This window comes from Lepeophtheirus salmonis, chromosome 5 (genome assembly GCF_016086655.4).
Source record: "Lepeophtheirus salmonis chromosome 5, UVic_Lsal_1.4, whole genome shotgun sequence".
Lineage (NCBI taxonomy): Eukaryota > Metazoa > Arthropoda > Copepoda > Siphonostomatoida > Caligidae > Lepeophtheirus > Lepeophtheirus salmonis.
This window is the reverse complement of record NC_052135.2, coordinates 49,546,292-49,690,470: the sequence shown is the minus strand read 5'-3', so window position 1 is coordinate 49,690,470 and position 144,179 is coordinate 49,546,292. Positions and strand designations below refer to the sequence as shown.

Sequence of the window (144,179 nt, the reverse complement as noted above, 5' to 3'; positions counted from 1 at the left end):
TTTCCGAACACGAGCACCGTGCAGCACTATCGTGTGCCACCATGCCGGGTACACTCCCAAAGACGCAAATATTAGTCTATGTAAAAATTTCTTAGTGTGTTTTGCTATTTTTTTAGTGAGCTATATCTCACGATTAATACATTGCATAAAAAAGAACCTAAAGTATCATTTACCGTTTTCTGTTACGTAAAGCCAGTTGTGTGTTACAGCGTTCTAAAATAAAATAAAAAAAGTGAAATTTTGATACATTATTTAGTATCATTACGACTAAGGTGAAACGCTGCCAAAACAATTTGTCTTGTTTTTTGACTCAATACAGTATCTAATGCAACAAAAAAGTGGTAGCTCCAAAAATTACGTTTTGGTAATTTTGCCGTCAAAAATATTGAAAAAATAATGGTAATCGTCAAGTTGGACCGGCATGTGAGCACTATTTCCATTGCCCAGGAACTGAAGATTAGCCAGAAAACCGTTTGGAACCATCTAAGTCGGATAATCCTAACAATGTTAATTTTATTGTGCAAATGAAGCGAAAAAACGCTTATCACTTTTTACTTCCCCTATTAACTCCATAGATGATTATACTAGAGACCTTAAATTGATACTAACAGATCAAATTCATGCTATAATTTTAAATTTATAATGTTTGTCCAAACTTGGTAATAGGTACCGGATTTATTACGGAAAACCCAACATTTGTAAGACCCTTATATTTTGGGCAAAGGAAAGGTGGTCTTTAAGCTCCATGTATCGGAATCCCATGCACAACTATGTGTGGGGGTGTCTTAGAGATAGTGTACAATAAATGTACACATAACACTTTTGAGTCCTTTCATGCTTCCATTCTTGAGGCACTGGCTAACGTGGACATGGAGTTCTTCATAAATGCGAGTTTCAGGTTCAGAGCCATTTTGGAGGCTTTGGTAGAAGCAGGTTTGAGGGATTGACTTCCCTATGGATCCCTACATGTATGAGTAAAGGATTAGTCAATTCCTGAATTAATTTTATGATATAAATTCTAGTTTACATTATCCTAAAGTTTTATGGATTTAAAATCCAACACAGTATAGTATATATTTATATACATTGGTAAACATCTTGCCCACTCTTTCGTGAAATTAAGATATGGTGGACGATTATTGTTTTAAGAAGAATCATATTTCTTTGAAGGAAGTGTCAAATCTTTGCATTCACAATGGTTTTTATATGTATTAGCCCATGGAAGCATAAATGAATTAAATTTTTGTTATCCTCCTTGCCTTGAAATAGCTACTTAGTCAAGGATCATCAGGAAATAAGAAATTGCATTTTGCTTGTACTATTAGGTATTAAACATACCTACTTATTCATTTTGGGAGTTTGAATAAGGTTAATAGAGGTTAATCAAATCGTTTTATGCACAGCCATAATTACACTTTCGAATATGTGTTATTTTTATTTATTTTTGCCCACTCATGATATAACTTATCCACTGACTGATATCCATTTAGAAGGCAATGAAATTGCATTATATATCATACAATAATGGTAATTTATCAATTGATGTTTTGAAGCAAATAAAAAGCCAAAACAAATTAGTGTAATAAGACTTCTTCTTTTTTTTCTTTTTTTGCAAAATGTCAAATAACATTTTGCTAAGAAAAATGAAAAGAAAAATATACTTGATCTAATTAGCACTAACTACATACATACATTTACATAATGAATTTTATACACAAAAATTATATATAATTAACAATTATTTTTTCTTCAAAAAAACACACACATAAAAAAATTACTGATAAAGTCTTAAGCGAATTTAATGACCTTCAAGTATATTAGTACGGACAGTATTACCCTTATTATTTTTATGCAGTAACAAATGGATTAAGAATCTTTTTGTGAAGATATAATCCCTATAATTTTTAATAGGGCGTACAAATGACAAGGCATTAAATGAATGTATACTGTACATATCTTGTTTGAGCATTTAATAATCATTTATATGATAGCTAGCAATGAGTTTGCTTTTTTGTCAAATATTGTATGAATTGTAGCATAATCTACCACCTAAGCTCATAGGATTAAGCTATTGATTGATGAATTAGTTACATTTTGCTTTTATTCAATGATAGTTACGAATACAGTGCAAAAAGAACCATTTTTATGAAGGTCGTGCCCATGATGTACCACACTATCATTGATGTGTATTACGATTAAGTATGAAAAGAATAAATGGTTATACATATTCTAAGTCTTCTCCACACCTTTTTCTCTCTTGGTCTGATTTGGATTCGTTTCACATATGATATGGTAATCCGAATTGTCAAGACACATCAGTAATGATGACAGCTTGGAGCAAATCCATATTTGGATGAGACGTGCGTCAGTTGTTCTTCTCCCAGAAGCCTCAAATTGCAAAGTCAAGGGGGTGGAGATCAGGACTGGAAGAGGGGCCCATGAAGGCAGGTCAGAAGTCAGCTGTATTGTAGTTGCAGAATTTTGTTTTCTTCTAAGCTTTAAACACATTTCAATACAATTCTCATCGTTAATTGACTTCTTAACGTTGCGGGCAGTGCAAATGGAAATTTCAAGTATCTTTGCAACCTTGTTGTCACTTACGTTGGCACGGGAAAAATAGCACAGGCTTTACTTTTTTGTAGTGGCTCCTACATTTTTAAACTTAGAGACATATGATTAAAACATAACTTGTTTATTTTTGTTTTACCTGTCGCGTCGTTTGTTGCAAAATTAAACCTCGCAATTAAAAATATCAGTTATAAAAACCTAATTAAATCCTACTAAAAGTTTTTGGTCCCCACTATCATATATTTCAAAAAGTGAGAATCTTGTTAATATAGCATAACGAAAAACTTACTTCTGGTTCTTTACAATTGATAAAAAATGTAAAAAGACAAAAATTGTTGTTCTTAACCGTAGTTTCGACTCAATATATTTGGATCTAGACCGGATAAATGCTATGAATAGTATTAAACAGTATAGGCAGTGTTATTCTTCAAGGCAAATAGCGAGTAATCAAATTTTACTAAAGCCTAATCATAAAAAATTTGTTGATCTTTATCAAGAGTAAATTAGTAAAAGGGAACGGAAGAATAGGACCAAGAATTATATTAAAATATTATTTGTTCTAGAGACCTGAAATATTAGAAAAGTTAACCGAATAACTTAAAAAAAGAACTATAACTACTCGGATTATATAAAAGAATTTGTTGATCCTTAATATGAGTAAATTTGAAAGGAGAATATAAGAACAAAACAAAGAATTATAAAGAATTTGGGTTTAGCATCAAAAACAGAAAAATTATGAAAACTATCCGAAAACATTTTAAAGTACAATCCAAACTTTATTGATCTAAAATTAAAACACCAAATCAATCACTAATTTAAAATCATAAATACTTCATTTAACTTTGATAAAAATGTTTCTTACAAGTAAAATAAATGATTTTTTTAAATATTTTTTTTCTTCAAAATATCAAATTTTAGTCATAATTGATTTTGTTACACAAATGTATCATAAGAAGTATGGGCCATGAAATTTCAAATATGATGCAAAACACTACAAATGATGCTAATACATTAAAGGATAATAAAATATTTGTTAATACCATTGTAGTGACTAGATTATTAAAGTTTAGACTTTATAATTATGCAGACGACACACCCTCATTCTCCCCTGACATTGAAGATGCTAATTACCTACTTAGTGAGTGTACTGATGCAACATCATATTTATAATTAAGGTGGGTTACCACATCTATCCTGGGTGTACACTTTAAACGTTAAACGTAGTTTGGAACAGACCAATATATTATTTACTTCTAGAACTTTGCATATTATTATCTTCAAACTTCCTTTTTAAAATATAGAAGTTATCCGCTATAATATGTTATCTTGTTTGTAGGGGTTAAAATGCATGATAAATTTAGTTTTAGAAGGAAGAAAATTACTTTTGTTTGCAGTTGGAGACATTTTGCTCAATATTATGTATTTTTTTGGAAATGTGTCTCGTTCGCAACAATTGACATTTAATGGTTCAAAACATAGTCGTTGGGCATTTATGGATCATATAAATGTTCTTTGATTTGCATAAATTATATTTAAATGACTTTGACTGTTTGTTAGAGTATTTAAATTAATTAAGACATACTTTTAGAAATAAGGACCCCTTATCACTTGATTTGATAATATATTGACAAGATAATTGACTAAAATTTGACTTTTACTTAATCGGACTTGATAATTGACAAAGGCTTACAGAGTAGACAATTTGTCAAACCTCCTTCAGAAACTCCATAACAGTTTTTGGAGCTCAAGACATAGTTAAAATATATATTTTATTTCTGAATAATTAAGGTGCATAACAAGATTCTTAGTATTTGTACTACCATTTATCTAGAGATGATGGAGTCCAAAGTTATGTTCTTGTACAAGAAGTATGCTGGGGCATACCCGTAATCTTTCAACAGGTATGTATTTTCTCTCTGCAATGTTTTCCTCACAGCAAAAGAATGGATGGACCAGAACTACTATGATTATGTTGATATGCATAACCTCCTTGAAGTCCCAGCTTAAAAACAAACCCCATATATCAGTGGTTCTCAACGTTATTGCGTAAACCCAGAGAAAATATCATCATATTTAAGTACCTTGAAAACTTGGAGATATATGTGTGAACCTATTTTTGTTAAAACAATATTAGCAGATGTGACAAGGAGGGAGAGGAAGAGAGAGAAGTTAATAAACAAGGATATTGTCAATAATTACTTTGATGTCAAACTTTAATACTATTCTGAGTCCAACAAGGACATATAATTAAAACTCCCGAATAAATTGTAGGGGTTACTGTCCGTATTTTATTTTGACAAAAAGAACAAAATGGCACATGAAAAATTAGTTTACGTACATAACACTCACAACGACAATGATTGGAGAATATTCATTTTTATTTCAAGATTTTACTCCATGCAGACCAATAGATCGAAATGTTTGAACACCATAACAGTCAATGAGTTTTTTAATTCCTTTTCTCCATAGAAACTTACAGGATTGATACTAAATATAACAGGATCCTTTTTGCTCGTGCTAGACTTCTCCCATTTGATTTTCAATCTTGTAATGTTTACTATATCGAAATGTCACTGTGATTAACCTCGTTAGCAAGAAGCTCTACCAAATCAATCCTTACATAGACAAATGTTGCTAAAAGTATACTCGCTGAAAATAACCACTGTCATATGAGGTGGCACAATTTTTCACATTAGTTAAAAATTATACTTTAAAGTAATTAATTTAAATGAACAATAGCATAATATATACACTAGTTAATGTCCAAATTATAATTATATCTGATCATAATTAGATAATGCAATTGCAGACTTCCGAAATGGTTTTACAACTTTGTCGTAGAATACCTTTAAAACTATTAAGTACATGGTCTTCAATAACGACTTTTTGGAGTCCCTTATGATTACTTTATTCAGTGGATTCTGTGGTATAAGCCCATCAAATGCAATTATCATTAAATGTCATAGTAACATGAGTTGACAAAAGGATTAATTAAAATTCTGTAAGCATAACTAAATTATACTTGATTGCGTTTTCTTTTCACCATTTAACGAAAATAACAGAAATAAAATGTTGAATCGACTTCAATATAAAAGTATTATATGTTTTACTGCTTCTTCGAAAAGATAATTACTTAATTAATAGCCCCCACATGATTACATGTCTACCTAGGAGAAAAATAACATGTGTATAGTTTATACTTAGGTATAAAAACTCTATGTCTAAGGAAATGCAAAAAAAAAAAAATTAATAGTAAATAAATTTCTGGAAAAATATATTATGCATGTAATCTCCTCGAGGTTCAAATAAAGTTGTTGTAAGTTTATTCGTTTGTTTTTGAATATCAGCGATAGAAAAAAATGCGTTTAAACTACTTGTTCTACCATCAAACATAAGATTTAATGGGTTTAGTAGCATTAAAAAGATATTTTATTTATTTAATGTATATATGTGCAGAGAAAACACAAAAACAATCTTGAACAAAAAATCAAAATAGTCAAATACCTAACTTGTTTTTCCAATCATCTATATATATGAATAATAGAGTTTTTGTGTATGACCCTTATGAGAGACCACGCCATTGGGCCTAGAAGACTGAAACATTTCTGGAAGCTCAAAAAGACTAGATATAGGGTACAGCTTTAACTCCAAAAGTTACCGGCGTCTCAAAAAACCACTGCACAAATAAAAATGTTTTATTAATTCATTCAAATTTATAATTTATTGGTAAAATAAGAATTTGTGATAATTGAACTTTTTTGTTTTTTTAAGCTGCAAAAAGTACAAGAAGACGATGAAATATTAGATTTGTAGATTAAATTAAGTTTGTAGAAACTTGTTTGGAAATTTTTTTGCATACCAATTTGACACATAAAAATTGACGTTTAACTGAAATATCGATCATTTTCGGAATAATTTTTCATTTTTTCTCCTTTTTTAGTTTCATTACACTTCGATTTTCAATTTTTAAGAAGAAATACCGGAAGAAGAACCATTTTGAACATAAAACATAAACCCAATCTATACAGAAGATAATTTTTCATTTTCTGATTATATTTTTGCAATATTTGCAAAAACTTAATAGTTATCTAGGGTTATTTTTTCGACGACATATTTCTCCATAACTTTTTTTTGTATGTACAAAAAAATAAATATAGATTTCTGTTCCTCCTTCTATTGTCAATCAATACTTTTTAACTACTTTTTTTGAAAAATTAGTAAAGTACATTTTTTTTTCAATTTTCTTCGCAAATTTCGATTTGAAATTTTTTTGCCAAAAATAAAAAATGGACCTATGAGCTAGAAAAAATTATTAATGTTGATATTTTATTTCAAGTTTATAACATAATTCATATTTTTTAAATTTATAATAATATATATTATAAAAACACCATATAAATGCTCGACTGTACCAGAGTGATGTACGGTCGACTTTAAATTGAGCATTAAGCTAGTATAGAAGGTGCACTAAGCATAATGTTATCTGATGGATATGATATACATATTTTTATCTAATAAATAACATTGAAGTCATATTAATGAAATTTAGCAGGCTTTTGAAAGTAGCATTGAGTACATGTACAGAGTACACTGTATGTATAAGGTGCTTCTTGATGTATGAGTTGTCTTCAGAAACTTAGATTAAGATCCAGCGAGCTAGGAGGCCAAATTTTCAATGCAGGAAATGCTAGATATATTTCAGGAAGTCTAAGGTGCATTATTTGCTCTCAGAACGATTTCCTTTCAAATGTTCTCAACCTATCATACTCCTGGAAAGCTTTAACAACATTTCCTTTCCTAAAAACTAAATATCTTTAAAATGTTGATTTTCCAGGAATAAACCCGGTTCCGATTACTCTTATTGAGCAATCTACACTTATTTAAATTTCTAGCATGATAAAAGATCTTTTAATATAAATTAAAGCTCTTTAGCATCACATATCTATCATGCACAGTCACCCAATAATGTCTGTATGGCGTTCATTTTCGGAGGACATCTCAAGGATTTTGTATTTTTCTTATACAATTTTGTCAGTTAAATCTGATGAACACCTTTTAATAAACATAAAACTTTGGTGTTGCTAAGATATTTACTTTTAAATTTGTTTTGGATTTAAAATCCCCCGTCTGTATATGTATATTGCATCATATGCAAATCAAAAATTGAAAGAAAAAAATTAATTAAGTGACTTTCCAATACATATTTAATAATTAATTTAATGCAATATATAGTTATAATATAATTTAATGGAACTTATATTATGATATAATTAAATGCGTTATTTCCCGAGAAATTCTTCTAGGAGTAAAAACCAGACAAGTCCTGGGAAACAAGACCCAAAGAGATAACCCCTAGCAACAACTCTGTAGGATTGTAGTTTTAAATAGATATTTTATTCGATAAACAAATTTATATTCATGTACTTTCCTAAACCGATCTCGTTTACTTTGTTTATAACTGAGCATCAATCCATTTTTGGACTTTCAATTTGTAGATGGATTGTTAAAAAATTCTATCTAATGGACCAACCATGTTGGATCATCGAAGGTGGTCGTTGTCGACGATGATCTTATGTGGGTATATGATTCCAACTCTCTGATAATGATTTTGTTTATTTCTGTTTTATTTTTTAAGTAATACACACGCCTGTGGTTAAAAAATGGAAAAATCTGACGTATAAATCTCTTTAGGTAAATTGCTTTTATGGTAGTTTTTTTTTTGGGTGGGGAAGGGGACTCACATTATTATGATTATATTTTACCTACAGTGGTACAAAGGGGGTGAACTTTCAAGGTGACAAATGCATCGCGGCTCATTATATTTCCTTAAAATATTTTTTTATGAGTCAGGGGATACAATAAATAACGTTTGTCTGCTTCGTTAAATATAATAACCATTGGACTACTCATTTCTAGAGAATATATCGTCCTTTGCAAAATGAAAATATTTTAGGAGTGTTAAAAATTACTAATTCTACAAAAAGGAATTCAAATACTAATGCAATCTAAATAAAATAAATATATTAATTAATGACTTCTCCTTGAATAAATAAGTGTAACCATTTTTTAGTAGGGATGTATCGAATTCGTAGAATATTCGTTTTTTAAGAATACCTACTACTGAGTTGGTAAAATGTTTAGAAGTATTTTAAAGCTTCATTATCGGATTGATTTTTTTCAACAAATTCAGTTGGATAAAGTTAAATACAGTTTTGTTTTTATACAGGTTGACCCATAAGTTCAACAACTTCAACACCAAAGAAAGTTCAAAATGAGTGCCTGTTCATTCCACAAGACTATTATTTGCGGTAACTACAGCTCTCAGACTCTTCAGAACTGCTATATACGCTGTACAGATGGTCTTTTCAGCCATGCAGACACTATGACGGCCTTCAAGTCGTCGACGCTGCAGTGGGAAGTAATATTAACCTCCGTTTCCAAAATGGACTATATGTAAAAGTTCATTACGTTGAGATCTGAGGAAGAAAGGGGACACATATCCTTGCTGCAAAAGTGTTCCAAAGTGGTTTAGCACGACTTTTGTACTTTTTGCAGTATATATAGGTGATCCGTACAATTGGAAGTAGTAAAATTCTACTCAGTGCTGTTATTGGATCCAGGAAAGTACTTGGGACTTTAAAATGGTCAGATAGACGCGTTGATTGATCTTCACACTCTAGAGAATGAAGATCAAGGCGTCTTCATCTCGCAAGAGGTGATGCCCCACCAAACCTTTACTGAGTCGGGTTTTTTGGCTACTAAACACGATGTGTTCCTTCAGGCAATGTCTTCGATGCTTCTACCTAGCACCCAGATCTTCCTGTTAGTCCAAGTGATTGAAACGCACGTACAAAAATTGAGTTATTTCACAAGTACCTACGCCCGGGTCAGCCTCTTAGTCATTGTAGCCTCGCTGAGAATCTGTTGCTTTTGTAAACGATACGGCTTCATCCTACAATCTTCACTGACGCCCCTACGCATTGTTTTTTGAGATATACCAGCCTCATGAACCATATTTAACATGGAGGGCTTCTTTCTGCCGTTCCTCTTCGAAAACATTAGACGAATGATAAATTGAACAAAAACTTCAACAAAATATAATGTATCAATTAATAATAGATAGACTTTCAACAAAATTAATACTATAAATAGATGTGTGAATGAGCTCTCTTAATCATAAATGTATCCACCCTCAGTTTATTCGTGAATATGACCTTCTTTGTCAGCAAATACAGTTTCCAGGCGAGGTCAGAAACAGAAAACTTCCACTCCTTCTCAATTGTAGACTTTAAATCTCCTAGATTGAGTTAACATCTTGTAGAAGCTTTGTTCTCAACATGGCAACATACATTTAAGTCTAAAGTGTTAGGATCTGGAGAATATAATTGCCAAGATTTTTTGTTTTAAAAAATAAGATATTGCTGGTAAGGCACTTTTCAACAATTTTGGTGATGTGCTTCTTCGGAATATAGACTTCAAAGACAATTCCTATGTCAGATGGAGTAAAAGTAATGCTATAATGTTTACTTATACCTAATCAGTTTAACACAATCTCACCAAGTAGAGGAACATTAAAAAATTACATGTAGTATATTTTGGGATTGGCCATTTCGTTTAGTACAAGAAGAAGGGAGGAGTGAGACTTATGGTAATACTGAATTAGGACTTTTGTAATATCAACTGCCTATTATATGATTTTTGAGGGAAAAAATACATTCATGCTATGAAGAGAACTGTTTTTGTTTTTTTAATTAGCAATAATGAAAGGAAAACATTGTATTTATATTTAAATATATTACTTTATTATGTATTTTTTTCAAATGGACCAATATTAGGTGTTAATTTATCATTTAGAGCGAGAAGTTAACGCCACAACGTGTTATAGTCTTTTATAATTAATTATAAATAAATAAAAAACACAATATGAGATGAATATACCATATTGTACAAGGGGCCCAGAATAATACCAAACATCGCATAATACAAAATCCGCTTTGTTTGAAACTACATTATGCAGGGACCTCCTGTATGTAGATAGTTATTTTAATTAAATAGATAGTTTTAGTATATGGTAAAAAGTGAGCAAAAAAAGCACCATCAACAACCTTTTTTACTTTTTCTAATCTAAATACTGTTATTCTTATCAAGGTTTTGCTCATCTCTATGTATAAGTAGACTAAAGCAGGGGTTGTGCTATAATACATAATTGTTATATTTACTCAAAAAAACTTATTTTTTATTGGCTAATTTTATAAACTACTGCGGTTCATGTAAATATACATGTTTTTACAGTAATTATATTTTTATTTGTTTATGGTTCTTTTTTTAAATGCATAAGAAATTTTTACTAGAACTACATTTATTCTTTAAATCACCAACAAATACATGTTAATAATATTTCAAAAAAAAAAACAGGAATTATTTTGGAAATATTAACAAAAATATATTCATAAATAAAAGTTTATCTGGGTTTTTAAATGTTAGGATATTACTCAAAGTTTCAAATTGTCGCTAAAAAAATCAAAATTTGGGAAAGGATTAACATTTTAAAATGCAGAAGAATAAATCAAGTAGTTTCCATATATAGCTTTTCACAACAAAAAAGTTTTAAACTCAATTATAAAGAGTTAAAAGATTATCTTGACATAATATTTTATTTTTTTAATCATTTAACTTTTGAGCTGTTTTTAATTTATAATTTTTATTTTATCTCAGTAAATTGTTTTTTCCTGTACTCCGGTGTACCAAGTTTAAACTATTATGTGGGTTGTTTTTTTTTTTTTTTTTGTGCATGAAATACTTAATTTTCCAATAATTTATTTTATATTTAAAATATTTTTTGTTACATATTGATAATAATATCAATTAACTGAATATACAGCGTACAACTGTAGTTTAAAAATGTATCTGTGGTTAGTACGTTGTTTCATGTTTTGGTGGTTAGTTAGAAGTGTTTAAATAAAAATGTCAACGATCATCAGAGTATTTATTCTATAATCGTGGAAAAGGTAGATAATTCATATTGCAATCCGCACCGGACAAGACAATGTTGAGATTGCAAAATTATTAACCCCAGACAAGTCTTTTGTCTGGAGAGTCAGGAAGGAATTGTAAGCTTCTGGAGGTACAACAAGTATATTGGATGCCACACTACAAAAAAAAAATTGACCTGTCTGTCAGAATTGTTTTTTTTATTATTATTGGACAAAGTGTTTGGCCTCCAAGCAAATCAAAACTCAACTCTTTGTGTGAGGCAACACACCAACAGATCTTCCTACAATACAAAATCCGATGTGATGTCAAAAATCCGTTAGAAATTCCGGAATCTTCCAATGGAGACTCTCATCAAGACCTGTTTCCGTTTCCGAGGTCGAGTAGAGACCGTTATTGACGCCAAAAGTGATCATATTGAATACAATAATACAAAATTGAATTATCTTTCATTAAAGATGATTTTTTATTAAAATCTTGACTGTCCCAAATAAATATGGACCAAAACAACAGTGTATTATGTGTATGAAAACAAGAATGAAAATAGTTTTGTTTAATTAAAACAAGTCATTATCGAAAAGGCTCTCCCCCCCCCCTGGATTACCCGGAACGACATTGTTGTTGATTATCTTTATTCAAAAAAATATCAAAATACTTATAACAATTTTGGTACTGAAACCCGTACATAAATATATCGATATCATGACATCACTAATGAAAGGTGGAACACAAATATTATTCACTCAAATATTTCAGTCACAGGCGTGAATAAACACCCCATGAAAGTTACATAATGTTTCACTATAGAGCCTTTGATTGCACAAATATGATCCAATTTTTTTGGAGGTCGATGCAGACAGTCTTGATAAATATCGGACGTTTGTGGCATATTAATCATTGATTGTAATTTCAGGGGATCAATGTTTGAGTGGCGTAATCAACAGATTTTCTTTCAAATTAAGGCCAGAAGGCATAACACAGAGGAATAACATCTGACCTGTAGCGTGGGAAGTCAATTTACATCGTGTTATGTTAAAGCCTCTCGACACGAATCAATGGAGAGATATATACTTATTTTTGGATTATTTGGAAGTCAAGGCAAGGCTCCTTTGTTTAGCTCTTTCAATGTTTGGATGTTATTTATTGCAACGGTTTTGGAACCATAAGAGCAATTGGTGGGACAACTTCATTATCACTCCATAGATCTTACGAACAGTGGAAACACCGATTGGAGAGTGAATATAAACCGACGTAGGTTAATTGACAACTCAGTTGAGAAACAATATTATTTTGAACTGAATGTTTGTAGGCTAGCGTCTGGGTCGTTCCTAGAGAAGGAATATTTTGTGTATATGGACTTCAAATACGATTCCTAGGTCAAATGGAGTAATTTTAATATTTAAATGTTTATTTATCTTTAATCAGTGCAACTCCATCTGACCAATCATAGAAACATTCAAATTCTTGGAAACATATGATTCATTTAACAGTTACCAATTGTAGTTACATCATTTAAATATAAAAAACTTGAATTAGAGTTAGATTGGTATTATATATTCCAATTAAGTCTAACAGAAAATTAGATTGCAATTATGAATTAACATTGATAAAACAAAGCAGAAGCACACATACATAGATTTGTTCCTATGTGTGTTCATTTATCAAAGTAATTTTCGCACTATAAGAATGTCAATTTATAAACTTGGCTATCATGTTTTAAATCCATATACTAATTGATAATTTATGCTGTCGAAGATGAAAAATTTAGCAAATATCCGGTTTCTTGATAATATTCGTAATAATAATTATAATGTATAATAATAGAATTAATAAACCATGAAACTTAAATGATGGTAACAGAAGTTGTTGTTTATTTCACTATTAAAATGTATCTGGAAAAATAACATCATCTGGCAAAAAATGAATAAATAAAAAGATGGGGAATAAAAACTAATTAACAAATTTTAATTATACTTACATTACTTTTCGAACCCCCTATGTTTCAGTTTAAAATTGTCTAATATTCCTCTGATTTTCTAAAATCTAGTATACATTGTTGATTAGATGTTTTCAACTTTAAAAAAATATATTTTAAAGGAAGTAGCAAAAATGCTATTAGATTGGACTGCCATAATGAATTCCAATATACAAGTACATCTTTACAAAAATATAAAGGTCACCAGAGTCACAAAGGGTAAAACATTGTTTTTAAAAAAATGTTTCGAATGATCATTAGATAGATGAAGTGGAGGGATGTAATTCTTCCAGCCTTTATGATGACTAGTGATGTAAATAGCGTGTATTTGAGCATTATAAAAAAACAAAAATCAATATAGTAACCCTGCCAATTTAATGAATGTTTTGGAGGAGAGCAGCTTAGCTGTCATGACGTTTCATTAGATCAGCTAAAATCAACTGTGACTCGGGAAGAGGGGGAAAAGGAAATAAACAAGGACATTGATAAGAATTTCTTCGATGTCAATTCTACTCTGAGTACAGTACAAAAAGGACTGATAGTTATAACTCAGCAACAAATCCTGAAGGTTAATCTCCCTCTTTCATGTGCATACACAAAAATTTAATCAAGGTTTGAATATAATTGAATGTAGTAGGAATTAAATAACAATGAATAGTATAAGGGAAAAAAAACATTCTTTAAATTACCAATTCCGAAAAAGGGCCGGCTAAAATATAAATACGATTTGCATCACTTATTATGAGCCTGAATGTCAATGAAGCAGTTCCAGTGATACTGAAATGCAACCTTTCTTCAGAATAAGATAAATCATCTGATTGAATTATTGCTCCTTCAGGTGATCCAATTAAATAAGTATAGAGTTTTAGGTCTTTATCGTTAATTATTAAAAAATCAATGATTTTGACTACACATTTTTAAAATACATAAATAAAACATACCAAATTTATAAATTCACCATGTAGCTTTTAAATTAAGGTATTTCGTAACTGAATTATTATGTTTTATTATTAGGAAGAAAAAATATATTTTTTCTGCAGATTTGATAAAATATTAAAAACAGTTCTATATTTTTGCAACTATCCAAACGTAAAATACATGTATAGAAGAGATAAAAATATATTTTTAATGGATAACGATAATAAAATATTAATAACTAAATCTATTTATTCGTATATTTTGAGATATTTTCTTGATATTTAGAAGCCTAATTGATTAATCAACAAGACATCAAGGCTAGGTAGGTATAATTATAGGTTGTAAGTATAGCCATGAAGTTTTTTGTTCATTATCTTATCATACCTCTATTCTGATTATTATTGACCTTTTAAGCAGAAAGCTGTAGTATTCGAGTCCGGACTTGACTCCTTTTATATGGGCTCAGTCTTAACTTTGTATTAAAAACTAGTGCTGATTTCAGGGAAATACATTTGAAAATTTCCTCCAGCTCTGAGCTTAATTATAAAATCTAAAATCTACCCTGAGGAGATATGAAAATTTGGCGCTTGGTAATTTTGCCATAAAGCTATTTTATCTCAAGAATACTTTTCGCCTAAATATATAAATAAATGAGATTTAGTGGTCTTTTTTCTTATATTTGGTTAAAATTGATGTTCTTTCGGATTTTTTTAATCAAAATATGTCATGTTTTTTAGAATAAAACATATAAAATGGTTGTTTCATATTCAAAAAAGGGTAAAATAATTTCAGTGCATACACCAAAAAAAATCTCACTAAGTAATAAATTCGAACCAGAGACAAAATAGGTAATAAAATCAGAATAATAACATAAACAAAAATAAATAAACACAGTGACGATTCAATTAGAATAATTGCTAATCACATCTTTGTTAGTGATTACCATTAGACATGATGGATTATTCATACTAGAAAATACACATAGATTGACGAATAATATGAGGCAAACAAATCCTTTTTCCAACATTAAAAAAAAATTAAATGTATTTTATTTTTATAAGTATTACATATTTTGGTTAAGAAAATTCAAAGGGAACATCAATTTCAACCAAAACTAAACAATATCAACCTATACGAGGGGCGTTTGTTAAGTCCATGCAAAGTCTGAGAAATAGCACTACTGGCGCGTCTTGAGAATATGTTTATTAAGTATCAACTCTTGGAAGATCACGCACCAACTTTAAGCCAGATTGGTATATTTCTCTCTGTTTGACATTCGTTTGAATCAAGGAAGTGGAGTGATTTCCAAAAAATAGAAAAAAAATAATTTCGTTTGTTGATTAAACATTACTTTATGAAAGGCAAAACACTTCAAGAGACTAAAAAGAAGCTTCATGGACATTAAAACAGTTTATAAGTGTTTTCAACATTTTCAGAGTGGCTAAATATGCACAGGTGATGCTGAACGTTCTTGGGACCCTGTTGATATTACTACTTCAAAAATCATTAATAAAATCTATTCTATGATTATGGATGACACAAAAATGAAGGTACGTGAGATTGCTAGTGCTGTGGGCATCTCGAGTTGGAACCTTATCTCCATTAATTTCGTCGATTCAAAGGAATGCCAAACAGAAAGAAATAAACAATAGAGCTCTCTGAGTTGCCGGTATTTAAAACAAAAAAGAAGTGGAATGACGAAACGACAGATTACAAAAGTAATTTACTATATTACCATAATATCGGTATTCTGAACAACTCTACAATGTTCATAATGGACCAATATGTCGCTGAAATATTGGATCGTTTATAATATATTTATGTAGTGAATGAATAAATCGGAAAAATCTATTTTCTTTTTTTAAGATTCTTTTTGGGTTGATGCACTACATAACTGTAGTAGAATAAAAACCATTCTTATTCACCAATATATATGCACATAAATAATATGTAACAAGGGTAGATAGAAACTTAATTAAAATAATTGTTATAGTCATTTTTCTTGTATTAAGAAATATATTTTAAGATAGAAAAAAAAAATCTTCAAAATCCGCGGCTTCTTCTTTTGTTTAAGAAAAACAAAAGAGTTAATTCATGATTAAACATTTACATTAAGAATGTAAAACTTGCTAGTCATAGTATTGAATTGTTAAAAAATATAATTTATATTGAATAGAGTATCAGAATTGTACTCATCAGAGAATAGTTTTCTTTAGGTTATAATTATATACAAAGTCATAATATTTTTAATAATGTTTTAGCTTTTATAAATTTATTCCCAATACTTTAAAGTATATTTGTTGTATACAATTTCTAATTTGTATAAGTAAATTATATAAATTGCACCCAAAAAACAAAATGAATAATTGAATGGAAAGAGTTTATCACAAACTTAAGGAAAAAGTAGATGAAAAAGTCTTGCAAATCTTCATTATTTACCGAGTGGTCCAAAAAAATCTGAAAAATCCCTCTACTAATGCTTATCACTCTTCAAATATTAGGCCTACCTTTTGTATATGTTGTACGTTCTTATAAAAACAATCCGGAACAAAAATAAAAAGGATGAGAAAATACAACTATATTTTGTTAATTCATATACAGAGTACTCCATCAAAATCTGAACACTATCAATATTTTAAAATTCAACATTATATTATGATTAATTGACAATAGAATTTCAAAAAAATTAATAATATAAATATACGTGTGTCTTAGCTATCTTAATCCTTAATATAGCCACCCTTATCGACATTGATAGCTTCCATGCGCAAGCTGAAGGTCTGGCACCCGCTGCGGATGCAGTTCTCCGGCATGTTCCCAGTTCTGACTGACAGTGGCTTTGAGGGCCTCGGTATTTGGAAGAGCTACAATACAGATCTTCCCCTCGAAATGCATCAAGAAGGTATTGTTTGGGGAGGGGGTACATCAGGGCTATAGGGGGGCCAAAAGTTTCAAAAAGGAGTTCAAAAAAACCAAAAGACTCGTTCAAAAGAGCCTTGCAATAGAAGAGATGAGTTTATTTCATTCTTGGTGTCAAAAGTAGACTCTCCACACTTACAAGGATTTTTCCACCTACTTTTTTGATAACTCTATGGGCAATCAGGTGTGAAATTCCTGGGTCTTAGTGCATGGGCCCTCATATACTTGAGGGAATTTTTTTGTTTTAAGATTCCTGTTGATACTCCTTACGTATGCTTCCATTTATTATTTGTTGGAATAGTATATTTCGTCATTGCAGTTGTATTTTATATTAAATCGGATTTTTGGGTTGTTTTTCAAATTTTGAATGGTGGAATTTTATATTCCTTTTTTAGTGATCTACTTCAAATTTTGAATAGTGGAATTTTATATGACTGTAAGTTTAGGCACGGAATTATTAATAAAGTTCCATGGTTCAGGTTTTTAAAAATAGTACATATAAGTATTGAATATGTACGTGTGAGTATGCCTATGAGAAACGGAGAGTTACACTTATGATTTCTTCGAAAGTTATCGTCTATGTTATAAAAGCAAAATTTGTCTTTTTATTGACGCCTAATAACTCTGGATAATGTCGGGAATTACCGCTAGTAGTAAATAATAAAACCATATGTATACATTTTTGGCTGGAGTGTTTAAACACCCCATAAAATTACGTAGGCTTAATCAATAATCATATCCCAATAAATAGGAATAGAGAAACCTTAAATCATAATTTAAATTTAAAGGCAAATTACGAAATAGCCAATGCATCAAATTTGTACGTAAAGGGTACAAGATCAATTATAGACTCTTATCAATAATATATTTTTTTCATAGTCAATGTAATAGAACTTAATTTTGAATTTTTAAGGGATCAAAATGAAAACAGAATATGAGCTAATAGTCTGTAATTAAAATGGCTTATGTTCTAATTAAATAAATTTTTTTGAGACGTAAAAATTGCAACTGGTATAATCTGATAAAACAAGGTGCAGCTTGTAAACAATAATAACATGACCATACCCATGCTTGAATTTTGTGAAAAGAAATGTTTTTTTGTGGTTGTTTTTCTAAAATCTAGAAGTATAAAAACACAACTTATTAAGGTTGTGCCCTTATTGGTCTAACAGTTCAGGTGTTTCAAGCGGGTTCTGATCTTGAACCGCTAGAACCAGGTCCAACAAAGTCCAACTGAGACTACAAAATATTGTTTATCGGTCTTGGTTCTTGTACTTATTTTCGTTAGTTTATTTTTTTAGTATATTTATAATCTTTCAATATTCCATTTACATTATTTTATGTAAATTAAATTCATCATTACCTTTATTATATCACGAAACCTTTACTTCAATAAGAAGCAGAAAAAAGCCAAAAATCAGGTAGTAGTTAGTCAATTAAGTCAAGCATACCAACTGCTATTTTTCTCTTAAGTGCTACAAGACTATTATTGTTATATTATTTTTTCACAATTAATAAAATGAATTCAAAATTGCATAAATATATATATATATATTCATAATATTGAAATCATACAAAGTATTTTATTGGATATTCAATTATAATAATGCTTAGTAATAATTATTAAAAGCATAGTCATAGCCCCTTTATATAAAACCATGTATATTATTTAGGTATGTGTAGACTGAAAGCAATCCTAACTTATTCATGTTTCTGTCCCCCTCCTCTAGACTCATATCACTGTCCCACTTTAAAAACCATTCTCTTATGCAAATTAGTTATCTGGATCCCTGCTGACACTTTGGGCACTAGTCAATCTGCGTCTTATGTAACTGCAGCCATATTTGTACCTAATATCACTTCTTCGGCCCGAATTTTCAAGTAATTCCCCTTGTTTTAAGTATTTGTTGCCAAATTGAGCCTGTATAAAAATACTGAAGACCATAATGGGGACTGATAAAGCCAAACTGTGACCGAAGCCGTTGAAATGAAAGAACTTTGACCGATAGAACTGCTGAACCTGAACCAGGCATAACTTTGCAACTTATAAACAGTATACAGGTTTGGACAGCAAGAAGTGTAATGCAAATTAATGTTAATTTTATTAATTAAATAGGGAGGTTGAATGATTATTTTTTGACATTCGTGTTCAGCTATCCTTTTTACAAAAAATAAGCTATATTAAACATTTCGTCATCTCGTCATTAAGAGTCACCAAAAATTCTAAAGGCAGCGTATTTCAGATCTTCTGGACACTGAAGTTGAGGTAACGAGTATTCAGGATATTGTGAAGTGGTCCAGAAGCCTGGTTTTCAAGGTAGCCAAGATGAGAATGATGGAGAATACCTCCCCAGGAAAGCTTCTTCATTCTATTTCTTGATTGTTAGATATAGAAAAACTCAAGTGAAAAGTAAACTTTGTCCGTTTTATGAAAATTTTCTAAATATAGAGTTCTCTTCTAACAATTTTTTATATACGTATGTAGCACATGCGCTCAAAAGTGCAGGGCTTAACAAAGAAAACATGTTTTTTTTTGTTCAAAAATGTTTGTTTTTTAAATTATTAAAAATATTTATTTATTTGCTTTATGGAGTGGAGTCCCCATGCCACTTTTTAACCCATTTTTAGCTTGAACATTCTTCTTTTATATTAAGAGTCACTTTAAAATTAAAACACAATTTATTTTTATTTTTTTATCCATTCTTTTGGAAATAACAAAATTAACGTCACTCTTAGCAAAATAACTCACAAATTAAAGAACAGATTGTCATAAAATTTTGACAGCTGTCTTTTGAAGGATGGTACTAACTGAAAATGAGATGAATTTTAAATGAAAATAACTTTTTAAAATTTTTTCTATATCTATTGGGATTAAAACCCTATGCCATTTGGTAAATGGATTCCAGTTCTTAGGTCCCCGCGCAAAAAAGAACATATCCTCCTTTGTTTTCCTATATCATCTTGGGTTATTTGTGTTTTATCTTTGGGAACAGATATATAATCTTTGGTTTTTCGTATATGATTAGCTTATAAAGAACAATTACACTGCTATTTTATTAGGAAATATACACTATCTACTTATATGATTCAAATGTTTATAGTTGATACATTCTTGCCCTTTATATTATATACAACTACAATTACGAAATTTATTAAACTACTTTTTTTATTTTTGAGGAACTATAATTATTAATCAGACACAATTTAGCCCTAATTTGTCCTTTTTTATGAAAAAAGTATATCTGATAATACTTGTTTGATTGTGATGATGATATTTTGGTCGTTGAAATGCAATATATGACGCAAACCCAATAATTATTCGAACCATTTATTGATTGAAACTTATCAAACAATATATATGTACTTTAGATTCATTATTGATTGTATTTTTTTGATGAGCTACTTAATTAAAATGGCTTGAATACTATATTATTTGATATTTACATTTAAATTATCATTAGTGGAATGAAAATATTATAAAATTATATTTAAACATGTATATTACTAATTCACAATAAATTTTCAAAAAATAATACCAAAAATAGGAGAGATTTTTTCTTTCAGTGAGAGTTGTTAAAGAATGAACAAAAAATGAAAAAGAGCACAAACTTTTTTTATTCTTCAATCCATAAACTGTGTTTTTTCTATACAAAAATCCCATTCCTAGTTATGTATCTTTAAATTGGACTACTAAGTTAGTTAAAGATTTTAGACAACGTTTTTATAAGCATATAAAAATGTTTGTATTTAGTGGTGGACATCGGTAAGGTACACATAAATAATTGGTTCATTTTTCTTTGCAAATTTTAAATGAATCATAAAAACGATTTAAAAGGTAGGTATACTATATGCATATATTTGTTTAATTAATGAGGGGGGGAAGGAATAAGAGATAGGACAAACTTTTGTTTTTGAGTGTTCATTCTTTAATTAATTAGTTTATTACCATGGGTTTAGCAAAGTTGAACGTACATACAAATACTATGATTATGGAGTATGAAAAAATATTTTACTGGTTATTTTTTTTAAATGGTCTTAGTCATTTAATTTTTAGAAATACCTAGTATTTGTAGCCTATCAATACAAAGCCATCTTAAATGATATTTAACAAAATGTTGTATTTATAACATGTACGAGGTGTTAACAATTATTTTCTATATTGTATAGGCGATTTACATTTGTTTTAGACATTTTTTTAATTTTCATGTTAGTACACTCATCACAAACATATATTTACTTTTTTAGGTATGTAATATGTTTAGTTTGTTTGTGAGAGGTATAACAGTTAGAAGTATTTTATGTGACAGCGATTAATTTGAAGGGGACAACGTAAAAATAGATCAAAAATAAATAATTTTTCCAAAAAAAAAAAACCAACTATCCTTACTTTTGAACACACTTACTATATTATTTTACGAATTATTGTCCATTTCTATTAATAAACTATTTGCATTAACCCTTGGCAGGCGCAGCAAATTGCACTTACACAAAACAAAAATTGATCGAATAAAATCATGAGAAATTGATATCAAATCAAATACAGTTTTTAAGTGTATGGTGCTCGAATCTCATTGGATTAGTGGGTAATAATGTCTGCTCCCAGTCATAAAAACCACTTTAAACGATAATTTGTTCTTATTTATATTATACTAGTCCTCTATCCTGCCAGGTCCTGTCATTCCAACATACACATGGGGCTGGATAAACTCATTGGGAAGTCAATATCCATTTTTGACGCTTTTAGGGAGGACGGCTCTCGCTGAGTTCATATAAAGCTTAACGACTGACCAGGGAATTATCTAGACCAGAGAGATTCGTAATAGCTCTTCTTTGTTACTAATTAAATGAATGATAAGGGTTCCTGCGTCGTGGCGTAAACAGAGGGCTGATTGAAACTACGTCATATATGTAGTACACCATATGTATGTATAATGATTAATGAATATAAATGATGTCACCTATTATCTTTTTTATGTGGACGCATGGACAGTGTTGTTTTTCAATCATTTTTAAAATACTGTGATCATATTTCTAATTTATTCTAAATATGTACCCTTATTTTCGCTTAAATTGTCAATAATGTAATAATTACGATCTTGGACTGAAGAAATAAGTATTTACTCTAAAGCTTTTAAGGTATAGATAAAATTCTCCGGGATCTTAACTAGTGTTGTTTCAGTCCTTATTTATTTGGTACAGTCCAGTCTTAGGACCGGTTCTAAGTCCTTCGTAAATGAGACTCCTTTTTATAACGTAGTTGTTAAAATGGGTAAAATGAGGACTTCAAAAATAAAATCATTTTACATGAGTGATAAACAGATGTACAATATTTTTAATGCAACGCGTATAATTGATTTTTACATGTCTATAAAACATTGACGTGTATGCATAAATGAGGTGAAAAAATATATGAATTTCCTGTATTTCTTAACTGTTGTTTATGATTTTTATTTAGGTGACGCTACACATATCATAATCCAAAAGAGCAACACTATAGAACTGTTTATTAAATTTGTCAGTTATATAATTAAGTATAATCTTTTATTACTTCTAAATATATATCAAATAAATAAGTTATCTTAATAGCAAAAATTGATTGTTAGAATAACAGGATGATAAATTGAAGAACAATAGCAATACACATTTGGTATATTAACACACCCCACAAATTTGAATACGAAGCCCTTATAATTAATTCAAATATGTTTATGATATATTGTTTTGTGTGTTTATCAAATGTAAAATAAAAAAACAGCAATTATTTGATGATTTAACATAAAAACTACCTTGAAAAATAGAAGGAAAAGGAAACGTGTGGAATTGATTACCTTCCATGATACATATATACATCCCAATATTTCATAGACGTATTTAATAAAACTATAACCTTTTATTCAAAGTTTTAGGATGAGCTAAGATACCCAAGAATTTTGGTTATAGTTTAGAACCTTTATTTGATTTAAGAGACATAGATTATATTGGTCCATGAATGGCCCCTTTCAAATACAGCCTATCAATTTTTAAATTCGAAATTGGATAATCCAATAGTTCAACCTAAATTATGAAGCATCAATCAATAGTCATGCATAAGACGTACAAATTGCAATCTGTTTGTATAGTTATAACTAGTCCATAATATATATTACAGGTATATTCGTCTATTTTTTTTATTTCACTTAACTAATTTATTTATTATAATTATATAATCAAAGTCCATGATATATATAATGCATAAAAAGGTTAATAGTTTTTTACATAATAAAAATATATACCTTTACATTTTTGTAGATGGATGCAGTAAAATGACATATTCCTTTTAAAATTAAGATATTCTATATATTTATTCAATACACTTATTTATTTAATTGGATTATGGGCTTACATACTGGGTGTAACGAGAAAAAATTATGGTCTCACATTATCAGAACAACACCCCATAGAAAATAAATAAGAATGTTTGCCATTTCACAAAGCCCCATTTGACTGCACCAACAGCTTCCAATCTATTTTGAGGTCTTTGCAGACAGCTTTGATATAGTCCGGGGACATCATGGTCCATTGTTCATTGAGGGTATTATTTAAGGTATCAATGTTTGAATAGAGTAATACACTTCTTTCTTTTTCTTTTTTTTCAATTTGAGGCCAGAAGCCATAATCCAGAGGGTTAAGATATGAGCTCTTGAGGCCTTGAGGCTCACATCAACTTGTTTTATATTGTTTAAAAGTCTTTGAACACGTTCTCAATTGCGATAAACATATTTAATTTTTGGTCCCTCCCCCTTGAGCAGTCAAAACACGACCATTGTTGTCCTTCTTCACCAACTTGAGGTCTTACAATTCTTGTAAGATATTTATTGCAACTATTCCGATGCACAATGAAAGTAGCACGACTCCTTCATCATCAGGAGCCAACTCCTTGACGGTATTTGTGTTGACGTAATCCACATAGTCGAAGAGCTTTACCGTCTCAGGTTTCTTGAATAAAGTAGCCATAACTTTTACAAATGCCTGTGGGTCAAGATCCTAAACGCTTACTGAAATTGTGATTCTATTTAATCAATTAAAATGCACATCCAATTTTTGAGAGAATCAGGAAGAAAAGTTAAAGAAAAAAGATACCTTTCATTTGTTTAATATAAAAATAAAATTACGATAAACGTTACAATCTAGGATTAAGATAAACAGCTTATTAAGCTTTTAATATACAAAATCCAATGCATGTGTAAAAATACAAGGTAGACTGTTAAATCAAAACAAAACATTCAAAACACTTTGAAATATTTAGAAAAAAACCTGTTAAAATTCAGAATTGAATTATTATCAAAACTCTCCATCGTTGATATTGATCTTTGCCTCCAACCTCTGATGTTTTGCCTTTTTATTCGTTCTTGCCTATGTTTATGACTGTATTTTTGCAATCAGGAACTCTATTTCTCTATTCTTACCTTATTCTCAACAGTGAGGCAATCTTGACAACCTCTGTCCCAAAATTTGGTCTAATTTTGGATTCCTGCCTGAATCAGGGTACCTATTCTACAACTTCCATCCTACTTTGGACATTGTAAACGGTGGATCATGTAAAATAATTATATGCAAATTTTTTTTTTTTTTTGCATTCTTTTTTCATTTTTGATCTGTCGAACTTTTTTATAGTAAAACTTGCTTAATTTTCCTATCTTAAAATCATATAGAAAAAAATCAAATACATTCTCGAAAAAACTAGTGATAGGCAATTGGGATGAAACATGTTAAACGATGTGTCTGCAGATTTTCACTTAAACTTAACTGAATCAAATTCAGTTAAAGTTAAGATAATGCAGTTTAAAAATTAACTAGTTCAGTTAGAAGTTAATTTTGATAAATAAAAAATTAATGAATTAATTTATATTTAAAATAACACTGTTTAAATAATCAACTGGTTAAGATAAAGGTTAATTTACTTATCTAAGTTAAGTTAAATTACATTGACTTGCCCAACTCTCATCAAAAACCATTTGAACGAGTGCAATTTTTTGTTACGTCCTGTATTTATGGGCAAAAAAATTATTTTCCAAACTGCATTATAGAATTTTAATTTTTTTACATATATAAGTCAGTGTAAAATATATCATCCTTGAAGTGTGTTTGCAATATACTAATATATTGAGAAGATTCAGGTTATGCTGTCATAAATTTATATTGAAAATTTGTACATCAAATATGAACTTGATTTAAATCAAAATTTGCATCTGATTAAAAACTTGTTTTTGATATTATCAAGTATAATAAATAATTGAAAGCAAACTTTATATTATTAATGTTTATATGTCAGACAGACGTGCCTTCAAAACTATTTTTAAATGCAAAAAATAGTAATGAGCAGATCCAATTTTGGTCATTTCTTTCTTCGTTTTTGAAATACGTACATTTAACTATTTATAATTATAATTACTTCATGATCATTTACATACTTAGGAGAAAAGGAACGAATCTTTTCCCTCCTCCACTTAATTACTAACTTTAATTTGAGGGGTTTCTTAGACATGCGTTCATTTCACTATATCTATTGAGAAATAGACCTCTATTTTATCTATTTAATATTATTGTTTATGTTGAACGGGGTCATCAAAGATTTTTATTTTTTTTTGGTTTTATTTAAAAACCATTTAAGGAGTTATAAGCTATTGATCATTATTTAGAGTACGGGATAATGAATTATTTTGTGCACTCCTATCAAAAGTATTTCTCAATAAATAAAAAATTACTTGTAATAAATCATTTGATTCGTAGCTATGACTTGCCAGATTTATCTGACTTTTAGACGTTGTAAAAAAATTAAAAGGGTTTTTATTAGTACATGACCGATATTGATTTTTGGAGGTCAAATAACTGGGTTAATCGATTGATTTATTTTCTTCTTCAAATTATCCTTTGAGATCTCGGTCCAATATAAACCATAGCCATCCCGTTTTCAGGTTAATAACTTTTTTTCCGTGAATAACATAAATTTCAAGTTAAGATGTCTAAATTATATGTTACTTAGCAAAAGTAAAAAAACTCAAAATAAACCATATTACAACCATCAAAATTAATTCATCAGAACTTATAATTCACATTTAAAAAATTAAATAAAGCAAAAACAAAAGAATATATCAATTCTAATTATTATAAATAATTACTTTAAAAGCTTAGAACTCTAGTTTCTAGTGTTCAATAAGTTAAATATCGTCTGGTTTTTTTTTCATGTCAGCCTATTTTCTCTTCTCTCATTGACCAACTTTGTCCATTCAAACTCGCTTAGAGTAGCCCACGATAGAATTCTCGTGGGATAAACATTATCATATCTTGCTTTAGATAATATAATGTAGTTTAACAATAATTCTTGAGGTCATTCGATCAAGAGGGTTAGCTCCTCCAAAAACATATTAGAGACCTTAGTTCGATCACTTCATAAACAATTTGTAGTCCACACCCTGTGTAATTCATTGTGTTATATACTTCTGGGAGCTACAGTCCCTAAAATCATGCGATACTGTGTTGTTGTTTTTTTCAACACATTCTTTGCCGTCCTCCCTTAAAGAGTCCCTCTGTGACAAAAAGACTCCAAACGATATTTCAAATTCATCTGCTTTGGTGTAAGGATTGGATCACAAAAAAACGCTTGATGAAGTCATGTACTGTTTTTGTGTCCCCTTTGTAGCCTTCTTATATTTGTCTGCATGATCATGCTAAATGTAGTTGTCCCTGATAGTTGATGTGGCAAGTATTGTCCGTGTTCGTTTTTGGAGGATGAACCCTTCTAGTATTTAACTCATCTTCTACTTTTCATAATTATGGCTATGCAAAATTTAACAGACATGCAGACGTTGTAAAATTGTTTAAAGGTTTTTTGGGTTTTTTTACATGAAAAAATAATTGATTTTTTAGAGGTTAAAAAACTGAACTAATCAATGTACCTCCTCTTCAAATTAAACTCTGAGATCTCAGTAAAACATAAATCCCGTTTCATAATAATTTTATTTTTACAACAAAAATACTATTATTGTTATAGACTTGTTTACATTATTGCAAAAATCTCACTTTGTTAAATTTTGAGGAATTTTTGCAAATAAATTCTCCATTTTTAGCATCCTGCACTGTACCAAACATATTGATATGAGTAAAACTTTAACTATTTATATGGTTTTATTTGTATGAAAAAATAATAATAGTGATACTCTATTTTGATCATTTAAGGGGTTTCAGATAAGCTCAATGATTTTGGTTCTCATGTTTTATCAAAGATAATATTCCTTCTTTTTTTTTTTTTCAACCATGATCATTTTTTTAGGATTCAGTTTTCCTATACTACTTCTCACCATGTTTACTCATTTTATATATTTATGTTAATAAATTAACTTTATTCCCTTAGACAAACATTTCACAAGACTTTAAGATATTGCATTGTGGCAAACATTCCTTAATAATTTTAAAATTGTTGATTTTGTTTTGTATTTTTGATGACCGATGTTTTATAAGTAAGATTTATTAGTTTTTTGACAATAAATGATGATTACTTTGCAAAAGATCATGAAAATTTGGACAGTTAAAGGTGATGTCACATACTTGTCCATCTAATAATTGTCAGAGAAAAAAAGATTAATTAGGAGTAAGATGACTTTCAAAAATGGATATATCCGTCATATTTGGAGTCTTATTATCTTTTTTTTTACTTCTTTTTTCGTGAAAAATAATTTCATGATAGGAAAAAATATTTTTACTGTAACCTTTGGTCTATTAACATCAGCTGAAACGTAACTTTTATGTTCATAAAGTCTTTATACATAAGAAGACTTTTTCATTTCATCTAAGTCCATTAAAATTGATTATTTATCCTCTGTTACTTCTCTTCCATCCCAATGTCAGAACTTAACTGCCAATGGATATATTAGATATAAAACTGTACCTTTACTTAGTAATTTGATATCTATTTTAAGTGAGGTCATTGATACTTAAGGAAACGGCACTGGATGAATTTTACATATTTTTGTGTCCAACAGTTCACCTGCACACCCCAGTCCATGGATTGTGCAACTAATGATATGCTTTAAGTTTGTATCCATTTTATATATTCATGCTTAATACAAGTTATATATGTGCCTTTTCATTATCTCTTGGCTGAGCTGTATTTGGTATATTTGAAAGGATCCTTGAATTTTAAAAATGCAGCAGCGGTGGAGCTTAAATTACCTTGGGGCTCAGCACTTTACCTCTACAAACTGAGAGCCGGGTATATTCTTGGATACTAAAATGAGTACAATATGCTCAATGAAGCGGCAAGGAATTTTTTTATCATTCAATAGTTTGATTTCCCGAATATAATATAATTACTATGAAATGGAACATGATAAAATTTTCAAGCAAAAACAAATACACGCAATGATATTACCCTATCAACAACAATTTTATCTAACAATGATAATTTACACGATGATTTTGTCCGGACCCTTTTTACCAAAATCATAATACCGGACACTGAATAAACTGGTTAATCAAAAACAATAAAAATAAAAGAAAGTTTGGTTTCAAAGAATGTGCAATAAGCAATATTGAATTTATAGTACACTGGTGTCTCCTGGGAGTTAAAGATTAAAAATCACCCATATGATATGATTACTAAAAAATTTTATATTCATAAATTTAAGTATCAAATGACTTTCCACCCTCTTTTATATGCACTAAAAATATTTATTAATAAATTCACATAATGCCCTTAGCAATAATGACTGAATTGACTTTTATAAAATGGTTAATTATAGTCTCAATGCATGTTTTGAGTATTTACCAACATTCCTAAATTAATGTATAATTGTTTAAAAAAAAGGTGAATGACCCATTCTGACCTTTCTTTTCCAACGCTTTTTAAATCCGTATAAATATTTTGATCACTAATTATGTTATTTTTTGTCGTTTCATTTTACAAATTTCCATTATTCTATATTAATTTATGTATATTATAAAGCTGTTAAAATAGTAATTTGTTTTATTCTAAAAAAATTGGCACTTCCAATATTAATAAAGGTAATTTATACTCTTATTTATTTTCATTAAAAAAAACCAGTTTCATTAGGACAAAATAAACAATGACTTAACAAATTTATTGATAATCGGGAGAGTACAATTTTAGTTCAAAAATAAACCATGATATTTTATAACTAGTGATTATCTTTCAAGTAGCTAAGAAATGACACAATGAGTTTTAGCTAATGCGCTAAAGTAATTGATTTTTTTAGTGTTATAAAAAGGAAATTAAATTAAATTTTGAACTCTCCAATCGAAATTTTTATGCATTATTGAAGGATATGCATGGATAGTAAGGGATACATAAAATCTATTTTTAACTAATTTTTTGCTCAATACTATATTTCAAATAGATTACACAATCCAACAAATATTTGGTTCATTTTTAGAGCCTCATCATGATCGTTAAGGAACACAAAAAAAAACAGCAAACTTTTTTCACCTTGTATCGCCTCTTTATGTTGACATGAAGTAGTTTATGTTGATGGTTGTAGGTTGTTAACAATTTCGGCCTATAAAGTAAAATAAATTGAAAATAAACATGGTAACAACGACTAATTTGAGAGAAGAGCATTTGAGCTGTCATAACGTTTCATTAAATTAGCTGTGAAATTAAGAAACTAAAAACAATTCTCACTCCTTATCAAGCAAGAAGATAGACGGGAATTACTCCATTTTGGACCCTCAATTCTACTCTGACACCAACGTTGACTAATACTTACAATTCCCAAACACCTCATCAGTGTTACTTTTTGTCATTCAGGAGCACACAAACTCGTGCTTATCTTTGTACTTATTTTTTCTCTTCTCAAGAATAAAAGTGATAATTATATCAATATTTAAGTAGCTAAGAACAAATTACACACTAAAATATGCTTTTGATTTACATCCCTATCCATGTTTTTACCGAGGGATGTGAATATTGGATAAATTGATGTGAACGTAGATTTAAAAAAAAAGTATATTTTGCCAAAAGAATATCAATGTAAATAATATGATTCCTCCCTATTTTGAAAGTTATAAGGTATCCACAAGCAAGGAGCATGATAATTTATAGTGATCTCTCTCAACAGCTGGCTCGCCCCTCAATACTACCATATACGAAGTGATTTCAAAAAGTATGGTGATTTGTATTTTGAGGAAAAAATATTTATTTATTCGTCAATATTTATATTGTCCCCATCAATGTATCCCCCCTTAGATACATTACAATTGTGCCAACACTTTTTCCCATCCTCGAAGCACTTCTCATACGTACTTTTCGGTATAGCTTTAACCTCTTCCCCCGATACAGTTTTTATTTCCTAAATCGTTACAAATGGCTTTGGTTTTGATATCATAAACATATACCCATGATTCATCGCCAGTTATGAATCTTTTGAGCAAATCAGGCCCATCATGGATGTCTGCCAACAGTTCATGAGATATGCTCACGCGACAATTCATGGCAGGCGCCCACAATAATTATCAAAATAAGAAAGTTTTTGATCAAACTTCGAGGACAAACGTCTCATGCCCAAGCCCAAAAAGTTGGAAGAACCAATCAATGTCTCAATATCCTCAGCAACTTCTCTGATTGTAATTTTCTTCACTGTTTCAACATTTTCATCTGTTATTGACGTGCTGGGGCGTCCAGAGTGAGGCTCGTCAATGGCATTTTCCTGGCCTTCTAAAAAAGTTTGTAATACAACATTTTTTTTTACTCAGAATAGTTTCATTGTGATTTCGAGTGATTTGGAGCACTTCATTTTAATTTTGATACAAAATTATCCTTATTGATAACAAACAAATTATATAGGTGAAACTGTCAGTACTATATGTTCGTCGTGAGTGCACTAACATAAAAAAATTGAACATACCAAATTTATCTTCCCTCGAAATGAGAAAAGTCACCTTCTTTTTTCAACACACCTCGTATTCTTTATGTCATTCTTTCAGCTGGAGTTTTTTACGCTTACCTCAATTTAGACAATATTCGCATCCCTACCAAGACTAATAAACCAACTAACTAATAAAGGTGAAATTACTGATGGCGAAATTTATTGCTGTCCTTAAAAGCACAATTAATGAAAAACCTGCATGACTTAGCCAATTAAATACATTTTTTGCCATTATTGATCCACAAGGAAGTCATCAAAGAACTTAAATTAAAGTCTTATAGGTTCAGGAAGAGACATACATTTGATATAGAGAGGACGAAGGAAATCAAGTTGGGGAAGATTAAAAAAAACATAGAACAACCTGAAACATCAGAATGTTGTCAAATTGGAGTTCTTTAGTGATGGATAATAATGGGTTGGTGATCGGAAATACAATCGTCATAATGGCATATGGATACCAAATCAGAGGTTCCTGTTATCTGCACAACAAAAAATCCACCTGGTATCATGTCCAAGATGTCGTTATTAATAAGGATCATGCTACACTGAATCGACAATATAGCTAATGGAAAGTTGGATATTTGTTCCAATAGGATTCAATTCCAGCTCATAAACCCTATCCTAATTAAACGAAAATATTTATAATTTTTGGGGTTGGCCCTTTCAATTAACCGACCTAAAACCTTAGGATATGTATGCTCAGATAAAATGGATGACACAAGTCTGTGAGCCTCTGCAAGTTTTACAGTCAATTTTTTAGCTGTAAAACCCAAAGCAAGTCCGGGAAATTTGTGTCCTGGTATTTTGGTAGAAAAATCCTTATACTGGGTTTATTATATGTAGACATAAAAATGGAAGACTTATGAGTTATTTTGTTATAGTATGTAAATATATATGAATATCGATAAATGACTGGGAAATTAATTTACTCAAATTGATGGATGCCTGGAACAAATTTGAAATTTAATTAAAAGAAGGAAGTGTTATGAACAATTTTATAAGAAGTTAAAAAAAACTCTCTCAAAATTGAGTGCCTTCCTCAAACATATTCAGACACTTTAAGAAACTCAATTACGGGCACCAAATATCCTACAGAAACTTTGAAATGAACCAATTTGTATATATAGCACTTGGGTTTCTCACTGCTAGGAAAATTGTCTTTCTGGAGAAGCCCAACTACTTGGAGTGCTCAAATGAAAATTTGCTGATCACGTTCAAGTGTAATTTTTCGCCTTGTACGTAAGCTATTGAATTAGTATGTTTTCAGATTTCAAATGGACCACCCACTACACTATCTCAATTTGCCTCCCATGTCTTTATTTTCATTTTTATGTATCCAATATTTGTAAATAAGGATAAAAAAATATGCTAATGTAGCTTTATCTAATATTAGTGACATTATATCATTTAAATATACAGTTTTGAAGGATTTTAAGGAGCAATAACAAGGACCACTATAAGTTCAATATCAATTAAGTAAAAAGGTACAATTTTGATAAAATTCCTTTTTATTTTGTATCTTTTATTCAGTAGATAATTTGATTTACGTTTATTACTCACAAATGATGAAAATATCTTTACTTCAGCTTTATTCAAGTCTCTTTGGCTTTAATAAAATATTGTGAAATTATAACATTACTCATTCCTTGCTAAAAAGGGGAAAAAATTAAATTTTGCATTGCTCTTTCTCAGGACTTGACGATACCACTTGAAATATAAGTCCATATTTAGAATTACAATTTAATATTGTATGAAATAGTTTTATTTTCAATAGGTTTTTTTATTCTTACTGAAAATTATTTGAAAAATTGCAAGAACCTGATATGACAAAAAAAAAATAAAGTAATATTTATACTGTGTGTGAGTGTATTTTATGGGTGACCCCACCGTTGGGTCTAGGGGACTGAAACTTGGTATTGGTACCTCTTTTGACCCGTTCAGGCCATGACAGGGTGCCGATTTTTTTTTTGGGGGGGGGAATCTTTTTCTTTAAGTTTTTTATGGGCATGAAGGAGACTTAATAGAGGGGTGTACTATAAAGACTGACGTCTCTTAAACCAGCTATCAGAGTAAGTAAAAAAGTCTTCTAAATAAGTTCAAAATAGAGAAATAGGTAAAAATTGCAGTTTTGATTTTTTTTTTGTTTTCAGGTGCAAAACAAATGGATTTATAATAGAATATTTGGTTCGTAGATAAAATAATTATGAAAAAATTTGTCTAGATATTCGTTTGCAGATAGATTTGACATATAAAAATTGAGCTAGACTTAAATATCTGTCATAATAACTTTTCATTTTTATTCTACTTTTTACATTAAGCTTTAGTTTTCAATTTTAAGAAATAGTGCCACAAAACGATGAATTTTGCACATAAAATTATAAAATTTACAATTACAATATATATCATTTTCAATTTCCAGAATATTTTATTCAAAATTTTTTGTAATATTTCAAAAATAAAACAGTTATAGAGCTTTATTTTTTCGACAACATTATTCGCCATAACTTTTGTGGTTTTGCTATTAATAAAAAAATCTTGGAAGGTTTTTATTCCTATAATATAGAGGCGCTATATTATAATGTCTATAAGAATAAAGTGAAAGGAGTCTAAATACTAAGAGAATTACATTGGTCATTATCAATGTGATTTCCTGCTCCCTCCTTGACCCGAGCAGCCGGGTGACCCTTTCCAAGTAATTTTAGGGATTATAATTTAGGATTGGAAACTGAAGTCCCGTCCAGTTCATTTTCAATCCGGTACAGTTCAGTCCTCCATATCAGTCCTAATATTGATTATGTTTGGTCCCTGATTACCTCACTCAACTTTTATTTATTTATCAGTTCCAGTACTGACAGTCCGAAAGCCCGGTACCCAGGACGCATAGGACCATTCCTAAGAATTGTATAGACCAAAGAAATTGGGAATGACTCTTTTACCTACGGAGTTTCTAAGTGACATAACTTTTACAGTTCCTAGTATGTCAATGCAATCATAATTATTACAGAATCATTTTAATAATATAATCGTAAAGAGCCAAAAAGTATTTTTACTCTGTATGAAGAATGTTTGTTTTCCTGACCATTTTAGACATCTTAACTATAGAGGTACAATGCATTATCTTTGATGAGTCAAAAGGTGAATTCCTTGACAAATATCAAATCATATTTTTTTTTATTAAATATCCAAAGATTTTTTTTAGATATTTTTAGTATTTGTATATTTTATTTTTATAAAATATCTTTTGTCTTCATTTTATAAACAGGTTAAAAAAAAGCCAAGTTTACATAGTAATATTTTACTTTGAGCGGGAGGGGGAGGGGACAGTTGCCACGCTTTATATTTGACTTTGACTCAGTAAAATTTAACAAACATATTAAAATATTATACAAGTCTGTAGTTTATCCATAAATTGTTTTTAAATGCTTTTAAATTAGAAGTATATTACAAAATTCCTATCATATGCAAAAAAACAAAAAAAAAACATGGAGGAGGCGTGCGCGGAAGTCTAAAAGTGTTTTGGGAAGCCCTATATAAATGCTGGATTTTACATCACTTAAATGGAAAAAATCAATTAGATTTCATTGATATTTAATGTAAATAAATTCTTAATATTTTATCCAGTCTTAAAAAAAATTCAGTACTATTTGCTGTAAAATAAATTACTTTACAAAAGTCTTCAAAATCAAGAAAGTGATATAATGTATAAAGAAACAGAATTTAGATTATAACATAAAGAGTAGAGAAAAAGGGATTAAATTTCTATGATAAATTGGTGGTAACTTCCTTAATATTAAAGCTAGAGACATGATTTTGGTATTTTATCTATTAAATAAAACACGTTAAAAAATAAAATATTGAATTTGATTATATTTTTTTTTTTTTTTTCTTGTATAAACATAATATTAGTTTAAAAGTCATATCATGAGGGTAAACACATAATTGCATTATGTTAATAATCCTTGCTAAGTTAAACACAGACTTATCTCGTTAATAACCAGATAAACAAAATAGAGGGAAAATAATTGTAATAAAAAAACTACCTTCACAAATTCGTAAAGGAAAAACTGTTTCTGCGTGTGCTCTTTCTTCTTTTTGTTCATTATTGCATAGGTCTTTATGGTGTTATTATCTCCTCTGAAGTAAGTATTCTCACCTATCTATGGTGTTAAATGTTTTAAAAATGCATAGTCAAATAAATATATACCAATTTAAATTTAATTATAACTGGAGAAGGTTTACCCAGAACATTAAATTATTCAAATTAATTAAGAACTCTTTTGCTTAATATAAAAATAAAATAAAGACAGAAAATTTTTAAGAATTATTTTTTAATGTTGAGTTTATTAGTATGATTATACTAATAAAAAGTAACCTTTTTTTTCATGTGATAAGGAATTGTTTGTTTTATTCTGTTTCAGACGCCGAAGAAGTAGTCCTGCAGTCGCTTCCCTGAGCTTCAAGGAACTCTCCTAATATTCTTAAATATACCGAAGCTCTCAATGGTTGTACAAGTGAAGTACTGGTCCAAAATGGAGTTTAAACTCTACCCCCTCCAAGTTTCGAGGCACCAATGAACCCTTCTAATATTCTATAATACACCTCAGTGCACTGCTGGGCTCGAAGTAACTTAAATTTATCCGCACCCCTTGCCTGAGCATCAAGAAACCCTCTGAATATCCCAAAATACATCCCGGTTCTTAGATTGTACAGGTGATGCCCTAAAAAATGTTCTTTAGAAGGCCATTATGGCCTTGACAGCCAAAAAAATTCTACAACAACTATTTCTGGATCTATAAGAAGCTACATAAAAAAATCAGCGAATCAATCTTTTCTTTTTGGCCATGATTGAAGGACAAATACACACAGACATCTACATTTAATATCTAAATATTTTTCTTGCGCTAATGCTAATTTAGATGTTTAATGTTCTCCTCTTTATAGCAAATATTAATTTTCTCCCCCCTCCCCCACTAAAAAAAAGTCATATACCGGGCAGCTGATATTAACATGGGTCTTAAGTCTGTAGTGCCGTATCTCCCTCCCACCTTCTCATTGTATACTTTTTTCTTACAAAGATATTAACTTTAATAATGAAGCGTCAAAGTCGTTATTATGGATATACGGAAGGCGTTAAATTTCGTCATAATGGAAATGATGGAGGCTTAATATGTTGTCATTACGGGGGAAAGATTAAAAAGTTGCCGATAACAGAACGTAAAATCTAGAATTCTACATATTGTATCTTTTTAATAGTCCTTAGAAAGACTGTAAGAAGCTCTTATATATTTCTGTCATTCATTTATTGAATGCCCTTTTGCGCCAATTCTTAGAGAGTTATTGTCATTGAAGCACATCCTTATGGAAATTGAAGCACTAATTTCATTTTGAGAAAAGCATACCAAGAAAGTCGAGCAATACATTTTGCTCTGTTTAGTGTCAAATCTATCATTGCTGCAAAGCTAGCTAATATAATTTACTGGCAATATTTGAGGGCAATCATTATATCTACTTGTACGAGATATGCTGTTTTTCCCCTACAGACCACATACTTCTTAGGTATCTCCTGGGAAAATGCCCTTGATTTGAATATATATCCTATATCCTATGTTAAAGATGATTATCCGGTATTATCCTTGTGTTATAATTAGTTAATTATTTTTGATACTTTTCATATTGTTAGGTATTGGTTGGTTGGTCTAATTTTACAAAAAATTAAATGTTTATTTATCTTTTTAGCAACGCAATACTTCCTAAGATTATATATTGCTTTAAATTTTTGTATATATTTATATATATCATCAACAATATGAATAAAACCCACTTTAAAAAAATATAAATAATGAAGTGTGCAAAACTATTTTTCAAAATTGTAAGACATAAAATCCAGGCTTTGACCAACATGCCCAATTAAATACGCTTAAGTAAGATGTTGTTTTTCTTTAATTCTTTTATTAATCATGATTTTACATTAATTATAAAGTCGTATATTTCTATACGTAAATAGTATTACATTAAAAAAACGTTCCGTGTAAAGGGAACTCAAAAAAATCTTTGGAATAAGGCATAAAACACATATTATTATTTAAAATATCAATTAGTGATTAATTATAATCAATAAATATTCATGAATAAATCAAAACATATGCGATAAATATTTTAATCCTTTGAATAAAATCATTTCTTACAGTGAAACAGAAAATGATATTAACTTTGTTTCCTTAGTAAGATGATGAAGAAGCAGAGGTGATGGACTAGATAGCAAAAGGCATGCCAAATGAAAAAAAAAGTCCTGACTAGATATTTGTATTCTCTTAAAAGTTTTCGTAGTATAAAGTGACCTTTACAACTTATACAAGTGTTACGAGCCACCCTGGTGTAGGTATATATCACATATATAAAAATATCTTGGGAAATTCTTCAGCAGTAACATCAAAAAATCATCATGTCGCTGAAAAGTGATGCTAGTGATAGAACCAATAGGATGTGTGTCGGATACTTTCCCAGTCCTGCTCCTCCGGATCTTCGACGCTCTGACATGTAACGACCTGTAAAGAAAGGATACATTATAGAAATCGATATCATACATATTTATGGTCATTAATTTATAAACCATAAGTATAACAGGAAATTGTTCCCATCTTAACATCAGGAGATCATTCTTGTGTAAGCAATCAATTTTTCCCACATAGCAATTCTGATTGTATCTATCAACTTTTCCTTCAAAAGGAGAATGAAAACAATCCCAAAATCATTTGTTTGTTAGTCAATTGTTCCTAATTAGTGTTGGCCTAATATTCATTTAATAGTACAGAACTAACTACCATTTAACATGAGCTAATTTGAGTTTAATCAATCAGTGTTTAAAAAATTAATAAGGGACAAGAGAAGTAGAAACCCCAAAAGCTGACGAATGAATGTTCATATTAATAAGATCGTACCCTGTGAAGTTATTAAATTCGTTTCAGAGTTTAACGTTAATCTTCTTACTTCGATGCTTAATTGAGTCTGAAGTGACAGTATAATGAGATGAAAGTGAAATTTAAATTCAAGTTCTCAGCTGAGACAGAATCTTTCTCAAATTATGACACTTCTCATTGACTAATTTATAAAAAAATTATTAATGAAACAAAATATACAAAATAGTTTAAAATGGAATTACCTTTTACAAATACACTTAAACTAATTAAAGGATCAATCCTTAATTTTTGCAGCAATATAAGAGAAATGAGTGGAAGAAAGCCCAACAGCCTATCAGCTGTGACAGACTCTTTGTCAAATTATATAACTTCTCATTTACCAAGTTTCATTCTATATTAATGAAAAAAACTACAAAAACTCAAATGGAGCGACTGATTCTAAAATCAACAAAAAACTAATCCAATGATCGATCATTAATTTTTGCACACTCCAAGAATAATTTTTGTTACATACAATTTGGAACATTCAACCTCATGTGCGTTAATTTGTTCAATATAATCTTTATTATATTATATAAATAGGTTCACTCAATGAAGAATTTGTTTGTTTGTTGAAAGTGTACTTTAAAAGATAGGAAATGAGTTATTTATTTGAGCATAAGATAATGGCTGTATAACCAGTTTTTGTTTATAACTAAAATTTATATTTTAATAAAATTGTTGTAACCTCATGATTTTGATTATGGAAACATCAAAATATTTTTTCATTAGTTATATATGTGTCTTAAAACAAGTTAAAATTCATTTGCATCAAAATGTTATAATTTTTAATCAAAAATGTGATTTTACAACAGATCTAAAGACTTAATTTATTGTTATAAATAGAGATGTAGTCAAACCTGTACTAAGTGCCACCTGTTCTAAGTGTGTCGCCGTATTAAGCGGCCAGAGTCAGTTTTGAAATTTATAATTCTTTCAAAATCAAAAACTTGGTTAAGAATTCATCTGCACCAAGCGTTCGCTTTTTCAATTTCAGACTCCTCATCGCTTGAAACAGGATGATTATATATCATTCACAACCATGACTTTTTGGGGGAAAAATCGTAAACATTGAATAAGCCAATCAATACTAAAATTAATTGCAATAAAAATGAGTTCATTTTTTATAAAAAATCTTTATCCCATAAAATGAGATATCTTAATATTTAAGGTTGTAAAAGTGTTTTGATTTTTTTATTGCAGTCAAAATCATGTTTTCTTATTTATATATATATATTTTTTTTTCTCAGGTTAATTTTATGCTGTATATAGTATAACGAATAAACGATATTAATAATAGAAAAACTCTGACGTGTCAACATAAAAGCAGGCTGAGATCAATTTTAAAAAATTCTAACTATTTAACTTCATAAGAAAATATCCTTTGATATTTTAATGGCTATAATGCACCATTATACCGTCAAAATATTACTTGTTGGTATAGGATAGGGCTTCATGTTTTTTCATGATGCTCCTCACTTAAAATGTATTGTCTTAGAAGTTGCCAGTTTTATTTTAGTCAAAGACAATTAATTTTTATGTTTATTGAATTTCGGTAACACGTAATTTTGTAATTAAAAGCAGTGGCTTTGACCCAACAAATGAAAAATATTTCTTAATATACTTTATAGATCAGAAGTTTTATAGATCAGAAGTTAATCAATTATTTTAGGTTAATGGTCTATTTTTAAAAAAATAGTTACAGTCTACTTTTATATTGACATATTACATATTTGAGGATATCTAATGATTTTACAAAGAATAATAAGTTCAAAAATCCTTGTATATTAAATATGTTTTTAAACCATTGAAGTTTATGTATAATCAATAAGTAATATAAATTATATAGGTTATTTTCCAATATGCAACTATCAAATTTCCTTATTTTGACAGGCCTTTTAATAACAATACTCATTTTAGAACAAAACTCAAGAAATGAAAAATTGCCCAATGTATATTTTTGTGTACGCCTTAATATTTCATAGACATATTTTGTTAGATTATAGGCTGTGCATTCAAATTTTTGAGATTTGTATAGAACCCAAATATGTTAACTATCAGTTCAAATCTTAGATTGATTCATGACATTTAATTTGACCCCGATATGGCCTTTAAATACAAACGATTATTTTATAATTATGTCATTATGACAACAGATTTTTGCTATTTTTAAGTGCAATTTACGATGTTTTTAAAGGATAATTCCGGACAACTTGTAACAGAAATTAATTAGAGCTATGCAGTGAGGAACTGAAATGTACTCAATTTTGAGAAAAATCCATCAAGTTTGGTTTTGTCCTGACGGACTATATATTTACTTACATAAGAAATGTGATGTGTTTTCTAGAATTTATCGTGGATATATTTTCATGTTTTTGAAAAGTGTTATTATAGAAAAATAATTAAAAAATGTCCAAATCTAAAAAGCTATATATATTATGAATAATAAAATGAGACTCTTCCCAATGACAAGAAGTGTTCCTATCAGAATTGTTCTATCTATTGTATGTATTTACATTAGGATAATGACTATTTTACTAAAACATATTATTGATTATTTTTAAAGTTTGTTCTATACTCTGTTAGAAATAATTATGATTTTTTACATGATTGAAGTAAAAAATATCACACATAAAATGTTTTAAGTTTTTGTATTTAACTTACATATATACAATATACATATTTAGTTTTGGATATATAATTGATATCATAATTATTTATATACAAACTTAATAATAACATATCTATATAATAGAATCCATTTTCTTATACATGTATAGTAAGCAATAAGGATTAGGACGTTATTCGTACAGAGTACTATTTTTTTATGAAACTATGAAACAAAAAAGGTATAAAAACTCCTTGCAACATTGTTATGTATTTTATTTATGAATATATGTATAACGGCCACCTGAGCTAAGCTGCCATATCCAGTTCCTATGGTGGAAATTAATAACATAATAAATTGTATAAAACGTGACCCTTTTAGCAGTCAATCATGTTTTGCCTAGATGCGTCATAGGTGCATAAATATACCTGCTTTAAACGGTCGCTTTTTTAAATTTACATAGAGTTAAGTTTAAAACAATGAAGGAATGACCGGGTGTAGATCTTCTCTTGTTGAACTAATAAATAAAATATGTATGTCTTTCCCTCTCTCTCTCTCTCTATCTGAGAAAGAAGATTATACCATAAAATACTGCCGAGGCGTAAATTTTACCATTTATTGTATTCTTTTATACACTAAATACGTTCAACTTCTGAATTGTTCCAAAATACGAAACATGGTTAAAGTGACAACTTTCAAAAAGCACATACTTTTTATTCTCTCTTGTTTGATCGCTTAGTACAAGTTTGACTGTATAATCATATCAATTACCATTTAAAAGGGTTATGCGTGCTTTTTTATTTACTTTAATCAAAAAAATATATTGATTGTCATTAATATACAAAATTGTATCAATTAACAATACAGGAAATATATTTAGGATAAAAAGTGACTACCCTAATAGTCATAATATATATTTATAAAGAGACAGTTATATATTATACGCCCACAATAAGAAATGAAGAATCTCTAAAGGGAATTCATCACTTTGACAAGAAACTATTATAATTTATTCATTGGGATTTCATATAAAGATGATTGAATTCTCTTTTTATGGTATATTGTGGATAATATATGTATACATACACTGTGGTATGACTTGGTTATATAAATGGTTTTCCCTTTTATTGTTGTTGCTGTTATTTGCATATCTTTATAATTGAAAAAGTGTGACGTGTATTATTTAGGACATTTTGGGGATGAGTCCAACATTATGGTCCATTTGTGAAGTATATAATTTAAAGCGATAAATACACAAAAGAAAGCAGAAATGATTTTTATCGTAATTGCAGGGGCGTTCGCAGGGGGTGGGATGGAGTGGCTATAGCCTCCCTTAATTACGGGACTTTTGTTTTTTATAAAATATCTAATTTTGTTAATTTTTTCACAATTTTTTTTTTTTTTTGAAGAGCTCTAGATTTTTCAATTTCTTTCAAAAAAAATAATTTTTTTGAGAAAAGATATCCAGTTTCGAAATATTTTTTAATTTAATAATTGAATTTTTTGAAAAAAAATTCAATTATTTGAAATAATTTAATATTTAATTTTTTTGTTGTAAATGTTTAATATTTGAAACTTAATTTTTGAAATTTATTTCCAAAAAATTTTATTTTTCAAATTTTTTTCTAAAAGATTTTTAATTTTTGTATTTTTTTCAAAAATTCCAAAACCAAATCCTGCCCCCCCTCAAGAAAAATATATAAAATCCTGTGGACAGCCCTGAATTGATTCTAGATTACATTTGTTTATTCGACAAATTAGAAAGAAATTATATTAATTAATTATTCTTTGAATCCTTTGGAAACAACAAAAATTGTAAAATTTAAAATTTGTCGTCAAAATTAAAAATTGATATATTATATTTGAAAGATCATAGCTAGACCAAATCAGTTACAATATACATATGAAATGAAGATTTTAAACTTAATACTCTTGGATGCATAAAATTATCCGTTAAATTTGAACCATTGCCATTTTTCCCTGGCGATTTTTCTAAATCCATTCTCCGTCCATCTTCTTTCTTTATGTTTTTTATGATGGATTATAATTGACAATAATTGCTTTGGTTTACGATATATAACTTACCAAATATTCACTTGGAAACGAACATGACTAACATTTATTAGGTGGTATTGTTGACTGTCGACCAGTATCACAATGCAACTTTGTGTTCTTAGGTCTAAAAAATGAAGAAATTCGTATTTTGATGAATATTTGGTAAGTTATATATCGTAAACCAAAGCAATTATTGCCAATTATAATCCATCATAAAAAAGCTTTTAGTTAGTTGCACAAAACTTTTTATATAACTTTTTTGTTATATAAAAACAATGGTTTTAGTTTTTGATCATAAATTTTTCAATTTTTTTATATTCATAACTTCTTATATTAGTATGTTTTGTACAAATATTATATTTTCATAGAAAGTCTATCTTGGGTATAAACTTATCTCAAAAATTGGTGACTCCTGGGATAATACTATTGAAATTGTCAAATATAAACTGTCAGATTCAGCTAGTTACATGAATAGTTTTTAAAAAAAATTGGGAGGTATTTACGCTTTCATCGAAGGAGACCAATGTATGTTTTACTATATTTAGTATGTAATTGTTTTATATGATATTGTAATCGTATTAAAAAATGAATATTATTTTTATTATGAGCATTTTGTGATATTCGATGTATTAAAATGGAACCCTGTAAATCTTTTGTAAAAAAATACATAATTATGATTATTAAATGTCAACTTTTATTCATTATCAGGGGTTTGTTTACTTCTCATATAAATAGGTTTTTAAAATTAATTTTTATTTCTTTTCGTCGTGTATTTCTGACTGATGTACAAATTTCTTAAAAGAAAGTTAAATAATAACAACAAATATTTGAAATAGTGTTTTCTTTAAAAATCTAGTCATTAATCAAATGATGATGTGTATTTTATTAAAATAAACTACATATTATAAAAAATGCTTCTGGCATTCCACACCATATGACTTAACTTGTTGATATGTTCAATATAGGGGTTCGTAAATTTGTGGGTTTTTAACGAGTTAAGGTGTCCATATTTTGATTTTCAAAAAGGGCATAGGGCCCGATTAGTGCCCCTTTTAAAGGGCAAAGGGTAAATATTTGTGCAAACAACAAATCATAAATAAATTCACTTAACGACAAAATATGATTTTTACCATTGTGATCAAAGATGAGGAGTTTATTAGATTTTCAAAGAAATTGTCTTTTTTGTACTTGCCAGGAATTTTTCTCTGATTCAGAAAAAGTATATGAATAACTAAAATACTTTTTAACCTGGAATGATGGGCTAACTAATTACATTTGAAGTTTTTTCTTTTATGTATATATTTCATGGCAAAAATGAGCACTAAATCGTGTAAATATAGTCGAAAAAAGCTTAAAAAAATGTACTTTTTATTCCACAAAATCATAAATTTTGGATTATAAAGATCATTATCATATTTTTCGGCGTCAAAGTAATCAGGAAAACTGATTTTCAATTAAAAACCAACGAATGTTGTAACTTTCTTCAGAAACGTAACTGGATTGGGCACACAGTGTAGCACAAAACCTTTTATTAATAGTTATTTATAACAATTTGATCTAAAGTTACGGTTGATTATACATTTTTTATGTTTTGTGTAACCTTGACCTCTCAAAATTTAATGGCTCCTTACTGTGACCATATATCGTAGGTCTGGACCTAAAGTGTTACAAGTAACATTGTCTAATTCTTGTTTTAGTATATGAAAGAGTTTTTATATGTATATCAAATATGTTATACAAAAAAAGTCATATATTAAAATAAGGAATTTTAAAAGATTACAAATTAAGAAACAATCAGAGGCAAAGACGTAACCTCTGATCAATTTCATTGCAGAGGTAATTAGTTGAAGACTACAAATATTAATTCAAATTTGGTGAAGTGTATTCTGCTTTGATTTTGTGGTGACTGGTCACATATTATGTATGTATACATAGAATAACATGACTTTTTTTAATTCAACGTCTAGCATTCTAAACACTTACGTACTATGATATATAAAGGGAGAACAAGTAGATTTGATTGTGAGAGACGGAATCTACGTGAGAGGTATTTTTATTGACTATCTAGCATATACATATATACCTACACAGTAACTACTTATTCATCAAATTGAACAATTTGAAGCCTTTTTTCCTCCTTGATATCTATGAGCTTGCGTTTACAGGGTGAAAAATAAGTATGGGAAATATGTTCTAGTTTATAAATTCAATTAAAATTTATTGATTGGCATCAACTTTTGTCAAAATGATCAAATTGTAATATAAATTGACTTAAACCAACTTTTTTATCTTTCGCCCGGAGTAGAAGGTGCAGACAAAGAGACACTTGGGAAGAGTTGGTACGGACAGAGTTGAGGCAGTCTACTATGGCCAAACTGACTGCGTTTTAGGCAAGGCCATTGACAGCATTCCTTAGGAGTACTGCATCATCACTAGGTGACAAAAGTCGCCCAGTTTCATGGTGTGAGCCACTATTATGTCGTACAAGGAGAAGATCCAACCATTTTCATTGTGAGGGTATGATGATCAACCAACACGTCTACAAGGCCATGTTGGTCGAAAAGATCATTTCCTACCTTCTAAACATATATGGTGACGTCTCTTACTTCTTTAGCCATAATGCAGGACTGGGGAAAAACAAATTTCAAGATTTTTCGGTAAAAAAAATAGGTGGGCTTCTTCAGCCTTGTCCTGAACCCCAAGGACTTTTCTATATGATCCATCCTTCAGGCCAGGGATTGTGCCAAGCCCAAGTACACCAGACAATCTGAAGCGTGCCTTCATCATATCTCTAAAGAAACTGTCCGTGCTGCCTCTCCCCATATGTCTCTTCGTCTTCACCATGTAATCTAGGTATTTTGTATCAAAGTTTTTTAAATAATTTATATTACAATTTGACCATTTTTACAAAAAAAATTGCCAATTAATAAATGTATATTGAATTTATAAACTAAGACATATCTTCACGAACTTATTCCTCACCCTGTATACATATATATACCTATGTATGTATGTACTGTCAACTCAACAACAAAAAGAAACGACAATTAGGTCTCCTTTGTGTCATTATTTCTGTTCCCTTGAAAATGTAATAAAAAGGTAGGGGGTAGACAGAGAGCTAGCGGGTCACATATTTGTAACTAATGGTTCTAAATAATTTACGAGTAGGATAGACGGTCTTTACCTACGTTTGAGATATATAAATAGGTATGAAAAACTCTGAATTTTGGGCATAGTAAAAAAGAAACAGAAAATCAAACTGGTTATCCTGACAGTAAAATAGGTTTTGGAAGAGATCAGCTTAGCTGAGATCATGACGTTTCATTGAATCAACTATGACCAAAAATCCCACAACTTACATCAATAGCTATAATGTAAAGAAACTTTATTTATATTGATGTAAATCGTGTGTATTTTTGAGCTGGCCCGTTCTTTTATTTAATTTTTGAGTTTCAAATTTTTTTTTTCCTCAGCTGTTGCCGTTATTATTTAACTCCTGAGTAATGAACTTTCCTTCCTACTACCTTAATTCATATTGAACATCTGTGTGTGTACATAAAAGACGGAGCATAAATATTGCAGATTAATAATTGTAATCCTTTTCTCCTTCCTCCCTGATTGAAGCTGATCTAATGAAACGTCTTGAGTATTATTCTTCATCTCTTTCAAAATATTTTCAGAGTTACCATATTGATTTCCGGTTTCTTTTATTTTTACAGAACAGCAGGACATATTGTATGCATCACTGTAAATGACCTCTATGAACTCCATAATTGATCGAAATAAGTTGATTAAATCATGTCTCGTCTATTTTTAGGATGTAAAACAATAAATAGGAATTTCTCCCATTTCTAATTTTTTGTTCAAGATTGTTTTTTTGTTGACAGACTAGATATATAATCCAAGTTAAATCTACTTTCATTATGTACAGAAATTAAGAACTTTTTATGTTCTTTCAACGCATTTACAAATTCCAACAAAATATATTGTAGAGTATTAAGTTATTTTTTGTTTTTGTTTTTTTAAATAGGAGGGAGATCCAATTTCATGCATTTCTACAGGTGGCACATGGAAAATACTTACTCCTACCAACTGTATATTTTTAATATGCGCTCACAAAATATGGATTAGGGTCATATGTATGCTATGTACTTATTTAATTAAGTTATCTGTCACATTTATGTAATCACATGACATATGTGGCCCATCAACACAAAAGCAAGCTAAACGGGGTTTTCCCAAAATATATTCTTGTCTCCCTACCTATTAATACTCACACTAAGTAGTGTTGTGTCAGTCATTATTTATTTGATCCATTCTAGTCGAAGGACCGGTCCTATTAGTCCTGGAAACGGTTCTTCGTATTGTCAGTTCTAGAACTGATTCAAAAAGAAGTAATAAGGATTATTGTCGTCATCAAAGATGAAAAAGGGCTATATTGGAGTTTTATTAAGTCCCACAAATCAAACGAGGGATGCAAACCATTATTTATATTTTTGGGTATCTTGACTCATTCTAAAAATTGGAATACAAAGCCTTTAATTGACCGAAATATGTCTTGAAATATTGGGCTATATGTACATATATGATGTTTAAAAATATATTTGACATTTCCCATTTTCTTGATTTTTTTTCAAGATTATTTTTTGTTCCAATTTATCGCAATTGAAGAAACGATAAGAATATTTGGACCTAGGACCTTCATGGACCATGGACACAAAGTACAAATAGTACTTGCCCGATGGAAGGGTATCTAAAGGTAATTGGAATGAAAAACACAAAATTCACCAAAATGAGCTATAACTAAGAGTGGTTCGTTTTGCATTGAATATATTGATAGAGATATTTCTGCTATTGTTTTTATTCATAACATGGCCGTTCTATTTAATTTAAAGGATAAATATGAGAGAAACAAGGAACACTAGCTGTGCAATATCGGGATCCTGTTTTTAAATCATAAGTATTGTGGAATTTATGGGGTTATTTGTATATCTTGATGAGAAATAAAACATTTTTATTTAAATAAAAACTAATAATGATATTATTAATTATATATATATATATTTTTGCTCATTTTCCATTTCTTGATTTTATTTCAAGATTGTTTTTGTCTTTTAACTTAGCACAAATAAAGAAATTATGAGAATATATAGACTTAGGGCCTTATAAACCTGAAGTATGTAACTAAAGGTGCTTTTATACCCATTAATATGTTTTTTTAGACACATTTATTTCAATAAGGAAAAAAAAAACTTTTTTCCCCCTCTAGGATATATATTTTTTACACTCCTTAGCAAAAAAAAAACCTCCTTAAATATATACATACAAACATAGATACATAATATACAAATGTGAAATATTACACCTTTCTACTTATTTATTGGCATATATGTATACTAGGGCGGTTTGTTTTTCAACTTTTTACGTTTTTCGATTATGACTTGTGCGGAAAAGTTGTGATATTGTTTGAAAATTACCAATACAAAATTTAATTGTCCTAGGAGGTGATCTTTAGGTGGTGCATTCTTTACATAGTAAATATAGCTAGAAGATGATTAATTAGACTTGGAAATGTACATCTTTCCTGATTTGCGATTTAATACGCATATACACTACATTATAAGGAAAACCAATAAAAACGTGGGAACTATTAAATGAGGTTTCAAAACTCGAAACCTTTTTTTCTTGGTAAAAATGTATGTCCTCCCGATCTTAATGTACAGATCTGAGATCTGGAACCTTTCCAGAAACTATCTGTTTAAGTCCTTAGAAATCCACAACACAAATAAGGTTTGTGTTGTGAATTTTTTTTTTTTTTTTTCGTTGCCAGATAACGACAGCTATAAATGCAAAACCAAAAGAGTTGAACTCCTCACTCTCTATCATAAACGTGCAATTGAGGATGTTATTATGCTCCGCCGAAGTTTAAACAAAAGGATTAACCCATTTCCCCCAACCCGGATACTAAATAAAGGCTGATATAATGTATACTTTTAGTAAGGATAGCAATTTTTTAATTTTTATTAACACTAATTATAAGTCTCGTTTATATGCTTTGATTATCCCAACTAATCGAAACATAAATAAATAAATATTAAGAAGATAATTTTAGAATCTATATAAGATAAATTTGATAAAAATTTTCTAACCTATCAAAATTTTGGAAAGTTTTTTTCTTCTTGAATTGTCCTTTGAAAGAAAAAGAAGTTATGAGAACTTGGTAACCCGAGTATAGCCCATATCATTTTGTTTACATTTTTAGAAAGGAAAAATTAAAATTCCCTGATGTTATTCTCTCTATTTGCGACCCAGGAAAATTGCCATTGAGAGAAATTGAGAAAAAAAATTGAACTATAGAAAATTACCATTGTGGAAAATTTATCCTTGCGAAAATTTCCTGTCATTTACAAACAAAATCATAACACCTCGTCCCAAAACTTGTTTGGGCAATCGGAGGGGCCCCAAGCAGGTTAAGATCATCACTCCTACCTGAAGAAAAATATAGATACTTTAAAATCAACCTATGGACCCACTTTTAAAAAAAAGTATTTTGAGGGGCCTCAATAATTTGTATTTGTGAAATATACAATGGTTTTTAATTTGGATAGTGTCCCTGTCGTAGTCTTAAACAACCAATGGTCTCGGGCTTCATTTTGAAGTTATGAAGATAACCTAAATGCTTTGTGAAGTGGCAGCGTTGGTTTTTAACCTGCTTAGTGGCCCTGTCATTGCACAAAACAAGTTTTACGCCAAGATAATGTGATTTTGTTAGAAAATGAACGGAAATTTTCCCAAAGATAAATTTTCCACACTGGCAATTTTCTCCACTTAATTTTTTTCTCAATTTTTTTCAATGGCAATTTTCCATGCTCTCAAATAGAGAGAATAACAGGGCAATTTTCCGATAACCCTCTTCCTGCTCGATAAGGTAGCTTTAGAAAAAAAATTTAATCATATTTTTTATACCCTGGAATAATTTCTATCATAATTAATAAATGCAAAATAATTATTAATATGCTATTTTAATCTTTATTGACGAAATAAGGAATACTTCTGTCTCATTCCAAACTTAGAACGGGATGTGATTGCTAAAGATGATATTGTAAGAACATTAAATTATTTTTAGGTTATTTTCCTATTATATCACAAATTTTCCGGTCCAGCAGTAATCAAAATTCGAAATTTAAAAAAAAAAAACCATCCTAATATATATGCTTGTTAAATTTGCCTAATGGATCAGAGAATATATAATTTTTGCTAAAAAGAAGGAGTTTATTTACTCATTAATTAAATATATGCAGTAAATACACACACACACGAAAAAGTTTCTTAACGAAGTCTCATAACAACTATTAGCAATTTGTTATTTTATTTTATGTTAAATGGATTTGCTCAGGAATTAATTTGAATAAACAAAGATTCACATAAATATTAATACACTCTTAATTTTGCTCATTAGTGCTTCGTATGTAAAACAAGGTTGAATATTAAACGATGTACCTCGTTTGCAAATAGGGTCCAATCAAAGCGCAAAAAAAAATCTGAAATAGTTATAGGGATTCCTTTTGGTAGTATTAAAATAAATAGAAATTACATATCCTTAAATACAAGTCATTTGATAAACCGGTTCGAAAAAATGATATCGGAGCAACACTAGTATGCTTTATATAGTGATCTACTTTTTCAAAAGTACATACATTGTGAGTAGTGTTCTATCGTTTTTTTATTTTTATAACAGCCCTGTTGAAATTCTGGTATGAATGGACAATAGTTGTAGACCCGTGATAATAGATGTGTGAGAAGTAGGATAAGCTCATTTTGATCAGAATATTGATGTAAAACTTGGCACATTTTGGAAAAAAAAAATAAAGAAGTAAAATACTAATTTTTTCTCATGCAAATCAATATGTTTTTTAACAACACAGAGAAAAAAGTAAAAATGTCAGTAACGTAATTAATTTTGTCAAATTAAATTTTTGACAAAAATACATTAAAAACTTTTTGTTATATATATGATCTGTACATGTTGTATCTAAAAAATGAGATGAATAGTTTTAAATAAAGAATTTAGAATACTTGTAATGGATTTAATTATCCAGTAATTTAATATTCCATTTAATTTTTGACTATTTCATAAAAAATACCAAAATATTAATATTCAGTGGAACAATATTAAGTTCAAATGCTCAGAGTTTTTTATTACTCGTTAATGCATAATAACCATGGAGTTTTAAAAGATATAAAGAAAATGATAGTATCAATTAAAAGTTGGCTATCAGAATGACTAATGTTGTAATTAAATTATGCATTTTAAGACGAAGAAATAGCACCTTGTACAATGTGTTTATACAAGATGCAACTCATACAGACATTGCAACCTATGCATGACATACCTATAAATACTTGTATATAAATAAAAAATACAAAATTACATAATGCTCGGTTAAATAGTATTTGGAGTGAGTTGTTTTAGAGCCTGCTGCTACCGATTTTTTTAATTATGTAACCCAGTTTTACCCGCCACCAAAAAGAAATAAATATTAAATGATAAACGATATTAATTTTGATAGACTAAGGGTTGTATAAATATGAAGTAAACAACCTTACTCGTGGACTAAAAGTTAACTCGCATATGACACTCCTTTCATAAAAATATAAAATATCAGAATTTTCAGATATCATAGTTTTTAAAAACAAATATTATACAAAATTCAAATAAGGAACTTTGGTGCAAAGATAGAACAAAATAATTGAACTAAAGATACTTAAATAAAACTTATTAATTTAAATAATTAAAACCAAGATTTGTTGTGGGTGTAAAACCCCCAGAAATCCCGGAATTCTGACTAAAAAACCCTAACCCTCATTAAAAATCTTAAGGAATTATGGATTTTATTTTTTAGTTTTCAACATAAATCGCCTTATCAGTGATTCTAAGTATATTTTAAAAACTTGAGCAAAAAAAAAGTATAAATAAAGGAAGTATTAGAACCTTGAATATGCATTGTATTTATATATAGTAATAGAATGAGTTACTCTAACCTCGATGTTCTTTTTTTTAATCTTGTAACACATCACGATCAATTAAATTAAATTAAATCCTATGATATTAGTGCTCAAAATGAATCTTTTTTTTTTGTTATGAATCATGAACCTTGATAAAATACATACTTAATAAATAAGTACCTATACTGTACAAGAATCTTCACCTCCTACTTCAAGGAGAAGTAGGAGGGAGGAAGAATAATTACTTATTGGATTGATGGATTAAAGGCCATTAATATGTAAAGTAATAGATACGGCAATATAAAGATTTTTACCCGGAATGAAAGAAAGAGGAGAGCTTTTAACCCACAGATACATCCTTTCAAATTGGGAAGTAACAGAGTTTGAGAAACATTGATATATTCTATGATATTTATTGATACAGGGTTGAGTAGAAAAACATGACTGGTACTGAAAGCTTATTTTCTCATTCATTTATGATGATTAATTGATTATTTTTTTCTATTATTGTTCAACTATTCTTTGTGCATAAACAAACTATAACAAACATATCGTCAACCTGTTCATTATGAGTGAGCAAGAAACCAAAAGGCAGCGTATCTCAGATCTCCAAGATACCGAAGTTGAGGTGGCGAGGATTATGGTCATTGTGAAATGCTCTAGCAGCCTTGCTTTCAAGATGGTCATTATAATGAAGGATGGAGAAGACTTCACCAGGAAAGCAGAAAGTGAAGGGTACAATTTAAAGATGAATCCGAGTTCCTGTCTAACCTAAGAAGAGGAAAAAGGAGGGTCCCACCAAATCGATGCATTCCCTCCCCTACAGCTTCTCCGTAGCTACTAGGACCATAAGGAGGGCAGTTACGTTTGAATTGGGATTGTCCACATATACGAGGACCCCACACCACCTTCAAATTATTGAAGTATTTCTAATGGAACATCTCGAGTCTAAGTTTTGCTGACCAACCATGTACAAGGTGCTACAGATAAATCTACAAAAGCTATTAGGTATTTCAGAACTTAACCAGTATAATCTTCTAGCTGGAGAGAATGACTAAGTATCTGGCCTTATTATATACCGGCCACTAGGTGATTAGTACATCACCCACTGATGAACTTTTCACTAGCCTCCAAACAAAAGGGTATTAGCAATAGACACTTACAGAAAAGGCAAGCCAATGTTTCTTATCATCAATGCAGCTACGTTTATCACATACATGGAAAGATAAGAGTATCACTTCCTATTTCATGCTCTTGGAGATAAATGTGAACGGCATAGCACTTCTGGGATGATAGCTACAGGAAATCAAAGAAGTTAGTGAAGTAAGTTAAACTGACACATGATGTGGCTGAGACATTTGTGAAATTAATGTATGACTTTGCGACTCGATTCACAACTGCACTGACATTTCTAGGCGCGGAACACAATTTAAATTCCAGAGCCATCCGATCAATTTAACGGTTACCGTAAATTGATTTGTGTCCTTATTTCTGATTGGACTAAAGGTGTATAAGGGGTTCCCTCCGAATCTATCCAATTAAAATATACGAGTTGATTTACCAAGTTCATAGGTAGTTTATATTTTGTGGTATTCTGGGCTAGTAAATTGTTCGTAGACTTATTCAAAAATATGACTATCCCTCTTGGTTAGTTACTAATTTTAACGACCGCCAAGTCCTGTCAATATTTTTTGTTTGTTTTTAACCTTGTTAATGTAACCTTCAAAATCCCTGAAACGGAGACCCACATATGAAGGAAGTTGTAAAAAAAACTACATGGGTGTATATATACATATGTACGACTTCATGTCTAGAAATATTACATCTCTTAAATGATATAAAAAGATATAGAGCATAAAGAAAGGAATTACATTTTTTTTTAAATTGGCAATGATTCAATATTGATAAATAGGATATTACTTCGCTCTAAGTGCTTATGAAAGCCCATACTTATACGTGTATTACAAGTGCTTTGAATTCAATCTACCTGGAAATATGGAAGCCTTAAAATTATTGGGATTCAACATAAAAACAATTTTGAGTAAATCTCAAGGAAAGAAGAAATTCCATTATATTTTGATGTGTTCATAAATACCAAAGAGCATATTTAGTTTAATTATGCTCCCTATCTTCAAATTTTTTGAATGAATTAAAATATCTTACAATATTTACTACAGTCTAATATATTCGTTTGATTTGTTTGACTTTATCTGGTTCCTCATTTATATCAAATATACCCTATTACTTTTTTGCAATTTGAAATGGAGTTTTGAGACATTTAAATTTAATTTCCAAAGTTTTCAAAGGATTAATCAAAATATTTCATTAACAGATATACAAATGTATATCTTTCAACGCCAGCGTATAGTTAGCTATTGAAAGGTGATATCAACTAGCTAGTGTTTAAACGCAGGGTCAAAAAGTCAAAAGTCAACCATATGTAGAAAATTATAGATTTTTAATAGTTAAAGAATGTAAAGACACTTTGCGGCTGTTTTTAACTCTGAGATGTAGCTATAAAAACGCTTTTGAAATATGTTAGATACCTCTGTTCTCTAATTGCATAAACATAGATCGCTGTGTTAGGTAAGATTATTGATCTTATAATAGGCATACATCATTCCCACTTTGGACGGATATAGATATGGCCAGTAAAATGGGAGTAAAGAAGGGTTCACTCACTGGTGAGCGTAGGTTAAATTTGATATCAAGACTTAAGTTATTCTTCTAAAAATGGGGGGGGAGAGAGTATCTTGACTTTTGAACTGTAAGCTATTCATCTTGTTCACCTTGAATGTTAGTCAACATTACCACATACAAGACTCATCCATTATAAACAACAAAATTGGGTTTTAGTACAAAATGTAACTTGTACCTTCAAGAAGATTGTACAAGTTGCAACAATATAAAAATGAAATGGAAAAATTAAGTGTGTACCTAGGATTAGTTTAATCTAATGATTTCATTATGAGTTATATTTATAACAAATAAAGTAATGTAATGTTTGACTTTATGACTAAAATTACTCTTTGATTAGTTTTTTGTGACACAAAAAACATAAATGCCCCCATGATTTCAGCAAACGTTAAAAAATAATTAAAAAAATGTTTTATTTTATGAGATCAAAATGAATTTATAGCACACCAATTAAGGCTGATAGTTAAAATTACTGATATTATAATGGAATAAAGTATTATGAGAGGTACAATTTGCAACGAACACATAGTGCTAGTAGAGGTCAAACTTATTACGACAACCTAATTTGTATAGAACATTTTATAAAATTGTTTTATGGGTCAAAGCTTAATTTAAACAAATAGTATGTTTACCAATGACAACCCTTAAAATGCCAAAAAAAATTACTAAACGTTTTGTACCGCCTGAGTATATTGAACCCATATTGTACGTACAAATATTTAACATTTACCACCATTAAAGTCCATAATAGCATTGTTTGACATTATATTTTTTATGTTGTAGAAAAGGACTTGAAGTTTATTTTTAGATTAAGACAAAAATTAATAAATGTTAAACAACTTAACCTAAAACATAATAAACCTTAAGTAGTATATTTATATTTTGGTACAGAATGTACATGCAAAGATGTTCGGTCTGATAGACTAACTTTAAAGGCTTGTAACTTTTCATTTAATAGGTGTATCTCAATAAAATTTGAAAGACTAAGAAATTTATATATTTTAAGGCTTAAAATACCAGACAATTTACAGCAAGTATATTACCGTCTCTGTCTATTGGCTGCATATTACTTGTTTATACCTTCATAGAATAATATGGAATTTAATAATAAATTAATGAGATGACTTACTTTGCAAAGCATATTCCATATTTAAGTCTATATGTGGGTCAAATGTACATTGTTGGTATTTTAAGGGTTAAGTAGTTTTTACCTTTTTTTTTTCTAAAAAAATTCTTCTTGATGTTTTGCAATCATTTTTAAGCTTACATAGTAATTACATAATTGTAGACAAGGCAGAGTTTTTAAAAATCATTTTCTTGTAAATTTGCCAAGTCCTTAAATATTTATATCTTTGGGGAATTCGTTGACTTATTCCAACTGTGAGAGTTGTGTAAATAAAGTACTATAGTTAAAAATAATTATGTAGTAATTTTCTACTGACAGTTTTACGAGAATATCTTTGAAATACTACTCTTCCTAGTATTTATATGATTCTTATGAATTAGAACAAAGAACATTCAATCGTTTCCCATATTTCCTTTATATTTTCCTCCTTATTTAAGAGTATTGGCATACAATTTAGAAAGCAAAAAAAAAAAAAACGTGCCGCACCCACGTATATATATACATATTTGGCAAGGAAACGATATTTATCCTTCCTATTATATAATCAGTTTGAGTATTAATATGGATTAAGTAAACTAGAGAGTCACGATTGATCGAAATGTTTTACTCGTAGGAAAGATGAACAATGATATTTGATATATAGGAGGACATCTTTATTCAATCTCGCAACCTTTCCTCGGTAAATAATATATGCAGCAGCTGATGAATAATTAAACTTATTTTGTGTGGATTTACATAGTCAAAATAAACAAATGTTAAAACTGGAGTTGTATAAAATATGACCCGCCGGTATGTGATTATAAAAGAAACCAAAAAATGACATGGTAAACTTGTCCATTTCAAGAGAGTGTTTGGAAGGTGAGCAGCACAGCTGTCATGACGTTTTATTAGAATAGTTGCAATCACTTTTTAGTAAAAGGAAATACACACAAATCCTACTCCGTATTTATTAAGGGCATAACGGTTGATCCATTAAAATCTGAACCCTTTCAATTTTAAACAAAATATGATTTATTAATTAACAATATCATTTTAAAAAAATTAACATGGAGGAATTACTCTCATGTAGATCCTCATTTTTATTATGAATTCAATAAAGCTTTACAATTGTTACTCCCCAACAGCTCATCAGTGATACCCTATATATTTCATGAGCACACGTACTAGTAATTACGTTATATGTATATAGATGCTCTCTTTTCCAAAATAAAATATTGATATCAGCTTGGAAAATTAAAAAAACTCTTCAGATAACCATTTAGAAAAATATTTATATCCCACATGTTTAGATCAGAGCTTATTCAGCTTATACATAAAAACCATTTTGCCAAATTGTTACTCTTATTTTATGACCGTTTTTCCACCAAAAGAATTTTAAAAAATGCTCGTAATCAGTCGGTAATTCTTATTAAATATATATAGATTATTACTGGATTTTGTAAATTAAAACTTTGGCGCTAAACCTCAAAAAATGATCACTTTAAAAAAATTGTAATCAAATCGATATTGCTAGTGGATCATACCTTTTAAAAGCATATGTACATTTGTAACTAAATCCCTAATTATTTTAGCTTGAAATAAATTACTTTGGAGTAAAAACAATTGAATACACAAGGCGTTATTTCTTTTTAAACATAACCTTAAAATATTTTGATTTGTTTACATTTAAAGAGATTTTTTTAGAATTGGACAATTGCATATAAAATGTAACACAAATTTAATGCAAAGAATAAGGTAAATTTTATGTCGGTTTTTAATTTTTTTCTTATTCAAAAGTTGACTCAAACTTATAAAACTAAAAATATTCTAAAAATGATATCAAAAATTATCAATTAACAGATATGAAATGAAAAAACTATTAACAGATTTGTAAATAGTGCACAAAGTACTACTAGAATTGAATTTAGATTATAACAGACTTTTTTGCTCTCTTGTGTTTTCTAAATGCTTCATATTGATTTTTTGTAAATTTCTATATTCGTGATATAAGAAAATCATTTAAGACTGAACTGAATAAAAGTGGCCTCGGACTGAGTCTTATCACTATTGATGTTATATGTATATCAGTATTATTATACATGGAATATATTGTTTATCTACGTACAATATACCTGAAGAAACCTTCTTGATGGAACCATTTCAAGGGGGGAAGAGAATATATTTAATAATAATGGGTTTGATTGGGGATAATTTATGTATACTCATATTTCATTTTTTATTATAATACTATACCCATACGTATACTCAATTGAATAATATTCCTATTTTTAATGAAGATATTTCGTTTTTTACTTTTTTCTTTATTTAATATATTTTTAAAAAAAGAACTCTGTGCAAAAGATTTGAAAATGTGTTGAAAAGAACCCAATCAACCTCCTTTCAAACTCGTGTCACCTTAAAAAAGATCCTGTCTTCTCCTTATTTTACTTACTTGGTTTTTTTGGGGGGGTTTTTCTTCGGTATCCCAGAATTTCTTAGGGTTTTACACCTACAGGAAACTAAATTTAGCAATATTTTTTATTCGATGTGTCCTCGAATAAACAATAACCTGCCTCAACAAGTCAACGAACTGATTGGTGGTTCTTCAAAATGAATGTTGTTTCCATGGCGCACTAAACTGTCATGGTGGCAGCTGGATGCGAATCCACATTTTGATGATAAGTGTGGGAGAGATTTTCCCCTGAGACGTTTCAAACTGCAAAGACTAGGGGGTTGAGGCCAGGAATGAAGAAGGGCGACATGGTGGTAGGTCAAAAATTAGCCATATTGCTCCTGTAAAACTTTTGGTTCTTCTGTGATGAATGGGGCTGTAATAGACTTTTTTTTTTGTCGTAGTCGGTCCAAATAGAGTATTCTATACACGCGTTTCCTATTGTTGTTGCTCCAAAATTTTTACACTTAGAAACATGGAATAAAAACTAAACTTGCTTATTTTATTTTTAGCTGTAGTTGTGTGAAACGTCGTAATGTTATATTTTAATTAAATGCTACTGCAAATTTTGGGTCCCCGCGCAAATATATGCCAAAAATGGAACCAAAAAAAAACTCTCGGTTTTATCCCATGTCTCTAAGTGTAAAAATGTTGGACCAACAGCATAAGAGGCAAAGTTTGTGTGCTATATCCTCCGTGCCAGTGTAAGTGCCAAGGAGGATGCAAAGACCGTTGTCATCTTCATCCGGACTTCCTACATAATCAAAAAACATAATACAGTCCCACACAACCAAGAAGAATTAAAACTTCTGGAGCAACAAAATGGCTGACTTCCCGCCTGTTTCTATGTAATCCTCCTTCAGCCCTGATCTCTCAACTCCTTGGTCTTTGAAGTTAGGGGTGTCTTGGAGCAGAATTCTGAATTATCTAAATTTAGATTTGTTTCGATTTATTATCATGGCAGAGTGGTACTCCATTGACACGGCCTTCAAAGTGAAAAAATTTCAATCTGTTCGCCGGGGTGTCGAGACTGTTATTTCTTGGAAGGGAAGGCGCACTGAATTAAAATATAGCTTAATATAGTACTTAAATTGGTTAATTATTATTAATGAGTTTTCTTTTTTCATAATTTAGGAGCATGTTTTGGCTCTCACTCTTCAATAGCCAATTCCGGTAACTCTGATATACCGGTATACGGAACAACACTAGTAAACAAGGCATATAAGTCATATTTTTAATTAAAAGAAAATATTTGCATAACATGTTGACATGCAAATTAAGAAGAAGAAAAAATTGATTAACAAAATTGCAATATACAACTATATATTCTACATTACCTATGAGGATGGTTCAATTAAAATTCACCTTTATTATGAACCCTGATTAATTTTTCTTCCTGAGTTACTGAATTTTTGCAGAGACATACTTTTTTTAATGTTTCTATTCGGGTCATATGCCAGAAATGATTCATTAGTCTATGCTTGTACAGAGTATTCATTTATAAGCATGGAATTCGAGGTCGGTGACCTCGGTAGCTCCTTACATCACAACTGGTTAGTGAACAATCAGTTGACGACTGCTGTATTAAAATGCCTTGTATTTGTGGTATTAATTTTTGGTGATATACTATGTATAGTCGTTTATACCTAAGGGCATAAAAAACGCTTGTTAAATTTTTGATCCCCCGTACAGTTTTCGTCGCTGCATTTTGAAACCTTATTAATGTTTTCCATGAGTAAAAAAAAAAAAGAGATAAGACTTCTCGGGTAAATATTTGAATTTTAATCACTTCAAAATCAATTATTTCCATTATTTTACTATAAATAGGATTTTATTAGATTCACTGAGATTGTACTCAAGCAAACACGGCCTATTTTGTCACTCATTTATTGGTAATACTACGAATAATCGCTTGAATTGCGTCAAGTAAATGATAAATTAAGAATTCACATAGAATGTATAACAAAAATATTATACAACTAGATTTTAAACTAATATTTTAATCTTTAGGTGAATAAACACCCCAGGAAACGAAAGAAGGATGAAAGTCTAAGGGATTCTTATTTATAATATGTTTAGAGTGACGAAGTTAACCCATGAATTATATTGCTATATTCTTCACCATATATATATGAGTTTATTATCGACGCAATTTCTTTTTGTTTCAAACACAATACGTATTGTATTTATGTAGACATTATTGAAAATAATAATTATATGAAAATTATTCATTATTCTAATATTTATAATTTATTTTTTAAAAGAATAATACGCCATAATGCTCTAACATATTTTTTATCTCCTGCTAATAATTTCATCTACAAAAACAGAACCTTTTTTTTCTATTATTCATTATGTTTCCAGTAATTTTCTTCTCCCATTATAATATATGTGGGCGAATCACATACTGAGTAGAATATTTTAGGTTTAAGGTTTCAGTTTAAACATACATTGGATCTTAAAATTATCATAATTGGTAAGTGGAAGGGATTTGAAACGCTCAAAAGTTGATGATTTTTGTTATACTAGGGAGAAAAAGGGCGTTGTTAACCCCTTTTTATGGTATTTGATGCCCCTAAAATCTTCTTAAGTCCCGAAAATGTTTATCATATATGTAAGGATAAGTTAAATTTTCTTAATGTTTTTCACTAAATGTTTTTAGTGAGCTGACCTCACTATTAAAAAAAGCTGAAATTATGCTTAAACGTTAAACGTACACTTAAAAAAAGTTGATTTACAGTTTTGTGTTTGGGGAAGCCAGTTGTGTGTTACAGTGTTCCAAAATGGAAGTACATAAAGAGAAAAATCGATGCATTCTTCAGTATCACTACGACCAAGGTGAAAAGACGGAACAGGCTGGCAAAAAAATTGTGCTGTTTATGGACATAATATAGAATCAAATACAAAAGCAAAGTGGTGATTCTAATTGTTCCTTTCTGGTGATATGGATGTCGAAAGTATCGATAAATAATGGAAACGGCATGTGGGCACTTATTATATTGCTTAGGAACTAAAAATTAGCCACAAAACCGTTTAAAGCTATCTAAAAATGACTAGAACTTGTTACTTCAGCTATTATATCATCTATTCATTTAAGTCTTACGGTGTTGATAATTTATGCGGATTAGTCCTCTATCCCTAAATGATTAAACCTAGGAATGCTTCTGCTTTGTAGTCAAATAAAAAGTAATATTTTTACGTGGTTTAAAGTTTATCAATATAATGAGAAATCTATTTATGCAGACAGACGCGTTTCGTCGCATTATTTTAAAGCTTTAAACTCGGATAACTGAGCTATTTCTTTCCTTAATATGTAAGTAAAAACTGTACACGTACTACTCAAATCATATTTAAATGAGTATAGCCACTTTCACAAAAAAGTTATATATAATTAATCTTTCACTCATTTAACCCCTCTGCAAAATATGTGGACGATGCATGGAAATAAATAATAAACATAGAAGTCTAATTACTTTTAATTATTTCCATTAGAGTCGATTTCGTTCTTCTTGTGAGTCGAAGTTTTGTACATAAAGGTACATAAAATATATAAAAAGGGTTTCTCTCTTGGGATACCGTTTTCCCGGGATTTGTCAGGGTTTTACAAACACGGAAAATCCTGTATTTTATTATTTCAAAATATAAGGTCATTTAATAAATATAGTTTATGAATTAGAACGTTAAATATTATCGAACTCAAAAACAACTTTGTTTATATTTTTAGTTAAAAATATGCATTTCTACCAAGTACTTGTCAATTGAGCTACGTTACTCCAAATATTTACGTTATTACAATTAAATTTTCCCATAAAACATGAATTCATCTTTCTAAAAAAATCAAAACTAGGTTAGTATTCCTATTTGAGGCACATCAACACAAAAGTAAGTTAATTTAAATTCTTCATAAGATGAATCTGAATTAAATTTATATTCTCTGACGAATTATCGTCGATTTCTATAAAAAAAACTTTTATCATTAATACTTTGAAGACACTACAAATGTACATTAAGTAGAAAAAATGTATTTTCACTAATTTAAGTAGATTTACTTCTCTAGGAAGGCCAAGGACCGAACCCCTGCACAAAGGGTTTACGATGATAATAATACGATCCCACCCTCAGCTAAACATTAGTTAATTCATAGCTTACTTATTAAGTTTACTTTTTTGCGGGTTGGACTAGGCTGGGGAATTAAAAAAAGAATGCGGGATCTAAAAAACAGACCCGTGCACGATTAGCGATAATAATTAACAAACATGATGAGAATATATTGTTCGAACTACCTCAAAATATATTATTTCTTTTTTACACTAAAAAAGTAATGCTTAAATTTCATAGTATTTATCATTTACTAAGGGGATGCGGTTATATTCTGGATTCCGCTCAATTACAATTTTTCGGGAGAATTTTTTAAAAACCTTAGTATGCACATAAAAGGTTACTATGAACAAAATAAACTTCGTGAAATTAAAGGTGCAGGGTTCTCAAAATGTGCCTATTAAAAGAATAAACCTTTTAAAAAACACAAATTTTTCAGAAATTCACCTCTTACACTTGTGGGTTAGATCGGATGGTTTCTGTAAGAAATAAAACTTCTTTGTTATAATTCTAAAAAGGATTTTTTTTACAAATATAAAGTTTAGACCTGTTAACATGATTAAGGTTTAATTTATCAAAAAAAGTATTCAAATACCAATGTCCTCTATTGTAGAGCACTATAATCCTTAACACCAGTCAATATTTGTTAACAAAATTGATCATAAAGTATTTGAGAAAAATCTTGTTTATTTCTAAGTCTGATTTTTCTAAAGGAAAACTTTGGAAATACTCAAATCCGTGATATTTTATAATTTTGTGTTCACGATACCTTTTAATGTACTCGTATACATATATGTTTGTATTATGTAGTTTCATAAAAAACTATGAAAGTCATCATCACATGAAAAGATGAGGCAACATCTATTCAAGCATCACTCTGTACCCTAACTCACTAGTCACCACCACCCAGGATGAATATGAAAACACGGGATAATTACGTGTTCTTAATATATATATATATATTATGTTGAAGTCATGATAGGTATAAAGAAAATGAAAAAATTTCTTATAGATTTTTTGTGAGTTTTTTTTTTTTTTTCCCCTTTTTCATATCATACAATATAGTTGAATCTCACAATAATTGACGAGTATCATTGTAATTACAATGAAAATTATTGATGTTTTTTTTTTCATCTCCAGACACGGTGATATTCAACTTATATGTATTTTCATTTTGTTTTTTGTCAACTCTTGATTTTTTTAAATTTTATTATTATTATTTTGTTCTGCAACAATGGTACAAAAGCATTTTGTATCTCTCAACCTTTCTAGTTATTCGAGCTGTTTTTTTCCCATCAATTCTGCCATTTACTATGAAAAATTTGACTGTTTGAAGCTGGCGATAGAAACAGAAGCGGCTAGCATTGGTAAATAGGAGACAACAAGAAATTATAAAGACAACGACAGGATGCACACATCTCCGATGACGCCCCAGAAGCTCCGAGAATTCGAATGGGAAGTTTTTATGAATCTACCCTAAAGTTCGGATTTGGCATCAAGTGACTAGCACCTGTCAATGTCCAACGCACTTCGGGGTACAAATTTGACCTCAATAGAGGGGGTAGCAAAACTTGGCTGTCCGACTTTTTTGCCAATAGGGACAAGGGCATTGTGAAGTTAGATTATCTTTGGAAATAAGTTATCGTACAGAACAGGCCAAATTTGGGTGAAATCAGATGTTTGTAACGCATCTAATAAAGAATTGTAATAAAGCGGAAAATACGAAATTACTTATTCCCTAACCTATTATATTTAAGATTCCTGTGAATCGAGCAAATATTAGTTAAACTTGATCTAACTCTAATTAATTTGTGAACAATTTCTGACTTATATATTATAATATTATGTGTTAAGTATAAAAATTTACAGTATTTTTTTTTTGTTTTTTCAGTTTTCGTTTTTTCCGCTTATTTTCCCTTATTTCTTTAATGTTTATTGACTTAGTTATATTTAACTTTTGTCAAATTTTAAGCAATTATCTATATTATTGAATAATAATCATAAAGTTGCTAAGAATTGCCTAACTACCAACTGATTTAGAAGCAATATTATCTGTTTCTCTTGAGGAAGAAAGGTTGAAAGAAATATTAAAGGTAGCAGCGTGATTTGCAAATAAAAATATTCTTACTAACAACTGCTTTAGAGGGTTTTTTTTAGATTAAAGGTTGAGAGATACAAATAAATAAAAAGTATCACATTGTACTAACGATATGAGCCATTTCATTACTTATAAAACATCTTCAAAATGTCTCATAAAAACATGTAGATATATACATTTCCCTCCTCGTAAAAAAAATCCACTTAAGAATTCTCAAATTTATGAATATATTATCATGATTATTGAACATATATTCTAATATCCTTCTAAAATAATCATTTCTAATCAGTATCCACCTTTGAATTTCCATTATAAAATAGTCCTGTTATAAGTACAGCATTTAAATAGTAACATTATACGAGGCACGAAGCATGTTCATACCAGGCTACGTACCTAATAATATTATTAAAAGTATATTTGAAAAAAGATTGTGACATCTGTTCCTTCCTTATGGATATCAAATCTAACTACTTATTTATTTAAAACTAGTATTTGCTTTATTTTTCAACTTACGTCCATCTCGATGATAATACACGGACTCCTCTCGAACCTCATAGTCTATTCCTGGAATTGTTAAAATGCATCCAAAAGTTGTTTTTGAAGGTATATCCGAGTGATCAACAAGGCGGTGAACAATAATGTCATAGTGCCCTTCATCCTCGAGAGTCACAAGTGCATTGCTGTCGTCGAATTGGCTATTAAATTTTGAAATAAGAAAGATTAAATAAAAGTTGAAGTTTACTTTGACAAAAAAAAAAGAGTAATTATATTTCTTAAGTTGGTCGAAACAGTTATAACATAATTGCCTTATTATTTTTTGAACTAAAAAATAAACGAGAAAGAAAAAATTGAATGTGAGGTCGTTTGCCCTTCAGGTCTACCGGGTGGTTCATTGAAATCTGAGCAATAACTAATTAATTAATGTTGAGTGATTGAAATTAATACATATTTGTTCTATTAAACCATAAACAATTAGTTGCAAAAAAAAATCCAAGTTCTCTAGTCGAAGTACAAGTTGAGAAAATGACACTTGAACGTGATCGACAAATTTTCATTCGCGCACTGCTTGACGCTGGAAAAACTCCGACGGAAATTTACAAGTAGTTGGGCGTCCTCAAGACCACCGTCTACGCCGTCAGCAGTAAGTCCGAAACGTTGGAGAGGAAGAAGGGATCGGTCAAAGAGGACAAACTGGACCCGCAGGAGTTAAAGAAAACAGCCCAGGTCAATCCCCTCAATTCCATGTGGACACATGCAACAGATCTCGGGGTTTTACTCCAAAATGTCCAGAGATCTATCAAAAAAGTGTGTGGAAATAACTTTTTGAGGATGGAGAAGCCACCTTTGACACCAGCAATGTTAGAACCCCATCTCCTCCGTTACAAGACTCTTTTTTGACATTTTTGGCCCCCTATAGCCATGATTCCAACCCCTTCGACAACATACTTTGGTTTCATGTCTAGGAAAAGGCCTTCAGTGTTCGTCATCCAAACACCAAGGCTTTCAATGCCACTTTTATCCAGCACTGGGGCACCATGATATAGGACAACATCCACAGCGGGCGCCAGGCCCTCTGCCGCAACCTGGAAACAATTATTGCAACTAAGGGGATCTACATTAATGATTAAATAACTCAGACTCGTATCTATTTATCCTATTAATTTTGTTGAAATTATTTTGTTAAATTATAAATTATATTTTTAACGTTTATAAGATTTTAATTCAAAGTGTTCAGATTTTACGGATCACCCGGTAAGTACTTTTGTTATCGAAATAAAACAACTTACTATGATCCCCAAGTCAATTTAATTTGTGGTTGAGGAAAGATTCCATTTGCGTGACATGTGATGTTCACTTGATGCCCGTTCTGCGAACGATCTTGTTCAAATATAACAGAGGAAGCAGGAGCTGGAAAAAAATTATATAATATATTTTTAAAAAACAATAATCAAAAAATCATGTCAACACTAAAACAAGTAAAAATTATTATTTTACAAAATTAAGTCTAGATTACATTTTTAGTCTTAAACTATATTATAATTTACATATATTTATGGATTAATAAAATATATTTTGATTATTCCTTTGTAAGCAGCTCAAATTGCAATTAATTTTTGCAAAAACTTTCTGTCATAGTTAACAAAAATGATATAATAAATTATAAACGATGGGGGGGGGATATCGGGCCAAAATAAGTATTTTAGATCAAATGATATTTTTAAACTATATATTGTAAACATTAAAGAGTAATTCGGAATATGAAGCTCAAAATGAACCAAAATAAGTTTATAAAAACCAAATAGGCTGTATGTATACACGATATCTCATGAAAAAGAAAATGTTATATTTTATTCCCGAATTATTCTGATTTTTAATAATGTTTGTACAAATGTCCACAAAGTTCGCATTGTAATTTTGTACTTGACTTATAATAAATGTTGGACTATATTTTGATGTGTTCTATAATTTTTCTACCATTGAAAAAAATAGAAAAAAAAATAAATTAAAGTACAAAATTCTTTAAAATCTTATAAAGATTCTTAATTATCAAAATAAATTATCTAAAATATAATTATTTAAGAAAATCTTTCAAAAATCTATAACGAAATTTTCCCTAAAAGATTTTTTTTTTCAATAGTTGAAAATCATGAAACACATGAAAAAATATATCAAAAGAAGCTTACAATGCAAAATGTATCATATTGTCAAAATACGTTGTGAAGAAGTGTAGCACACAATTAAAAAAATTATTCGACGGTCAATTAAGAATTGAATTCGAAAACAGTGTCCCTAAATTGTCGAGTGTGAATGTATGAAAAACAAATAAACATGACATCATGGCATACCCTTTTATCAGCTGATACTACTGCTCAATAATTTTTACATCTTGTCACATTTATGTATTTCTTTCTCTATGAATGAAACCTGTTCCATAAATGTGATGGAAAAGAGAGTCTTTCAAATTAAAAGCAAGGAATATTTGAAATACATTAACATATATATATACAAAATGAAATATCATGGTAAAATTTTCTTTCTTTTGTTTAAAAATCATAAATTGTTGCAAAATTATGATAACAATAGTATTATTATAATAATAATTTGATGTTATTTATGATTGGTTTAGCAAGAAGTTATGTCAGTAAATCTGTGGTTTTGGAAATCATGGAAGGACAGACAATGTATACTTCACAAGTTGATTTTTTTCTACATACTATTGCAAAATTTCTAGAAAGTTCAATGGATATAATGCAAATTATATTGCATAATACAATGTATGTACATATAAGTTGTGACTTATGACTTAATGACGGCATATAAACAAAATATATTTAAATACATAAGAAGGATTTCATGTCAACGTTATTTAAATGCCCTTTAATTGGATTATTTATTAATATCATTTTTTCCAAAAATTTTATATTTATTTGCAAAATAGCTTCTTAGCAAAAAAAAAAAAAAATCAGCGGATAAATTATAGGTCCTGCGTTTAGTGCACATCACCTTAACTGTTTTCTTTAATATTACATTGTAAGTTTTATATTTACAGAGCAGTTTTGAAAAACCTATACCAAAAAAAAAATAATAATATTAATGCTCTTGACACCTTAAAGCATGGGGGAAAATACGGATGGATAAGAATGCTTAAAAAAATGTTATTTTTTTCACAGGTCCAAAATTACATATTTTGCCCATCAACACAAAATCCAGCTAGAATTATTATTTTAAATAAATGAGAATGGATAATATTTGTATTCTTTGGGGAATTATCGTGAGTTTCTATAACCAACTACTATTATTAACTGTTTGAAGGCAATGCAAATTGTATGTAGATTAGGCAAAATTGATCATCAAAAAATTATTTGAAAGGGGCCTTATCAGGACCAAATTTAGTCACATAAAACAAGTAAAAGTTATAAACTATAACTAAAACTCTTGGGTATTCTAACTTATTTCATAAATATGAAAACACAACATCTAGTTGACTCATATATTGGGCCGAATGTATATATGAATATTGATATAGATCGTATGTATTTTTCTGCAGGCCCGTCTTTTTGAATTGGTAATCTGAAGAATGAATATTATTTTTCTTAGATGTTATCATTATTATTTAACTTCTGAGTTCTGAACCTCCTTTACTACAACATTCACTTATAATTGTAGTCCTTGTTGGAATCAATGTACAATTGAGGATAGACATTGGAGTAATTCTTCCCAATATCCTTGTGTACAAGTATTTCCTTTTCCTCCCTCCTTGTAGCTGATCTAATGAAACGCCATGACAACTTAGCTACTCCCATTTAAGATGTTCTTCAAAGTATTCGGATTACCAGGTAAATTTTCGTTTTTTTTTTTTTACATTCCCAAATACACACGATTTTAATTTATTGCAAATCGCTCATTTTCTTGATTTTGTTCAAGATTATTTGCTTGTTAACACGCCACATATAAGTAAATAAATATTTATAAGCGGCACAAAATTATTTTAAACTCCTTATGTACAGAATCAAAGAAACCTACCCTGTGCATTTAAGGTTAAAAAAATGTCATAAATCAATTATCTCTCACAATTAATATCATTACCGATTCCGATATATTCATTTTGTAATCAATCCAATTTTTATTTTACTATTTATATGGTTATCGATGACTTAGCAGAATGTCAAATATATGACATCAATGATAATTTTATGACCAAAAAAATATAGTATAATAAAACATTTTGGCCAACATGTTAAATTGTGTCAACAAAAAAGCCTTAGTTTTTACCGCAATACAATGGAAATCAAAGAAAGATATTATATGAAATAGTTCTTAGAACTCTGCAAACGATAGTTGCAGATACAATTTACAAGAAATTAACATATGTACATAAAAAACATACAATGTATAGTTAAAGCTGTAAATTCTAAGGATTGACTTGCGTGTAAGATTTTTAGTAGTTGGCAATCAAAACAATATTTTTCAAAGTTCTTTTCATCATGATTTAATTTTGATAAGAGAGCCTTTAAGTATAAAGTAATCACTAGCGTGTGATCATGAAAAACGGAGAGTAACACTAAGGATTGCTTGGGGAGTTATAAGTAAATGTCCTTGATGTAGATGTTAGGATCAATATCAGGAACGGTCATAAATTTTTGAGTGTCCTATGTAAAATGAACTAAAATCCTAATTTGGGTATGGGGTAATAACTGAAGCCAGGTAGAGTGAGGTGAGTAGGGTATGGAGCATTGATAAAAATGTGGTTTCCTTTTTTTATTTCCTTTAGAAAATTTGAATCTTATTTTTTTAGAAAATAATATGCAGAACCATTTAGAACATTTTTATAAATTGCCAGTATTACTTTTATTGATAAAAAATTGCCCCCTCCCTCTAACACGGGCACAGATTGAGACCCATGAAAGTGTAAATTCACTGCGGTTACACAGGTTGCAGTGGCGCTAAGCCGGCGCTGACACCAGAATAATTCTTTCATATGGCCTTCCTAGATACGAGTTATTTCATTCCTCTCAAAGCTGTTTGTATCTAATTTTATAAAATACAAGCTACGGGTTACCCAGCGTTGCTCGAGCTAAGGAGGGAGAGGGAAATCACATTGAAAATGGTTTAATTAATTGAGAAAATTAAAAAAAATATTCAGAAAATAATTATATATACTAATAATTATTATTTGAATATTTGTTGTTTTTTAAAAAGACACCGATAATTATAATTCTTATTCTCATGGATTCTTCACACTGTATCAATCCAGTTAAGGAAGGTAAATAGTAAATTTTCAACGATTTCGTTTTTTGCCCATAACTTTTTTGATTTCGATTAAATTTAGAAAAATGTAGTAATTCGTATAGCTGTATTCGAAACGCCTATCACTATTTGATAAATAACTCAACCCCCTATCTATTATCCTTGAGCTGCAAAAAAGGGTTTTTGGATTTTGGGTATAGCATAAGCCCCCTTATGTGACCTCCTCAAAAATCAACACCCCGTCTTAGCCTGTCTAAGGTCAATTTCAGCCTCCTAGGTTCAATGGTGTGAGAACGTATAAAGGATATCTACACACACAATCTATATTATATATATACAGAAGATAGTTACATCTAAAACAGCGTTCCTTGCTAACTTTAAAATACCCTATATATTTTGTGATCAGCTGCTCTTTCACTCGTCTCACTTGATACGTCATAGCTATTTCATAACTTACTATTTTCGATAAATAAACGAAGTATTAACTTACACTTTATCTCCGTTTCCAAAAGGACAATAACACAGTTTCTCTTTGATCCCTTGTATATATATATATGTATATTGGCTATCTTATTACTTCTATGAAGAAATTTTGGCTATGATATACAAATGTGTAGCTACGCTTTTAATGAAATATTACAAGGTAATGTTATAATACAGTATAGAACAAAAAATTATGTAGGATTTTAATATTATTGTATATTTATTTGTAATTCATTTTAAAAATTGCATAGAAATAATGTAACAATGAGTACTTAAAAGATAAATATAATTTCGTATGATTCACTTATTTGGCTAACTACCACATTTCCTCTTTCTTTTCGGGGGAAAAATTGCGTGATACAATAAAGGTAACGACGTGCTAACCGACTTTCCTCCCAAAACATTCTTCTAGGCGTCAGTAACACAACGTCATTTTTCAATTCCTACTTTTTTTTTTTTTTTATAATTTACAAAACAACGAATGTTTTATTATACGCAATTAGTGACCTAAGTATTTGACTTTTTTATTATTTTATTAAAAAAAATATGAATTGGGAAATATATTCATTCATTTCAACACGGGAAAAGTCAAACTCTATGACCCTTATCATCAATTTTAATTAAATTTGAAGCGAGAAGAAAAAAAAATTGTTTTTTTTTCGCAATTTATTACTATGAAGAAAAAAAAACGTACATGGATATTAAGTAAAAATATTGGCAAGAAACGCTTCTACTTCATTCTAAATTATTTAAACATGGGTATACTTAACCTTTTATACTATAAATATAAGTATAATTTTCAATATATGTAATTAATTAAATTCTTTGTAACATAAAGAATTGCTTTTTGGGCTTTTTTAACAAATTTAAAATTGTATTTATTTTCCTTATTATAAAAAAAAATCTTCAACGAACAAACGATATGAATCTCTATTTTTCTATAAAGGAAATTTGTAGAAGAAATAGAAAATACATGAATCACCAAATATGGACTATAGCTCAGGTATGTACACATAGATATAAATGGCTCGGCAGCACAAAATCAAGCTAGAAATATTTTTTCTCTAAATTGAATCTTGATTGCATTTGTTTTCTTTGATGAATAAACTTATAAATTATATCAAAAATATTCATATTAATCCGTTGGAAAATGAGCTATAAGTAGCAAAAATTCAAGGTTGGCATCATTTAATAATGACTAATTGATAAATTTTATTTAGAATGTACCATATCAGGGCCGAATGAATTCTCGTAATTCAAATAAAGGTTATAACCTACAGTTAATATTCTCGGGTATCTCAACTCACTCTGGAAATTAGAATACAAGGCTATAACAAGATCTGTACATTGTACAAACTAAAAATATATATATAATCTGCAAGGTGGCGTGACAGTCTGTAGCTTGTTGTTTACAAAAATGGGGCATGCTTAGATGAATTTTGACAGTGCCTTCAATGTGATAAACATTCGTATATTATTTTTTTATTTAATAAAATTACCATTCAGGGAGTTGCATTATTTTGCCCCTCTTAGTCGCTTGTTTACAAAAAAGTAAACATTGACCAAAAATATATCTAGGCTGTATGTATATCATGTAAAAAAACCTATGGGACAGTTGTAATCCATCAACACTAGAGCAAGCCACCATATTTTTACCGCAAAAAAGCATATAAGATAACATTAAAATTTATCATCTAACTATCTATCATTTATACTAAAATATTATTCTGATTCTACCCTTTGAGACACCGCAAGTTACACTTAAAACTTTGAAAAATTACTGGTCACAAGAAAAATTATATTAAGGATAAAATTGAAAAGAACGTATAGGAAGCGATTAAAGTCTAATAAATCAATTTTTCTTTTATAAAGTTTATACTCCTACTGTGCTTAGTGCATACTTTGTATTTAGATACATTGTTCGTTAGTAATTCATTGAAAATGAACAACATTCAACGCATGTCCGTTCATTGGAGCAACGTTAATTTCAGTAAGTGTCGTCTTAGCAACATTTATTTCATCAATTATTCATTTTGGTGCGCTTTTTTCATCGTTGTTCATTTCAGCGACATTTTCATATAGTAAATAATACAAGATAAATGACATTATTATGAAATTGCATCACTCACAAGTGCAATGTTTCAAATCATAGCTGGAGCAACTGTGGCTCTTCTTAGATTTTGTCTCGACTCCACGAGCTTCTTCGGGGGGATGAGTTTAAAATACTTCTTGAGCGGGATGGCATTCAAACACTTCAATCTATAGTTACGTGCAGAGTAGTATTTAAAAAAAAAAGGATCTTCTTGGGAGCTCATTTATCAATATGTTAGCTTCTTTAATGAATAAATATTAAACATTCTTAAAGGACAAAATAAACTATAGATAGTCCATATAGTCTATAGCTACTCTTAGTTCACTATTTGAAAATGCTTGCACAAATGAACCTTGCTAAGATGAGACTCGCTGAAATTAATGTTGCTTAAATGATTGCTCGCCCATTCAACGTTATATGTATTATGTTATTGGTTTTTGAGTTGAAAAAAAATGAATAAAACAAATGAGAGGAGGACAAATTTATGCTGAAATTAGTGAATTGACATTTTTAGACATGTTAAATATAATTTATTCAGTCCTTACTTTACTCTTATTTGTTATTGTAAGAATAAAATAAAAATTGACTCATATGGGAACATTGAAAAATTCCGTCTTTATTCCGGATGAATAATGTTCCGTGATTCAGTTGTACATTTTATAGGTCTTTTTTATAAATAAAAGCTAAAAAAACTTACAGTAAATAATCATTTCCTTCTGCTTAACATCCTCACTAAGGAAACTGGAGACTTTGCACGTATAAACCCCCGAGAGGTTAACAGTAGGCTCCTTGATGAGAAGTGCTCGATATCTTTTAAAATCATCCTCATCACTCACTGAATGATTCAAATCTAAATGATCTTTAAATGTATCCCCAATCACTTGTGGCCGATCCATTTGGCCAGGAACCCATTGATAAAATGGTGAGGGATCATTTTCAAAGTACCATTTGATATCTAATTGTACTTTTTCATCTTCCTCATAGTTGTATTGACAGTCAAGTTCGATGTCACTTGTTCCTACTTCAATGAGATCAGGTACATTCAAATTTAGGATTTTCACAGATCCTGTAGAAATTATTCCTGCAAAAAATAAGAGATATTAATTAGTTAATTAATTAAGCATTTCATTTTTAGTGTATGAATTATCATAATCAGGCAAATATATCTCAAAAAAATATATACTATATTTTAGATAACATATACACATAATATTTTTTATTGATAGAAAACACTTTTGTCGACATCAGCTGCCTCTTATAATCAAAAATGAAGAAAAATATATTTATATACAGAGGAGAAGAATAATTTTCATTCAAAATAGCATTTTTAAGTGCAGGAAATAATTCATGATTTTAAATATTCACAAGCATGAATAACTGGAATTGCTAGGATTTACTAGGGTAGACAAACAGACAAAAAAAACTGTTCTTTAATACTGTAAAAATGCTAATATGTATGCGCTATTTCTTTTCTTTTCAGTAAGACACACTAAGCTTGGTTCTAAATTAATATTTCTAAGATCATGTAGTCACACAGTTATAAAATATTAAGAGAACATTCGAACATAAATCCTAGACAAGCATCCAAGCAAACTTTGCTTTATTAATTTAGACATCATAATTTTGTTATGTATTTTACAAAAAAGTTCTCGATAATTACTTGAATCTCCTTTTCGCAGTTTTTCTCATAATTGTGTAACAAAGAACGCACGTAATTTCACATAGAACCATAAACCCAACCAATTTTTCTTTTTTATTCAAAAATTATACTTTTTAATCTTAGAACGTTGTAACTTTACTCATAAGTAGTAATTAGATATGTGAAAAAGGTTAAAATCCCGGGGACAATAATTTTTTTTTAAAGTATGCTAATTTGCACTATAATAGTGCTCTTATACATAGATTAATTCCTTCCTAGTTTTTTTGGTTAAATTTAAACGTATTATACAGAAAGAGGCACTTATTTAAATTGCAGTTACGTTTGTCAAGAGTTTGAATAATTCTACATAAATGGAAGTATTGAGTCAATAAGAAAATTGTTTTAAGTAGCATTTATTTTTTATAAATCAGTTTAACTTTTTGATAAATAATACCAACTACAGCAAAGAGAAATAAAAGCGCATTATAAGTTCTTTTATTTATAACATATATGATAGAGTAGACAAATGGATCATTTTTTATCTATTTATATTTATAAATTCTAAATTTATTTAAAATATAATTTAGACTGAAAAAAATAGATATGACATATCAAAATAAAGGTCATTTGATAAATGTCTTAAAATAGAGCTCCATTATAATTATACCTTATGGAAATATTTTCAGAAAACGATATTTTCAGGTCATATTTGACCCAATTGTTCATCTAAAGGGGTAACAACATTTTTCTTTTATAAATTTAGTCGAACAAGTATAGGAATGTAGCAAAATAGCAATACTGATTTTGATATCGAAAGCGGTTCCAAAACATTGATATTGAAGCAAAACTGGTAAGGATAATAGTAGTAATACACTTTCTAGATAGTACATATATTGTGAATAGTGACGTGTCAATCTTTATTTAGGACTGAAGGCTGCCGTCCCATTCAATCTCGGTACGGTACAGTTCAGTCCTGCATATCAGTCCTAAGCTTATAAAGTTCAGTCCTTGATGACTTTATTTCTATTTTTTAAATCAGTTATATTACTGACAGTACAAAAGATGGACGGTCTTAAAGTATCAAGGACTTGTAGGGCTGGTCTTGAGTGTACTGGATCGAATAAATAATGACCAATAAAACAATAGTTGAGATTTAACAAAAAATAAATCTTCAGTAAAAATCAAGAAAGGGGATACAGGTTTAAGTAAAAGAATACTTTAAACTCAGGGGCGTTGGTAGCTTTCATCATTAGGTAGGGGGGGGAGCTTAGCCCCAAAAATTGTCAACAACGTTGTATAATTACTTATATAAATAGATTTATTAAGTATATGAATATACATTCAAAATGTGACCGCGTTGCAGGGATGAATAGAGGGAATAGAAGCAAAAAATGAAGGTAGAAAAAAAAAGACAGAGAGAGGGATGTTGAAAGATACAGAGAGAGAAGAGAAGAGGGGAAAGAGAGGGAGAGATATATAGAAAGGTGAAAACAGGTTTCTAATGATCTCGGAATTCAAAAAATATATCATAGGAATATGCTTGGTTATTTTACACGTCTATTTAATAAATTTCAACTAATATGCTCGATCATTTGGGATTCCATGTATGATAATACCAAAATCAGACTCATTTATAACATATGATTTAAGAACTTCAGAAACATTTAGGGGGAACTAGCCCCTCCCCTAAAAAAGATGACTAGCAATGCTACCGATTATGCATATTCAATTATTCCACCCAAAATTTTATGTTGATATAGTTTGGTCAACAATAGGCCTGGTATTCTAACTTCTGGCATAACCACGATATCAAGTAATTTTAACTACAATTTTCGTTTGATGTGTGTGACTTAAAAAATCTATGAATTTATAATTTTTTACATTTGGAGTAATAATTTTTCCTTCTTTAAGTGCAATTTGTAACGCCTACAAAGAATGAATCAAATAACTTTTTAATTGAAATTGACGATAATTTACCGAATAATACAAATAGAATCCACATCCAACTTTTAGTAAAAATCAATCTATCTTAATTTTGTCTTAATGGGTAAATACATATTTGGTTTGGATTTTTCTTCATGAGTTTGTACGATTTTCTATCAGCTATTCATAATACCAATCTACGCATTTAGATCAATCTTAAACACGAATGAGCAAAATAAGGAGAGGAAAAAAACAGAACAGAATAAACAACATAAGCAGGAGGGGGGGAAATCATTTGGAAAAGATAAAGAAGACGTAAGAATATACATATTATTATTATCCCAGTAACTATTGTATGTGGTTCTATCATCAACCAGAGTAATTAGTATTCAGACCATGCTTCATTACATATCTTCTACCCCTTAAATTCCGAAAAAGATTTACTCTCATAAATAAAAATAGCATTAATTATGAAACTTAATTGGAGGGTCCAAAACGGAGAAAAAAAATATTTTTCATTTAATAAGTTGATTTTTGTATTTGAAGTATGCTTTATGTACGAGAGTGGTCTGGAAAGATTCTGACCTAACAAAGCAACAAGATATTTTTTATTAATTTTTATTTTTCAACGTCGTCTCCTTGTAACTCTATACACTTCTCTCGGTGATGCTCCTATCTCTGTTAACTGTCTAAATTATAATCTGGGGTTTTCCCTGCAAAATAATTGTTCACGAGACACTTTTTGTTTTTACTCAATTACATCAAGTTGAATTGAGTTAGACCCGTATAATTCTAGCACAACAAGCATATATATACTTACTATTTTTAAATCTATGTATTTAAAGGTTAGACTTTTAAAAATTAATGTATAATGACAGCTCCATACTAGATTTTATTTGCACAAAAATACTCACACCAACTCACTCAAACAGTGAGTAACTGTTAACAGATGCTAGATAGATGTGACTATCTTTTATTACAAGTGCTGTCATCCTCACGTTCAGGAAGAAACTTCATAGACCCCCCCCCCTTGAGATTACTTGACCTGATACAGTGGTTCCAAAAAACTGATTTTGTGGACAACCGACATGGATGTATAAATTTGTATATCATATGACATGCTGCTATCCTAAAAAAATATTTCGGAGGAGAGCAGCTTAGCTGTCATGATGTTTTATTACGCCAGCTTGAGCAAGTATGATTGGGGAAGAAGGTAATGAACACAAATCCCACTCTGTATCAAGCATTGACTAAGGTAGGAAGTACTTTGACCTCGATCCTCATTTCTCCTCTAAGTCCTACAAGGACTTACACTTATAAATACCTTTTGTTGTTCCTCTTTATTATTCATAAGCACATGCACAAATGATTAATGGAGATGTAAAAATCAGTGCAAGGAAACAATTGTATAATTTGCTTTTAGAAGTTACAACCAAGACAAGGTAACAGGTACAATTTTTAACTTTTTGCAATAGCTTGAGGCTCTCATAGGTCTAAAATATGGATCTTTGATAAAACATTATCATATCGGGCTGTGTTTGGAAGATTATTGAAAAAAAATCTCGACTTTTTGGAGGTATTTGGACAATTTGGAGTTTGAAGGATCATGAAAGTAGATGGAAGGCCTCATTCGGTGGAAGAGGGTGATGGTTTGTCTTTGGTGTAGTATCAGGGGGGCTTGGAGCCGATCCGTGGACAGAGGGATGAACATATTTAACCGGGAGTTGCGCTATGCAAATCCGTCACATCTGACATTTATACTCTTGAACATCAAGAAACCTGCATTTAGATAATGATCTCACAACTCACAACTTCCTCCACATAATGAGAACTTCAAACTGCTTTAATGATTTTCGAAAGTGCTAACTGTCTGGATATCTCGAAAAAGTCAAGATCCCTTTCCTCCTACTCCAATAATACACTCAATTAGCGAAGTCTTTCCTTTAGTTTTAAAAGTTTGCAAGGATTAATTTTCAAATATCCAATTTCGAGATAAAAAGAGTGCGGGCAAACTTATAAAATGTTTGAATTTCATAATATTTGTTATTCATGATCCTTTCCCATAATTTCTCATGACATTTTCCCTGGAAATTAGAAGCCTTTTAATGAGACTTTAAAAGAATGGAAATATAACTTTGTAAAGTACTTTTTTCTTTTCATAAAATTGAATTTATTTTCGTAGAAAAAGGAAAGACGACTTATCAGTCGTCTTTCAAAACGACTTAGTTTCTATCAACAATAATTTATTTATGATAAAAGTACTTATTTGCTAGTATACTTGATACGGTTGGATTTTTATTTAGGAATGAGTGCATTAAATATTTTTAAAAGATATGCTTATTTGACAGCATCGATTAGTCTATATATAGCTAAGACCTATAAATTAAGACTTTATATGAATGTATCTATTTATATAGACATAAAAAACCTCCAATATCACTAAATATAAAATTTGTTAAATGATGACATTATAAATTATTTCTCCTTTTGTCAATGGGCATTCTTGGAGCTGTACAAAATATGACAACTATATGTGTACAATATTGGCAATATGAGCCATATGAACCCATGAAAAGATTTTACACTGATTTATAAAATATTTTTATAACCTACTATGGAAAAAGGATCAAAATAAAATTTCCCATATTTACAAATAATAAAACGTAAATAATTGAAACGTTTCCCTGAATAATCTTTCAAAGCTAATTTAAATGTTGCTTCTACAAGACATATTTAGATACTTGCAGAAAAAAAATGAATATATATTTGTTTTTTTCGGATACGAATTGGTTAATTCAAATATACTGAGTGAGGACGTAAAACTGACAATAGGATTTAATTATTATTTGTGTTTTAATAACAATGTTTCGTTACGACATCATACAAAAGCTGGTACAAAAAAAAAGCAAGGTTTTGTAATTATCACCTGTCTCTCAGAGTAAAAATGTTTGAGCAATAACAAAAAAAGCAACGCGTGTGCGATTTTCTCGGTACACGTGTCAGTGCTGAGAAGGCTGCTGAGACCGTTGGCATCTCTATCCGGACCGCTTACAACATCAGTAAGTCAATTATAGCATCATGCAGCCAAGAATAATCCAATTTTCTGCAGCAACAATATGAATGACTTCTAGCCTGCCTCCATGTGGCCCTCCTCCAACCCTGACCTCGCCCCCTGGACTTTGTAGTTTGAGGAGTCTTGGAGAAGAATGTCTACTGTCCCTCCTAACCAAGTTTGGATTCGCTCCTAGCTGCCATCATGACAGCGTGGTAAGACATGGGTGAGGCCTTCATCGTCAAGACTTGACAATCTGTTTGCCGGCCTGTCGAAGATGTTATTGCTTGTGAAGGAGGTTTTGTGTTGTATTAGTCTTGATCAAATAGAAAATCACGTGTTTTTATAATTTAGTCATTCTACTACAAGTTTTGGGTCCCCATTCTGTTGACTTAAAAGCAATCAGCCTAGAATTATTTTTGTGAAAATCGATCAGTAATTTAAAATAATCGATTAACTTCTTAGCTTATATTATAATTGATTAGGAGGAAGTCATGGTTTTTAACTTTTTTATAAGTGACTTTGGTTTTCATTAAAAAACTGCGACTTTTAAGACCTTCAATTTATAAAATTAGAAGCATCCTACAAAAGCTCAAAATCATACTTATACCTTATGCCCAGAAATAATATCTTGCTGATATAAGGGTGCATAATGTCTCGTAAAAAATTGTATAATCCTTCTTTTGAATTAAATCAAATATAAAAAGACAAATTTTTTTTTCAATTTCTTCTTTTTATCGCAGACATTTGTAATCAACTTTATTATAGGTCATACTTTGCTAAGGAAAACACCTCACCTTTTAATAAAACCCATATTTTGAAATAAAGGCATAAACAGATTTTGAAGAGTACATATAGATCTAGTGGAATGAGGCAGTATCATGCATGACGTAAATTGTCTAGTATTTTAAGGTTAAATATCATTGAGACTTGCTTATTAAATAAATAATTACAGGCCTTTAAAGTTTTGTTTATTAGACCGGGGATATTTTTTGGCAGTCTATATCTAAATATTTTGGATATTGCATAAGTTTTATGATATCCTTTTCGATTTACTTGTTTAATCATTTCTCAATTTTTATCTCATTATAACGATCAACTTGAAGTCCTTGTCTACAACATATAAAATATAATGTCGAAAATACTTTAATGGCCTACAATGGACATAAATGTTATATATTTAAGCACACACATCGAATGGTTGTTAGCCTTTAAAGCCTTTATGTATACAAAACATATATATTTATATATGTATTTTATAGCATTATTAAAACCTTTGTAGGCCTTGACAAAAAAAAGAATTTACTTTCATTTGGTAAGAAATGATTCGGCACTTTTACTAAGCAATAAAAAAGTTTTTTAAAAGAAGATTATATTTAATGTATTTATGTAGTTATATTAATAAAGCAAAGTTCGTTTGTCTGCAGTTGCCTTTATGAAATAGCAACAATATTTTGGGTCATAGTTGAATAAATAACTCCTAGAAATGTCGGGTACATCCGTAGTACCCGACATAAATTAATTAAAAGTACATGGTTGTAAGAAACCTAGGAAAAAACTATGATTTTTGTGCGAGTCTGAGTCGAGAATGAAGTTTAAGTTGAATGATACTTTAGTGATACTCTATCACGAGAAGTAATTATTTCAAATCCCTAACTCTATTTTAAGTTGGGTTACCAATTCTATCATTTGTGTATACGGAATGCATATTGTAATAGTCCATCCTCAATAATTATCCTTTTCAATGTACAGAGGTTCTGTCTTTAAGATGTATCTTGTTTGATTGTTTTTTTTTTTTTTTTTAGGGAGGGGGGAGAGAGAGAAAATTCTACTTCAGTTTATTTTCTTGCATCCAAAATTTAAACTTATCAACCCATTTTAACCCGTCCAGACAGGATACATTTTAAATTACAGAACCTCTATCTTTTGAAAGGGAAAATTGTTTAAATATGCTTTTGCATAAAAGGTTAAAAAAATGCAATAAAGTTAACATTGTGTTAAGTACGACTGGATTTTTACGAATAGTGAGCATATATCTGTTGATTTTTTCATTCAGATAGCATCATCAATATGAAAATACAATTTAGCACAAAAATTATATAAGTAAAGAACATTTATGTTCTAAATATTATTAAAGTCAAAAATTCAGAAAATTGGTTACTCTTACACGAACACTTATTAAAAAATATATTTAACAAGAAACAAATCATCAAATCTTATATTATCTACAGAAAAAACATTTCAAATAACAACAAATGTATTTCTAAAAAATGTCAATAAAGCACTGCATAATAATAAATATTAACTAATTTAACATATATGACATTTAGACAATCAAAAACTTATTCCAAATTAATTTGCCCTAGCCCCCACTCACAGTAAATCGGGACTACTCTAAAACCGCAGATTAATCAGACTTCACAGCAACTCAAGATCGAATCCCTAGCTTTAGCAGTGAGCTGTTGATTAGGAATGCAATTTGTCATTTAAAATTCAACATACATAGAAACCAGTTACTTTTTAATTAAAATTTTCTTACAAATAATAAATGATTTCCAAGAATGTTATTAGTAAATACTAATCATTATAATTAACGTCGAAGATGATGATCAACACAAAAGCTTTGATTACATCTTTTATTTTCTTTCTTTTTGAATGAAAATTGTTTTCGTACATAGAAAAAAATATGAGACAAAACAAAAGATGTGGCTATTGTTTGAGAGATTCTTTTATTTATTAAGTATTTTTTGTAGGCGGGGATTCAATATTATTTTTATTAGTTATTAAAGTCGAGAAAATATAATGATAAGGGTATAGATAGAGACACGGATCACTCAATCCAAATACATTTTTTTATATGAGTCCCGTCAACACAAAAGCCAGTTAGAGTTACTTTTTTCAAAAATTACACATTTTATATGATTCACCTAGGGATATATCGGCTCTAAATCTAAAATACACGTCTAAATGGGACACAAGAGCCATCCCATATAACAATTTTTGGGAAATGACTTCCCCATAATGTGATTTCAAATACTGCAGATTTCGCATAAAGTGGGGTATTTGAAAGTATTCTTATTCTGACGTATAGTGCAGTACATAAATTTTAAGAAACGATAGATTTGGGTAAATAAGAATTTTTTATTTTTTGATGAGATCGTTCATATTTTCATTTTTATTCATGTAACAGAAGTGTATAATTTTTCATAGGGGGACTACCCAGTAAGTATTTGATTTCATACAGCTAGCCTTAAAACTTTTGGTTATTAAGGAAACTTGCGATTAAAAAGTTTGATGAATTCAAATGTTTAGGGTCCAATTTTTTAAACTTTATGAATAAAAAATTTTTGTTGTCCAAACTATACTTAAAAACAAAGGAAAAATATTAAAAAGTAGACATTATTAAATAATATTCCACTTTTTACGGGTTTTTAGTACTTAAAGAGTCTCCCTACAAAGCGGATTTCATATTCTAAGGATTTTTCTTATTCTCAAAAACCGCAAAAGCGAGGAATCATTGTATCAGATAAGAGAAAATTTACAAGATGCATAGTTACTGAGGGTGGAAGGGGACAAAACATTAAATCAAGTTTATTATCCTTGGTAGAGTGTATCAATTCAATGCTACTTCTACGTGAATAGTATTCCGGGATGGCATAAATGACGTCATGGAGCACAGAGGACAAAAGTTTGAAAAAACCTTTTCTAATAAATATATAATTTTAGAAATAGAAAAAGTATTTGTTTTCTATGAAAAAATAGGGTATGAAGCTTCAAGAAGATCTTTAAAAAAATTAAATTTAAAAGTCAAATAAAATATTATGCCCTAAAAAAAGAATCAATTTTTTTTTTTTTTTTTTGAAGGGTAATAAAAAAACATGTGGATTAAGGAGGGAGTAAAAATAGAAGGGAATAAGTTGAAAAAAAAATTATTAGAAAAAACCCTTCGAAATAACTCCATGAAAATGTAATATCTCCCTTCTTTTAATAAAATATTAACATCAGAATAAATTGTGCTAAGAAAATCGCAAAATCTGTCATTTAAAAAATACCTAGGAAGAACAACTATTATCGCACTTAACAAATACACGTATAAATTTATCAATCCATTTGGGTAAAATCTTTAAAATAAAGAATTCACTTTACGTCAAATGGTTATTCTCAAGCAAGACTAGAGACCTAACTATTCCTTATTTTTTTGTCAAAAAAAAATCAGATCCTTCTAAACATAGACCCCTATAGAAAGCTTCTATCTGTTGAAGCTTAAATCCCTGGTTACAATACAATTAAAGAATAAAAGAATTAGAGATAGTATTTGAAAAGTTTTATCAGTAAAAATATGTTCATAAATCAAATCAAATCTTTAAACTATAACGAACATTCCTGTGTATCTTAACCCATCCCAGAAATTTGAATATAAAATATATAATTGACCAATAAATGTCTATGAAATATTGGGGCGTATATATATTAAAAAATTTAGAAATTTTTCTTGATCTTTGCTCAAAATTGCTTTTATTTTTACTTACTACATATTATGTGGATAATTATTCAAAAGGCACATATATTAAACTGTAATATATTTTATGACAATTTGTAATTTGAGGACAAAGTAATGCTTTTGTAGGTTCTCAAAAATAATAAAAAAATGTGAAATGATAACATAAAGATAAATTATTTTGCTCTTTTAACAAAAACCTTTTTTTATATGTATACATAGAAAAAGCCAATAACAATAGAAAAAAACTAACTAATAAAACTAATTCGAATTCGACGAATATTTAAATTTGATTATAATCATAAAAAATCCATTTGTGTTACAATTGAAACCTTTTTAGTCATTTTATTGAAGAAAAAACTATATATCTTGGGCGAAGGGGTTATGTAAAAGATATGAATACAAAAGGTAAAATGAAATAAAAACGCTCATAAATGGGTGGAGGAAAAAAATCAACTGATTCCCTATTAATATTTTATATTTAATATAATACATTGGTAAATATATATATATATTTTTGAAATGATATTAATATTTTTAAATTCTCTTTAAAATAGATCCATATCAAATGTGATAACAGGTGTAAGGTTTGAATTAAAATAATTTAGCATTTTTACTGATCTCATTGACGACAAGAAGCTAGCTTGTTCATAACAAAACTATAATCCAGGTCGTGAAAAATATTTGTCGAAATATATGTTATTTGGCGACACAAAATCTATTTTATAAGGTAGTAGGTTATTTTTTTTTTTTTAAGGTCTCTATTTGCCATTCATATAATTTCATATTTTAACATAAAAACACAAACAAAAAGAAACAAGAAAATGCAGTAACAAGCAATACGTAACCCCCTATGTCATAATGCATTCATATAAAAAAGTAGTAAGTATTATAAATATTTTAAAACATCGTGTGAAATTTTACAATATTTAAAACTCTTCAAGTGTCCTTCTCCTTCCTTGACCTTAGGGTGTACAAATATCCTACACCTCAGTAAGGATAGCATTCACTTTTTGACTGTGTATCCGGCTAAAAAAGATATAAAAAAGTAATGTCTTTGGAGCTCGCACCCGCAAAAGATACCTATAACCGAAAGAAAGTCTCTTTATATTATACTTAAAAGAGGACATTCCCACAATAAATAATTTGTATTCTCCATTATACAGCAAAAAGGTAATCTTCCACGTTTGTCTTTATAAAACTTACTTCCTACTTTCAGAGTACCGTATAATTTACAAAAAGTAAACAATTTTTCTGCCGAAGTTAACTACTAAAAGCTGTAAAAACTTCATGTATGTTTCTTTTGATTTTCCTTCGTTCCAGATATTAAATAAAAGGATTTAGTTTATTTTTCTACTAGATTTGTAAAAAATATAACCTATTGGTTTTGTGAAAAAAACCGGGAAAATGACAGTTTGAAGATTACTTTTGTAAAGAGTGGCTTAGCCATCACGACATTTTATTAGATCACAGAGTGGGGACACAGAACTCGCATTATCATGATTTTATTAAAAAGAATTTGATTTTTATCGAATCAAGAAAAGGCAAGTCAAATCCAATTTGTGATATACTATATTTAGCTTTTTTCTATTTAATAAGTTATTATCTACAAACAATTACAGCCTCGATACGCCAGCGAACAGATTGACACCTCTTGATTATGAAAGCTGTGTTTATAACATACCACGCTATCATAATGGCTGTCAATCCAAATTCGTATAAGAGATGAGGCAGATATTCTTCTCTACGACACCACAAACTGCAAAGTCCGAGGGATTTAGTTTATGACTAGAGGAGGGCCAGATAGAGGAAGGCCGGAAGTCAGCCATATTGTTGCTGCAGAAGTCATCGTTACTCTTGGCTCTATGGGATTATAATGGACAAATTGATGTTGTAAGAAGTCCGTTTGGAGACGCCAGTGGCCTCTACATCCTTTCCGGGACTGACACCGGTACACTTGTTGTCATTTTTGTTGTTGCTCCGACATTTTTAAGCTTGGGGGCATGGGATAAAAACAAAAAATGTTTATTTTTGTTTGTGCTGTCATTTGCATGGTAATGAAACCTTGTAATTAAATTTTACTGCACGTTTTGGGTCCCCACTTTGTAGCTGCGTGCATATTTTTCTTCATCAAGTGGAAATTTTGTGATTTTATGTCTAAAAATATCGACTATGAGCTTTTAATAAATATAAAATTTGTGATGTCAATAAAAATAATCTATTCAGATATAATTTAACTAAAACTAATCAAACCACATCCCTACTTTTGCCCATAAGAGCTTGCAAGCAAACAAATAAATGACTCAGAGAATATAACAAAGTCACAAAACAAGAACAATGAAGCACGTTTTACAAGAAGAAGTGGCCCACCATATCAAAAGAAAATAAATATTTTTAATGACATCATAACTCTTAATTAATTATACGAATCTAAATCTCGGTTATAACAAACACAAACAACACGTGCATCAAAGCCAGTTTTTGTAACATGCTTTCAAAAAATCAGCTCTTAACTGGTACACTTTGTATAAATCGTTTTATATTTACTCTTTTTTTATAAAAAAATATGTAAATGGAATGGGAATTTTAAATAAATTCTTAAGGTACTAAAAATAAATTAAATGTAAAGAATCATTTGTCAAATGTCTCCACCCTACGAAAAAATATAAATATTCATTGAATATATGTATTTCTTGGCGATTAGACATCCCATGTATTTATTTATTCATTGGGGGGTATGTATTTGACTAAGATACAGGGTCAATTTGTTAGAATAACTCAAAACTATTAGATGCAGAGTGGGAAAATAAAAAAACTTTATTTTAAAATTTACCTTATTGGTAAAATTATATACATGTTAAGATTTTATCTAAGTTTTTACTTGTACACAGGGTCATTGTACAAGTTACAAATAACAAATGAAACGGTGACATAACTCAAGAGGTAACAAAAGGTATTTCGATTGGCAGTATGGCGTAGAATGTCTGTAGTAGATTAAATTCTTCCGTCTGCTATAATATACGTCAACTATGGGTAGAGTTGCATAATAAATGATTTGTCAGTATGTGAAGAAATAAAAGAAAGCGAAAATTAACGTGGTAATCCTGACAATTGTAATTATTTTTAGAAGAGAAGCGGCTTCATTGTTATGACGTTTCATTAGATCAGCTGCAAGCAGCTGTGAGAGAAAAGAAATCCCACTCCTAATATAGAAAAGCTATATTAGGAGTGGAACTACTCTAATTCTACTCTGAGCCCAACAAGGATAGATACTGAGTAACTACAAAAAATATAGTGCTCGTCTGAGGTAATGTTTCTCTACAGCCCTATCCATGGCAAAAGGTAGAAATAAAAATATAGTAACCAAATAAGTGCCATTAAATATGCATTTTTATTTAGATATGAGCTGTTCTACAGTTGTAGACGAAACGGGAGAGTCACTTAAAGGTTAATTTTGGGATAGATTTTTCTGGCTAACGAACTCGTATTTAGGAAAGAATTAAACCCATTTATCCAAGGTATTAGTTTATCTCTGGGTATTATAATTGCAACATTAGTTGATTGGATAACTTGATAGAAAGTATCTGACCATTGCATAGACAAATGGCAATTTTGGTCGAACCTCGACTATTGCTGTCAAAGCCAAGCGATGCTTCCAAGAGTTAAACTTGAGGACATGGAAGTAACCGCTTGGATTTTCTGAAAGGAAAACTGAAAAACTTGGTCCAGTTTCAATGACAATTTTTGACCTTTCAAATATATTCTGTCTCAATCCTCTCCAGTTTCTTAATGTATTCTGATGTCGGGTGCTGGCTGAATAATGCACCATCCCTAGAATACGTTCAGGATGGACAGCAGTAGGAGAACTAACCGGCAAACCTTTGCGAGGGCACTACAAGTTAAAGTGACTTTTACATATGCCCATACTTATAGTATGTTTTTATGTGATGTGTAGCAATAAATATTTTAAATAATAACCATGACACCTTTAATAAATAAAAAAACACACTTTACATTGCAGACTATTAAAAAACCTCGCACGCCTGTAGGTAATATTTAATACAATTCTACCCATGTACATAACGTAAAGGAAGACCACACAATACATTGAGTGGGCGGTGAAGGCTCTTACAACTTAAAGCAGTAGTTGAATAATAAGATGAGGCATCGTGTTAAAAAGATACCTATCAAAGTTTTGAATGAATACATATCAGATTTATAATTTGCAAATATAGATAGATAGATATGTATATGACATGTTATATCTACGTATTTTAGTATTATAATCTTTCTTTTACATAAAATAGCATTGTGCTGTACATATATTATATATTTCCATAAGGCATGGATACATACATCTAGGCGACACAAGGAGTATACATTTCTGCATTAACAATGGCTTTTAGATGAAATCCGAGATCAACACACTAAAAAAAAATATCTTTTTTAATGTGTGTTCTTTTTTGCATCTCAAAGTATACTTATATGTAAGTAACAAACATATGGATAATATATTACAAGGATTTGAGAAATGAAATTGGTTAGTGGAAAAACTTTGATATTGAGTAAAAGGATTTAGATATTTGTCAAATCGTAAATAAAGGATCAAAAATATTTATAAGACTGTATGTATAGTTTAGCTTATATGGATGTCAATCAGAGATACACATATGTTTTCTACAAAACACGAGAAAAAAATTGATTGTTTTTAATGCTAACAGAAAGCAAATCAGAATATATTAAAAACATGTTATATTATATAAAAATTCTCCAAATAAAATCTTCAACCATGATAGTAATAAAAAAATACATATTAAAGTACCACAAAAAAATTATTCCAAATTCATTTCTATTAATTTGGTCAAGATAAGTAAACAATTTAACCTAAAGTCTGGAATAAGACATATTCTATTTTTGAAAAAAAGATAAAATTATGAAAAATCAATATTCATCGAGGAATATTTTTTTTATATCAGAGATACTTTTTGAAAAATATGATACAGAAATAAGTGCGAGGAGCTTATTTTAGTTTTATTAATGTGTTTTCTCATTATAGGAGCTTGTTGATGTGCAAGATTTAAAGATTTCCTCACAGTTTGGCAAAGTAACACAGTTCCTTTTATCCGTATTCGGAGTAAAACTTACCTATATATATATACTACTATCTCATATTTCCAAATTAAGAGGATTCATTATGTCTGCCATTAATCAAATTTTATTGGTATGTAAAATTGTCTGTAAACTTTTTAATATATTGATTATTGAGTATTGGCTATCTACAATGGAGAATAACGGGCTTTAAAAAGTATTCCATACTTTTTATGAATTATTTATAACAAGTTTATTTTTTCTATATTATTCGTTAAGAATTAATTGGATTGATTTCACTCATCAAAATCTCTTATTTTTGTATAATAAAATATATACTTAGGCTTTAAAAGACCTTCAAATAAAGAATTCAAAGCAGGTTTTTGAGTGCATTGATTGATAAACAAGACAGCCTACATATTAGTATAGTAGAAAGAAAATATTAATATACAAATAAACTCATTTGAACAATTTAAAAATGCCTCAGGAAAATGACTTTATGCCACACCTGTAAAATTTGTTTCGATTATTAAATAGTTAGTAATAAAATTTGACCTAAGTTGTTCTTTTTAGAACAAGATATAGTATAATACAGTTAAACCTGTATCATGTGGTCAGGCAAGGGATAACTTACTTCTTGGCTGACTCACTGTAGCCCTGACCTCAACCCTCTGAACTTAACATTTTGAGGAGTCTCTCATCTAAGTTAGGATTCGATCCAAGTTGTCTTCATAACTGCGTAGTATGTCATGGACACGGCATTGATTGATAAGAACTGTCAATCTGTTTACTGGTATGAGGAGGCTGTTATTGCTTGTGAAGGAGTACATATTGCATAAAAGTATAACTCAATATAATATTTAAACGTATCACAAATTGGGATTGAGTTGTCTTTTCTTAATTTCTCTGAATTTGTTATTTAGTAATACTACAGCAATTTTTGGGTCCCCACTCTGTTGTCATTTTGAGAAAATTATCTAAATTAGTTTCATTTATTGACAAATGTTCTCAAAATATAAATCAAACAGTAAATTGAATGATGTGCCATGTGATAATTTTGAATGATTGTACAAAAAAACAACTTTAAAAAAAAAAAGGATTTCATTACATGATTTTTTCCCCTATCTCTTGTTAACGGACTGAGCAGTTTGTATTTTTGTTGTTGTTACTTTTGACGAAAAAAGCTAAGCGGATTTGAGAAATAATAACATACTGGTTTTTTTTCTACTGAGCCTCACACTCTTCTAGGGTTTCTTCTAGTTAAAAGCATTTTTCATATCCACGTCTAGTCAAATAATATCTACATATCCAAATGAGATACAATATGTGTTATGTATGTTAATGACACGGATCTAATTCAAGCCTTTCATATTAATCAACAAAGACTGACATACAAATCTAACTTTGTTAGAGTTTCAGGGAACACAAAATCCAAGCGCAACATGCTAGGGCTATGTACTTCTTTGCTCAGGCTACTAAAATTTTACACTCGTTGCCTGAGAGGATACTTCAAAAAATACTAAATAACTTGGCCGACTGAAAAAAAAATGGGCTAGTTCATTTAATTATAAGCTATTAAGAGGGTAAAGTTTCACTCTGAAAGGCTAATTGGGATTTAGAAATTTTGTTTGTCTGTCCAGAGCAAAAGAGCAATAATTGAGACATAATTATTTTGAGATAATGGAGATTAAAGTTTTTTTAATCAAAGATTTCATAACATGTTTAACTTAGCATAAGGTATTGAATATTTTCTAATAATATTTGTCAAATATGGATTATTAATTGTATAAAGTTTCCTTCTTGCAAACGATACTTTATCAAATAAATCATATTAAATATATATGATGCAAATTAGAATATAAATATAAGTATAATTCGTTAATTTAAATAAGTAACGTCAATATTTAATTCGTTACATTTGTCAGCAAACACTATGGATTGAATAAAATTTGCACTTATATGTGTATTTAATTGGTTTATTTCACAAAGTATTGTTAGCGATCAGGGTGGTCTGCATCTACAAAATTAAGATCGTCACCAACCATGATCTGTATTAGATTATGTATTAATAATTTTTACAGCTTTAATAGTGTCTTTCCCTTGACTAATACCTCATAATTTAACTGCGTTAGCCCTTTTTCTCAATAAAATGGCGGAGACACCTGGGGTACTGTCTTGCAGCCATTGTACACAACATCTTACAGAGCCAAAAAAAAGTATTAGTCTCTCTTTTGACCATACATTAGATTGGGGATTAAAATCAAATGAAAAAAGAGGTAAAAATGTCTTCATTTAATAGTATTCTATATCTGGAAATTTATATTTGTAAATTGAATTTAAACAAAAAATTACACTTTGTTATAGGCCTTGTTAATAAATACATACATGCTTCAAAATGAATCACCTTTATTTCCATGATAAAAAGCAGGCTTTACTTGAACATTGCCAACTTATTTCGCTTGTTTTCTTCTCCTTAATATTTAATATAATTCTGCATAATGTATACATATATAAACAACTATAACGCTAGCGTTGAAAAACTATTCAATGAATCTCCATAGAACATTAAGCCTTTAACATTTAATGAATGCGTTTTTATTTAATACTTTGCTTTATTAGTAGAATATAAATAAATTAAAAAAACTTAAAAAAATATCAAATACATTAGGTATCGTATACATGTGTGTCATTAACACAAAACCAACAAAGAATGATTTTACTTTGCAAAATTGAGTATGGTATTTTTCATCAAATAATTATCGTCAATCTATATAACTGTTATGATTTATACATTGGTAGCACTGAAAATTGGACTTAGTGATTAAAGCAACAAAAACTCATGCAAAATAAAGATATGCTAGATATAATTTAAAATGAGTCATATCGTAGCTAAATAAAGTATCATGTATCAAATAAAGGCTTGAACGTATAGTTAACATTCTTGGGTATCTTAATTTATCCCAGATAATTTGAATACAAAGCTAATTACTGACCGAAATATGTCAGTGAAATATTATGCTGGATTTACTATGTGTCATTTAATTAAAAAGCAATTTCGTGATTTTTGTTCCAGATTATCTTTGTGTTAACCCACAAAATATATTTTCAGAACTATTCTTAAAATATTATACTGATACACTTCATTTCAGTAGTTTTTTTGTTTTGACTAAACAAACATGTCAATAAATTAGTGTTTCTTGTAGAAAACATATGTAGTCAATGATGCCAAAAGTATTTTTTTTGTATATATTATTAAAATGCGGATATGAACAAATTTGATGTCAAGGATTTGAGAAGATTCTCACATGAACTAAATTCTTTACATGCTGTAGTTGGTAAAATGTATTTATTTTACAAAAAAAAAAACACTATGGAAAATGAAGTAAGTAGAGACGCATAAAGAGTATTTTAAACTAAATTTGCGATATACAATGTTTAAGCCCCATAAATCTAACAAAAGAAGTTTATGCAAATTATGACATTTTTAGTTACTATTCGTCACAATTATAATTTTCTTCTGTGAAAAAACTAAATTAATTTTTAATTCCTTCGATAAAAAAATATTGATCTCCATTTTAAAGTACATTTAGTAGAACTTTATAATTTACTTTGGACTACAAAGTTTTTAGGAAAAAAAAATGACTCATAATCACTAGTTAACAACCAATTATTTTTTTTAAATATTTGTAGTTACGTTGACTTATATATATTTTTACAAATCAAAAAAAAATAACGAGGTCAGTTTTTTGAACTTCAATATTTATAAAGAGCAAAATAGGTTCTATTTTTACACACAAATTGTAATATCATATAAATTTTAATTTATCTTACCCAAAGACACAATTAGTAGAAAATAGATATATTTCTTCATTTTCCTGTCGTCTAAGTTGAATTTATTTTTTTTAAAAAAACACTACAAATTATTCGCCTTGAGTCAGATTCACAGTATTGGATATTGTAAAGATTTTTTTAAACACACTAAATATTTTTTCTTCTTTTATTTTTTTTCTTTCTTTACCCTTTACGAAAACTAGGCGTAAGATATCTTGAGCACATTATGCAAAAAAATTGAAAAAATGCCAAAATATGTGTTGTATATAAATGTAGTAATAATATTATATCCTTATATAAATAATTTAATAATAGATCCACATGCGTCAGCCACGAATGAAGTCTTATTCAACACTGATGTTTAGATTTCTTGTGGGTTTTCTTTCTACCCGTCCTGTTCTGAGTGGCAACATCATAGGTGAAGCGTGCGTGAGCGTGGAATTTGGTAAGCGGAGGGCATAATAAGAAAAGGGATATGAACTCTTGGTAAGAAGGATGGCACAAGATGATATATTTAATTTTTAATTTTTTGTGGGCTTAAAAAAAAGAAAAGAGGGTGGAAAAATCAAATCATGAGGAAGAATTGAAAACTATAATTATATATAATTAGAGGAAATTAAATATAGATTTCATTAATTAATTCGTTTCCCCCTCTTCTATTATATATAGAATATTATTAGACTGATGGAGATGAATAGTTCTAGCTGGGTAGCAGAAAGTAATTAATATGTTGTAACCAATATCTCTAACGTTAAATTTGTATGTCCTTAAAAAATAATTTAATCTTTATTTTACATGTTAAACATATATGTAGGGTTGGCGAGATAAATTGAGACTTTTCTCCACTTAAATAAGATTATAAAAAAAGGGGGTGGAGTTTGTCATACGATTTTTATTTTTAATTAAATATTAAAGCAGAGAGAAGAACAAATAATAAATGTGCCATCTTCCATCTTCATGTATTCTTCAATTTTGTTCCTGAACTTCAGCAAGCTGAAGAACCTCATCCTTGTCCTTAGTTGGCTGCAAACTTATAAAATACTACCCATTAGAGGGTCCACATTATTGTGAGACTTAGAACAAACCTTGAATATAAGACACCATTACAAATAATAATCACAGGGGATTAAGTCGAAGCTGATTTCGGCCATACTTGACAGGGGCTAAAATTGGAAATATTGACAGCAGCAATGTCAACGTCCTCTTGGGTGTGTGGACAGGGCTGAGTCCGGATGGAATGCATTTTGTCTCCCTGAAGAAACCTGATTCATCCAGGGGATCATTTTGTTGTTAAGAACATTCTATTAGACCTAAGAGTTGACCTTTTCGCCTGCATTTAAAGAGTAATGTCCATGACATTTCCGTCGGGTCACGCCCAGGCACATAATGGGGCTCTGTTTTTTTTAATGATAGGCTGAATATCAAAGATGTCAATTGTGATTCACAAATCATTCCTCCTTGTGCTGTCTACATCTTAAGTAAAGATAAGAAAATCACTTAAAAACTATTATCTAATTCGGTCTGGAAAGTGAGTTGAGAAGGGATGCAGCAGCCAAGTTCGGAACCATTAAGCTTTTACTCTTATGTTTTCAAACTCTGAGTTTCAAACAAACCTTACTTTATACCAAGACTTTAATATTACAATTTTAAAACAAAAATAAAATATAATTTTGTTTTTTTGATATTTATCTTGACAACAACACAAAATTTATAATTTCTATTGTTAGAACAAATACTATAAAAAGTATCGAATGTCTCAAACTATATGACTAATTAGATATACTTCCGGTCAGAGCTATTTATGAACTTTTTTAAACTTTCAAAGTCTTGAGTATTTGCGCCCGAGTGTTTAATAGTCGAATGGTCAGTCTTTTCACTTTACTAAGTTGGAATTAAATTAGATTCATGTACGACTCCAGTCTGAATTGTGATCAAGAGCAAAACAGCGTAGCAATAGAGATAAGAGGGAATACCCTTTAAATTAAATTCTAATAGGGCGAGCGGGGAGAGGGGCTTTTTAAAGTCGAGGAAGACTGCTACTGATTCCGATTTTTATACTCTGATTCTATGATTAAATATTAAAATTAAAAATCCAATCATATAAAAAATAAACGACACATAATCAATTATTGTTTGAAATAAATGACACCTTGAAAACTTAATCAAGTTAAATTTTTTTAACTTTAATTCTAAATTGAAAATGAAAATCTTAAACTTCGAGTACGAGTCAATCTTGAAAGGATGACGTCATTATAGATATCAGATAGTGACACCATTATAAGTCAATCTTATTTTAACACGTAAGAATAATAATTCCTCAATTAGGTCTGAATTAAGAACAATGATAAACACGTAACTAATAAATGTTTCATATTTTTGAATCAATTTTTTTTCAGAAAAGATTATTTGATTTTGTTAAAATTTTCATTAACTTAATTTGAAAAAAAATAAGAGCAGTTTCTTTTATAGTATATAAATATCTAAAGTTTTATTAAATTAAGTCCATTGGTAATTTATAATATTATTACTAAAAATGTTTTTGTTTTTATTTTCCAGTGGGCATTCTATAAATTGATAGTTTTTTCAAAGACTAATAAAAGGGAGTTCCATATTAAGGACTGATAAAAGCCCATTTTTACTTCCGATTCGAGTTTGAAATTGAATTATAATTTGACTTACTTATTAGTGCAAATCGAGACCAAATTCTCAAATACCTTATAGTAGGGAAAAGGTTTAGAGATACAGCACAGATAACTAATGTTTTAGTAAAAGCCACTCTACTCGAGAGGACAACATTAGGATTTCAATACCAAGAAACTCAAATATTAATGTCGAGAACAAGGCTGATCCTTAAAACCATAACCTTACAGACGACATCATTCCAATACATAATTTGTTTACCCTTACGCCATGATGTTTCTTTAATTCTTCCTTATTTTTATTAAAAAAATCAAAAATTTATACACGCTTACGAATAATTTTGTGGGTCAAAATATTCCCTTATAACATATGTTTGTACCTTAAGGTAGTGTTTATTTTACAATATCATATTTCTGTATAATTGTTAGATTATTCGTACGTAGTTTGTAAAATTATTCTTTCTATTTAACTCATTTGGTAAACAAAGTATCACGCATAAATTGTTTTAAACTTATATTATTAGAATAAATATATAATTTTGAAGATACGAATGATATAATACCTATGAATCATATATATACAAAATCAAAAACAAATACTTATACCCTGTCAAAATCCAAATGAACGGTTATACACTCATCGGAAATAATAGAATATGAACGATTTTTTTATTACAAACAAGATCCGTAAAAATCTTTTATTAATAAAAACCTTTGAAATATTCAAGATTGGGAGGAAAAGGTAGGAGAATATGATATTTTTGTAACGTTTTGGACCTATATCCCACTATGGGGTCACAATCCACCTATTGAAAAGCATTTATCTAACAAATAGGCCTATATACGCATTGCATATGAGTAGGAACTAAAGGCGAACGCGGTTAGGAATCCCCTAATATTAACACAGGCTAATATTTTATCTGAAACTGTCAAATTAAAAATAAATCTTTGGTGCGTCAACAAAATCAAGAAAAGGAAAAAATCGTAATATATTATTTTCGTTCAAATAAAAATTCAGTCCAATATTCCATAGAGCTATTTGAGATTCAATTACATGTTTTGTACTCAAACTTGTGGGATGAGTACAGATACACCAGACTTCTAGTTATGTCTTATAATCTTTGTATGATGTAAAAGACTTAAACAGAGCCTCATATTCTTATACATATACCCGGTCAAAAAATATCATTTTGATTTCTTATAATGACGATCAATTTGGGCGACTTCAGTTCAATTTGAAGAAATCCAAAGAATTAATACCAATAATTGATTAATATAAATTGACGATAATTTGTCAAAGAATATAATTAAACTTCACAGACAATTAAAAAAAAAGTTTTTAGCTTGCTTTTGTGTTCATGGACCACATATTTTTCGTGGACAAAAATTCAGAAAAATACGTATTACAAAATTATACCAAGTGTTTGTTACTTTAATTATCTTTAATCTAAAATATGCGTGTTTTTTTATTATATTAAAATCAATAAAAATAAATTTATGTTAATTTTAGTTGTAATTTTATCTCTTAATGTTACAGGAAAGTAAATAGAAAAATAGAAAAAAAGTCGTTACCCTATTGCTACATACCTATTTATAAATTATATAAGCGTATATCATTGCTTCTTGCATTTTTAAAGTTATGACCTAGCCTTTAGATAATAATAAAATAAGATTTTTTAGAAATAAAATGTCAAAGAATATTGCCCTTTGATCTTAGTATTGATGATAATAACTGTTGAAGTCAATGAATTTCTTGAGTTTTTTCATGGCAGTAAATCTTTGGATTATTATTTTAAAATATGTATTTAGAAACAGTAATCTTAGAACTGTTAGTAATAAAATAATGTGTTGTGTTTTTTTTGTTTTTTTTTTTTAATAGCCAGTATGTGATTTTTGTTATATCTCTCAACCTTTCTTTCAAAAAGGAAAATCAGTAAATGGTTGACCAATTCTTCACTATGATTGTTAATCTATTGTTTATTGAACTATCTGTTAGTGAGTTGGGATATTATAAGTCTCGACATTAATAAAAAAAATATTTTTATTTCTTTGAATCTACATTTTATCGCCAATATTTTTTAGTACGTACACAGTAATTTGCCTTGGAGTTTATTGCCTCTGCGTAAAATTGTCATTAAGATCCATCACGCCGCTTCACAAACCTCAATAAATTCAGGGGCCAGGCATTCGATTTTAAGCGTTCGAAGTGCGTCAATATGTTTTATGAAGCGGTGGCAATGGTTTTATCCAACTTGGAGGCCTTGCCATTCCATAAAACAAGTTTTGGCCGGAGGTATTGGAATTTTGCAAGTACATGGGAAATTTTAGGATATATTAGTATACTTATAATTGAGGTTTAGTTAATTTAATTAACTGCTTTGTTTAAAAGTTGGACCAAATGAGGACGGAGGCATACTATATTAGTTACAAAATCATAATATTGTAGCTATTATGTTTTATAATACACGCAACTTCATCAAAAACTATTGAGTACTAATTTGATTCCAAAAATTCGAAGTAAGTAATCCTTTTCTCATTAAATTTTATAAAAGGGTACATAAAAATTTAAGATTTTACAATAAGAATTTCAAATTATATCTTCTTGAAGCCTCGCAAACTCTTATTGTTAAGATAATTTAAGTATAAGGATATGTTTTTGTTCGATGTCTTATATTCATACAAGTATTTTAAGCATATTAATTTAAATTTTCCTATATTGCAAAATAGATGAAATATTTAAAAAAATAATACACAATTTCATTAACATAATTTTTATGATCTTTCAACTGCGTATCAAGTAATAGAATACATATTATTTTTAGTGTTTCATTTATATCCAGTCTGGATATAAAATTAATATATTATAAAATTATAGATCACTAACGGAGGGTTAATAAAACTATGTATTAGCAAAAATGTCCTGAGATCGAAAAATACAAATCTTATTAGTAGAATGAAATCATTTGATTTCAAAATATGGTATTATTTTTGTTCAATCAAATTTTTTGGTAATTTTTGGATTTTTTGAGGCCATATTTTTGGAGCGAGATATAAATTATGTGAATAGTCTCAAAGGCAAATGTTTAAAGACTCTAAAAGCAATTTTATAATATCTTTATAATGTTATTGAATAAATGAATTTATAAATTTCTTTAGAGACTTATAGTTCTAAAAATAATCAGTTTGAAAGATTGTAAAAATATATCAAATTATAGTTCAAAGAGCAATAAAACCTATTCAAATAACCTATATGACTGTCAATTTTAGATGGACCTATAAAAATAATTGTAGGATTAAGCTCTGTTTTTAAGTAATTTTATAGAAAAGTCAATTTATTAGTGGTACCCAGGAAGAGAAGGAAATAAAAAGAAAGAGAGAGAAGACATCCCTTACGACTACCTTTAATTTATATAGCACCCTTTCATACACACAAAAAGACCAGATTCAATAGCCTAAAATTGTTGGTGGTTAGACTGTTTTTCTAAACTATGTAATTATTATTGGGAATTTTTAACAACTTAACGAGGGCTAACACTGGTTAGGAAAAAGTAAGTAAACACATTAATGATTGACAATAAAATGGAATTTACATTTTTATTTTGGGGATAAAGTGTCACTACTAACAAGAAATCTCTTTCTTGACAAAGTATTTCAAATATTTCATATGATGAACAATTTGGATTTATTTGTTTTAAGCATATCCTTTTATACACTTTTGGGCTGGGTATCTCAAAGAATTTATTTAAAAACGTCACAAAGGGATGATTTGTGCACGAGTACAAAATATATGCTTATATGCTTCACAAGTTAAATTTAGTAATTAGTAATAACCAAAGTACTCTCTACTTAAGTAAGTTTTGTGTACACTGACTTTATACAAATACTTCTGTTTTCTAGTTTGTGTTCAAATTTCATCCTGCTAAGTCATGAAACAATCGAAAAGTTAAAGTTCAATGAGGGATTCAAGTTGCACCGTATCTATTATTTTAATCAATGCCAACTTTGACGTGGATAATCGAACCACTGAAGACAAGCCAGGAGTTGATATTTGAGCTTTTAGAAACATTAGGATTACCATATTTTGAATCCTACTAATAATAAAGAATAAATAATATAATAAAGTTTTGTCATACAGATGAATAAAAATTGGTAGCAATTTTTTTTTTTTTGACAGTATTCATAGTTTAGTGTGTAGTTTTCAGAAAAACTATGGCATATGACTGCAGCTTCTCATCCAACAGATAAATACATGTGAAGTTTTTTTGTCCAAAAAAACTTCGGATTTTTTTCAGCCTTGCATCATGGTTTTCAAAGAACCTGGCAAATTTTCAAACTATCTGAAATCATTAAACCTACGATTAGCACCTACTTCACGCTGTCACTCGATAAAAAAGCTTTAATTTGTAAGAAAAAAAGCTAAATCTGAGTATAGATCTGAAATAGTTCATATTTAGAAGAATAAAATTAAGATATGAAGCTAGAACTTTATCCACCTCTGAAGTTCAAAACGTACCGTGCACAAAGACAAATTCCTTTTCTTTGGCTATGTCTTTATCGACGGCAATATAATACCCTCTCAGATCTTAAAGAATGGACTCAAAATCAATAAATCGATATATCTAGTGGTACTAAAGGTAGTGTTGATCTCATTGTGAATAAGGATAGTCCCTAGGTCTGGCAATAGGACTTGGTTCCAGCCCACAAGTCCAAGAACTCTCAAGAATGGCTCAGATACCATTGTTATGACTTTGTTTCTTTCACCCACTGGCCTTCCAACTTGCCATATTTTAAACCCCTTGACTATTTTGTGTCAAATTATTTCGAGAACTTTATCAACAGAACCACCCACAACACTAAAAATTCCTCGGTAGTCGCCATTAAGGAACACTTCAGTAACTAAGATCAACTGAAATGAAATAAGCCTGTGCAAGTTTTTGAACCCGTATCCAGGAAGTTATTGATGCATACGGTAGCTACATTAAATAATACGACCATATATGTGCTGACTAATATATCTTTTTTTTTAATAAAAAATAATGGAGTTATTTCATTTTTGCTGGGTGGAAAATTTGACTTATGTACCCTGTACATTGTTAAAATGTTAATTTATTATGAGATACCACAGTGATCAAATACGATATCCATCTTGTAAATATATCTTTTGGATGAAATCCAGTATTAGTGTTCATCACAGTGTGGCTTTGTTGGATAGTGTAATTATTAGTGTTTTTATTTTATATTTTTAGTTAATTAAATAAGGAGCGATACACATTGAACAAATAAAATATGTATATTTATGGAAAAATATAAAAAATATATACGCAACTTATATGGAATTGTAGGTCGTGATTTTAATTTCTCTTTTTCTATACCTATATACTATGAATACGTATCGATGTATATAGGAACCTATATATTTGTGAGATGTCCAAAAAAGTTAATTTATTATATACAAAAGTAAATGAGAGTAAATAAAAATAATATTTGAACACTTCCAAAAATCATACTATCCTCGTTAAAAAATAGTTTTATACACACTATAAATCAAATGATATCCGCAGAAGTAGGCTAAATGATGACCATAATTACTCAAATTTCATTTGCTACTCTCAAAACAAGTCAAATGCCTTGTTATCTCCCTTTATTCAATCGTAATTGCAATGGAATGTGCCTCTCATTAAAAGTAAACAAATAATACAATAAGTTATAATCCAGCAGCTATCTAAAAAGCAAAAATGAATACATGACTTAATTTGGAGTTCCTTGAGACCAACATGGATATAACATAGGTACTGAATAGTGTTGTGTTGGTCATACTATATTCAGTCCATTCCAACCATAGGATTGGTACATTAGGTAGTGTTGTGTCAGTCCTTATTTTGGACCGAGGGCCGTGGTTCAGTCCAGTAATACGTGTCGGTTCTTAAAGAATGTAAAATTGATCCTTGGCGACGTCCATGAGGAGGGGTTTCTTTTTTTAATTATTTTGTTTTTAATTATGATCAGTAATGAAGCAGGGATCTTTTTTCTAAGATATGTGCAATGCATTGAATACATATCTCATTTATCTTAATAAACCAAGGACAATTTTAGGAAAAATTCCAGGAACCGATAGAAACGGTCTTAAGACTGTACTAGACCGATTGAACAAGGACCAACACAACACTACCTATAGGTTTCTGTTTTAATTATAATGGAATATTACCATGTTACTATAGATCGTGCCCCGGAGCAAAAGAGTTACAAGTGACATTTTGTAATCCTTTGTTTTAATATATCAAAGAGTATTTTTACACATCCTATTTGACATAGTTCTCACATATTGCTCTCATTTGACAATGAAGTACCACCGACAAGTGGTATTGAACTGGATTGTACCCTAGTCCTACATAAAGACCAACACAAAACTAGTTGTGAATGCCAATGTTCCAGCACATATTGCCAAAATTGTCCAAACCCGTCAGTACTCCGTACTTTAAGGACTAAAGGCAATTGGTTCAAGTTACAAAACTGTAGTTGGCCTCTTGGATTGAGTCAAACTACTTAAAACCTTATAATACCACATGATTTACTACACATTTAATACTATCTAGATTTAATAGACGAATATAGATATAGGACGTTGAGTAATTATCTTCCAATTATTTGTCATTGAGTTTTAAAGTATTTTTGCATAATTTTAAAAGACAAACTGGTAGAACTGATCTTTATTTATCTGTATACCACAAAATTGTTTGATTTTATGTAGAAAAAAAATTGGTGAAGCAATACGAAAAACAAAATGATTTTTTTAAATTTGAACTCTTCAAAGGTCAAACATATTCCCGAAATTTATACTTGTTTAAAGGCATAAAAAAAACAAGATGAATTATTTTTTAAATGTAATGGATCATGAATTTTAAGGGTTAAGAAGATACTTGTCAAATGAACAAATCTATCTTGAGACCATTTTGAAACACAATTTTTTTTTGTATAGGCACTCATTTTTTAGCCGTAAATTATATTATCCAATAATATAATTTATAATTAAACGACAAGCAAAAGATTAAATCATCATTAATTTTACAATCGTAATCGCCTTGTCTCTCCCCCTTCCTCAAAAATTCTAATCACGGGATATTACTACAACCATTTGTATCAAATAAAAGCTGGTTCAAAAATTATTTATAGAAAAGTTATTGCATGTTTAGGTTAATCCCTAGTTCGACCTTGGACTAGAGCATCTCACTTAAATAACTTACTGGCAGGATAGTAATCATCTTACACAAGACATTTTTTATTTACCTGTCAAAGAGAGCAATAAAAAAATAAGAAACAAAACGACTAAATTAACATCGTTCAACGATTTTTTCCGTTATTCCCTCATTTTTTGTTATTTTTGCCGCTCAAAACTAAATGAAAAAATGAACGGTGCTCATTTTTTGCTCAATCTCAAATCCTGAAGTCATCTCATTTGGCACAATTAAAATGTATCAAGACACTTTAAATACGTAACTCCAGGTAATGGCAAGAAATGGTGGTTATTTATTAAATTCCTGAGGACGATTTAAGTTGCTAGACTGGAAGTCGGACATCCAGCTTGAGCCTTGTTACTTGAATGTTGTTATTCGAATAATCCTCTTATCATTGATGGATAAAGGCTTGTCTCCTTAGATTCTGAAACAATTTACAAATGAAAAAAAAATAATTTTTCCTTGTTATATGTATGCAATGTTAACATTTTGGAAAAAGGATTTTTTAGAAATTTTGAGTAACCATACAATATACATTATTTGGAAGGGAACATTTATGCCCTTTTAGGGAATAAAGGGTTAAATTCCAATTAGATCTGAAACACACTTATGAGACCTTAAGGAAATGCAAGATAAGACGGTTGAACTAATAATGAAACAAAAAAATATCTATCAAATTTACTTTCACTTATTCACACACGCTCGATCAAAAAAATGACTTGGGATGGGGCTTTTTTAGAGCGTCAGAGAATAAAACTGAATAATTTTATGATCTACAAAAATTTCATACATAGTCAGATGAAAGACTAACTGAATTCTAGGTGATATTTTCCCCCCAATGATATGTGTTTCTCCTTTTTCCTTTTACGTCTCTTTAAAACACCCTATACAACATTCCACTATGTAACATATTTACAAGATTCGATTCAGTGATTACATAATATATAAGGTTTTGTTGCATCCTTTTTAGTATGCGTCTATGAATGCATCACGGTCACTTGTCAAATGAATAGAGCTGACTTTGTTATAAGTTTGACATATACTAGTAAACAATGTCTTTGAACTGTGACGGCTCTTTTGTTATCTTCGTATTTCTAAGTAATCAATTTAAAGTGGTTCTTTAATTAGTTTTTAGTTGTTGTTTTTTTCGAAATGTTGGAAAGATAGAGTGAAAAAAATTTACTTTTTAAAATATTGAAGAAAAAAAAGAGTTGTAACCATATTGATTAATATTTAGGGCATTGGTTCCCAACCTGTGTTCCTCAACCTCAAATGCGGTCGCGGCACCAATGCCACGGGGTCATTAATTGATTTTGAGACGAATTTAAATATGATAACACGGGGAAAAACGTACTAGGAGAGTTATATAAATTCATATTATGATACTAAATGAGGGTTTATCACATCTTGCGTACGTGTACAAGTATACTCATATATATGTATATAATTTTAACTCTTCTTAGTTGATTAAAGGAAGATTTTTGTGGGAGCAAATCTTTCCCGATATAATTTATATATATGTATTAGGGTAAGCAGTTGTCCCTGAAATTTGAAATCTTGTTCAGAAACAATGTCCCCTTATTTTGGTACTACAACTAGATAAGTAGAAAACAGATATAACATTTTATCAAATTTGGTTAACGTTTATCTCTTACAACATTACAATTTTTTTGTGACTCTTCCTTGATAGTAGAGAGCAATAAGTACTCGTGGCTAGACCGTTTATTAAATAAAATATACATTATTTAACTTAAGTACATAAAATAAAAAAAGGACAACCTGTTAGAGTTAAGTACATTGAAAATAATACAAACATTTAGAATGTTACAGTTCTTCCAAAATTATAAACCATCCTTAGAATTAGATGGCCCTTTCAATAGTACTGCAATAACGAAAGTTGAACACACACAGACACAACTACTAGTACATCCGTCAAATTCTACTGCACTGTAAGTAAACATTTTTTTGTCTCAAGTATGTATAACTGAGTGACGAATTTGCATACACAGCGCACGCTTTGTTTATTAGTAGCATTGGTCCATTTTTGAGTATTTGGTTAAACTAGTCTTTAGCTTAAGTCATTATTTTGTTGTGTATTGTATAAGTTACTTAATATGTGCACTAGAGGTTCTGAAACAGGCGTTCTAAAAAATAAAGCCTATTTTCATCACCACTCATCACTCATTAAGAGAAATGTTTTTGTTTTTTTGTAAGAGTGCGAAGAGAAGGCGGGAGAGACTTATGGTATTTATAAATTAGGACCAATGTTAATAACATCTTCATATTATATGATTTTGACGGGAGATAATGAATTACTGCTATAAATTACTTCTACATATATAGTATTAATAGTGCACGGAAAATATTATAATTATATTTAAATTCATACACATTTATTTAATTATACATTAATAAATCAATTTACATGAAAGATAGGCAAGAATTTTCTTTTAGAGGGAGATGTTAACGCTCCCACAGCTGATAAAATAATGAACTAACAAGAAAATAAAATCATACACTTCAACCGTTTTTCCTTTTCTAATTGTTTTAATTAGTTTTTCCTTTACACGGATCCCTTTTTCACTAATAAGTAATTGTGTTGTGATAGTACATTATTTTGTACTTTTAAAGGCTCTTTGTAATTAAGGGTACAAAGATAAATATTATTCGCACGTAATAAAATTTAGGTAAATATCCAGCTCTACCCAAGTCCAAAGATAAATTATTTCTGTCTACCCAGTTCCAAAAAAAAATAAAAATACACAAAACCCATCTCAAGTGTACATATAATTAGTTATTTTAAATGTCCTACGAAGGCTTGATGGACAGCCAAAGCCACTAGGGGATTGATAAATCAATAAATGTATCAATGTTTTCAATACAAGAAGTGTAATACATAACTAACTGTAACTTTGTGATGGATATGGTATATCTTGAGCAATTTCTTTTAGATACACGCTAGCATACGAAATGAATTTAATTCTCTCTAGGCAAATATTTGAATAACATAAATTTTTATATAAAAGAATTAATGTTTTAAAAAAATAAACTGTAGTAATGAATTCGTTATCTAAATTATTTAAATACACAAGAAGTGAGTGTTTTAATAATATATCAATCTTGAAATTTTTCGTATTTTCTAATAATAGAAATATTATTCATTTTTTTCGTAATTGAACAAATTAAATTACTTCTTCTGCTTCTAATCAATGTCTTTTACTTTACCTACACAAAAATTTACCATATATTTTTAATATTATCTGTAGTAGCACCACTTTTAATCATGCAACTTGTTGGGGTGAAAAACATCATTTATGATGATACATTCCTGATGGTAAACTAAATGTACCTGGTACAATGGTACAAAAGTAATATTTTTCCATTGTTGTTATTATTTGATCATATAACTATTTTAATAAACTCATTTATTTTGCAGTAATATTTAAAACCCCCAAAAATTGTTCTTGACATAAAAAAATGCTGGCACACTGCATATCTACAACTTCAAATCAAAGTAGACAAAGTTGTTGAAGAGTGTTCTAAAGTCAATGTTAAATAACTTATTGAATTAATTGTTTAAACGGATGAGTTTGCCCTTCAAAAATGAAGGATCAAATTCAGTTCCCAACAATTATTGGACAATCATTCTATGGCATTGTCTAACTGGCAAACTTATTTTGGTCCTTTTTGTAAGGAAAGGTTGCGAGATACAATAAAAGTTAGAATATGGTGAGTACCCAAGTCACAAGATTGATTCTATTCGGACTTATAAAATCGAATCAAATGAGTACATGCTAGTGATGAAAATCGTGGGTATTTTGGGAAAATAAAAACAAACCGAACCGAAAATCAAAATGGTCACCCTGCCAATTGGAAGAATGTTTTAGAAGAGAGCAGCTTAGCCGTCATGATGTTTGATTTAATCAGCTACAATCATCTGTGAAAAGAGACGAAGACGAGAAGAAGTAAACTAGGTAATTGCCAAGCAATTACTTCGATGTCGATCATCAATTCTAATCTGAGACCAAAAAGGACTTACAGTTATTATTCTGCAACAAATCCTCAAGGTTACCCTCCGTGATTTATGTGTTTACATCACTTATTTTAACATTTAAGGACGAGGCCTGACTGTGTGTATGCAGTATCCTTTTCCTTAAGTCTGTTATTGTCCTTTCCTATTAGAGATAGGAAGAACCTGAATAAATCTATAACTAAGTTAAATAAGAACTCCCTATCCAATATTGGTAGAAAATCTCAAAAATGTGGTTCATTTAGTTTCCTTAGATCCCCAATAGATGGACTGCAGTCAACTATCCTTTTATGGATTTAGGACAATAAATCCAAAACTTATTTAAAATATACTTAGTGAACCCTTCACATTTTTACGTAATTAGGAGATCTTTCTCTGGAGTTTGAATATTGTGCAATAGAGGTGCATTTGTGAGTCTGACTAATTTTGGACCACCCAGTATGTGTAAGTAGATATAATATATATTTACTAAAATATCTTTCGGATTTTACAGAGGGATTTTCCATCATTAAATAGTAAAATTAATTAAATTATTGACATCTTTTAAAGTGATATGACATGATCTGGAATGGAATACAATCAGATATTGATATCAAAACTAATCGTTTGAAATTAATATATAGAGAAATAGACAGATGTGACAATATAACCTCCTTTTTTATAATGCGTGGCAATCAGGCTGTAGAAGTAGTAGTGGGGTGGGCGTGGTTATATTCTAAAGACAAGATTCTACAGTTTTCTTGGAAACGCAATCAGTTGATATCATACTTTGAGTAGCAAGGAACGTGCATTGCAGTCGAAAATAAATATTGTCAAAAATGATTTGACATAATATTTTATGAAATTAACTAATTACAATTTAGTTTTTTATTAGTGTGCCTTATGAAAATCAATTAATTACTTCCTTTCCTTATATACAAAAAAATCTTTTTAAATTCATTTTCATAATATGAAATTTTTAAAATTATTTGAACACGAATAACGGACAATGCTATTAAAGATTTAAAATGGATGCCTTCAGATCCGGTATCATGCAAGACAATATTTTTGCAATTTTTTCAAATCAATTAATTAAATTGGATTTATTTTCGAAAACCCAATATTTTTAAGACCTTTGTAGAGTCAGAAAAACATACATACTTAATCAACAAATTATTCACAGTTATAAAATAAGATACGTTACTACTTAATTAAGCATCATTTTTCATAATATGACTATTCCCCTTAAACCTTCTTTTGAAAAATTATTTATAGACAAACAAAAATAAAAATTACGTAGTATTAAAAGACCAAATTTCGATATATTCAAAATTATGTATGTAAAATAAAAAAAAATATTTTTCCCATCATTATAAAACAAAAATAGAGCTTTTCGGATTTACCAAACTTGTTTTTTTTTTTTTTTTTTTTTTTAAAAAAAAGAAGTTATGCTGCTGCACACTGTGCATAAACTCAGTTGCATCAATTTTGAGAAAGCGTCAAAATAATTAAGCTGACTAATATTTAAGTCAAATTGGTATAATTGGATGTTAAAGTAGCACATAAAAGACTCATTTTTGCACTCTTTATGATGTATATCTTCTTAAATAAATAATGTCCTTTCGAGGATATAATAGCTTGGGAAAAAGTAATTTCGTATTTTTCGCTTTATTTCAATGCTTTATAAGAAATGTTAGTATCATCTAATATAAGCGAAGTATGCCCCGATTTGTTCCATAACTTCTTGCCAACGAGAATCCAACTTCATATTGCCTTCTCGTAGATGTTTTATTACCGATTTGTAAAACAATTGGACAAACAATTTTCACGGTTCTCTATTGAGGCCAAATTGTCCATCGATACATGTGCTAGCCACTTGATGGCAGGTCCGGACTGTATTGTGGATGCATTAGAATGTCCCATCCGAGCTTGCGGCCTTGTGTTGTCTTTTTGCTTCCTATTTAGCAATGATGGAGCTTCTGTTTGATTGCCAACTTCAAACAGTCGAGTTGTTCACAATAGAAGGCAGAATTGAGCAGGGTTTTTTTCTTTTTTTGCTCGAACCACTTTTGAGCAATACGAACCAAAAGATTATTGGCCCAGCATTTTTTTTTTTTTTGTCGCTTTTGATGCGATATTTCGTTTCAGGTAGTAAAAATGTAAAATTTGGCAAATTTGTTCCCTCAAGAGCTCCATACTGGACGTAGGATAATTCATAACTGTACCGGCCAAGCGCAATGCTGTCCAAAAGTGTTTGTATTATACTCTCACACCATTTCAACACCTTATCGTATGATATGATGAGATCAATAATGAACAAGATATAATTAGTTAAAAAAAGGGTTCTAAAATTGAAAGTACTTTTTTCCAACATATTTTTACTTTGGAGTAGTTCTAATTAACTTGCACGATATACTGACGATCACACTAAAAAGAACAACTTCGATAAAAGTTAAATATTCTAAAGTCTCTTAATAATTCTAAAAGGTTTAGTTTTGGGTACATTTTCAATAATAAATAAAGTTATAAAATGTATCTGAAAAAATAAACTATATATATAAAATTCGATCCGTAGTCCTCTTTCTAATACACGGGTAATGAGCTCAATTGAATTAAATTAAATATCTGTTAAGAACAATCATATGTACTTTTAAAAAAACATTGGAGGTCATTTTCTCGTAATTCGTGTCATCAGGCTATAATTAGAGATTACCCTTTGGGTAAACTACTATCTTCAAACGTTTCATTGAGATATAAATTAACGAATATTTAAGGTCGTCTTGTAGGACTAATAAAATTAAAGTCTAAAACCAAAACGTTTATATAGTTACTACTTTCATAAAAAGTATTAATCATTCAATTCAAGTGGGTATTTGAGCCTCCTTCAACCAATTCAAAGACAAAATGGGAGTAGCAGTTGCCATAATTGAAAAATATTAGATAAACGATGACAGTATCTACCTAGAAGCAAAGCATTCCAATGAAACAACAAAAGATAGGCAGTGGTAGAGAGACGAGTAAAATGACTTTGATGATAAAATTGATCAGGTCTGCTTTAATCTATACTGTATGAAGTACATTTTGATATGACAATATCCATCTATACCTCATATATATCGATATTGTAAGTATAAAGTATATATTAGGGTGAAGCTAATGGCTTGACTTTATCCAAACAAACTTGTGATAGGACAAGATTTTAAGAAGGCCTATTCAATTATGAAGCATTTACATAGAGGATTAACATACTCGGCGGGGCATTGAAATTTGAACACTTACTAATTCAATAATTAATTATGGTTGAATGATTGAAAGTAATTAATATTGTGATATAGTAAAGCATAAACAATTAGTTACCAAACCTAACAAACCTCAGCTCTCTATCTTTAGGTACAAGTCGAGAAAATGACACTTGAACGTGATCGACGAATTTCCATTCGCACACTCCGAGCAAATGGGCATCTCCAGGACTACCGTCTACGTCGTCAGCAAGTTCAAAACGTTGGAAAGGAAGAAGGGCTCCTTCAAAAAGGACAAACTGAACCCGGAGGAGTTAAAAAAAAATACCCCAGGGCAATCACCTCAAATCCATGAGGGCCCATACAAGAGATCTCGGGGGTTCACGCCAGACTTTTCAGAGATCTATACAAAAAAATTGGGAAAAAGAGCCTTGTGAGGGTGGAGAGGCTACCTTGACTCCAACATTGAAAGAAACACATCTCCTCCGTTGCAAGAATCTTTTGAATAGTCTGTCATCAAAGCCCATCAAAGTGACCATCAGCCAGCACTAGAACGCCATGGCAGAAGAATACCTCCGAGGCTTTCTGCCGCCCCCTGAAAGACATCGTTGCCCTAAGGGTGGCTGTATTAATGATTAAGAGAGCTCATACACACATCTTTTTATAGTTTCAATTTTGTTGAAATTCTATTGTTAATTAATAAAATTATAAGCTGTTAAATTTTAAAATTCATAGTGTTCAGATTTGAATGGACCACTTGGTACTTACATTTAATAGAGGGGTGCATTAGAGCCGGAATAAACCTTGACAGATCCCGTATGATTATCTCACTACCATTTTTTCCTATTCATTCGAGATGTTAGTTAACAAATGTAAAAACAAAACTCAGGTTGTTTTCATTTTTTGTCAGCTGTAGAGATGAAGAAACAAGATCACTCATCAAGGAGAGTTTTACTAATTTGAAATTATTTGAATGCGAAAACCTACGGAATCAATTTTGCTAAAGTGTTATAATTAGTTTATCTGATCTCCCGTCATTCAATAATACAAATTGGTGTAATAGACAGGTTGAGTAATTGGAATTAACTCTGGGACAGTTTATGAAAGATTAAAAATTTTATTTTTGAAGTAAAATGGTTACGATCATTTTTACTCCATAAAGTCACTTAAGAGCAAATATTAACATGTAAGAGTTGAAATCGGATACAACATCAGAAACATCACCCTGGAAAACCAGGCCAGGTGATGCAAATCTTTATTTATTCAAAACTATGTATACATCAATGGATCTGCTACTGTTCAAAGCATAATTTGCCTGTATAATCAATATTATGAACTCTGAGACAGTTTATGCAATCTCAATATTTTTATTTATGATGTAAAATTGGTACTCCGTGGGAGAATAGAGGCAGTGATTGAGGCCCATAGAGGTAATATTGAAATTTAATATGCTTCTACCATATTAAATGAGACCAAAAAAATGGTCATAATGAATTTTTAATCAGAAATAGCGAGTGACCATTTAAATCTGAACACTTTGAATTTTAAACTTCAACATGATATAATTGATTAATTAACGATCTAATTTCAACAAAATTAATACTATAAATAAATGTGTGTCTGAGAACTTTTAATCATTAGTGGCAATAATGGCTTCCAGGCAGCGTTAGAAGCCCTGGCACACGTTATGGAGTTATTCCTCTTCCTCTAACATGGAGTCCCAGTGCAGGCTGACAGTGGTCTTGAGAAACTTGGTGTTTGGATGATGGATACTACAGGCCTTTATCCACCACATGCACCCAAACGTGAAGTTAAGGGGGTCGGCATTAGAGATGTAGGGGTACAAAAGTGTCAAAAAAACAGTTCAAAAGACTTATTCAAAAGAGTCTTGCAACAGAGGATGGGTTTCTTTCATTACTAGAGTCAAAGGGTGACTCTCCTCTTTCAAAAAATGGCCTTTCCACGATCCTGTTCAAGTATCCTTTTCTCGATCTGTACGTAAGCTAGAGACCTCAGGTTTGTCTTATTTTATAAATATTTGTTTATGCTGTAATATATCGAAATATGAATTACGAGTAATTTCAATCCCTCAACCTTCATTCATTAATTATTGAAGCAGTAAGTGTTCAGATTTCAATAGACCACCCTGCATGTATGTATATTGAAGAAAAAATATTAAGTACATTTAAGAATCCAAAAATGTATTTTTTAATTTTTTTTGTCACTTTTTCCGAAACTTTCTCGCTGTTGTACTCAAGGTAAATATTAAACTATTTGAATAAAATTATGCGTTATATATCGAAATTTAAAATAAGTTGTGTAACAGCCTCACCCTAGAATCTATGTATACATAATGTGTAGCTATGATGGAGGAATAGAGGAGAAAGGAATGATATATAGGTATAAAGGATGTTATCAACGATTGTATTGTTCAATAAAATTTGATTTTTTCTCAAGATATCTTTAAATAGAAAATTGATGAATTGATTCAGACATTGACAGACAGTCCTTCGGAAAATAATACTTAGAAGAATAAAAAAAGACATGAAACATATAAAATAATAAGAACAACATCAAAAACGCACAAAAAAAACAAAATCTTGGAAAGGGAATAGACTACATTGTACGTTCGTACATATAATATATAGGAATTGATAGAGTGTTTTATGTGACGTCAGCATTCTTAATATATAATCCATTTTGAAAGAATAAATAAATAATTTTTTTATTAATAAATACCAGGAGCGTTCGCAGGTTTGTATATTTGGAGGATGTCTTGGTTTTTGGAATTTGTTTGAAAAAAACGTTCAAAATTTAGTTTTTTTGGAAAAACAAAAATTTCCTTAATTAAGGGGGGGGGGTCCAAATTACCCTTTGGAAACATAGATGGAAAAACACCAGAGGAGAGACAATGCCTTTTCTCACAATGTATGCGTACTGAAGGAACCAAGTTTCAGAGATATTTTATCATAATAAAAATAGCATGCATACTTTATTTTTTGATTTTCCAAGGACCTCCTTACCAGGGGATATTTAAGATTTGTGAGAGGTATTAAGCTAACAATTCCATGATTCATTATTATGAAAATAGTAATGTAGTGTATGAAGGAATTTAAATATTGTATAATTAAGAACAGTTGAAGTAGATTAAAGTTCTACCTAGCTACAAAAAAAAACAGTGGTTCGAGCGATTTTTTTTTTTTTTTTTTTTTTGCTCAATTCTGCTCTCTACTGTGAAAAACTCGGCAATTAAACAGAAGCGGCTACCATTGGTGAATAGGAGAGAACTAGATATCATCAAGACAACTGCAGGAACCACACGTTTTTAATGACGCGCCAGAAGCTCCAGGAGCTCGGATGGGAAAGTCTTAGGAATTCATCCTACAGTCCGGACCTGGAACCAAGTGACTTTCACCGGTTCCTGTCTACAGCCAACACGCTTGGGGGTACAAATTTGGCCTCAATAGAGGCCCGTGAAAATTCGTTTCAGAATTTTTTGTCAATAGGGCCAAGTATTCTACGAAAAGGGCATCATAAAGTTGTATTCTTGTTGACAACAAGTTATTGAACAGAACAGTGCATATTTTACTTAAATCAGATGATTTTAACACTTCTTATAAAGTCTTAAAATAAAGCAAAAAATATGAAATTACTTTTTCTTCAAGTTATTAGATGGAAAACCAAAAATGATATTCTTATTTTTTTTTTTTTTCTAATTAATACTTAATATAATTTCACTAGTAAAATCATATTAATACCTGTTAACATTTATCAATTGGATATTTTTTTTTTTTTTTTTGTAAAAAAAAATGTATTTGACACATTTTCGTTGAATAATAAATAAAAATACGTTTGTGCTATACTACTAAAGTTGAGAAATGAACTAATGAAGACTATGGAGTTGGAGAAGCTATGGAGCCCCTAAAGGACACAAGGGAAAGAGTGGACACTCAAAAGAAGAAGAACTCGGAGTTTCCTTCTCTTTGCTGATTGGCTTAAAATTGTGAGCAGCGATAATGTCTATTTTATAGGTATTGAAGGAAGTTATATACTACTTTGTAGTACAATAGTTTAATTATTTATCATAATTAGATAATGCTTATTAATTGCAATATATTTTTCATTATGGTAACGTGTAGTGCAGTGTATTGTAATAATAGATAATAGGAGCAATGCTGGAGATAGTAAAAGTGCAAATATGCATTAATTGTGCAACATATTTCTTGATTAATGGCCACAATTAATTATTTAAAGGTATCATTTCCTAATAATATTATTTAAGTTTATAGTGTAAAATTCACTTTACTTTTTAATACTTAAAAAGTAGATTCGGTTCATCTTTAAATTTTTTATTTATTTTTAAAGATAAAATTTTAATTGAATTATTAAATAAAGCAAAATATTGACAACTTTTTTATTTAAAATGAACATTTTAAATCATGAATCATGAGAGGCTAACAAGTATATATCAGTCGATACAATAGTTGTAGATGAATACCTCATTTCTTTCCCTTATATTTTTGTTGTTGTTATAGATTTTATGTCTATCCGCTCTTTCCCGAGAGTCTTTTAGAGTCTCCTACGCTATTACAAATACATTTCTTTAACGCAGTGATTTTCAACCAGGGATCCATGGAGTAAAAGTCCTCGTCTTGCGCTTTGTGAAGTTATCAAAGTCATCAAGAAACGTCTTTTCTGATGAAAAGGTCATCAAAAAATTACTTTCCGAAAAAAATCACTAAAAATTTCCAAAAAAATCTCATTTATTAAAAAAGGGTAATAAAAAAGTTTTTGAAAAAATATTACCATTGTGTTCAGCAGTGATGATATTTCGGGAAGGTGATCGAATGACTTACATTATCATAGATTAAGTCCTAATACGTTATGTACTAGAAATTAACTTTAAAATATTCTTAATAACATTGATGTATTAAATATATCCTGTCGGTATGTAAAAAGTGAAGACACAGAAAATAAACGTGGTCACCCTGACCATTTGAGAGGAGGCCAGTTTAGCTGCAAAGATGTTTTATGAGATCAGCTACCAGCATATGTGAGAGAAAAGATATAAACAGAAATCCCACACCTTATATTGCAAGGACATATATGAAGAAATTACTTTGATGTCGATTTTTAATTCTACTCTGTGTCCATCAAGAACTTACACTAAACACTCCTTAGGAACCCCCTCTGTTACTTTTCGTCTTTCATGAGCCGCCCTTTGTATATCAAGTCTACCTCTCCAAGATGACGTTGCTTTGGATTATGATACAATCTATAATGTCATTCAAATGCTTTATAGTGGTTAATAAAAACGTATGAACCTGAAATTGTATTAAAATACGAAACCAAATACGTACAGGAAGGTTTTTTTTTAATGCATCTCGTAATTTCTGGCATCTATCATTAAAATCTATCCCCCAATCAAGAATATAAATGTATATATACATCTATTATCAATATCTTAAGGCCCTCATCAGTTTGGCTATTTATTGATCAGTAGGTGGATAACTTAAAAAAACGAAGGACATTTCCACTGATGTGAATAAAAAAATGTTTAGAATAATCAAATACATTAGATAGGACACAAATAGTCTTCCTCATTGTTGTAGCTACGTACATAATTATAAAGTTCCCTTTTGATACATGAGTAAAAAAAAAAGAAAAAAATGTATAGAACGTTTTCACATGACGTCATCATTCTAAAAGTTAGTCATCTTAGAGCAAAGCAATCCTAATTGTATCACTCAACTTTTTTTGCAAAAAGAAATAATGATGTGAAATTAATGGGTTGTAACTCAATGGCTGCATTAACAGAGTTGCCAGAATAGATAGGGTTACGCCACTTTTTCAAAATAGACAGTATTAATCACTTAATTAATTATCATATAATATGATGGCTTTTTCATATTGGAAGAAACAGCTCAAAAAAAAAAATTATTTGAAACTTGATGTAATCATCTAATTTTGTTAATTGTAGTATGTATCGTTTGGCCAACTCTATGGGATGGTCACTGCTCTTGCCTGATATTATGCTAGTTCACCAATCAAAGAGTATTATCGTACATGAATAATTCATCATGTTGAATCATAACTAATTGATAACAGAATAGTGGTTAGCACTTTTTCCATTCAAGTTTGCTGACGTAAAATATCCGTTGGGCATAGTGTTCTCTTGCGAAATGGCATTCTCCCAATTGTCCTAGAACCCGTATTGTGATTTCCAAATAAAATACATGTGACCCTATTAGGGTCGGTTTTATGTGCAATATTGTAAATATTATAAAATTCGTTAAATTTTTGTTTATTTAAATAGATGTTTCAACTTTTTAAAAAAAATGGATCTTTCTATATTTTTAAATGGACCTTCATTTTATAGTTTTTTAAAGACCATCAACACTTTGAGTTGTCTTCTGAATTGAATTGAAGTTGGTGAACAAAGCAGAAACAGAGACGCCACCCTATATGTCAATTGGAAGACTAAAATAAAGACTAACTCAACCATTTCAATGCTTTGACTAGCTATATGAAGGAAATTCAATGAGAAGACAATGAACAAGGCTGTGAATGAAGAAATTTGACTGAAGAGGTTTGTTAGAGTCCCTCGACACTTTAAAACAGCTTTATTGGTTAGGAAAAGGAATAAAAGGTGATTAAAAATCTTTTTGTTCCAATATGTGACCTCTTTTATCCATCCCTTGATCTTAACGTGCTTGACTATTTATGGTGGAGGCTTGTCGAGAAAGAGTCCAATTCTAATCCTTACCCAAATTATTATTCTCTCAAAGAAGACTTTACTCCTGTTTAGACTGTTTAGTTCGTTTGAAGATTATCAAGAAGTCCTTTATTAATTTCCAACCTAGTAACTAGACAATCATCACTGAAGGGGAGAGGTCATAGAAAATAAATTAATTTTCAAATACTTTGCTTTACTTTAATTGATTATTTGTTTTTAATATCCATTGGCAGGTATCGCAAATTTCATGACTAATAATGCAACTATTTATATTTCTTCCAAGTATAAGGAATGCTACATCTTAATTATGTAAGTCAAAAATAATCACTAAGGAAGTGTGTGACACGATTATTCTATTGACTCCCCTCCCGGAAGATGGGAAACAAGGACTCATTATTTCATTCACTGGCACACAATCAAGTAATGTATAATAAATCTTCATGTATATACCTATAAATGTATTGTATATGTTTTATCTATCTATGAATAAATTATTTAAAATATAGGGACAAACATATATTATTTGTATAACATGTAGTTATAGATGATACTAGGATAAAGAGATATACTCGATGAAAGAAGAATATTAGTTTTCACGGTTCTAGAACTAACAAAACCCTTATTGATGGACGAAACCCCTTGAATAAATTTATTATATCGATATAACTTTTAAATAAGAAACAGGGGTAGGCAGAAGTATCCAAACATATTTCAATTATTATTTTTTTTAATCTAGTGCGTTTATCTTGCCTATTTTATGAACGTTTAATGCAATGGATGGAAGCCACATACTCTACAGATACAAGGTTTATGTGGATTCAAGACTCAAAGACTTGTCATTTCGTCAAAATGCATTACCCCAACAGCCAGTTCCACGTCGTTATCAAAGCTGATATGTGGCCTTCCAGCCACCTTTACCTTCACCACTGTCATTTCTAGTTGTAGTTCGATTTGAGAAGGAAGGTAAACGAAGATTTTCATACCTCCTTGAGATTCCTGAAGCTCTTTGTGAAGAGGAACATGTCCTTTTTTAATAAGAAAGATGTAATAAATGCCCGGTACACCTGTATGTTCAATTTACAGTTGATGATGAATGTCGAGGGTGATCATATTGAATGAAACAACAGCTAATTGTTCAATTTTAATTTCATATGTAATAAATTTTGTCCTAAAATGACATCTACTATTGTTTAAACTTATTAAGAAATATTATCCGGATACTTCTTTCCACCCCTACATAAGCGCCAAATCTTTACTAATGATTGAGCAAAGATATTATCTGACAAAAAGGTTATAATATGACCTCACACTTGTTTATTTCACATCAGTAATTATATATTTAACACTGATAGTGTTATAAAAAGTTAAACAATCGACTTCGTTCCATTAACTAATGTTGATATTATGGTACATAACTATTAGTGTGGGGTTTTTGGTCTCATAATTTTACACCGGTAAGAGACCTTTATGACTATTAATGGATCAAGCTAATTTAGTCCTTTCAAGAAGTTTGTCCTGGACTGGTCTCAAAGAAAAATTATGTTTTATTTGGTTTCAAAGAAAAATTCGTTCTGGATCGGTCTAACTAAAGAAATTGGTCTGATTTAAAATTTGTTCTAGACCAATTCTACAGGAGAATTGATGAAGAATCATTGTGTGCTCAAAATTTTGAAAATCACTATAAAAATTGAAGTGACTCTTGCGTTCTGTCGCTAACTCTCGACCAGCTCAGATCTTCATAAAAGTGTTGTATATTATATTTTACATGAGTATCATTTTCATTATTTACATATGTAGCGGCACAATTAATAATGTGTTGTGTTGTTCTATTTATAATCATCACACCTATAACAACTCTCCTCTAGATTTGATCAGTATTTGGGCTTTCAAAAACCTCCGATTTATCAAATAAATCCGTCCCCTTTCACCCTTGACAATATATCACCAAAGATATTCAAGAACAGAATCTATAATCCCAAAAGAATCCCATTTTCCCTAAATAGGATTTCGAACTCGGACATTTTGTCCAACTTCAAGCATTGGTTAATCCGAGAACTCATAGAATTCCTATCTTCAGTCTGCTTTCTTTTTCATTCCAGAATCTTAATTATAAGAGTAGTATATTCTTCGATATTGTGATTCATGTGCAGAAATCAGAGTTCTCTTCCAAATAACCACTCTATAGGTGATACACTTTGGTGTATTCCTCTCGATGTTTTGACTAGTATTGAGTCAGTCCTTATTTATTTTGTCTATTGCAATCTTAGGATCGGTTATGTCAATCCTTTGGACCGGTCCTTCGAACTGTCAGTTCTAGAACTGATTTAAAAAAAAAAGAAATAATTTTATTGATTTCATCTAGGACTGAACTTTATAAATTTCAGGACTACATATATTCAGGACTGAACTGAACTGTGTCTATAATTAACTGGATGGAACTGCAGTCTTCATTCCTAAGTAAGGACCGACACAATACTAATTCTAGAACTTGCATATCAAGGTATTACTAATAATAATTTTGCAATTGTTCTTAGTTATAAGTATTGGTTTTATCTTCAAAAACGACAAAATAATTATTTTACTGGAAATGTTTGCACGCCAGAAGACTCTAAACAAGATTGTCAATGAACTTAAGATCACCCAAAGGCCCTTGTATGCCACTAAAAAGTAATTTAACTCCAAGGAACAGTCAACAGTTTTTTAACAGACCCCACGATTGTTTTTTTAATGGCCTGTACCACACGGTTCAGATGTCTCTTCATGGTAAAGTGCATTTTTAAGAATGTACATAGATTGTTGTGCATTAATCGAAAAGAAAGTATATTTATATACATATATTAAAGATATAATTACTCAAAATGTGATATACCAAATGTTCGAGCAGGGGGTTAAAGATAACATAGTAGAAAAACCAAGAGCAAGGGGGAAGAAACATCTCATTGTGACGGCCACAAATAAGAAGAGGTTGTCTAGAACTAACCTTCCTTTGAATTTTTCCAAGAATTTGTGTCCTCCCAGATCCCTGATCTTAAGCGTTTGGTTTATTCCATCAACAAGCCTCACGGACTGTGCGAACTTTGGAGTCTATCATCAAGCAACATGGGCTGACTTGTTAGCTACAACTACAACAGTAAGGATTGTTAAGAATTCAGGAAGATGGTTGAGGTCATCATTGAGTCTGAGGGAGGGCATATTGAATATAAAAAGTTGATTTCAGTAATAATTCAATGTAAATAAACTTAATTTTGTTCTCACTGTCTTCCCGAACTGGTTTTTAATAAAGTTTGAAACCTCATCTTTAGTATAAACATTAATATGAAGCATGGAGTATATAAATATAAGGGTTTCCGTTCGATTATTGTGCTTTTGAATAGGTAGAATCAAAGGTCATAAGTATCTACCTCTATGTATAAAGTAAGAAGGATATACAGTGATCACGTACAATGGCTACATGTGTAAGCCTATTTGACTATCTTTGCAACTTGTATGAGTGTAATTTGTTTTGCTTATGCATAAAATATTTTGAGTAATTTCAAAAAATTGCTGTAATTCGCTCAACAAGAGAACAAAGATGATATTTTTAAAGTCCCGAACGAAAACCTTCAATGCATTACTACACCTCTGTTTAACTCTAATCAACTCAATTACATTGTATTTTATAGATATCATGTATATATATATATATATATTGTTAGAATAAACTATTTAACCTCACGTTCTCCATGATTCCTTTTTGATATTTATAAACCCAGAACAAATATTACATAAAAGTTATCTTTATACCTACAGTGCTTCAAATAAACATAGAATAATAATGGGATCACACACCTCTCTCTCTCTTCTATAAAAGGTGTTTTTTGAATAATTAAAGACAAAGGAAGTCTTTCATAAATATATATTTATCACCATGTAAATATGTGTGCTGAAAATTAGCATGAAAAAAGTAATCGATAAGACGCCTATAGTTAGGCAAACGCCTTAGAACCGACTAAATCTACTTTGAAACCTTTCCTCCAAAAAGTAACAGACAAAAGCCTCAAAATTAGTAGTTAGCCACTTCTTCCCAGCTATAATTGTTGGTATTATTCACAACTTAACAAAAGTTAATTCAAAGTCAACCAATCAACGTTAGAATACTCATAGGGGAAATCAGAAGAAAAAATGACAGTTGACTACAAAAGACAGTGTAAATTTATATAGCTTATGAGTAACAACGTTGGTACTAATGAGTTAATAAATAACACTCTTGTTAACATAAGCTAGCATTAATATATTTTTAGAGGGGGAAGCATTATATACACTATATGAGGCATTTTCAAGAGGTGTCCTGTAGGCTATGTCTGGCTCGCGAGTCCATTACATATGGGCTTTGGAAATTATATAAAAAAATTTTTTTTTTTTAAATGACAACGATATGCTTGAGATATCAGATTATTTGATCTGGGATTGATGTATTTCAACTGGTTAAGTACTCAATCGTATACCTCCCCGACGGTATATGGAATATCTATTTGTAGAAAATGTAAATGTGGCTGGTTTTAAAGTAGAGTTGATAGTCTAGCAATCAAATAATTAATTGAAAAATGTGTTTGAATCATCATCTTCTACTAATGGATTCTAGATTGGATAACCACCAGGATTTGAGCTTCTAAAGCAATTGACAATTTGTGCTTGTGGAATTTTCGGATCAATATGGTTTTACGGAGTAGGAGACCCAGAGAAACATCATCATTTAATTTGCTTGCGCAGGACACAGCTAAGCGTACATAAAGAATATGCTCAGATATCCAAATATCTACGACGTCTACAACTGCTGGAAGGAGAATGGATATATAAGAGAAAATCCCACAAGTTCGAGAGTGATAGACACCAACTCTAGAAACGACATATTCTTAAAGACAAAATGAAGGCCAGTCGGACGAAAAGTTGCTGAAGTCCCATGGTAACTGAATCATCTTTTATTTGAATGAGAAACAATGGGATGTCGACAGATCTCACAACATCCAGATGGTTGTCCAAAGAGAGATCATGCCTTTAAAATCAAGTTTCCGGTCGAGATCAACATCCTTGGCGTCATTTGGAGGAACAACAATGTCATGCCCAACCCATTTTCTTTGAGCCAAAAGAGAGGGGGATGCCGACAGATACAGTGAACTCCTGTGTGACCAAGTGATACCTTGGATGAAAGCTGAGACCAATAGTGGGGGGCTCATGTTTCAGCAAGACTCGACCCCTCTTAGAAATCCCTCAAGACCCCAAACTAGTGCAAAGAAGAGAAGGCGTCATTTTAACAACCCCACATCTGACCCTGTAATATTTAATGAAATGCATATTATTTATTAATTTCTACCAAGATAGTCAAAAGTTAAAACCTTGGTACATATATTAAACATCTAATAGAAATTCAATCATTACATTATTCAAATTTAAAGTGCTACTGTGAATTCCTCAATAAAAATGATCAATCTCATTTTGTGCTCACATAAGCCGGGATTTATCAGACCATGTGTTACCGTCCAGTAATTTTTACGTTCAGGAAAATTGAAATCAGATCAATATTACTCCTAAAATAAATTGTCAAGCATGTTCTAATGGCCATCTATTTTATGTGTGTAACCACATTAAGCGGCCATATCCAGTTTTCAAATTTTTAACTGTTACAAAATAAGAATTTGGTTTCCTAAGCCGTCACCTATCTGGCCTGTTTGCTACATAAAAATTTATTTATATATCGTTTAAAAGTAGATATTGTTTTGATAATGAACAATCTTTCAATCATACTTCAAATAAACTATTAAAAATGAATCTTTTTATATAAAAACTATTGACTCTATGGAATGACTTTAACAGTCAAGTACTATTCCAGTTACTTGTGGGACCTTTAAGATGCTTAATAGTGACTTGTACTATTAATACAGCCTTAATATACTTTTAAGAAAGACGCGATAAACATATCAATGAAAAAAAAATCCACCTTAAATTCTAATTGAGGTTCTAAAAAGGCAAAAGGGATAACGTTCAATACAAAAGCATTTTGGCCAACAATATTGTTCCTGTTTTCAACAGCTCCTATGGGTTTGTGAATTGGGTATGGACTGTGGATGAAAGGGCATGCCACACATCAAAGGTCACGCAATCCTACTTAAAAGAAAATTAAGATCATGGGATTTTGGTTATAGAACCTTTGACCTCCCTCATTAACAAATCTGGATCCCCTAGACTTTTATGTATTGAGTGTCATTGAGAAAAAAATCTTTTACAAATTTACTCCAAAATATTACGAGTCTTAGAACCTATATGGATTTTAGTTCGTTGTTAACTCTTTATGATAATAATATTAAACTATTTACATTTTAAGCAAGTATTTCTAAATTTATTGAATTGCGTAAGTTATAAATATAGTATTATGGCATTTTATGAATCCTTTATTTTTACGACTGTAAGTTCATTTATATTACGACCGATTAAGAACAGGATTACTTAATGCATTTAGCTTTATACACCCTGTATCATGCTGAATATAAAGGATAAGTATAGTTGTGTTCCTGCCTGTATAGAGGACATATTTTGTCCTATTACGATAAAGACCCATATAAATTTACATATATTTGAAAAATGCAAGTTAAAATTTATTTACTCCACTATGCCATAAATAATTACAACGGCTATGACAGTTGTAAAATCCTTGGATAAGGTTGCAAATATTATTTATGTTATTGCAAATGTTATTAAAAAAACTATCCGGAACTACATTATTGAATTAATTTACTGAATAATTTATAGTCTACTAATTATAAAGAGATAGGCATAACTCATACAATGGACAATAGATATACATAAAGTAGGAGCAGTTAGAAAAGGGAAGCTATAAAAAAGATAGGCAAACGATATATTAAAAATTGTCAAATAAATTTAAATTGATAAAATGACATATGGAATTGATGTAGGTATTATTGGATGAAACCCAATGTTTGTATATAATATATATGATGTGAATTAAAGATCAAATCAAATCTCTCTGGCATCAGATAGACTTTTAATTTAATATTGTTATGTAATAATTCTACTTTTTTGAATTGTCATTAGTTTTTGGAACGATATACTCAAACCCAAGATAATTTGTTTTGAATACTTTAATCAAATTGAAGGCTACAAGGATGTGACTAGAGATAATTATTATAAATATGATAATTAGAATAAATAAAACTAAGGTTTGCACCGTCTAATTAATTTTCAAATATCTCCAACTTAAATATTATTGAGAATATATAGAAGAAAAAAATAATTAAACAACTATTTTCTTCAGCTGTCAACAAAATTGTATTTGATGGAAAATTAAATTAGATTCCATATGTAATTTGTATATTGTTTAACATCGCGTTGATCCCGATTCTATAAAAAAATCTAAAGCATGATCTGAATTCTTGCATTCCAGGACGATGGAGTTGATCAGGGACTTGTGGGTGGTGTGAGAACATCTGTTGAACATTGACTGAAGATAGCTTCCGACAACATAATCCTTCAGATTCAGATTAGAGGAGTCCAAATATCATTGGATACCCAGTCGTAGCAGTGCTCCTTGGTCTCCAGCAGGGACTTCCTTAAGTTTCAACTCTTCTCCTGTTCTGTTTGAGTGTGACACGTACAAAAACCTCAACTTATGCTTATTTTTCATAATGTGTCAAATCGAAAATGAAGTCATCGATTGTTTGTAAAGAAATTGTTTTACATTATAACTAAATGCCGAGCTTGAAGGTTTACTTTTGAATGTTGTATTCAATTTTGATCTTGTTTGATTTGTAACAATTAAATTTTTGTGTCTTTTCTCTTGATCATATATTTTCTGGGATTCCTTCGTTGTTGATGATATATATATCTTTCAACGATTTGAGAATCACACGGAATATTTGGTAGAGCTTAATCTTTCCTTTTAAAAAGGGCGGCAATATTGATTTGTTTTCAACTATATTTAGGTAGAAATTACTCAATTTTAAGTACGGCGAAAAGCTTCATTAAATAAAATTTGTTTGAACTCGAATAAGCTGTTATTAAGCTGGTAGTATTTCCATAATTCAACAGTTCAGAAAACTTTGCTACGAGATAGTGTAGGATTTTGGTTTAGAAATAATGTTCTTGTTTGAGACTGTCATTCTTCTTATTGAACAAAACTAATTCGGTTATATGTTCCAATTTGAATCAGTCAGACATAAAAATTCAATATACATTGGTCCCAAAAGAAAAAATCGGTCGTGATCCATACGACAAACAAAATTGATATTATCGACCTTATTTTTTTTCTTTTTTATACGACATAATTATTTAGGGTACACTATAAGGATAATGCAATGATTAAATATTCAATGAATTATCGATATGCTTAAAGACTGTTATCTCCAGTTTAACAAAGTTTAACGTGTTTTTATGCGTATAATCTGTATAACAGAGATGGGTAGAAAATTGTCCATAGAGTGAGACCGATCAAATCGATTTGCACCATTTGAAAGAAATTAAATTTTTATCCAATATCCCGAAATATCATAGAAGAACAAAATCACTTAACTCTTCAACTATCCTTGTTAGAAAAGGTAATGATTTTTTTTTTTTTGTATATATTACTTAAATATACAGATGAATGTTAGTGAAAGTGTGATATTGTTCGGTTTGGATTTGTTCTTGGTAGTGATTGGTATTGTTGAACACTTGGAAATTATGTATCAAAGTAATGAACTTCACATATGATAATGAAGAATGAGTTTATATATGTAGATTACATATATAAACAAGTAAACATTTTTCCCCAAATTATTCCCAGAGGTAGTATAAGCTGTTTTTGGATAATTAAAAAGACTATCACTACTAAACTTTGTCTAGACGTAGTGTTTACAAACTTAATAATATACAATTATTTCTTTTGAACATTAGGTAATATTCTAAAACAAAGTCAAAATGGTATGATCGTCGTACTAACATAGTGTTAACAAAATATCAATTTCCGTTTGGAGTAGGTCCTAATATAATAAAATGCAACGTCATAACTTCAAAGAGTTTGTTCGTAATTTCTTTAATCCCCATAAATGGTATTATTTTAAATATTATTTTATGGGGGGAGGGGACATATGTGTGAATTTTCTTTGATAAAATCTATATTTTTATTAAAGATATCCACAATAAAAATATTAATCAGTAGCGCTAAAATAAGATGTCCATTATTAGAATTTAAAAAAATAACTCAATTAGTTAATTGTTTTATTAGAAACTACCTGAGTTATAAAGTGTGGGACGACGTTTCTTCACTTCCTTCTATGTAAAGACGTTTATTAGTTGTTGTTGTTGTACTAAAGAAAGGATGGACAATTTTACAGGGTGGATATTTAAGTGGTCCTATAATAAATTTAAAATTAGTTAAATATAAATGAGCTGATGGACTATGTTTTTATTTTATTTGGAAGATTTAAGTTTGTCAAAACAATTTCAAAATTTAAATTCTTAATTATGAATTTGTTAGAAAAAAAATTCAAAAATCCATTGATATCCTCATGAAATTAATTTTTTGGGAAAAATTTCAAAAATTCTTTACTTGGGAGGGGAGCTACAGCCCACCAGCCGACCCCCCTGATACCATATACATGGTGGCTATTTAAGCGGCCCAAAGTAAATTCGAAATTAGTTCAATCTGAATGAGTGGAATGACAAAGTTTACTTATATATTTGAAGATTTAAGTATGGAAAAGAAAATATATAAAGTTTAAGTGACTACTTTTGGCAGTTATGACGTTCGCCGAGTTCTTTGTTATCACTTTGAATGTGGGCCACAGTTACTTTTCTGATTTTGTTTCAAGATGGCTTAACATGCCCCTTGATTAGGGAAATGCCCACAGAAAAGATAGAGCTTGTGGTAAGAGTCGTTTATTAGAAACTACCGTTATCTATTAAAAGAATAGTACACTTGATGTCCTCAAAAGATGTTTTATATGCTTGAGCTGTTTTCAGATTAGGAGTTAATTTTATGTAAAATTTATGTTTATTTCTGGAAACTTCATTGGCTTATTTCTTACCTGGTGATGACGTTGATCAACTGTTTATGTCTGATAAGGGTTGAATCTTGTTCTTGCACAAGGATTTCACATTCAAAACGGTATGAGTAAGCTCTCCATTCGATTTAAAGCTTACATCTTTGTTTGAGACGGTTTTACGGGTCCATAGCAGTACTTTTACCTTCAAATTAATCTAATTAACTTCCATTTGCAGATCCGAACAACCTCCAGGAAGCTGTTAGAGGCCAAAATAATTTAAATAGAAAAGGTTATCGATTTTGTATAATTGAAAAATAAAGCTGTGAAAATGTTGTTTCTGTCAATATTTGATTTGGTGTATTTTATGCCCTCAAGATGAGTCACAAAAAAAAAATAACAAGTTTTGGCATACAACTAGTTTGTAAATAAAAATGAAGGAAAGTTAAAAAAAAAACATTTATAGTATTTATTTATTGGTTTCAGTCCAATTTTAGTATTTGTCATTAAGACTGTTGCTCCTTCGGACTGTCATCACTAGAACTATTTAAAAAAAGAAGAAATAAAGGTGAGTGATAGTATAAAGGTGAGTGATACTATAAAGGATCAAAGTTTATAAGTTTTAGAAATGATACACAGGACAGAAATAGTTCGGATTTCGGATAGTTTGAACTGGACTTCAATCTTCAGTTCTAAATAAGGACCAACACAATACAACCACCCTGTAAAAGATAAAAATCTAAATTGGTGAGAACTTTTGGATAGAGGAGATAGTTCTAAATAAATTCGTAAACATCTATTTTCACAACAAAGCCTTTGATTATCATAAAAAATAAGAAGAGTCTTTAAGGACTAAGAAAAATATATAATTTAAAATGAGGCTCAGGTGAGGATTAGTCTCTAATTATAGAGTTGTAATCAGGAAAATGTATGCTATATGTGTATATCTAGATGTATATGAACATGGTATGACAAGAACTCATTCAATTTCAGTAAAATCATTTCTAACTCTATGTTGCAAAATTTCATGTATAGTAATTACATATTTTTGAATGTACAACTACCTATCGACACAAAGAATATTAAGACCAAATGAGCTTCAAATTTAAAGGTTAATATTATACAAATAATAATACAAAATAGCTTAATCATTCTACTAAACCAAATTACCATTTTAACAACATTACTTTTAAATACCAATCAACATAACATTACAAATATAAACATGAGTGTTGAGACTCTGTCAAGGACTAAAAAAAATTTTGGTTCGATTTCAAGTTATTTTTTCCTGGACGTTTGGATAGTTTGCACTGATTAAATATACAGGGAGTGCAACTTATATATGCCGCCAATTTGGCACGCTCTCTTGTCCAAACTCAGGTACTTAAGCAGCTGATATCATCTGCCATATAGCTTTTTAAAACCTGCACCAGTTGGAACAAAATGAATCAATTGACGAATTTGTCACACTAAATATTTGGGAAAGACAAAGAGCCCTCCTTGAAATCCTCACTGGGAGCAACATCATTATAATTACTTGAGCTCAGGGACTCATATAGACGTTTGTTCGCAAGGTTTTGAGGGAACTTGAGGCCTCTGAATGTGATTTTGAGGGATGAGGTCAAAGGTCGAAGTGATTGTGCCAGACGACTGGACTTTCAGCCTCCAAACTCGCCCGATCTGAATCCAATTGATTTTTTTGTCTAAGGTGCGATCGAACGACAAATCAACCGGCCCCCCTGTTGCACCAATGATTTTTTTTTTGTCGGATCAAGAAGAAATTCCAGGATTTGCAAACGGGTCAAATGCTTGTTCTTCCGACCTCGCATAGAGAGTGTAATTGAGGCTTGAGGTGATTTTTTTAAAACAAATAAACTAAATTTTATAAAATTTCTGAAACTGGTTTGATTTCTTTATCTGATAACAGATTGTAAAGATAATTACATTTGGAAAAAAAATCATTTTCGCGCCACAGAAAGCTTGCACACCCTGTGCATCAACATTATATTATTAAAAATACTCAATTTGGCCTAGAAAATGTCTTTGAAGTCCATATACAAAGTTTATACATCTTTCTCTAAGAAGCGACCAAGTATTGAATCTACACATATTGAGTTCAAAAGAATAAGTTATCCCGAGCGCGTTGTCCAATGAGCAACATCGCTACATCTACATTGTTATTAATAAGATGAGGGGATTTAAACATTAAGTACAAAGTCAAAAATAATGCCTTGGCAGACAAACATTGCTTTATTTATATTAATTTGTATGGAGTTAAATCAAGTATACCTCATCTTTCAAATGATAAAACTATTTTTATATATACACTGATAATATTAAATTAGTTTAATGAGATAATAACACATACGTTTTTTTATTGTTATTCACTTTTAGTTTAAAGTAAATATTTTCGAAAATAAAAGTTTATTTTTGTGTCAATGATGAATATCATAAATTTTATATAGCACGCTTTAGGACAATAAAATATATTTGATCTGAATGGACGTAAAGAGTAATTGTAACTAGAGCACAAAGGTTGCTATAAGAGTAACCTCCCAGCCATAAATGCATCATTGTCTTAGGTAGGTAAATAATTACTTATAATCAATCAATCAGGAATGAAACATAACAAATAACATAAAATTCTTATAAGTCAGGTATTTGAGTTGGTTTTTTGATGGTTTTTAATGAAACCTTGACCTTTGATATCTATTCTTTTTAAATATAATAAGATACGACCACAGAAAGTTTTCTTGAAAAAATGTATATAAATAAATATGTTTATTCATGTACTTATTACACTTTTGATAAAACAACTACTAGTGTTAGGCGTCTGTCTGAAATCTTCGAGCAGATCGTTATGATTTATAATGCACCGAACTAAAATAGTCCTTTAGTGCTCCGTTAGTGAACATTTTTTTTATTACACGGTTAGTGAACTGTGAAAAAAAGAAACCCCAGAATAAAACGTATTTAATTACATAATAAACAGTTGTACGTTAATTATAATTATTTCATTTAAATTTTGCAATATTTGTTTAGCTATTCCATCCAATTTGCACTCGTAAATATTGATATGTATGCTAAAAGTGTTTGTATAAATACCTATAAGAAATTGAAAATATTTCTTTTGTTTTACTTTATCCTTAATCAAATTACTTGTAAACTGCAGTAAGGCTTAAAGTAAATAAATGGATCGAATTGGTGCAATATAAAACTGAATTCACAAATTAACATTAAAGATAAAATGTAAACGATTCAAAAATACTTCGTTTTTTTTATAAGGACTTATGGGCAATTTTATATTACTATATCATTGTGATTCCTAGCTGTGAAGCATTCAGAACAACTATCAAATAATAATTCCATTTTTGAGAAGAATTGGCCCATGGTTGGCTAACTACAAAGTGATTTAGGTTGTTTTTTCTATTTCTCTTGGTAGGAAAGGCTGTCAGATACATTCAAATTAACGACTTTTTCTACAAATACCTTAAGAAAAACATAAACAGTGTCGTAAAAACCTCCCAAGTATGTTAAAAAAAATAAGCTTAACAAATTTGAAGTCAATCCTTTTTATTTCAATAAAGGAATGTATTACTGATTTTCTTCAAAATATCTTCACAGATTATTATTTTGTATATTATTAGTTCGATGTCATACTAATAAATAGATAAATAATATGAACACATATAACAACACCTTCTTAAAAACATAGATGACAATCGATTTTTGATGGAGCAACGGGCAATGTAGAACTATGTCTCATTGCCCTATGGAATTTTCCAAATTTTAGATATCGTTTTCTGTTGAGTCTTTGGTTCGATTTTTGATAGAGTATCAGGGAAAGATGCAAAGTAGAACTATGAAATAATACTCCACAAAGTCCACGAACAACGATACAGACAATAGTGAAGAGGCCATAGGCAATAAGGCATAGTTCCACTTTGGTCGTTCATCAATCAAAATCGACCTAAAAAGTCAACGACAAACAATATCGACAATTTGGAAGGTTCCGTAGGGGCAATAACTCATACATTAATCAAGTACCATCCCAAGATAATTAGATGTATGAAATATGTACATGCAAAACTAAAAATTTGAGAAGATGTTGAAAATAAAAACCATGATACACACAAGTAATTGATTATTTGTCCTGCAATTTTGAAAAGATGTGCTTTACGCATGCCCGAGAGTTATAAGCAGGAAAAAATGCCTGTGAATGTATATATGTTAAAAATGCGGCAAAATTCAATAATTATACGATAATACAACTGTGTTACATGTTCAAACTAACTTAATTTGCATTAATTGACACCACCTATTCTTTTGGAAATGTATTAATCTATACAACAAAAAAAATTGCCTGCTACGTACGATGAGGCAAGTTTTAATGAAAAGCACTACATCTATATACTAAACCAATTTATATAAGTAATTGTATTATATTTTTTGGATCGAGGCAACGCTCCTTAACACAAGATGTTATTTGGATACTTCAATCATGGTTCTTACTAAGGTTTTTCTTTGGGGAGGAGGACTTTAGACCATTTTGACAGAATGTTTTTTGTATAAATGCCAAAATTGGCAAATAAAATTGTAAGATAATGATAACTCACTAATTTGAAATAAACTTCTATTTTTTAAGAAAATTTCAAATTTATATTAAACTTTTTATAAATTTTTTAATAAAATATTTTTGTAACAAAGAATATTTCTGAAAAATACATATTTTATGTATACGTATTTGACAGTGATTATTTTTTATGCCATTTTTGGAAAAATGCTTTTTGGAATAAATTGATAAAACAGATTATTACAAAAAAATTAACTAAAAATGTTTTCTTTTCAACAAATTTGACAACAAGCTACAACTACGGTGGTCGTATGGAAGTACCCATCCCTCATGTAGTTATGTACTTGATTTCATTCAGTGGAGTAGATAAACATCCCAGTGACGTAACGGAGTGCAGGAGTTGCATATAATGAAGATATGTTAAAATGACATAGCGAAATACTTTCCTGAATCAATAAATAATTGATTATTTACTTTATTAAAACAGGTTTTAATTCTATAACTTGTGTTAGTTTATTCCGTTTAAATACCCAGACTACCAGAATGATGACGTCATGTGAAACTACAAATAGAAATAACATTAACAACATTTTAAAAACTTCTCCTTTTGATAAACAACCCCTTATTATTTGTAAATCAATTCTTTTGATTTTTTAAGGAATTTATGATCGATTTTCTTCAAAATATATTCACAGATAATTATTTTATAGACTTTGTATTTGCTCGATTTTATGGGCTTTATGTGATATAAATAGTCATATCTACAGTCTATATTTAGTTACAAATAATCAAGACGTGTATTTTATTCTTTCTTCCCTAATTATTTTATTAGTTATTTATGAAAACCTTAGAGTCCTAATGAAATTCCACAAATATTTTTCTTAATTTCTTTATATATAAAGAAATGTAATTTAATCTATACCTTTATATATATATATACATATTTCTAGATATTAATATAGATAAGAATGAACATTAAAAAAAAACTCCACATATGATGGAGGAATTCAAGATTCACTTTCAATGTACATATGTAATAGGGTTTCTCATTCACCGGGAAAGTCTCTTTGAGGATGATCCCGGATTTTTTTTAATAAACAATGGGATTCTCAGAAATACTATGATCCCGGTAACTGGAAGATTTACGACAGGAATGTTCTTATTATGAACTTTTGCCCTCATATATATTAAAGCGGTTCTAGAACAATTGGTTTGAAAAAATTTGCAGTTTAAAAAGTTATAAAATTTAGTTTATAAACTTGAACTAAATGCACTCATTTTACGACAATGAATGCAAAAATATATTATATGGAATTTCTAGTGGGATATTTATTTTAAACCTTAAATTGTATTTGAGAAGATTTATTTTTGTCATTATATACATTTATGTGCATATGTATTGGCACACCATATATTTTTATTTGTTTTGCTCTTCCTATAATATTTTAATATTCCAAGTTATATATTGGGTCAAAATAATTAGTGCTTATCATAAATGCTTATAAACAATATTAAATTATATTTTTTACATAGCTTTTCGTCAAGATTTATTAGCTTATTTAGATACTCGTATATGCATAAGTATTGGCACCCTAAAGGTTAGGCTATTTTCATGGTCAATTTTGATTTTTGTAATATTTTTTTCATCCAAGTCTAGAATATCACTTTTTATATGCTTTTACTCCAACAAGAAGATCAGGAGAGTCGAGTGCTTCTTTAATCTGAGTACTTTAAATTATCCGTTGAGAATCTTTTTAGATGTGATGAACTACCTTAGTATTGTCTAGTATGGCCAAGACCAAAGAATATTTTTTTTCAAGTCAGAGGGAAGACTGTTCAATTTTTTAAGCAAGACAGTTTATACAAATCGATTTCCAAGAAATCGGATGTTCCTAAATCAACTATTCGCAATATAATCATAGGGAATGGAAAAATGAAAAAAGAGCATTATTTCAATATATATTGAAAAATTTAGGGTGAGTTAAAAAAACGGATTTATGCCAGAAACCCCAAAGAATATCCAAGAACTCGAGCCATTTACTATTGCAGAGAGGCAAAATATTCGTTTTTCAAATTGTTTGAACTTAATTGTAAATTATAATAAAAGATTCAGGTAAGTTATCAAAAATAAGAGTTACACAATTGACTATTAATTAAGAGGGAGCCGATACTTTTGCCATATATTTTTTGAAATTATTGCCTCAAAAATAAAATATATAAAATCATTAATTATCAATAAATAATTCTTATTTTTATCATTTTATCCTATCGTGTTTTTTTTTGTCATAATAATAGAGTATGTAAGTAAAAATATGTCAATACTTATGCACATGACTGTATATATGACTGCGAAAAGTTACAAAGGGAAAAATTCCTGGGGTGAAACAACATAGAACCATGACCCTAAATAGTTTTAAAATATATTAAAAACACATAAATTTCATTTGTCTGACCTAAATAGACTTTGGACGACACTCTGTTCCCCTAAATCTATTATTCTATAACTTCTTCTGCTTGTAAAATATGTTCAGAGTAGAGACCCTAAACTTGACCAAATTACAAAAAACGCAACTTTAATGGAATCAAGAAAAAACAACTCTAATTAAATTTGTGATATGTTCAGCATTTGTGAAATTCAGCTAAATTTCTTCAAATGCAATAACAGCCTCAACACGCCGACGAAAAAAATGGAAGCTCTCGACTATGAGGGATGTGTCCATGGCGTACCACACTTTCATTATGGTAGATCGGAGATCATCCAAATTTGCACGAAAGGTGAGTCAGACATTCTTCTCCGAGATACCCCCAATAACAAAATCCAGGGGTTGAGGTTAGGAATGAAGGAGGACTTGATGGAAGCAGCCTAGAATGGTTGTTGCAAAAGTTGTGGTTTTTCTTGGCTTTAAATACCTTCAAGGACTTTTTGTTGTTGTAAGCAGTCCGGATGGAAATTCCAACGATATTGTTTCTGATTTTTTTTTTCTTCTTCTTTTTCTTAGCCTTTTGGGGTTGTAATGGACTTCTCAATATTTTAGGCATTCTGAATAGAGATGTAAACGGCTATTTCAACCTTCTCAGCACTGACTTCTGCGCGAAGGAGATTACAGACGTCTTACCTATTTAGTTGTTGCTCCGATATTTTTATACTTAGATATATAGAATACAATATTTGTTTATCTTTGTTTTATTTATTGTGGGTTGCGTAATTGAACATCTTAATTAAAAATACTGGGAATAAAATCGTCATTAAATGCTACTGCAAATTATGGGTGAAGACTCTGTACAAACATACATACTAAGTTTTCTCATTTTCATGTAAATTTTCTTTGTTTGAGATCCTAAAAAAAATTTATTAAATAGGGGATATTAGGATATATTGGAATCCTGTTAGTAAATAATGAATACTTCAAAAATTAAATATGATTTGAAGAAACACTAAATATTATGTTTATCCTGCCCTTATGTACTCAATTATCATTATCTTCATTTTTATCACTCACTGTGCGCAATTAATTGTTTGAGAGTCCATGGGTAGTTCTTTTCTCAATTGGATGACCCAATCTTAACTGCAATAAAATAAAACTAATTTTTGATATAGCTGAGGCTTTATAACATCTCAACTGTTTGGTAGAGCCCTATAAAAAAACGATGTGGTCTCTAAAAAAAACATTGTTTTTTTTTTTTTTTATTGCCCAATTAAATAAAAAATGTGAAGAAATTTTTTTCCAATGCTTCCTTCTGGGGGAGGACGTTAAATTTGAAATTTACCGGGGAAATAAATATTTACTGAGAAAATGAAATCCCGGGACTACGAGAGAGAACCCATAGTATGGTCTTGGTGTATATCATTTCTAACTTTTTATAAACTAATGTTATAGATTTATTCAATTAAAATACTAATTCTCATAACGAGATGAAATTCCATTCTTGAACACCTCCCATTACCTAGAATTTATTATTTTTATTCATAAGCTGTTTTTCAATTCAAAAATTAATGTATTCCCTTCTTGATCTAATAAGTTAGCCTTAACCCACCGTTACTTCCCTGGGGTGTTTATTCATCATTGAGAAAAAATATCATTGTATTACCATGTGTTAATCATAGCTTTTTACACTTTCTGGATATGTGTGTTTTTAACCCATCACGTACTTTCTTGTCGACAGTTTTTGTGAGATGTTAAGTTATTCTGGAATTCACTATCGACGTTTTGAACAGTAATGAATCGGGCATGGAAGATATCTTATTATGTAAAGAACGGTTCTACGAAAATTGCCCCGGAGATCATTGGCAGAGTGGAAAATTTCCTGTGATTTACTAAAATTTTAAGAACCTTTGAGGGCGTAGGAAAAGAAGGATAAAACAGGCCTTTCATTAATTCATAGCGACTTGATGCTTCTTGGTTAGGTTATATTTCTTGGAAACTTAAGATTTCTCAAAAAACTTGGAATTGAATTCCTTCATACCACTTTTGCATGATGATTTGGCTTATGGTTTGTGCTTCTGTGAGCCTTATTGTTCTACTAATGAGTATTAGATTTGGCCATTCGCAACATTTCGAAGACTGTCCAACAATACATGTTCTTAAATGTGTACAGAAAATTTCATAGTGGAAAATGCCTTTAGAAAAAATTATTATCATTTACTAACAAAATCAGAATATCTAGGCAAAACTTGTTTTGTGCAACGAAAGGGCCACCAAGCAGGAGAAAAAAAACCTGTCGCCACTTCACAAAGAATTTAGGCTCCTTCCGAATACTTCGAAATGGACCCCAGGCCATTGGGATGATTCAGGCAATGGAAAAGACATCAAGCAGGTTAAACACTACCACCACTAATTCAGAAACCATATAAGCACCTTCCAAGCAATCCATTATATCCTAGGCCCATGAGTTGATTAAGACTATGGCAGGGGCACTAAGCAGGTTAAAACACACCACCAACACTTCACAAAGTATGGTGGCCCCCTCCGAATAATACTAAATAAATTCCAGCTCTCATTAAATTTTACTAATGTAAATTTTTATTTAGCTTATAGTAGGTTGACCAGACATCCCGGTTTACTGTGATTGTTTCATTTAAAAATACGGTACTACATAATTTTTTTTTTTTGTTAAATACATAGTTAATGTACTTTTGAATTTTGAACCCATGGGCTTAGTGCTCATTTTGAAGTATTTAGAGGGGGTCATAATGTTTTGTTAAGTGATGTCAGTGGTTTTAACCGGCTTGGTGGCCCTGTCATTGCACAAAATAAGTTTTTGGCCGAGGTATTCTGATTTTGTTGATAAATGACAGAAAATGTTCCCAAAGACAGTTTTACATACTTGCAATTTTCTCCAGGGCAATTTTACCAATGACAACGTTCTCAATGGATTTTTTCCCCAATTTATAAGTAATATAAAAATGTAGCATATTCCTATAGATTGAATTATTAGTCCGTATTAACACTGCTGATTTATAGACATAATATACAATAAACACATAAAATATTTTAAACAGACAATATAATGACTTATAGGCAGTAGTTGTCATAATGTTACTAATGACCTATAGGCATTAGTTGTCATAATGCTACTAATGACTTATAGGCAGTAGTTGTCATAATGTTACTAATGACTTATCATGTAGATAGAAAATTAAACTGTGTGAAAGTGATCAAGCATAGATTTGAAATATTTTTTATGTTATTTTTTACATAGTGCATTTAATTAACTCTGCAGTAAATATATCATTAATGATCTAGGTGTGTGTATGAGATAAAAATAAATTGATATTTGCACGTCATGAATTAAAGTGTCTAATAATGTACATAGCTATAGGAAACATCTTTCTCATTTTTATACATATATGGATTAGTTGTAAATCCAGTATATTTTGGGTATGTAAAAAAACAAAAATTAAAATGTTATCCTTTACAATTTTAATAAGGGTTGCTGAAGAGCAGCTTCGTCGTCATGAAGTTTCATTTGATTAGCTGCAATAAGCTTTAAGGAAAGGAAATAAACACATGTCCTTCTCTTTGTAAGGAAATGGATAGGAATTACTCCTATATCGACCCTCCATTTCTACAATGAGTCTAACATCCACTTAAACTTATAACCCTCATGGTTACTCTCTGTCTTTCATTAGCATACGTATTTTCCTACCTAGATATCAAATTATGACCCGAAATACATCTCCAGAAATAAACAGAGAAACAAAATAACTCATCAATTATAGATGCAGTGTGTTCTATAAGTTATCTGTCCATAAAATTAATAAAATAATACAAACAACAAAGAAAAATATAAAATACCCATCATAAATCTAAAAAGAGCACTTAGGTTTGGCCTATTTTTATGCCTATGGCAGACCCTGATAATGTCATTTAAAATTTTAATATACTTTATATAGTTCTCCGAAAAATACCGTACAATAATCACTAGTATATAGAATATCGATGTATCGTCCTTAGTGATTTTTAAATCTGAAGCCATATATATCTTGAAACATTATCAAATAATTATGCCTCTTATCTCTGTGCTCCATTTGTTCATTCAAAGTCAAATTTTATACCACCTCAGACTTAGAGTTAAGTATATCAAAGCCGATGGCCTTAGCCTTCTTCAAAGGAATTAACTTTTTTTTTTGTTGATCTTTAAGACGCGTCAATTTGAAAAGAGAGCTTATGAATAAAACGTAGAATTATAAAAAAAATCATTAGTTTCCTGGGTTCTAGCATTGATAACCAACAAAATCTACAATGTTTGGTTTTGTCTCCAAGACGCAAAAATGTATGCCAATTGACCGAATAATTAATAAAAAACAAAATTAATTAAATATACATTTGTAAATATGTAGTCTTGTGTCCGTCCTTATTTACTACTGAAAACTCTAGTCCTTTCCAATTCAGTCTCAGAGCGGTCCTGTTCAGTGCTGCTTATCAGTCCTAAAAGCTTATAATTATTTCTTTTTTTAATCGGTTCTAGTACTGACAGTCCTATGGACCGACAGACTTAAAGATCTGTTCAAAATACCGATAGAACCGGTCCTACGACTGATTCTAAAAACTGTGGCTTCTACACAACGAATCAACAAAAAATGTTAATATATTTTAAAGAGCATCGACTATTTTAGGTCACTGATCAATTTTCAGGAAAGAAAATACAGCCTGATTTTATGCTGATATCTCAAAAATTACCTCAATTAAACATTTTCACTATATACCTACATTTTTTTCAAGCCAACAAAATTAATAAAACATTTTAAGGTTAATATATGTACATAAAGTTTGACATTAAAGATTTTTTTTATTAGATAAAATATCAAGACTTACATAACAACTATGTAAGTATACGCAAAATAAAAAAACTAATTTGATATTTAGCAAAAAAAAAATTTAATCGAAAATTTGTCTAATTTATATATATATATTAATATTTTTCATTTATTATAAATAGAACCCTAAATTAAGAATATAAAAAAGTTGTATATTTTTTGTGAGTCTCACTACCGAAGAAATAAAATATAAAAGTAGTTTCAATTTGGCAAACAAAACTACATAAAAGTTATCAATTAAATACATAAATAATTGATAAACTTCCTTGTAATTACATAAACCTATTTTTAGTACCTTCGAGTACATAGGTATCTATAAGGTAGGGAACGAGCATATGGTGTATAAAACTGGGGCATAAGAATCTCCAAAAATTCCGGGGTCATTTTAAAGAGCATTGACAAACGCATATATAATGTATAAATAATACGTAATAAGGTTTTTTCGTCTGGAAAAATATCCTTACTTTTTGGATTTTTTTTTTAATAAATCCATAAATTGACTTTTTATGAAAAAAATTTCAAATATTAAATTTTTTGTGAATAACTGAGGATTTTGAAGAAAATTTTTCTCAAATATTAGACTTGAAATTTAATTGTCAATTATTTTTTTTCCAGAAAAATTAAATTTTTTACAATTGTTATACATTTTTGAAAAAAAATGTATAACAATTTACTTTGGAGTTTTTAGGTTTTGGCTAAAAGACCAATTTTGCTTTGATAAAATAAAAAATAACTCCCCAAGAGATCCTCAGTGTTATTTTCCGTTTTTCATGTGCACCCACACATATAACTACTCAATACTTGTATCAATTCATATGATGTAGTCACTCTTAAAGAATTAAAGTATTCATAATAAGTGTTAAGAGAAAAAAATAAAAAATATGACTAAAAAATATAGTTTTCTCTGTATAAACACTTTATATTACATACATACAACACGTCTGCGAGAGTTTTTTTACTTATTGCCTCTTATATTTTATTATATTCTTAGCATTGGTGTCCGCTACTTTCGCCTTTATCCATTTTTGCCTTAATCCATTTCGCCTCAAAAATATTTTGCCTCAAGGATAAGTAAGTTTTATAAGTCATTATTGTTTATTTTTTATTTATTACTAATAAACGCGTTAACTGGTTGTTTCTGTTGGAATAATCATGGAATTATGCTCTTTCTTCGTATGAGGTATGTTTGTCAATCCATGAGTATTTTCTAACATGAATAATCCATCATGTATAATGATAATTAATAAGAGAGTAGTGATGAGCACTTCTTCCGTTCGAATTCATTGTCCTGTTTTTATTTTTATTGTTATACTAATTTTTTTAACTATTTGTCTCTGGTTCGAGCTCATTCGTAGTGAAGTTTTGATAGTATGTACATATGCATTGAAATGGCACAATTCTATATTATTATATATTTATATTTTAAAGCGAAATATCTTTGAGCCAAAATAATTCAAGGTATGATGTCCTGAGGCCAAATAGACTATGATAAAAAGTACCTAGGGCTCTTAACATATATTGTAACTACATGTGAATGATTAAATATATTAGAGAGCAGAAAACAAAAAAAAACTGAAACAGTAGTCCTTTTATGTACATATACTAGATGTTACATACGAACGCCTACAATATTTCATTAATACGACTACATTATAGTTTATTAGATCAAAAATATGTATATGATATATATTAGGGAGCACTATATACATTGCAACCTGTATACATGCTCAATGCTACATGCACACACCTAAGATATCGATTAATACAACTACATTCTTAGCTCAAAAATGTCCTCTTGATTTAAAGATGCATATATGGTATTGTCATCCTGACATACGGATGAACTTTTTTTACTGATATAGGTAGATATTTTAGCATAATTTAATTAAAACATATTATCTGAAGAATCACTCAGTGAAAAGTTTTTTAGATTTATGTTTTGAATTACGTGTATCCCTTTTAGCCCACTCGTCAGTTTGTGCTTTTTACAATTATACGACTCCTAATTACAGCAAAAATTAGCTCGTTGATGGCTTAAAATTTAAGCTTTTGTTGGGTGTTGGATCAGATTTTGAAATTCCAAAGAGGGGTTTCTTGTGGGCTCTAAATAACCAACTCATGCACGATTAGTGATGATGGTAAAATAAAAAAACTGAGAATTGAAAATATATGTATATGATTAAAAAGATTAAAAAATAATAATACAATAATAAATATTGAAATTTCATAGGTTTCATTTTTACTTTTACTTTATTTCCCGGGATACCGAAATTTAAAAAAAAAAAAATTTACGGGAAATGAAATACTTTATGCAAAACATGTTCGATGTTTCACAATCATACCTTTGTATCTACAGGTAATCATATTTCTTTTTATTTTTTTTGCAAAGCGTATCAATTTTTTTTGTTATGCACTAAGAAGTATCATAGGGTTATATCTAATTGATTTTGTTTCGTTACCATATTACAATCATGTAATTAAGCCTCACAAAATATTAGTCCTAATAAGAAGCATATATATTTCAAGGCCAAGGTTTAATGAACCAATTTCGGGTGTTAGAACATACAGGAAGACAATTATCGTAAAGGTGACAAGGTATATGAATGACTATTCCATTGTCTTCAGTTGTTAACTTTGGTATACTTGAGATATATATACTTGAATTTTCCCTAAATTGCCATGAATTGAATAGACTGATCTGATAGAATATCAATGAGTCCTCATTCTAGCTCAAATCAAGTAAGCTGTTGAAGTAAAAACACCATTTTTGATGAAAATTCTTCTTAGTAAATTCATATGAACTTTGTACAATTATCCACCTATCACGCCGTTACTTGTACATATTGTATCGTACAACCTTTCCTTTTCTAAAAGAACAGAAAAAACGCCTGGTAGTCACCCTAACAAGTCAATCCCATTAACTTATCTTTATATTTTATATGTAATCCTAGACTATCATTGTTATATTAATTATCCACAATTGTTATAATGAATTACATCCATATATGTATGTATTATGGTGCGTGGACAAAAAGAATGTCAAAACGTCGACTGATAGAACGTCAAATAGACTAAACGTCGACTGAAAGAAGGTCGACCGTAGAATATAATAAAGGGTTTTTTTTAATAGGAACGCTCACATTTTACGTAGATAGATCATTGTTTCTTTAACAGCTGTGCTCAGAAATAGTTTCATCATGGAGCAGTACACACTCGAGCAACGCTTGCAAATTATTACAAAAGTGGTGAGTCTTTGATCCAAACTTTAAGAGCGTTAACGCCAATTTATGGTCAACGTAATTGACCTGCAAAATCAACAATTCAACGTTTGGTGGAAAAATTTGAGTCCACATACACGCCACATAATGTTCCTGTGCCAGTAAGACAAAGAAATGTACGAAGTGTAAAAAGGTATTGCTGCTGCAAGCGCATCAATTCAAGATGACCCAAATTTGTCTCTTACTCGCTGTTCTCAATCGTTGGGCATCTCTGTAACATCGTTGTGGATAATTTTGCGAAAAGATATTGGCCTACACCCGTATAAGATCAAGTTGACACAAGAACTGAAGCCGCTTGACCACTTCAAACGTCGGGAATTCGTAAAATGGGCTGAAGGAAAATTCGAAAATGATCCTGATTTTCACCATAAAATCATCTTCTGCGGTGAGGCACATTTTTGGCTCAATGGCTTTGTTAACAAGCAAAATATGCACTATTGGACCGGAAAAACCCCACACGTGATTCATGAGGCGCCATTACATCCCCAAAAATTACTGTTTGGTGTGGATTGCATGCCGGTGGTGTCATTGGGCCGTACTTTTTCGTCGACGATGACAATCACCACGTTACTGTGAATAGAAATCGTTACCGTGCCATGATAATCGATTTTTTTGGTCTAAATTGGAAGATATGGAGTTAGACAATATGTAGTTTCAACAAGACGGTGCCACTTCACACACAGCAAATGTTACAATCGATTTATTGAAGAGTAAGTTTGGTGAGCGTCTTATCTCCAGAAATGGGCCAGTCAATTGGCCGCCTCACTCGTGTGATTCAACGCCTCTACACTATTTTCTTTGAGGTCACGTGAAAGCCCTGGTCTACACCAATAATCCGTCGACGTTAGAAGAGCTCAGAACAAATATTCAACGCGAAATTGCTGCAGTTTCCGCCAATTTATGCGGAAAAGTAGTCGAAAATTGGATTCAACGATTGGACTTCGTAAAACGTGCACGTAGTGGTCATTCAAACAACATCGAATTTGATTCATAAATTAACTTGAATGTATTTTTACGGCAAATAAAAAAATCGTCGATATCTCCAACCGTTTTCTTTTTCTTTTTAAAAAAAGTGTGACCTCTGTTAATGAAAACATAAAGGGTTACTCCAAATGGTTTTGTGATATATCCCATTCAGACATTTCCCACCTAAAACATAACCCTGCATCACTATTCCTTTATAAACTAGCAGTAAGGAGCCCTTTCAATTCCCCGTATATACGTTGTTGATATTCTCAGTCATCGCTTTTTCCCAAAAAAATTATGTAAGGGGGGTGGGGTAAATATGTCCGGCTGGAAATGTCTGTAGTGAAATGTCGTACAAACAGCTTCTCATATTTTGAAATGTAACATTTGCGGGTCAACTTTCTGTCGGTCGACGTCTAATTCATTCGACATTTTGTCTGTTGGCATTCTGTCGGTCGACGTTTTGACCTACTACCTATATTATATAATATTTTAATCCTACATAGTATTTTATTCTATATTGTATTATAAGATTGCACAGTAATATTTTATTAAAATCCTACCTATACATTTGTAATTCTATATCTTAGCCAAAAAATTCACATAAATAATAAAATGGTCAATATATACAAAATATATTTACGACGAGGGGTCAACAAGAAATTGTATTCCTATCATTTTGGAAATGAAGCAATAGTATTTAACCTATTAATTCGTGTATTTCTTCAAAAGAATCAATTATGAAATAGCCATGAGGTATCAAGTGAGACAAAGGAATCCACAAGCTGACAACAAAATACATAGAGTATTTTTGAGTTACCGAGATAACTCTGTGCTATAATATTTTGTCATAGTTGTAACTTCAAAACAACATCACGTGTTATTATGATATTTTAGTCATATAATTGTACAAGGTTGTACCAATGGGAGTTTAGTATCAAAAATTATGTATTTAATAACAACAGGTTGCGTGATTTGAGGCAGTGACCATCTTAATGGTGTTAGAACTTATTGATAATATCTAAAGTAGATAGCGTTGATTGGTACTTGACTAATTTCTAAATTAGTCATGTTATTCCCCCTGTCAGTCTTTTTGTTATTAGTCCAATCTTTTTAATCATTCAACGGGCCTAGGAACTGATAAGTCGGTACTTAAGCCAAACGTAGGATAAAAATAAAGCTATCTTTTAATTTAACTTCTAGAAAAGATTGAAGAGTATAAAAACGAAGAAAATAATGCATGATAGCTAGATCGTATAATATTCGAGTACTATGGGTTCTAGAAACTCCTATATTAAACTTTAAGTATCTTGTCTTTTTGAAAGAAAGTTATGATGAAACTTCAACAGTTGAATTGATGTAGTTAAAAACTACATAATTTCAGCGGTTTTTGTTAATATAACAGAGCGATTAGGACCATTCCAAAGACGGATAAACTTTAAAAAGATTCTAACTTATAG

General features: G+C 29.9%; 1 protein-coding gene across 1 annotated transcript; it reads right to left on the bottom strand.

The window, feature by feature from the left end:
* Positions 1–37,222: 37,222 nt before the first annotated feature.
* Positions 37,223–93,075, bottom strand: LOC121118241 (uncharacterized). Its single transcript, XM_040712800.2, has 5 exons — positions 92,720–93,075; positions 73,386–73,769; positions 66,153–66,273; positions 64,879–65,060; positions 37,223–37,835 (listed from the first exon to the last, which is right to left on the bottom strand). Exons 1-5 carry the CDS (start codon positions 92,757–92,759, stop codon positions 37,720–37,722), a joined length of 843 nt encoding a protein of 280 aa, XP_040568734.1. The 5' UTR covers positions 92,760–93,075; the 3' UTR covers positions 37,223–37,719.
* Between the last annotated feature and the right edge of the window lie 51,104 nt (positions 93,076–144,179).

Bases quoted from the DNA above. Each gene is read 5' to 3' on its own strand.
- LOC121118241 (XM_040712800.2), bottom strand. From the start codon at position 92,759: ATGAAGAAATATATCTATTTTCTACTAATTGTGTCTTTGG. The intron at 73,770-92,719 runs GTAAGATAAATT...TATTTTTTGCAG, and splicing joins TCTACTAATTGTGTCTTTGG to GAATAATTTCTACAGGATCT. The intron at 66,274-73,385 runs GTAAGTTTTTTT...ATTTTTTTCCAG, and splicing joins GAAGGAAATGATTATTTACT to CTCCTGCTTCCTCTGTTATA.